The sequence below is a fragment of the Ornithorhynchus anatinus genome, chromosome 3, assembly GCF_004115215.2.
Source record: "Ornithorhynchus anatinus isolate Pmale09 chromosome 3, mOrnAna1.pri.v4, whole genome shotgun sequence".
Taxonomy (NCBI): Eukaryota; Metazoa; Chordata; class Mammalia; order Monotremata; family Ornithorhynchidae; genus Ornithorhynchus; species Ornithorhynchus anatinus.
This window is the reverse complement of record NC_041730.1, coordinates 29,099,419-29,243,597: the sequence shown is the minus strand read 5'-3', so window position 1 is coordinate 29,243,597 and position 144,179 is coordinate 29,099,419. Positions and strand designations below refer to the sequence as shown.

At 45.4% G+C, this 144,179-nt stretch overlaps 2 protein-coding genes across 4 annotated transcripts; one reads left to right on the top strand and one right to left on the bottom strand.

Moving 5' to 3' along the window:
• Positions 1-8,197: 8,197 nt before the first annotated feature.
• COMMD9 (COMM domain containing 9) lies at positions 8,198-16,567 on the bottom strand. Its single transcript, XM_029061544.2, has 6 exons — positions 16,474-16,567; positions 13,393-13,518; positions 11,073-11,212; positions 10,312-10,346; positions 9,612-9,715; positions 8,198-8,988 (listed from the first exon to the last, which is right to left on the bottom strand). The coding sequence occupies exons 1-6, from the start codon at positions 16,522-16,524 to the stop codon at positions 8,851-8,853; spliced, it is 594 nt and encodes a 197-aa protein (XP_028917377.1). The 5' UTR covers positions 16,525-16,567; the 3' UTR covers positions 8,198-8,850.
• A 41,245-nt stretch (positions 16,568-57,812) lies between these two features.
• On the top strand, positions 57,813-133,173 carry PRR5L (proline rich 5 like). Of its 3 annotated transcripts, none has more exons than XM_029061139.2 (9): positions 57,813-57,991; positions 87,607-87,904; positions 90,466-90,546; positions 99,660-99,708; positions 106,377-106,479; positions 112,787-112,878; positions 117,309-117,449; positions 122,496-122,622; positions 130,337-133,173. In XM_029061139.2, the coding sequence occupies exons 2-9, from the start codon at positions 87,735-87,737 to the stop codon at positions 130,747-130,749; spliced, it is 1,176 nt and encodes a 391-aa protein (XP_028916972.1). In that variant the 5' UTR covers positions 57,813-57,991; positions 87,607-87,734; the 3' UTR covers positions 130,750-133,173. The 3 variants fall into 3 exon arrangements, with proteins under 3 accessions (XP_028916972.1, XP_028916971.1, XP_007656989.1); XM_029061138.2 differs by lacking the exon at positions 57,813-57,991 and adding an exon at positions 58,496-58,982; XM_007658799.3 differs by lacking the exon at positions 57,813-57,991 and adding an exon at positions 58,497-58,982 and having other exon boundaries at positions 106,377-106,434.
• The last annotated feature ends 11,006 nt before the right edge of the window (positions 133,174-144,179 follow it).

Here is a 144,179-nt window from a genome sequence, read left to right as displayed (position 1 = left end):
GGTTGTTCACCCTACTAGAATACCACTTTCCTGGTAAACACCATCTCTTCTCATTCAGATGGTGTCCTTCCTGGGGTCTCTTCCCCACTTTCTATCTCCTTCCTCCTTGCCCAAATCCTCCCCTGCAATTGCCTGTCATCAGATGATTGATGTCTTATGAAAATCACCTTTCTTTTTTGGAGAGGGGGCGGTGTTTGTGGATGATGGAAATTGGAAGACAATTCTTAACTTGGGACAGGAAGAGGAGTGGTAATAGGTAATGAAAGATCCTGCCTGATGGTCTTTGTGTTTGATAGCTGTTCTTTCTCTTTCACAGGAACCTGGGATCATCATGTGAACATTCTGGGGATTCCACGTCCCCAGCTCTCTAGCACGCCCATTGTCCACCCACTCTTCCAGCCTCACTGAAATGTAATTCATCAATGAGGAATGGGGTTTTTCTCTTTTGCAAAGCTGTATCAGGATGTGTCTGGAAAAATCACCATATCATTGGATCTGTGGGAGACAACCAAATTGAGGGTGTAGTGTGGCTTGATTCAGTGACCACAGTGTGTGGTAAGCGAAACATTCTTAGTAGCAGAATGGTCTCTCCAGCAGACAAGCTCAATAATAATAATAATAATAATAATGTTGGTATTTGTTAAGTGCTTACTATGTGCAGAGCACTGTTCTAAGCACTGGGGTAGACACAAGGGAATCAGGTTGTCCCACGTGGGGCTCACAATCTTAATCCCCATTTTACAGATGAGGTAACTGAGGCACAGAGAAGTTAAGTGACTTGCCCACAGTCACACAGCTGACAAGTGGCAGAGCTGGGATTCGAACTTATGACCCCTGACTCCAAAGCCCGTGCTCTTTTCACTGAGCCATGCTGCCTCTCTAAATGACACACGGGCTGTGGGTTTGGCTTCCTCTTACATTCTAAGCCCCATTCTCATTCTGATGCCTGTGACTCTATTTTAAGTCTCTGAAGAGGGGCCTTCCCTTTCTTTCTGGTGATTCATGGCTTTGCTGAGTGACTTTGGATAAGCCTTCCTAGTCCCCGGTTTTTCAATCTGCAAATGGCCCTTGCCTCTCCCCTTGGGATGATGTGAAGAGGAATCTCTGTATGTTTGTTTCTGTCCCCCAGATTCCCATTTAGAAGGTAATAGGCCATCCAACACCCTTCCTCAATCTCTTGGCTTGTCCTGAGCCCACTCCTTCCTCCTCTAGACAGGAAAATAACTACTGAAGTGCCAGAACAACAATCCTACTCTATGGGAGAGTCCCGCCTGTTCTCAGACCAAGCAGCAGGAAGGATGGCAGGGTTCAGGAGCACAAGGATGGACATCCCTTTGGGCTCCCTCGTGGGGGAAATTCTACAAACTCGATTGATACCCTGCAGAGTTGAAATATCACACAGGTACCAGCAGTCACTTCTGACACATTGGAAGTTGCACTTCTCCTCCCTCACCAACTCTGAAATCCCTCTCTCTGACCATAACCTTCTCACCTGCCTCATCTCTCACACTCCCTCCCCCTGCAAATCTTCGCTACTGCCCCACAGAGACCTCCGCTCTCTCGATCCCATCCGTCTTTCCAATAGCATCTCTCCTCACCTTGCCGCCCTGTCCTCTCTTCCCACTCTCGACGAGCGGGTCTCCGCTCTCAACTCCACCCTCTCTACTCATCTCGACTCTCTCGCCCCCCTTTCCCTCTGCCGCTCTCGCTCCACTAACCCACAGCCCTGGATCACCTCCTCCGTCCGCCTCCTACGCTCCTATGCTCGAGCTGCTGAGCGCTGCTGGCGAAAGTCCAAGCACCAAGCCGACCTCACACACTTCAAATTTATCCTTTCCTGCCTTAACTCTGCCCTCTCCTCCGCCAGGCAAAGCTTCTTCTCCTCCCTCATCGACACCCATGCCCGTCACCCCCGCCGATTGTTCCGGACCTTTAACTCTCTCCTTAGGCCCCCTGTTCCTCCCCCTCCCCCATCTCTCACCCCCAATGATCTGGCCACCTATTTCCTCACGAAAATCAACACGATCAGGTCTGAGCTCCCCAAAGTCACCCCTCTGCCTCTCCCCTTCCCCCCACCAACCCCCTCCCCTACTTTCCCATCCTTCCCTGCAGTATCCTCAGAGGAGATCTCCTCCCTCTTCGCAAGTGCCACCCCCTCCACCTGCGCCTCTGACCCCATTCCCTCTCACCTTCTTAAAACCATCGCCCCTGCCCTCCTCCCTTCCTTAACTTCTATTTTTAACCACTCAATCTCCAAGGGCTCCTTCCCCTCTGCCTTCAAACATGCCCACGTCTCCCCCATCCTAAAAAAACCTGCTCTTGACCCCACTTCCCCCTCCAGTTATCGTCCTATCTCCCTACTACCCTTCCTTTCCAAAATCCTAGAACGAGTCGTCTACCATCGATGCCTAGAATTCCTTAACTCCCATTCTCTCCTAGACCCCCTCCAATCTGGCTTCCGTCCCCTCCACTCTACCGAGACTGCTCTCTCTAAGGTCACCCATGACCTCCTTCTTGCCAAATCCAATGGCTCCTACTCCATTCTGATCCTCCTTGACCTCTCTGCTGCCTTTGACACTGTCGACCATCCCCTCCTCCTCCATACCTTATCTCACCTTGGCTTCACGGACTCTGTCCTCTCCTGGTTCTCCTCTTACCTCTCTGGCCGATCATTCTCGGTCTCCTACGCTGGAGCCTCCTCCCCCTCCCATCCTTTAACTGTTGGAGTTCCTCAAGGGTCAGTTCTTGGCCCTCTTCTGTTCTCCATTTACACTCACTCCCTCGGTGCACTCATCCGCTCTCACGGCTTTGACTACCATCTCTACACAGATGACACGCAGATCTACATCTCCGCCCCTGTCCTCTCCCCCTCCCTTCAGGCTCGCATCTCCTCCTGCCTCCGGGACGTTTCCACCTGGATGTCGGCCCGCCACCTAAAACTCAACATGAGCAAGACTGAGCTCCTCATCTTCCCTCCCAAACCCGGTCCGCTCCCAGACTTCTCTATCACCGTGGATGGCACGACCATCCTTCCCGTCCCGCAGGCCCGCAATCTCGGTGTCATCCTTGACTCGTCCCTCTCGTTCACCCCACACATCCTATCCGTTACCAAGACCTGCCGGTTTCACCTCTACAATATCGCCAAGATCCGCCCTTTCCTCTCCACCCAAACGGCTACCTTACTATTACGGGCTCTCGTTATATCCCGGCTAGACTACTGTGTCAGCCTTCTCTCTGACCTCCCTTCCTCCTCTCTCGCCCCGCTCCGGTCTATTCTTCACTCCGCTGCCCGGCTCATCTTCCTGCAGAAACGATCTGGGCATGTCACTCCCCTTCTTAAACAACTCCAGTGGTTGCCTATCGACCTCCGCTCCAAACAAAAACTCCTCACTCTAGGCTTCAAGGCTCTCCATCACCTTGCCCCTTCCTACCTCTCCTCCCTTCTCTCTTTCTACCGCCCACCCCGCACGCTCCGCTCCTCCGCCGCCCACCTCCTCACCGTCCCTCGGTCTCGCCTATCCCGCCGTCGACCCCTGGGTCATGTCCTCCCGCGGTCCTGGAACGCCCTCCCTCCTCACCTCCGTCAAACTGATTCTCTTTCCCTCTTCAAAACCCTACTTAAAACTCACCTCCTCCAAGAGGTCTTCCCAGACTGAGCTCCTCTTCCCCCTCTACTCCCTCTGCCATCCCCCCTTTACGTCTCCGCAGCTAAAGCCTCATTTTCCCCTTTTCCCTCTGCTCCTCCACCTCTCCCTTCCCATCCCCACAGCACTGTACCCGTCCGCTCAACTGTATATATTTTCGTTACCCTATTTATTTTGTTAATGAATTGTACATCGCCTTGATTCTATTTAGTTGCCATTGTTTTTACGAGATGTTCTTCCCCTCGACTCTGTTTATTGCCATTGTTCTTGTCTGTCCGTCTCCCCGGATTAGACTGTAAGTCCGTCAAAGGGCAGGGACTGTCCCTATCTGTTGCCGACTTGTTCATCCCAAGCGCTTAGTACAGTGCTCTGCACATAGTAAGCGCTCAATAAATACTATTGAATGAATGAATGAAAGTTCCAGGAATTTGACTTTTCAGTGTTGGCTTTGTTAGAGGGTGGTCTGGGCTGAACCCCAGAATTTCAGTTCATGCCAGCTGGAATGGGATTAGAGTCTAAATCTCGGTTGAGCATTTTTTATACTCCCCAAGCGCTTAGCACAGTACATCACACTCCATAGGTACTCAATAAATACTAATACTATAGGATAGGAAATGAAGACTAGAGGAGGAGATGTCTGATCAAGCCAACTCTTACTGAACCATTTTGAACTACTTGAATAGTCTGATCTATGGGGCAACCTACATTTCTAGATTTCTGGATTGATGGGCAACTGCCTTATGAGTGGGGAGAATCAATCAGTGATATGCGTAGAGCAATGACTGTGTAGAGCACTGCATTAAGAATTTTGGATCGCACATTGGAGTTAGTAGACACCATCCTTACCCTCAAGAAGCTTATAATCTAGTAAAGATTCTCCGGTAAAAAGCCCTTAGTAGGCCAGCTACTCTGCAGAGAGACACCACATCCTCCATCCTCTACAAGAGGAGAAAGTAGGACCCCTCGCTCTCTTACACTCCTCTTTGATTTCCTCCTAGGTCTCGCCTGAGCAGGAGAGGCACACATATGTGTGTGAGGCTTTTGTGAATTTTGTGGAAAAAAATCATCTCCACTGGGAAGCTGAGAGCAATGTGAGAAATGAGGTCGTGAGAAAGTGCCAGGCCGAAGCTGCAAATAGCACTCTTCACCAGGCTGCTGTTTTACATGGGAGAGAGAGCAGCATCTGATGTTTACCATCTGTGCCCAGGAAAAAGCTATCATGGAAAGCAGATGGCCAGGCAGCCTCCCGCCCCCCCCGCCAAACTCAAAGTGAAGAGAGATGTGTGGAGTCGATCCACACTCCTCATAATTAACACCCCCATCTCAGTGCATTCCAATGTGACTCTAGCAGGAGGAAAGCCACTAGCTAGGGCTGGGTTGAGTCTCTTGCTGAGGCCCATGGGAGCTCGGTGTCACGACCTCTCAAGGTGATGTCTCCTAACTGGTCCTAATTCTGAACTTGCCTGGATAGCCAGCTGCCCCCCTCCACCCAGAACCGGCCAAGGCCAAGCCTCTGAAGAACAACCAAACCTTGCTTAATAGGGGACAGTTGGCATGGGCCAAACCGGTTTACCCAGTGCGTTACTGGCAGAACTGCTTCACCTGAGGGCATGCAGGGGAACCCAGTGGGGGATCAATCAGTGTAGGTCCTCAACAGGAGGTAGAGAAGCAGCTCAGCAGAGTGGATAGAGCAAGGACCTGGGAGTCAGAAGGAGCTGAATTCTAATCCCTGCTCTGCCACTTGTCTGCTATGCGAACTTAGGCGCATCACTTAACTTCTCTGCACCTCAGTTATCTCATCTGTAAAATGGGGATTAAAACTGTGAGCCCCATGTGGGACATGAACTGTGACCAACCTGATTCGCTTGAATCCTCCCCAGCGCTTAGTATTTTGTCAGCCTCAAAATAAGTATTTGGCAAATGCCACAGATATTATTAGGAGATGAGCAGGCGCCTAGGCCAGAAATGGTGGAGGGAGGAGGATTTTAAGTGAACTGTACTCCGCCTGAACTCTACCTGCATATCCCTCACTATCTTCTGTCGCTGACTTTTCACACCCTTGTACCAGAGGGGGCTTCTCCGAAGAAGGAGAGGAAGAAAAGGGGTTTTTTGGCCATCACAGGTCCACGTGGCTCCCGCCCAACAAGCTGGGCAGCACTGGGGCAAGCCTGCCATCTGCTGTACAAGGTATGCAAGCGGGGAGTTTCCTTATTTATCTTATCCTTCTACCCTCTTCCACTGCAGGTATTGAGTTGCTATACGTAGGCTTTTTAAAATTTGATTTATGGGGTTTATTAAGTGCTTACTGTGTGCCTAGGCACTATACTAAACACTTGCTTATATACAAGGTAATCAGTTTGGACAGTCCCTGTCCCAAATGGGGCTCACAGTCTTAATCCCCATTTTACAGATGTGAACTGAGGCACAGAGAAGTTAAGTGATCCGCCCAAGGTCACACAGCAGACACGTGACGAAATCAGGATCAGAACCCAGGTCCTTCTGACTCACAGCCCTGTGCTCTATCCATTAGGCATTTGTTTCCTTTCCCTGCTCTGAGCCTGGGAGAGGAGGTATTGAAGAACAGCTGGGGTAAGAACTCTGGTAAGTTTCAAACCATCAGAGAAAGTTGGTTCCCAGAACAGCCAGGACTTCAGCCTTCAAGAGTGAGTGTGTGGGCTTCCAGGGGAAGGGCAACTGAGGAAATATGTGTGGGGCGGGGGAGCTAGACTGGTGGCTGGCCACGTGACAGGCGCCAGGAGCAGCTCCTCACTCCTCACCATCCACTGCCATCACTCCTCAAAAGGGGGACTCAGTAAAGAGCCCCCAGGCTTTTCATTCCCCAGAGCATTGCCCCAAAAAACAATTCCTCAGAGTGGATGCAGAATCTTGGACAGACTGCTCTTTTGGGGAGTCAACCGTCACTTCCCCCCTTGCCCCATTTCCTCCCCCATCCCTCAAATCCCTCTCTTCCCACTTCCTCTTTTCCTTATTCCTTGCTGCTCCCATAGGGTGAAGATACATTGAAGAATACAGTGAGTTCCATGCCTGAGGCTTCATGTAGAAAAGGAGCTGGAAACATTTCATAAACAATCGACTGGTCCAAAAATCATCTGTGTCTGGAAGCAGGTTAGCCTGGCCATATGATTCTGGGAACTCTCATTTCACTATGAGAAAACAATACTCACAGCTCTCTGCGGGAAAGGTTTGTATGCGACATCCCAAAAGAGGTGCTATACAAAAGGAACTTAGCCTATAACTCAGAAGTGATTTGCTCATGTTAAAAATAATGCACCATAGCTTTTGCTCCTTTTGATCCTACAGAGCTGAACCTACACACCTTTCAGGAGTGCACTTGTCTTATGCTGTCTAGTTGTCTCAGACCCATAGTGACTCCATGGACACATTTCTCCCAAAATGCCCCTCTCCATCTGCAGTCATTGTGGTAGTGTATCCATAGAGTTTTCTTGGAAAGCGCATTTGGGGGAATTAAATGAGGACCCTTTATTAGAGCATCTGTGTTCTCTGCCAAAATCTTCCCTTTCCAGGAACTTTCCTTTCCAAGTAGCATTGACTTCTTGGACAGCATGTTGAGTAGCAGTCACAATAAGAGGCTGAATTCATTCATCAACTGACTTCACCTTCAGGGGGCAACAGCTAGCTAATATTTAGGGGCGCACAGGCTCTGACTTCAAATGGAGGTCACACAGTCTGACAGAGTGAGCCAGGCTGTGGAACTGAGATCAAATTATCTTAACTTCCTCACTGGGTGAGTTGAGTTCGAGTCCTGTATGTCTAAGCCTTGGTGACTTGGTTTTCAAAGTAGAATGGATTCCAACTAGGTTGTGGTTCTGGGGTTCATCCTATCCTCCTGCCTTTGAGCTCCCTAAAGAGATTAATGAAAAAAGGATTCAGTAGAAGAAAATCCCGCAGTCGGATGGTAAACAACTACTAATGATGGTAGAGGGAGCCGTGGGCACTGGAGGTATTGGGCCCCTGCTGATTCAGAACGAGTGTGGCACCTGATGCTTTTTTCCTCAAAGTCTGACCTGGACAGAGCCTGAGCCTGTGCTGGGAGTACCAAGGTCCACCTTTCTACCCCACAGTCATCCTGAGCTTCTTAGGGTTTTTTGATTCTCTTGGGAATCCCAAGGGGGAGAAATATTCTGCCCACATGACCTCAATTGATCATTGATTGCTCTTCCTGAACTGGGACAAAATACACTACTTCCAAATCCCCCTAACACTATCTGGCTAACAAGTTGGAATCTAATGCACATAATGTACCGGAGGAACTTGGAAGTTTGAGCCCCAACCCATTCAATTGCCAACCATGACCCAACCCAACTGGAACTTGGCATCACCACCCATGCCAGTTGAAGCACGAAGAGGGCTTACCCCATGCTAGTAGGTACCAACTTTCAGGAGGTGATGGGAACCACCATCCCCATGGATTTCATGTTTTGCCACAGAACTGATGTTTTTTTACATAGCTCCCTGGGCAGACTAACTCCCCCTCCTCCACCTCCAATCTCTAATAATAAGCCTGAAAGGAATCACAGAACAGTGCAGGAGCACAGGCATATTTATTTTCAATCTTTTTTCCCCATGAGGGTGTGATGCAGTGCTGGGGAAGAGAGAGCTACGCTGGAGAGAGTTCATGATGGGGGCGATGTGAGGAGCACCTTCCTTCCCCAGCTCCCACCCAACACCTAGTGCTCTCTGGACTTGCTACGATTTTCCACTGCTAAGGATGATCAGGTGGGATATTTTCCACTGATAGCACCCTAATAAGCCCGATAACATTCTCCTGTCAAAGCCAGAACTGGAAAGCAAGATCCCACCAGGTACTCAACAATCCCGTGGCCCCTCTGCACCTCCCAGCTCGGGCCGGACATGAGCTGATTACCCAAAATCAGCATTTGGCCCCTGCAATTGACCAGCAGCGGAATAAGCAACTGACGGAGTGGATGCCCTCTCACAGCTGCCCAGGTGTTTGCAGAGATGGAAACCCTTGTTCATCGATTTGAAGGAAGAGACTCTGGGAGAGAGAACAGGAACAGACTGCGGGTTTTGGTCCTGGAGAGTTGTTGCTTGTGCATCCCAAGGTTACTTCTGTTCAGGGAGTAGACTCGGGCCCTCAGGTTGGGCAGGCTCCAAGAATGTCCTTTTTCACAGGATGCCCAGCAGGAGACTCCGTTGGCTTGGGTCACTTGGCCACCGCAGACAGCTGGTCGCGAATACGGCCCAGCCCATCCAGCATGGTGTCCAACGTCTCTTTGCTCAGCTCCATGGTCACGGCCGATACTGCAGGCTTGTTGCCACATAAACTGGCATCTTCCTGGATCTGGAACGGGAATGGAGTTGAAAGGTGAAATATGGTTCTCCTCCCAGCCTTCTCTTCCCTTCTCACCTCCCACCGCTGCCTCCTCAGTCAGGGCTGGCTGGTCAGCAAAGCATGTCAGACAGGGCTTCCAGTTGTTCTGGTAAGTCACTCAATAGTTTGGGGCATCCTCCCCAGACTTTCTTTTTTTATGGTATTTGTTAAATGCTTATTAGGTGTCAAACACTGTTCTGGGCACTTGGGGAGATATAAGTGAATTAGGTTGGCCAGAGTCCCTTTCCCACTTGGGGCTTACAGTCTAAGTGGGAGGGAGAACAGGAGAACTGTAGCAAAGAGAAGTTAAATGACTTTGCCCAAGGTTACAGAGCAAGGAATTGGCAGGGATGGGATGAGAACCCAGGTCCTTTGACTCCCAGGCCTGTGGCCCTTCCACTAGGCCAGGCTGCTTCTCATTCTCTGGGTTCAAATTTTCCGAAAGCCTCTGTTCGTAGGCATTCTCTGGCTCTGTCTCCCAGGTGAGGGACTCAGGATCCTGTCATTCCCTCTACCTCTAGCAAGATTATCGGGCCCGGTTGCCACCAGGCCTTTCCAACATAGCCACGATGGCTATACCCTCCATTTCCTACCTTCATTTGCAGCAGGCAGGTGGGGACCGCCATGCGGCTGATACTGTCAGATGACATCTTGATATCCACCCTCCAATCCAAGTCGACCAGCCGAGGCAAAGAGACTGCAGGAGAGAAAGGTGCACTGAGCCCCAGACTCACATGACCTGGGGCTACCGTCAAGACTCCCCATCCAGACATGATTAACGGCTGAAGCCCGAGACCCAATTCTTTCTCTTGGATTAAATGGAAAGCGATACCCACGAAACTTAACTTCAGGCTCCAAAAGCCATCACAACCCTTTCCGGGAAGTGGGGTGAATGACTTAGTTGGTGAACTGCCTTCTGCTCCCCAGACTTCAAGGCTGTGGAGAGCTCACATGCCTTATTGGAACCGTCATTGAGGTTTTATCTACAACACCTCTCCAGCTTCTTAGCTTGCCAAATGGAAAGGGTAAGAGGGGGTAGGGGCCTGTGAAATACAGGGAAAAATCCTGCTTTTGCTTCCCCTAACCCGACGTGAAACTGGAATGAAACAATGGGCTTTAGTAGCTCTCTGTGAGGTCTGAGGACTCTAATTTGTTACCCTCCCAGTTGCTGGCCCCCTTGGAAGGGAAACAGCTGACAGAAAAACATATCCCACATCTAGAGGGCTGGAGCATACGGCAGGGCAGTGCAGCCCTCTGAAGGAGAGCGGGGAGGGGGCTCTTCTGGCAACTCACTCTGATTTGTCTGGGCTTCATTTCTCCATGTAGGCCTGTTGAAAGTAGTAGAGCAAAAAAGAAAACACAATTATCTCTCAACCTCCCACTGAGACACCACCACCCTCAGACTTGGGAACCAGTGATATACCTTCACCCACAGCCCAGTGGGAGGGAAGACAAATTCATCCCTCCAAGTTCTAGGCTTCCCACCACAGAGCTGGGCAAAGCAAAGGCACAGCTTCTCAGTGCAATTTCTAGCCTCAGGTTAGAGCACCTGCACCACCATGCAGAGAGGGGAAACCCCTTGGAAAAGGGCCTGGGGTCTTCAGATTTCAGGGACATTGTTGTTAAATCAATGAAGGAGTGTGACCTAGTGGATAGTGCACAGGCCTGGGAGTCTGAAGGACCTGCATTCTAATCCCAGCTCAGCCACATGTCTGCTCTGTGACCCTGGGCAAGTCTCTTAGCCTCTCTGTGCCTCAGTTACTTCATCTGTAAAATGGGGATTAAGACTATGAGCCTTATGTGAGACCTGGACTGGTCCAACCTGATCATTTCCTATCTACCCCAGGGCTTAATACAATGCCTGGCACATAGTAGCACTTCAAAAATACCATTAAAAAATCAGTCTCATGTCCACCCTTCTGCTAGGTTAAGTGAATAATCAATCCATCGAGCAGTTATGGAGTGCAGAGCACTGTCCTAAGTGCTTGTAAGAATACAATACAATTGGTAGACAAGATCCTTACCCTCGTGATTTTTAAAGTCTGAACACTTACACATATTCCAGGATGATTTTGGTCAGCAGGTTTTTGAGAGATTGATGAAAGTTTTCAGGAAAGAGGGCAAGAATGTCTTCGGCTGACGTAAGGCCTTGGTAGGCTACCTGTGAGGTGAGACTGTGCAGAGAACGGATCAGCTGAAAGAAAGAGGGGTGGTGAGACACACGGTGAGAAAGCTGGAGGTAAAACATAGCACATCACAGCACATCACTGGGCATCAGCCAGGGGTTGGCAAGCAGAGAAGATAAAGAAGTTAGGAAGGGGAGAAGACTTCCTTGTCTTCTCTGCTTGCCAAATCCTGTGAGACTTGAGCACTTTGGCTACTCTGTATTTTTAAAATCGTTAGGAAGGGGAGAGGCTCATTTCAAAAATACAGAGTGGTAGCCAAAGAACACAAGTCTCAGGTTTTAGAGGGCATTGGTTTCAGGGAGGTAGCATGGGAGAGTAGTGTCAAAGTCTAGAACACAACACTCATCAGTACACATTTACGATACCTGTATACCAAGCAATCCTGCCGAGTTTCCACTCTAGCCAAGTATCACCACTTCTGTAGCACCTTTTACAATTAGTCTTCAGTAGTGATGACTCTCATTAAGCCTCAGAGTAGCCTTACATAAAGGTAGATTGCACTTGCATCTTCCATTTGGTGGAAAGATGGTTTAGAAAAAAAAAAAAGAGTGGTAACCAGCAGGATACTGCAAAAGAAACCCAGGAGCTAAGACTACCAGCCTGGCACTGAGAGCAATGAACCATGCTGTGCCGTTCACATACTTAGTACTGAAATAAACCAGGCTGCATTTTTTATTTTCACTTAATGTAACAGGTGGGCTCTACTTTCTTGGAACCTTCAGTTTTAAGCAGTCACAGGCCCCAGGGCCAGGGAGGCGTACCTTCCACGCGCTTAGTACAGTGCTCTTCACACAGTATGCACTCAAATACAAGTGAATGAATAATGCAAACCATACTGAAGTTAATACTCTGCTTCCTTTTCTAGGTCCTTCTAGTTTGGTTTTCAAGGGAATCATTTTGTGGGAGCTGTGTGTTGCTTATCAGTCAGTGGTATTTATTAAGCACTTAGTATTGCTGAGCACTGTTACTAAGCACTTGGGAGCTTACAACACTGTGAGCCCGTTGTTGGGTAGGGATTGTCCTATCTATGCTAAATTTTACTTTCCATGTGTTTAGTTCAGTGCTCTGTACACAGTAAGCGCTCAATAAATACAAATGAATGAATGAATACAAAAGCATTAGCAGACCTGCCGACAGTGAGCTTACAAACTAGAGGGGGAGACAGACATTAATATGAATAATTTATAATATGTAATTTAAAGATAAGTACGTAAGTGCTGTGGGGTTAGGAGTGGGGCGAATATCAAGTGTCCAAAGGTCACAGATTCAAATTACATTCACTCATTCAATAGTATTTATTGAGCATTTACTATGTGCAGAGCACTGTACTAAGCGCTTGGAATGTACAATTCGGCAACAGATAGAGACAATCCCTGCCCAGTGACGGGCTCACAGTCTAAACGGGGGAAATTACATATATGATGCAGAAGGGAGAGCAAGCTGGGAAAAAGAAAGTTTAATCGGGAAAGGCTTCTTGGAGGAGATGTGACCTTAGTAACGCTTTGAAGGTGAAGACAGTGATGGTCTGGTATATATGGAGAGGGAGGACGGGTAAAAGGCGTCGGGAGCAGGATTGGAGCACTACAAGTAAACTGGTCGAATTGTACATTCCAAGCGCTTAGTACAGTGCTCAGCACATAGTAAACGCTCAATAAATACTACTGAATGAACAAATGAATGGTGCTACAGAAGCAGAGTGTGCAGGCTGGGCTGCAGGAGATCAGTGCGGGCTGGTGGAGTGCTTTACAGCCAATGGCACGGAGTTTCTGTTTAATGCTGAAGTGGATAGGCAAATTGGAGGTTCTTGAGCAAAAACCAAACGTTTTTGCTGAAAAATGCAGCAGAGTAAAGTATGGACAAGTGGGGAGAGACAGGAGATCAGCAAGGAGGGTGACAGAATAAGGCAGGATAGGATAAGTGTTTAGATCAGCAAGGTAGCAGTTTGGATGGAGAGGAAAGGATGGATTATTGCAATTTTGGATTCAGAGGTTTATTTCATCTAGTGATCTGGATACAGGGTGGGCTGGGTACCAGAACAACTAGCCAGCTAATTACACTGGCTAAATGGGATTTGGGAGGCTAGCTGTTTTCAGAAAACATTCTCCTGGATGTAATTTCCTGGAATGAGAGGATGGAAGCACGAGGAGGAATGCTTACAGATTACAGGAACGTTTTAGAAATACCTTACCTGATCTGCCTCCTCTGGGGTCACAGGCAAAATAGAACACGTACGGTCGAGCAGTTTTTGTGAGCCTACAGCCGAACTGGAAAAGCTTTCTTGACAGAGTTGTCTGACAACATCTTTTGAGGAGGCCTGTATGTTCAATAGAGGAAGAAAATTAAAATCCAGAAGTTTGCTGGAGTGTAAACCAAAGTATCAATACGATTCCCTTTGAGAAATATGGGGCTTGCTGAAACATCTATCGTAAGACTATGTCCACTGGGAATGTGTGTATAGGGAGGGCACCCACACTTTGGAAAGAGAACTACTTGTGTTGTGTTTTAATTGACTCATTTCAAAGAGCCCATAAGGAGCTCGAAGCTGGTTCCGATATGCATAATTGACAAAAAATAAAGCCGTGGGTTCCCAAGAGAGCTTTCCCCAAACCTGACAAAGCCCCGGGGCATCTGCCTGACTGAGGGAAAGGAAATAAACACCAAATAAGAAAGAAGGGGAAAATAATCATCATAATAAAAATAGTATTTAAGCGCTTACTATGTGCCAAGCAGTGTTCTAAGCACTGGGGTAGATACAAAGTAATCAGGTTGTCCCACGTGAGGCTCACAGTCTTAATCCCCATTTTACAGATGAGGTAATGGGCACAGAGAAGTTAAGTGACTCTCTCAAGGTCACACAAGCAGGCAACTGGCAAAGCTGGGATTCATGGTTCAGTGGAAAGAGCACGGGCTCGGGAGTCAGAGGCCATGGGTTCAAATTCCGACTCCGCCGCTTGTCAGTTGTGTGATTTAGGGCAAGTCACTTCACTCTCTGTGCCTCAGTGACTTCATCTGTAAAATGGGGATGAAGACTGTGAGGCCCATGAGGGACAACCTGATCACCTTGTATCCTCTCCAGCAAATGCCATCATCATTATTATTATTAGAACCCACGCCCGTGCTCTTTCCACTAAGCCAAGCTGCTTCTCTACTTTGCTGTGTGACTGTAGGCAAGTCACTTCATTTCTCTGGTCCTCCGTTACCTCATCCAAGAGCTTGGTACAGTGCTCTGCACACAGTAAGCGCTCAAAAAATACTATTGAATGAATGGAAAATGGGGGTTAAGACTGTGAGCCCCACTTGGGACAACCTGATGATCTCATAGCGGCCAGCGCTTAGGACACTGCTCGGCACATAGTAAGCGCTTCGTGGCTCAGTGGAAAGAGCCCGGGCTTGGGAGTCAGAGGTCATGGGTTCTAACCCTCTGCTCCACCGCCTGTCAGCTGTGTGACTCTGGGCAAGTCACTTCACTTCTCTGGGCCTCAGTGTTATCTCCTCGGTAAAATGGGGATAAAGACGGTGAGCCCCACGTGGGACAACCTGATGACCTTGTATCCTCCCCAGTGCTTAGAACAGTGCTTGGCACACAGTAAGCCTTAACAGATACCATCATTACTAAATACCATTTATTAATAATAATAATAATAATAATAATAATAATGGTGGGATTTGTTAAAGGAGTGTGGCTCAGTGGAAATAGCACGGGTTTAGGAGTCAGAGGTCATGGGTTCTAATCCCTGCTCCGCCACCAGTCAGCTGTGTGGCTTTGGGCAAGTCACTTAACTTCTCGATGCCTCATTTACCTCATCTGTAAAATGGGGATTAAGACTGTGAGCCTCATGTTGGACAACCTGATTACCCTGCATCTATCCCAAGTGCTTAGAACAGTGCTCTGCACATAGTAAGCGCTTAACAAATACCAAATAGAGAAGCAGCATGGCTCAGTGGAAAGAGCACGGGTTTAGGAGTCAGAGGTGGTGGGTTCTAATCCCTGCTCCACCACGTCAGCTGTGTGACTCTAGGCAAGTCACTTGATTTCTCAGTTACCTCATCTGTAAAATGGGGATGAAGACTGTGAGCCCCAAGTGGGACAACCTGATGACCCTGTACCTACCCCAGCACTTAACACCAACATTATTATTATTATTAAGTGCTTACTATGTGTCAAGCACCGTTCTAAGTGCTGGGGAGATACAAGGTGATCAGGTTGTCCCATGTGGGGCTCACAGTTTTAATCCCCATTTGACAGATGAGGTCACTGAGGCCCAGTGAAGTGACTTGCCCACAGTCCCCCAGCTGACAAGTGGCGGAGGTGGGATTCGAACCCACGACCTCTGACTCCCAAGCCCGGGCTCTTTCCACTGAGCACCGCTGCTTCTCTCTTGCTCGCCAATCCTCGGGAGCGGGGGAGTCGAGGAGACTCTCAGATGGCACCCCTAGGCAGAAAACTAATAATAATGTTGGTATTTGTTAAGCGCTTACTATGTGCCGAGCGCTGTTCTCAGCGCTGGGGGGATACGAGGTGATCAGGTGGTCTCACGAGAGGCTCACAGGTTTAACAGCAGCGTGGCTCAGTGGAAAGAGTGTGGTCTTGGGAGGTTGTTTTTTTTTGTTGGTATTTGTTAAGCGCTTACTATGTGCCGAGCACCGTTCTAAGCGCTGGGGTAGATACAGGGGAATCAGGTTGTCCCACGTGGGGCTCCCAGTCTTAATCCCCATTTTACAGATGAGGGAACTGAGGCACCGAGAAGTGAAGTGACTTGCCCAAAGTCACACAGCTGACAAGTGGCCGAGCTGGGATTTGAACCCATGACCTCTGACTCCAAAGCCCGTGCTCTTTCCACTGAGCCATGCTGCTTCTCTATTTAGAGGTCCTGGGTTCGAATCCCGGCTCCGCCACTTGTCAGCTGTGGGACTGTGGGCCAGTCACTTCTCTGGGCCTCAGTGACCTCATCTGTCAAATGGGGATGAAGACTGGGAGCCTCCGGTGGGACAACCTGATGCCCCTGGATCTCCCCCAGCGCTTAACGAGTACCAACCTTATTATTAATCCCCATTTGACAGACGAGGTCACTGAGGCCCGGGGAAGTGACTTGTCCACAGTCCCCCAGCAGGCAAGGGGGGGAGGCGGGATTCGAACTCACAACCTCTGCCTCCCCAGCCCGGCCTCTTCCGGCTGAGCCCCGCTGAGAAGTCGTCGGAGGCGGGGGGCCGAAGCCTGGGCCGGGGCGGGGGGCCGGGGCCGGGGCCGCTCCCTCCCTCCCTCCCTCACCTTCAGCAAGATGTGCAGCGGGGCCAGCGGCGCCTCCGTCGCAGAGGCCATCTTCGGCAGGTCACGTGACCCCACCCCCCGCCCCCTTCCCGCCGCGCTGCATGCCGGGAGTTGTAGTTCTCCTGCCGCGGCAGCCGAGGGGGGTGGGAGCAAAGCGCCGCGCTGCATGCCGGGAGTTGTAGTTCTCCTGCCCCTGCAGCCGAGGGGGGTGGGAGCGCAGCGCCGAGCTGCATGCCGGGAGTTGTAGTTCTCCTGCCGCTGCAGACGAGGGGGCGCGAATTGCCGAGTGCATGCCGGGAGTTGTAGTTCTCCTGCAGCTACAGCCGAGGGGGGGTGGGACCGAAGCGCCGAGCTGCATGCCGGGACTTGTAGTTCTGCAGCTGCTGCCGCGGTGGGGGTGGGGCGGCGAAGCGCCGAGCTGCATGCCGGGAGTTCTCCCGCAGCGGCAGCCGAGGTGGGCGTGGGGCGGCGATGCGCCGAGATGCATGCCGGGAGTTGTAGTTGTCCTGCAGCTGTAGCCGCGGAGGGGGTGGGGCGGCGAAACGCCGAGTTGCATGCCGGGAGTTGTAGTTCTGCAGGGGCTGCCGCGGTGGGGGTGGGGCGGCGAAACGCCGAGCTGCATGCCGGGAGTTGTAGTTCTCCTGCAGCGGCAGCCGAGGTGGGGGTGGGGCGGCGAAGCGCCGAGCTGGAGGTAAACGGGAGGGCAGCGTCGCCGTCATTCATTCACTCGGTTGTAATAATAATGATGTTGGTATTTGTTAAGCGCTTACTATGTGCAGAGCACTGTTCTAAGCGCTGGGGGAGACACAGGGTTAATAATGTTGGTATTTGTTAAGCGCTTACTATGTGCAGAGCACCTTTTTAAGCGCTGGGGGAGATATAGGGTTAATAATGTTGGTATTTGTTAAGCGCTTACTATGTGCAGAGCACCTTTTTAAGCGCTGGGGGAGATATAGGGTTAATAATGTTGGTATTTGTTAAGCGCTTACTATGTGCAGAGCACTGTTCTAAGCTCTGGGGTAGACACAGGGTTAATAATGTTGGTATTTGTTAAGCGCTTACTATGTGCAGAGCACTGTTCTAAGCTCTGGGGGAGACACAGGGTTAATAATGTTGGTATTTGTTAAGCGCTTACTATGTGCAGAGCACTGTTCTAAGCTCTGGGGTAGACACAGGGTTAATAATGTTGGTATTTGTTAAGCGCTTACTATGTGCAGAGCACCTTTTTAAGCGCTGGGGGAGATACAGGGTAATCAGGTCATCCCACGTGAGGCTCACAGTTAATCCCCATTTTACAGATGAGGGAACTGAGACCCAGAGAAGTGAAGTGACTTGCCCACAGTCACCCAGCTGACAAGTGGCAGAGCTGGGAGTCGAACCCATGACCTCTGACTCCGTAGCCCAGGTTCTTTCCACTGAGCCACGCTGCTTCCCTAGTAATAATAATGTTGGTATTTGTTAAGCGCTTACTATGTGCAGAGCACTGTTCTAAGCGCTGGGGGAGGATTCAGGGTAATCAGGTTGCCCCACGTGAGGCTCACAGTCTTCATCCCCTTTTACAGATGAGGTAACTGAGGCACAGGGAAGTGAAGTGACTTGCCCACAGTCACCCAGCTGACAAGTGGCGGAGGCGGGATTCGAACCCATGACCTCGGACTCCCAAGCCCGGGCTCTTTCCACTGAGCCCAGCTGCTTCTCTATATTTATGGAGCGCTCACTGTGTGCAGAGCACTCTGCTAAACCCTTAGAATGGACAATCCGGCACCAGAGAGAGGCAATCCCTGCCCCACAAGCGGCTATATCTGTGGCTATAGAGAAGCAGCGGGGCTCAGTGGAAAGACCCCGGGCTGGGGAGGCAGAGGTCGTGGGTTCGAATCCCCGCTCCACCGCTTGTCAGCTGGGTGACGTTGGGCAGGTCAGTTCCCTGGGCCTCATTGAGCTCATCTGTAAAATGGGGATTGTGAGCCCCAGGTGGGACAACCCGATCACCTTGTACTCCCCAGCGCTTAGAACAGTGCTTTGCATTCATTCATTCATTCCGTAGTATTTATTGAGCGCTTACTATGTGCAGAGCTCTATACTAAGCGCTTGGAATGGACAATTTGGCCACAGGTAGAAACAGTCCCTGCCCATTGATGGGCTTAAAGTCCAATCGGGGGAGACAGACAAAAACAAGACAACTTAACCATGATAAATAGAATCAAGGGGATGTACACCTCATTAATAAAATAAATAGGGTAATAAAAATATATACAAATGAGCACAGTGCTGAGGAGAGGGGAAGGGAGAGGGGGAGGAGCAGAGGGAAAGGGGGTTTAGCTGAGGGGAGGTGAAGGGGGAGCAGAGAGGGAGCAGAGGGAAAAGGGGATGCTTTTGCACATAGTAAGCGCTTAACAAATACCATCATCATTATTATTATTATTATATCTAGAGCCCCGCTAATGCAAAATGCAGAGTCACTTATTTCCTTGCGGAATTGGGATGTGGGGGAGAGCTCGTTGTGAGCAGGGAATGGGTCTATCTGATGTTACAGGGTCCTCTCCCAAGCCCTTCAAACAGTGCTGTGCACACAGGAAGCGCTCAATAATAGGACTGAATGAAAGAATGAAAAAGAGCTGGGGGGGGGGGAGGGGGGAGGGGGAAGAAATGAATGGAGGGTGACTGACTGAGCTGGGTTATTTTTTGGTCGTTTCCAGTTTGGGCAGGTTAGTGGAAGCCTTGGTAATTACAGCTTGAGAGTTATGATTTTGACCCTGTCTGGCTTTTCGAGAGAGATTAATTTGCTCAATGGAAATCCATGAAAGAAGATATAAAACGATTCAGTCATTCAATCGTATTTATTGAGCGCTTATTGGGTGCAGAGCACTGTACTAAGCACTTGGAATGTACAGTTCAACAACAGATAGAGACAGTCCCTGCCCAAGGACGGGCTGACGGTCTAAACGGGGGAGACAGACGACAAAACAAGTAGACAGGCAGTCATAATCACCTGGATTTATTTGTTACCTGCTCCTGAAAGTTTGCAGCAGCTGCGGGGGTATTCATTTAATGGTGTTTATTGAGCGCCTACTGTGTGCAGAGCACTGTACTAAGCGCTTGGAAAGTACAATTCAGCAACAAGTAGAGACAGTCCCTGCCCACAACAGGCTCACAGTCTAGAAGGGGGGAGACAGACATCAGAACAAGTAAACAGGCGACAAATACATGGGGTATCTCATTTGTTCCCCCAATATCCCTGGAGCTAGAGTTATTCCCCCTATTTTCCAAATGGGAAGCGAAGCACTTGGTGAGAGAGCCAATGACTCTCCCACGTCATACGGATTCTTAAGGTTAGAAGCAGCCGCAGGTGAGGGATCATTTGCTCAAAGAAATCGGAATTTCTCTGAAATGGCACATCTGTTTAGCCAGAGACCAACGTCAAATTTAGCTGTAGCAAGTTTTACTGCTCTGTGATGGGCACCCCATCTCCTTCATGACCCTACTGTCCACTTTCCAACACTCTCTCTTTGTGAAAAGCTTTTAAGTGGGGGAGGGGGAAGTGCATGCTCTATTTTCCTACTGCTGAGTGAGGCAAGAAGTGCTCAGAGACAGTGGTGGGGAGAGGGAAAAGGTGGGTGCAGGACAAGGTTGGGGGGGTGGTCCCTGATAAAAGTTTATAAATAAAATATATTTTAATTATAAAATAAAATATAAAATCTTATACCCCATAGATAGGCAAACCCTTCCTCCACATCCTCTCCCCTCCTCTAGACTGTAAGCTCATTATAGGCAGGGAATGTCTACTAGTTCTGTTGTATTATCCTCTCCCAAGTGCTTAGAACAGTGCTTTGCACACAGTAAGCATTCAATAAATACCATTGATTGATTGACTGGCAGAAGAGGGTCACCCATCAAGACAGATGGGCTGCAGAGCCTGAAAACTTGATGATGTGAAGAGTTATTGGTCAACTCTGCATCACTCTCTGCCCTGTCTCATTTGGCTTTTGAAAGTCATAGCCCATATTTGCCTTTGCTTGTGCAGGCTAAATGGAACAGAGCAGATTGGGCTTCCTGGTTTGAAGAAAGGGCCATTTGACAGTAGAGAAAACTGCAGTTTTATACCTTGGGACACTTGTGAATGTACTTCTTTTGACCCTCCTGGGCTAGAAATTATGAGTCCTGAACTGGTTGATGATGTCTAAGTGCAGTATGTATCTCATCAAGAAGGGAGGTGGGGCTGGTGGGGCTAGAAGCAGCATGGCTTAGTGGATAGAACATGGGCCTGGGAGTCAGGAGGTCATGGGTTTTAATACTGGATCTGTCACTTGTCTGCTGTGTGACCTTGGGCAAGTCACCTCACTTCTCTGGGCCTCATTTACCTCATCTGCTGAATGGGGATGGAGACTATGAGCCCCACATGAGACAGGGACTGTATCCTACTTAATTTACTTGTATCCATCCCAGCCTGGCACATAGTAAGCACTTAACAAATACCATCATCATTTTTATTATTATTAGAAACCAGACCTTCAATGTGGGAGTGAAAAAGGGGAGAGGGAATTTCTGTGCCGTTAAGTTGCTGCTGCTGACTGTTGGATGCTGTAGGGGAAGCAACCAGGACAACTACCCTGGAATAAAAGCACCTCACAGGCAGTCAGAAATGCCCTTCTTTCTACCACTCCTTTTCCACTGACCCAAAGTAGGACCTTCGCTACTTTCAGTTCAACCTAACCAATCAATCAGTGGTATTTATTGATCACATTGTTTGCAGATCACTGTACTAAGTGCTAATACAGGCTCCCTTAGGCTGGGAGCTCCACATGGGACAAAGACTGTGTCCGACCTGATTAACTTGTGCCTGCCCCATTGTTTAGACCAGTGCTTGACACATAGTAAATGCAAAATCTAACAACAACAAGAATAATAATAGCACAATACAACAAAGTTTGTAGGCACATTTCCAACCCATAAAAACTTATTCTAGAAGTTGCAAAGGGAAGGATAGCAGGGATGAAACAGCTTGGCCTAGTGGAAAGAGCATGGGCCTGGGAGTCAGAGGACCTGAGTTTTAATCCTACCTCTAATCCAGGCCACTTGCCTTCTGTATGACCCTGGGCGAGTCACTTACCTTTTAGGTGATACGGTTGCCTCATCTGTAAAATGGGGATTAACTACCTGTTCTTCCCCAGCTTAGAATGTGAACTCTGGCTGGAGCTGGGACTGTGTTCAACCTGAATACTTTGAATACCCCAGCACTTAGTACAGTGCTTGGAAAATAGTGCTTAACAAATACTATATTATTATTATTATTATTATTATCTTGTGGAGAGATGGTATTCTTGGGTTAGGTAGGATTAAATTCAGGAGCCCAAGATTTGGTTTAAGATACGTTGCACAAAACTGTTACTGTTAAAATGCTGTCCTAAGTAAACACTGGTCACTAATCCGTAACCATAATCATTATCATCAGTAGAATTTCTTGAGTGTTTACTGTGTGCAGGGCACTGTACTAAATTCATTCATTCATTCAATAGTATTTATTGAGCGCTTACTATGTGCAGAGCACTGTACTAAGCGCTTGGGATGAACAAGTCGGCAACAGATAGAGACAGTCCCTGCCGTTTGACGGGCTTACAGTCTAATCGGGGGAGACGGACAGACAAGAACAATGGCACTAAACAGCGTCAAGGGGAAGAACATCTCGTAAAAACAATGGCAAGTAAATAGAATCAAGGCGATGTACAATTCATTAACAAAATAAATAGGGTAACGAAAATATATACAGTTGAGCAGACGAGTACAGTGCTGTGGGGATGGGAAGGGAGAGGTGGAGGAGCAGAGGGAAAAGGGGAAAATGAGGCTTTAGCTGCGGAGACGTAAAGGGGGGATGGCAGAGGGAGTAGAGGGGGAAGAGGAGCTCAGTCTGGGAACGCCTCTTGGAGGAGGTGATTTTTAAGTAAGGTTTTGAAGAGGGAAAGAGAATCAGTTTGGCGGAGGTGAGGAGGGAGGGCGTTCCAGGACCGCGGGAGGACGTGACCCAGGGGTCGACGGCGGGATAGGCGAGACCGAGGGACGGTGAGGAGGTGGTCGGCAGAGGAGCGGAGTGTGCGGGGTGGGCGGTAGAAAGAGAGAAGGGAGGAGAGGTAGGAAGGGGCAAGGTGATGGAGAGCCTTGAAGCCTAGAGTGAGGAGTTTTTGTTTGGAGCGGAGGTCGATAGGCAACCACTGGAGTTGTTTAAGAAGGGGAGTGACATGCCCAGATCGTTTCTGCAGGAAGATGAGCCGGGCAGCGGAGTGAAGAATAGACCGGAGCGGGGCGAGAGGGAGAGTACAGTAGAGTAAGTAGACACAATCCTGGCCCCCCTGAGATCATTGTGATGGGGGGAGTGAGAGTTTAACATTCTTCCAAGCTTTGGAACCAACTTTCAGAGAGCAATGCTCAGTAGCTGAAACTGGGTGCTATCCACATTCCCCTTGGATTTCAAAATCGGGGAGTCACATGATGATGGCAGCAAGCTATGGAGCAAATCTTTGGAGTCCTAGAGTGTCTACCAGCTCTATTTTACTCTCCCAAGCACTTAGAGAAGTTCTCTGAACACCATAAATACTCAATAAAAACCACTGATTGGTAGATTTGACCTGTGAGGAAGGCCCTACCTCAGTCATAAGTAGTAGTAATAATAATATTAATAATGTTGGTATTTAAATGTTTACTAGGTGGCAAGCACTGTTCTAAGTGCAAGATAATCAGGTCCCACATAGGGGACACAGTCTAAGTAGGGGGGAGAACAGGTATTTAATCTCTATTTTGCACATGTGGGATGCGAGGCACAGAGAGGTTAAATGACTTGCCCAAGGTTGCACAGGAGCTGGACTTTAAACCCAGGTCCTCTGACTCCCGGGCCTGTGTTCTTTCCATTAGGCCATGCCACTAAAGGCTCTAAGAAACAGAGAATACTCTCTGGGCATCCAGAGCTAAATGGATGACTTGTGACAATAGAGGTCTACCGTGAGGTACTCCCCCTCTAAATTGTAAACTCACTGTGAGCAAGGAACATGTCTACCAACTCTGTTATATTCTACTCTCCCAAGCTCTTAGTACAGTGCTCTGCATGCAGTAAGCACTTGATAAATAGGATTGGTTGATTGATTTCAAAGTGGTTCAGAGCCATGGTGGCGGCATCAGACTGAGTGGCTCAAAAAGGTTGTTACTTTTGTGTGCTGTAACCTTTCAGAGCCATGGTGGCTTTTTTGAGTGGTTCAAAAAAGTTGCTTCTTCTGTGTGCTGTAAGTGACTGCTGAGAGCCAGAGAGCCATTAGAAATCAGGTAGGAGAGCAGCATGGAGGATGTAAAGGAAGTGATCCAGACGAAGTTTCTGCTTACAGAGCTGCGCATTTCTTGATTGCAGTGTACCAAGCTAATTTAGCTGCAGGAATTGACCCACTCTTAAACTGAAATGAACTATAATCAGACAATAACGTATTTTATGCTTCTTGAGGATTGTGCCTATTTACTATGTTGTAATTTCCTAAGCTCTTAGTACATAATAAGCACTCATAAAAACAATCGGTTGATTGATAGAATCTAGATCTACCTTTCCAGCATACTGGTGATTTGCCTCATGGACCATGAAGTCTGGATAGATTATCAATCATGCTTTCTCCCTTGTCTACTGTAACCTTGTTATTTGGGACATGGGCATATTTTGATCTCCATAGACACCAAATTTCAGTTTAAGAGTAGGGATGAAAAGGGATAAGAATTATAGTAGGGATGAGGAATGGGAATGGAAAGTCTTCAAAAAGCAAGCAGGTGGGGGGGCCAGACACCGCCCTTATGGATACTGACACTCAAGTGCACGTGACATCATGTGTGTCATGCTAGGCATTCAACGTAACTTAATGACATGACATGACGAGACATTTTGCAGATGTCTGCTTGAAGCTAGAAAGTTTCCCTGAGAGAAGAGTGGAGAGACCTCTGACCCCCTGACTTTCTTCAAAGAATTGGCATTACCCTCAATCACTAGAATTAATCTATGGTATTAATCACTGGTATTAATTCTTACAGTATTTGTTCATTCAGTGTTTATTAATACTGTTAGCCTCATGTGGGACATGGACTGTGTCTAATCTGATTATCTAACCCAGTGCTTACCATAGTAAGTGCTTAACAAATACCATTTAAAAAATGAGCACTTAAAGTGTGCAGAACAGTGTACTGAGCACTTGGGAAAGTACAGCACAACAGAATTGGTGGACACATTCCTTGTAAACTCATTATGGGCAGGGAATGTCTGCTAATTGTGTTGTACTCTCCCAAGCTCAGTACAGTGCTCTGCGCATAATAAGCTCTACATAAATACCACTGATTGATTGAGCATCTACCAGGAATATATAGTTCAGAGATACCTTCCTCCTCTTCCCTCCCATGTACTGCTGAACATGGGCACCATTTTTTCATGTTTTTGTTAAGCACTTATTATTTATCCAGCTTTACTGCATCAGAGGGGAGGAAAGACGTGCCCTGACCTTTGACTTGCTGGGAGAGCCCCAGTATTTTTCATCAGAGGGCTCAGCGTGTTAGAATGAGAGCTGGAAAGAATGTGGCATCGAAGGAGAATGGTATCATGTCTCCTGACTCCTCAGCAGCAGAAGCCCAGCCTTGATTCGCTAACATGCTGGAATTGTCCCCAGAACACAAGCAGTCTTTGTTTGGAACATTGAGGCCTACCATTCTAAACAATGACCTCGAATGCCTCTTAAGCCTCACACATAATCCTCATAGTTTATGCTTCCAAAACCAGTGAGACTATCCGGTGGCAGGGCATCCCATTTTCAGATCGGACATTATTTCCCCAATAAACACCTAGTGCTAACACTTGCTGGGCACCAAATACAAAAGTATTGAATAAACATGGCTTCTGCCTACAAAGTGGGGGGAGAGAATGAATCTTTCTGGCTCTGGAGAGCCCAGTAAAAGCTCTGCAGCAGCCTCTGAAATGGAACATTTTAGATTTTCTGCTTTCACCATTTTACTTCTACAAGATTTGACAGGTCTGGACTGAGTCAAATGAGGTCAAGAAAGAAAGAGAAGGGGAGGAGAGAGAGGAGAGGTGAAGATGAGAAGACTGTAACTGGCCTTAGTTAAGGGCAGGGCAAGGAGGAGCACTTATGTATTTGAGTCACCGTTTCTGAGTCATAACCTTTGAGCAGAAATCCCTCGCCTGTCAGGAAAAACTGCTGCTGCCCAGAAAATCCTCCAGCATTTCTCCTCCTTTCAAAAACTGTTTTTGTTCTGCAAACAATGACACATTAGCTGCCATAGGTAGCTTTGAACATATTTTCTAAATCCTAGGGATGGTTCAGAGGGGGTGACAAAAGAATGCAGGGATATTTGAGTTAGGCTTCTTCTTTTAGGTACTTTCCATCGCCTGGCTGGTCAGAGAGGTCTTAAAGAACTCAAAGTGCTTGTTTGATTCCAACTGACTAAGGCTTAGCTCCTGGGTGAAGCCAGTGGTGTTGAAATTGAGAATTCATAGGTCTAAAGGAAAGATTTGGGTTAGAGTTGATGATAAGGTTAAGGAGGGCAGAGAATGTGGGTTCAACAATGGGAATGAATGTGCAACCTTTTGGACTCTGATATTGCTTTATGTGATTCCAGGAAGTTCAATCTTTGCCAGTTTTTCTTGGATAAAGTGTGATCATGCTGATTATTCAGAACTCAAAGACTGATTTGTGATCTTGATTTTTTATGCTGAGGTCATGTGGGGTTTATCTCAGCATCCTCATGGCATCTTGACATAAACACTCCCTGAGTTACAAACATAATAGGAAATCTAAGTTGATGTTCACATGCAGAACCTGCTTATTATATGGGCATAGACACGTAGATGCTTTCAAATGGATTTACTTTATTTCCTCATGGTCTTCTCTATTATATAATTTATGGGTAAGAAGGGTTGAATAGCTTTAGTAGAGCTTTTTGTCTGAAAGCAAGACCCTATGTGATAAACTCTGTATCTTATTGGCAGAGTGAGGTGATGGTTAATGAAATCATCTTTGTTTTGTGATCTTTGTGTTCAAATTATAGAGGGCAGGTTTGTAACTAAATCGGTGATCTCCCCCCTTTCCGTGAGAGTGGATTTTTAAAAAATGATATTTATTAAGTGCTTACTATGTGCCACGTAGTGTACTAAGTGCTGGGGTAGATACGGGATCATCACATTGGACACAGTCCATGTTCCATATGTCCTCACAATCTCAATTCCCATTTTACAGATGAGGGAACTGAGGTAGAGAGCAGTTAAGTGACCTGTCCAAGGTCACACATCAGGCCTTTCCTTTTTTCACTAGCCATGCTGCTACTCCACATCCCACTGCCAGAGACAGAACAGTGACCTGTGTAACTCAGTATGACATTTCTTATATCCTTAAGCACAGCTGAGAGGTATTTTAATCAGAGAGCTGGAAGAAATCTAGAGCTGTGGGGTTCCAAGAGACTTTGTAGTCTAATTCTCTTCCTCCTGCGGGATTTTATTCATGACATGTTTTTTTATCTATTTGTTAGAAACTTCCACAGGAAAGGAGACACCACACTATTCCAAGGTCTGAGCCTTATCATTGGAAAATTCTTCCTTCCGTTCAATATAAATCCTTCTTGCTGTATATTAATTCTATTTCCTTTTTATCTTGCCAACTGAGATGAAGAACTGCTAGTTACTGTTATTATTCCAAAATTCATTATTACAGGTTTCTCATACATTTTGCCCCTAATGATCTTGACACATTCTTCGTAGATTAAAACTGAAACTATCAGATAGGAGCTCCCTAAAATTTCCCCTGCTCCTTTCCAGTCCCTCCTACATCATACCCTCTCTTTGACTCTCCCACCCTTCCCAGAAATATCTCAAGAGATCTCCCACGTCCTCTCAAAATTAACCCCCGCCACCTCCACCTGCACCTTCGACCCCCTCCATTCACAGTTAATCAAAACACTTGGCCAATTTCTTTTTCCCTTTCTGACCACAGTCTTCAACTCCTCACTTTCCAATGGTTCCTTCCCCACTGCTTTCAAACATGCCTATGTATCTCCTATCCTAAAAAAAACCCCAAACCCAAAAACCTCCCTTGACTACACGTCTCTCTCCAGTCATGACTCCATCTTCCTCCTATCATTCCTCTCCAAATTCCTTGAATGAGTTATCTAGACCCACTGCTTCCACTTCCTCTCCTCCAGTACTCTCAACTCCCTGCAATCAGATTTCCACCCTTTTCACTCCAAGAAAACTGTCCTCTCAAAGGTCACCAATGACCTCCTTCCTTCCAATGGCCTCTACTCCATCTTAATCCTCGATTTCTTAGCTGCCTTTGACACTATGGATCACCCCCTTCTCCTTGAAACATTAACCTTGACATCACCTACTTTGTCCTCTCCTGGTTATCCTCCTATCTCTCTGGCCAGTCATTCTCATTCTCTTTTGGGGGCTCCTCCCCTTGCCATCCTCTAACTCTGGTGGTCCCTCAGGCCTTAGTTCTGGGTCCTCTTCTGGGAGAATTAATTCACTCCTATGACTTCAACTACTATCTCTACTTGCACTCCAGTCCTTAGTTCATTCTGCTGCCCTGATCATTTTTCTAAAAACAAAAACTCAGTCCATGCCTCCCCACTCCTCCAAAACCTCCAATGGTTATCCAATTACCCCACAACCTCCAATGGTTACCTAATTACCTCTGCATCAAAAAGAAACTCCTTACCATTAGCTTTAAGGCACTCAATCAGCTCTCCCCTCGTACCTGACCTCACTGATCTTCTACTACAATCCAGCCTGCATACTTCACTCCTCCAACACCAACCTACTCATGATACCTCAGTCTCATCTATCTCACTGCCAGCCCCTAGCCCATGTTCTCCTTTTGACTTGGAACTCCCTTGCACTTTCAATCCAACAGGCCACCACTCTCCCTACCTTCAAAGCCCTCCTAAAATCACATCTCTTCCAAGAGATCTTCCCTGACTGAACCCTCATTTCCCCTACTTGCTCTCTCTTCTGCACTGCCTATCCCCTAGAATTTGTACCCTTTTAAGCACTTGATATTCACTCCACCCTCAACCTTGCAGTATTTATATATATCATTTATACCCTGCAATTTCCCCTCACCTTAATGTAATTTCCCCCAACTGTAATTTATTTCAATGTCTGTCTTCCCCTCTAGACTGTGAGTTCCTGTGGACAGGGATCATATGTGTCAATTCTACTGTATTATACGCTCCCAAGTGCACAGAATGGGCTAGTAGACAGAGCCCAGACCTGGGAGTTAGAAGGAGCTGGATTCTAATCCTAGCTCTGCCACTTGTCTGCTGTGTGATCTTGGGCAAGTCATGCAACTTCTCTGTGCCTCAGTTACCTCATCTGTAAAATGGGGATTAAGACTTAAGAGAGGGACTGTGTCCAACCTGATTAGCTTTTATCTACCCTTGAGCATAGAACAGTGTTCGACACATACTAAGTGCTTAACAAATACCATCATCGTCAACATCATCACCAGTGAAGGCTCTGCACACAGTAAACACTCATTAAATATCATTGACCGATTGGTAACAAAGCAGGAAACCATACTCCTTGCTTTCTTCCCCAGCCCCCTCCATCAAACCCATTTAATAATTTAGAGATGGAAAAAGGGATCATGTCTTCTAACACAGACTTTCCCAAGCACTTAGTGTAGTGGTCTGTACCCAGGAAGTGCTTGGTTACTACAGTGATTATTTGCCTGAAGATGCTACATTGGAAAGAAAAAAAATACTGCTGTGCTTTCCACCAAGAGATGGGAGTCTCAAACCTCATCCGATGAAAGCGTTTAGCTAATGATCACAAATTAAATCCATTTTGAAAAAACATAGAAAGAAAAAATTGACAGTGTCCTTTAATGCTCACTGATTTTAAGATCCCTTCAGGTATGAAAGCAAGAGTCACTTTTAGCAACTTGACATTGGATTCCGGTTAGGGGAGTACAGAATAATTTGGAGGAGGGAGAGAGGGAAGATAAGATCCTATATTGATTTGCAAAGAGATAATCTTCCATGCCTCACCAGCAGCTTACAAGAAGGAAATGCAACATCATACCGTGGCTGAAGCAACATTACCAGAAGATTGAAATCAGCAGATTTGGTGCAATTTAGGCCCCTCAGTGAGATAGGCACAGAAATGGGAATAGGGATACACTGAACAAGATAAGAATTGAGGGTCCTTGGGCTCCCCAGTTCTGGACAAGTTCATGATATACCATGATTCTTTAGGAACTACCCTAACAGTTCACTTGCTGGTGTTTCTGCCCAAGCAAAGCTCTCTTGGCTGGACTGATATGCCATAAGTTAATCGTATTTATTGAGCACTTACTATGTGCAGAGCACTGTACTAAGACCTTGGGAGAGAACAGTGCAACAGAATAAGCAAACACGTTCCCTGCCCATAACGAGCCATGATATCTATAGTTTGTTTCAATGTCTGTCTCCCACTCGGGACTGTAAGCTCTTTGTGGACAGGGATCGTACCTACCAATTCTATTGTATTGTACTCTCCCAAGCGCTTCTCACAGAGCTTTGAAATCAATCAGTTGTATTTTTTGATTGCTTGCTGTGTGCATAGTGCTGTACTAAGAACTTGGGAGAGTATAATGCAATAGAATTGGTAGACATGATCCCTGCCCACAAGGAACTGCCAATCGAGAAGCCTAGTGGGAAGAGCATGGGCCTAGGAGTCAAAGGACCTGAGTTCTAATCGTGGCTATGTCAATTGCTTGCTGTGTGACCTTGGGCAAGGCACTTAGCTTCTCTGTGCCTCTGTTCTCTCTCCTACTTAGAGTGTGAGCCCCATGTGGGACAGGAACTATGTTCAACCTAATTAACATGTATCTACCCCAGCTCTTAGAGCAGTGCTTAACACATAGTATGCACTTGACAATACCACAGAAAAAATCTGAAAGGGGAAGCAGACCTTAAAAATAAATTGAGGAAAGGGGAAATGGCAGAGTGTAAGGCAGCCCACACACTCCGCTCCTCTGCTGCTAATCTCCTCACTGTGCATCATTCTCATCTGTCCTGCTCTTGACCCCTGGCCCACATCCTACCTCTGGCCTGGAATGCCTTCTCTCCTCATAGCCACCAAACTAATATACTTTCCCCCTTCTAGCCTTACTGAAAGCTCACCTTCTCCAGGAGGCCTTCCCAGACTGAGCCCCCCTTTTCCTCTGCTCCTCCCCTCCCCATTGCCCCTACTCCCTCCGTCTGCTCTATCTCCCTCCCTGCCCCACAGCACTTGCGTATATATGTACATGTTTATTATACTATTTATTTTATTAATGATGTGTATATATCTATAATTCTGTTTATATTGATGATAGTGATGCCTGTCTATTTGTTTTCTTTTGTTGTCTGTCTTCCCTCTTCTAGATTTTGAGCCCGTTGCTGGGTAGGGATTGTCTCTATTTGTTGCTGAATTGTACTTTCCAAGCACTTAGTATAGTGCTCTGCACTCAGTAAACGCTCAATAAATACAATTGAATGAATGAATGATTATGCACTTAAGTTCTGCAGGGCTGAGTGTAGGATGACTATCAAGTGCTCAAGGGGCACAGACCTGAGTGCTTAGGTAATGCAGAAGGGAGGAACATTAGGGAAAATGAAGGTTTAGAGTAGACCTCTTGGAGTAGATGTGATCTTAGGGGAGAGTGGTGGTCTATTGGATGTGATGCAGGAGGAAGTTCCAGGCCAGAAAAAGAATGTGAGCCAGGGGTTGGCAGCAAGATAGTCGAGATCAAGGTACAGAGAGCAGGCTGAGGTTAGAGGAGTGAAGTGTGCAGAGAGGGGTGAGTACCAAACCAGCAAGGTAAGATAGGAGGTGGGAGAGATAATGGAGTGCCGTAAAGCCGATGGTAAGGAGTTTCTGTTTGATATGAGGGTGGATGGGCAATGACTGAAGGTTTGTAAGGAGTGGGGCAATGTGGACTGATTTTTTTTTTTAGAAAAAGAATCCAGGCAGCAGAGTGAAGTATGGATTGGAGTTTAGAGAGACAGGAGGCAGGGACGTCAGCAAGGAAGCTGTTGCAGGAGTCAAGGCAGGATATGATAATTGCTTGGGTCAGTGAGGTAGCAGTTTGGATGGAGAGAAAAGGATGGAATCTAGAGGAAGACCCAATAGGATTTAGTGACATTGAATATGTGGGTTTGAATGAGATGAATTGAGAATGATGTCAAAGCTATGGGCTTGTGAGACAGGGAGGATAGTGATGTTGTCTACATTGATGGTAAAAGCAAAGGGAGGACAGTGTTTGGATAGGAAACTGAGAAGTTCTGTTTTGGACATGTTAAGATTCAGGTTTCAGTGCGACATCCAAGTAGAGAAGTCCTGAAGGCAGGATGAAATGTGAAACTTCAGAGAAAGAGAGAAGTCAGGGCTGGAGTGGTAGATTTGGAAATCATCTTCAGAGAGAAAGTAGCTGAAGCCATGGGAGCGAATGAGTTCTCCAAGGAAGTAAGTGTAGATAGAGAATAGAAAGGGATCCAGAACTTAGCCCAGAGGGACTCCCACAATGGAGCTTGGGAGCGGAGGAGAAGCTTGAAAAAGAGATTGAGAAGAAGCTACCGAAGATATCCAAGGAGAGCCAAGAGAGGACAGTGTCAGAGACGCCAAGTGTAGACAGTGTTTAAAGGATGGTCCATAGAGTGGAAGGCAGGTGAAAGGTCAAGGAGGATTAGGATGGAGTAGAGGCTTTTGGATTTGGTAAGCAGGAGGTCACTGACCTTAGAGAGGACAGTTTCTCTGGAGTAAAGAGGGTGTAAGCCTGATTTGGGGGCATTGAGGCGAGGAAGTGGAGGCAGTGGGGGTAAATCATTCATTTAATGAATTTGGAGAGGAATGGTAGGAGGAAGGTGGAGCAATAACTGGAGGGAACCATGGAGTCAAGGGAGGGTGTTTTTAGGTTCGGAGTTACCCTAGCGCTTAGAACAATGTTTGATCTTAAACACTTAACAAATTCCATAAAAATGTGGGAGATTGTCTCTTGAGATACTTCTGGGAAGGATGGGAGAGTCAAAGAGGGGCCAGGAGGAGGAAGGGACTGGAGAGGGGCAGGGGAAATTTTAAGAAGATCCACCCAACGCTTTCAACTTTAATCAGTGAGGTCTGTGGGAAGGTCATTAGGGACAAGAAATGGCGGGGATTTAGAAGGTTGGGATTTTAGGAGAGAGTTAAAAGTCTGAAAGTGCTCAATAAACACCATTGATTGATGATATTCTGTGATTTGTGGGGGTTGGGGAGGGCAGACCCTGTGCCAAATGAATCAATAGACATTCTATTTTCTTCAGTCTTTCTGAAGCTGAAGGAATTTGCTGAACTTTGTCCATTTAGCAGAGGCTTGCATACAAGAATCAGTTAATAATCAGTAGTGTTTATTGAATGCTTACTATGGGCAGAATACTGTACTAAGCACTAAGCAGTTGGGTGAGGAAAATAGAGTTAAGTAGACATGACCTATGGTACGTAAGAGTTTATCCCACTGAGGGCTTAATTTTTTTTTTGTATTGAAATGCTTACAATATGCCATACACCATCCTAAGCTCTATGATAATCAGGTTGGACACAGTCTCTGCCCCCCATGGGACTCAGTCTTAATCCCCATTTTATAGATGAGGAAATAGAGGTGCAGAGAAAGAAGTTAAGTGACTTGTCCAAGGTCTTACAGCAGACAAGTGGCAGACCCAGGATTGGAACCCAGATCTTTCTGCCTCCCATGCCCTATCCGCTAGGCAACACAGCTTCTCGACTTTCCCTGTTTCTTGGCTAGGGGTTGTAGCTCTGGCTGAATTACAGAGGCGTCCACCTGGGCTTGTACCAAATAGTTCTGCTGCCTCCCATTTCATTGTGCAACACGATGTTTAGGGCAAAGAAGTCAGGATTCTGGACACAGAATTGGGAGGCTCACTTTGTTCTACAACTTGGCTTTCATCCCCAGGGATCCTAAAAATCTTTCTTTCTTATGGGTCTATTTTAAGGTGACCACTGGCGGCACTTGGGAACACCAGACAAGGAGAGTCATTTGATGTCCCACTTGTTACAAAATGATGTTATGACATTCCAAATGTCATTTTGCGGAGATATGCCATATTTCGCCCACCCAAGAGTTTTTCTCTTGGGTTACCCCTGAGCATTCTATTTGCTCCAGAATTTTGTGTTCCGCCCTCAGATGTTCTGTGTAAACTCCAGTGTCATGTCTGAGTCACGAAACCAGCAGAGGCTGCTGGGGAGAATGGCTTGGTGCTGAAACAAAATGGACATAAAATTAGCACTATATCAGAACCAGGCAGGGGAAAGGCCATCTGAAAATGGAACCGTCCATTGCTGTCCACCCATGATGGACCAGCTGCTGCTGCTTTTTCCGCTTTCCAATTCCTCTTGTGCCACGCTATCTCATCATAATTTATACTGGGAGCTCAGAGGAAGTGGTGAACTCAGGCAGTATTTACAGTGACCCTACCCGCCCACCCATCCACCTCCTTCAAGCTGGACTGAAGTAAACACTCAGTGACCTGGGCAGCCTGTCATCTTCCCAGCTCCAGATCTTGAAGCAGCTGCTGCTGTGTAAGATCCAGCTGCCACAATAAGGGCACCAGCAGCACCTGCTTCCTCCGGACCTTCTGGCAGACATGTCCTCACTGATTCCAGATGTTGAAGGACTTTCAAATTCCATGGAGCTCCCTGTCTGTGTTCATCCTCTGCATAGTTGGAAAGCATTGGCTCCATGCCAACGTGAAGAAGACCCCAAAATGTAATGATTCATCTAATGTGAAAATTCCTATTCTCCCCTTCTGGCAACTCCTCCCAATCTTTTGCCTAAGGGAATGACATGTGAGGCTCTGGTACAAATAACAAGGACAAATGGTTTTTCAATTAATAAGTCAGTGGTATTTATTGAGTGCTTAACTGGGTGCAGAGCACTGTACTATAAGGGATTGAGAGTGTGAGCCCCTTGTGGGACAGGGACTGTGTCCAACCTGATTTGCGTATATCTACCCCAGCACTTAGTACAGTGCCTGGCACATAATAAGCGCTTAACAAATACCATTATTATCATAAGCATTTGGGAGAATACAGTACAACTGGTAGACATGATCCCTGTCCTCAAGAAGCTTGCAGTCTAATAAGGGAGATAGACAATAAGGTAAATTATAGGCAACGGAAGTGACTTAGTGTAAAGATATGAACATATCCTTACATGAGAATGATATGAACATGAAAAGCAGAATGGCCTAGTGGACAGATCTTGGGCCAGGGAGTCCGAAGGATTTGGGTTGTAATCTTGTCTCTGCCAGTTATATGCTATGTGACCTTGGACAAGTCACTGGACATGGACTGTATCCAGCAAGATTAGCTTGTATCTACCCCTGTACTTAGTATAGTGCGTGGCACATAGTAAGCACTTAACAAATACCATTAAAAAAAAAGATTCCCCCTAAAAGGAAATGTGTCTGTTAAGAATACAAATGGTCCTGCACCCAAGTGAATTCATCATCTAACTGTATTTACCAAGATCTTTATCGACTCCCCTTCTATGGAAACACAATCACTTGGGACACTAATGGCGTTTACATTACAAGGAGCAGCGTGGTCTAATGGATAGAACAATGGCCTGGGAGTCAGAAGGACCTGGGTTTTAACCTCAGCTCTGTAGTGTGTGGCTGCATGACCTTCGACAAGTCACTTGATCTCTTTGTGCCTCAGTTATTTCATCTGTAAAATGGGATTAAGACTGGGAGCCCTATGTGGGACAGGAACTGTGTCCAACCTGATTACCTAGTATCTACCTCAGTGCTTATTAGAGGTCCTGCCACACAGCTTAAAACTGGCAAGTCTCTAAAGTTCCACACACATAGGGATATAGATCTTAGCTGATCCGAGCACCTCCATCCTCTTTTAACCTCTAAGTCCTATTTTCCAGTTTCAGGGCCGGGCAAGTCTAGCTGTGACTCAAGATCAGGAGATGGGAGTGTTTTGAAGAGAAGCAAACAGGTTTTGGAAAAAGAACATAAGCACTTGGTGGGTGGGACTAAATGCATGGGAAAGGAACTAGGGAAATCTGGCAATGTTCTAGGTGTTTTGGGGTCTGATTTGTAGTCTGTTTTCATCTGGTGCCGGGGAGGGTCTGTGGAGATCTAGTTTGTGTCTACATTAGGAATTCTACATTGGGAAGTAGTATGGCCTATGAGAAAGAGCCTGGGTCTGGAAGTCCCAGACAGTAGCAATGGGAATTGAAGGAGACCTGAACAGGATCCTGGAGAGGAAGGACACAGATCCCGTATCAGGAATACTTAACCTTGATTTTCCTTAAAAATCTCTCCTGTAGGCTTTCTTTCTATGAAGTTTGTACTTTGAAGCTGGTGGAAAGCCCAGAATAGGAAATAACACTGTCATCTCTGAAAACAAAGGACAATGACAGTCCCAGTCTGCCACTTGCCTCCTCTGTGACCTTGGGCAAAATCACTTAACTTCTCTGTGCCTCAGTTTCCTCCATTGTAAAAATGGGGATTCAGTGCCTGTTCTTCCTCTAACATAGTGTGAGCCCCATGTGAGACAGGGACCTTATCTAACCTGAAAGTTTATCTACCCCAGTGCTTAGAACAGCTGTGACACTGTAAACATTTAACAAATGCCATAAAAAAAGCCTTGGGACTATTTTGGTGTCAGGGTTCAAGTGGTAATCTACATTAAACTTTGGTTTTGGGCATAGCACTCTACTGTGACCTGATGCCTCTTGAATTTTCCTTCCAAATCCGTCACGACCTCAGTAGCAGCAAACTCAAATTGCACATCAGAATGGGTTTCATTAAAGTAGGATTCCCAGGAAATAAACCACATTTTCTATCTAAATAGAGAATAATGTAGAGGCTTCTGAAAGATTAACATCTGAAAAACATCTCTTTGTAGCAATGGGAATTGAAGGAGATTTGAGCAGGATCCTGGAGAGGAAGGACACAGATCCTGTGTCAGGAATACTTACCCTTGATTTTCCTTAAAAATCTCTCCTGCAGGCTTTCTTTCTATGAAGTTTGCATTTTGAAGCTGGTGGGAAGCCCAGAATAGGAAATAACACTGTCATCTCTGAAAACAAAGGACAATGACATATGTATTTTTATTCATGGGTTTATGGGTATATTTATCCATATTTCAACATCTCATGTCATTGTTCTGTGTCCTTGACAGGGTGAAAGGTCAGGGCCCAGGCAATAAGTTGGTGAGAAATGTCTAGTGGTAAAAAGAATAGATTTCATCAGAAACTTCCCTGGTTCTCATGTTATAGGGCTAGCAAAACTAACTTGTCAGAATATTTTATTGTGAACTGGCTTGGATCACCTGCCCATGAGAGATGATAGGTCTCCAAAGCTATCCTGAAAGGACATAAGTTTTGTATAAGTCTTTGAAGTGTGACTTATAGTCTGTGCAGCCTGAATATATATATATAAATATCCTGAGTCTGTCCTCGCCGGTCCCCTCTGTCAAAGGTATGAATGGTAGTTTTTAAACCAACTGTTCTTGGCTGTGTTGCCAGGATGATTAAATAGGTCCATTGAAGAAGACAAAAACCTTATTTATTCATCCTCGGCTTTATTCTTTGGATTTTGCTCACCCGGGACAGCTGTGCTAAGGTTGGTTGCCGTCTGGTTCTCCCTTCCAAGCACATCTAGTGGTGTTTGAATTTCCAGACCTGGAGTGATTCAGTGCTCCAAAGGGAAAACTCTCCAGCCCTCTCCTCATATATAACAGCAGAGAGCATTTCCTCTTCCTGTACTTTTATTTTTTTAATGAAACCAAAATACTTTTCTCTTTGAGTGAAACTAAAAATGAAGCTTATTGATAGTTTCTCTTTGATGTGTAACAAAATGGTTGTTTTCACTTCCCAGTTTTGATCCCCCAGGGAAGCTCAGTCTTGAGTCAGGAAAGGCGTTTTTATTTGGGAAAGACAGGTTAGGGAACTGCATCGTTGGCGAGCGAAGGGGGAGAAGTAGGATCCAATTCCTATGTTCGTGCCATGACATTCCTCTGCCGAGAACCTAATTCCCTTGCTTCCTTTCTTTCCAGGTCCACCACTTGTTCAGCCAAATTACGATTCCGCTCAACTGAAGATATTATCAGCCTTTCCATCTCTCCAGTGATGAGAAGCGTGGCCTGTGATTAACCGTAGGCTGGGGATTTAATTTGGCTGAATTTTCCTCTGGTCACTAGTCTACCAATAGCAGCTTGACTCTGTAATATCAAGAGCTGGCAAAAGCATCTGGCACCAATGCATGGTGAAATATGGATTGCCACCTGTGACTAATTTTTGACTTGCTCAGCTATTTTTACTGAAAATCTTAGCCAAATTAAATGCTTGTTTTTGTTTGAGGAAAGGGTGAAAAACAGTGTGGAAAGCCTTCTTTGCCCTGAAATGGCTCTTTCAATTAGGTAATCCTGTAGAAAGTGAATCCAGAAATTCCTTCCTCATGTGCTTGAGAGCTCTAGTGGGACTATATCAACCAGTGGTATTGAATGCTTACTGTGTACAGGGCACAAGCACTTAGGAGAGAACAATACAACAGACTATATGGAATCAGTGCACTCATTTTGGAAAGCACATGAGATTGTGAATCCTGGGTCCAATTTCCAGCTCTGTCATTAGCCTGCAATGCGACCTAGGGCAAAGAGAAGCCTCAGTTTCCTCATCTGTAAAATAGGGATAAGATACCGACTCTTCCTACTGCTTAGATTTGTGAGTCTCCTATGGAACAGAGATTGTCTGATCCGTTTAACTTGTATCTACCCCAATGTTTACCAACTAGTAAGTGCTTAATAAATATCACTAATATCATTAATAATAACCCAAATCAAGAGCAGATTGCACATTTAACCCTTTCAAAATTTAAAGCAAACTTATGGATATTTCCATTATGGGTATTTCCTGAACAGTTCTTTAGGGCTGTATAGAGTCTCCCATCAGGAAAGACAGATAAACCTTATGCGGAAGTCAGGATAAAGAACCTCAGGTAAGCAAGTTATTGTAGCTACTTGCACAGTGTCACCTGGACTCTTTCATCCTGCCAGTCATCTTCCCATTAGGGCATGGAGTGCTACAAAAGACATGTAAAAGTTTGTTTTTTCAACATGCAGGTCCCATGGAAAAGCAGCATTGCCTGGTGGATAGAGCACAGCCCTGGGAAACAGAAGTACTTAGGTTCTCATCCCGGCCGTGCCACATGTCTGTTGTGTGACCTTGCACAAGCCCCTTCACTTCTCTGTGCCTCAGTTACCTCAGTTGTAAAATGGGAATTAAGACTGTGAGCCCCATGTGGGACTGTTAGCCAGCTATTCCCTAGGGTCGCTTGCTGGGCCTGTCCACCACACACATCAACCTTGGTGGTTCTTAGGTCAGAAAACTTCATCACTGCTGGCATAACCCTGGCAGGCAGAACTGGGATTCAAATTGAGGAGCAGGATGGCCTAGTGGAAAGAGCATGGGCCTAGTAGTCTGAGGACCTGCGTTCTAATCCCAGCTTTTCCATTTGCTTGCTTTGTGACCTTGAGCAAGTCTCTCAACTTCATGATGCCTCAGTTTCTTCATCTGTAAAATGGGGATTCAATACCTGATTGCCTTCCTACTTAGAATATGATGAGCTCCAAGTGGGACAGGGGCTGTGACTGAATTGATTAGCTTGTATCTACCCCAGTGCTTAGAATAGTGCTTGACACATAGTAAGGGCTTAGTAAATACCATAATTAATACTGACTCTTGATTCCCACTGCTGTGCTGTCTCTACTGGATCATCAGCAGGGCTTTTAGGCTAAGTGATGGGATTGCAAAGCCCTGAAACAGAACTGAAATCACAATTTGAGTCCCAGCTCCAACAAGACCGGATTTGAGCCTGGGTCTTGGTACCGTAGATGTGAAAGTTACATGTTGTAGTTCTAATAATAATAATAATGTTGGTATTTGTTAAGCGCTTACTATGTGCCGAGCACTGTTCTAAGCACTGGGGTAGACATAGGGGAATCAGGTTGTCCCACGTGGGGCTCACAGTCTTAATCCCCATTTTACAGATGAGGGAACTGAGGCACAGAGAAGTTAAGTGACTTGCCCACAGTCACACAGCCGACAAGTGGCAGAGCTGGGATTCGAACTCATGAGCCCTGACTCCAAAGCCCGTGCTCTTTCCACTGAGCCACGGTGCTTCTCCAAACAGTTGCTACTCAATGAATCAATAAACAAATGTGTGTGCCCATATGAAATTGACTTAACAATGGCCATGGTTGAGAAGGTTCCAAAACTACCTGGGAATGGGATTCAGCTTTCAAGGATGTTACTGAAGCTTCTGTAATGGTCCTCTGCTGTGGCTTCCTAAACCCCTGCAGGAGTCCCTAACAATATTCCTTTCTTCTCAAGAAATGAAAGACCTGAGAAAATATCCTTCCTCCTAGAAAGCTAGAAAGATTAGTCCATTTTACAGGTGCTGAAAACTGAGGGTTCCTGAAAGAATGTAACCTATTCTCAGTCAAATACTGAATCAGCTCAGATTATTTTAACCATCTTGGTCCAAAGAGCTAGATCTCCCCACTCTTCCACCAGTGGTCCACCACTAAATCCTGTTCCTTAGTAGCCCAAATTAAACAGTTATTCTGAGCCCAAGATGAATTTAGAGAGAAGACCAAAAGTAACACAAACAAGTGCTGATAGACTTGATCTTGTCAGGAAAGAGAGGGGATTTGATTTGGATTGCAAATTTTAGACCTCGAAATGACCTACAGTAAGTAAGGTTTTCAAAAATATCTTTAGTAGATTAATTTACTTGATTAAAGAACTTAAAGTACTGTCCCTTTTCAATAACTGTTGACTCAAAGGACAAAAAGAAGAGTAAATAATAATCATTACATTTATTAAATGCTTACTATGAGCTAAGCCCTAGGGTAGACACAAAAAGCAGCATAGCTTAGTGGAAAGATCCACAAGCTTTGGTGTCAGAGGACCTAATCCTGGTTCCATCACTTGTCTGTTATGTGACCTTGGGCAAGTCACTTCACTTCTCTGTGCCTCAGTTCCCGCATCTGCAAAATGAGGATTCAAAACCTGTTCTCCCTCCTACTTAGACTATGAGCCCAATATGAGCCCTGATTGTCTTGTATCTACCCCGATATTTAGTAGAGTGTTTGGCACATAGAGTGCTTAACAAATACCATTATTATTACTATTACAATAGACACATGATCTATCCCTATTTTCCAGATGAGGAAACTGAAGCCCAGCAAGGTCAAGTGACTTACCCAAAGTCACACAGAGAAGGTAGGTGGGGGAGCTGGGACTCAAATTGTGGAATCCTGACTTCCAGTCCTGTGCTCTTTTTAATGGGTCACAGTAGTGGTGGAAATACCTGGTTTCAGGAAGAAATCCTTGTGAAAGGCTGGTCTTAGCCACAGTGAGGAGACATGGTTAAGCCTGTGTTTCTTCATGACTCCCTACCAACAAATATTGTTTCCCTCCCCTAGAACTGATCCTTCAGCCTACTTGTTTTGTTTTGCTGTCTCCCCCTTTTAAACTGTGAGCCCGTCGTTGGGCAGGAATCGTCTCTATCTGTTGGAATCTGTACATTCCAAGTGCTTAGTACAGTGCTCTGCACACAGTAAGCCCTCAATAAATATGATTGATTGAATGAATGCAAGAAGTTCCATGCCTTGCGGGGATATGGCGAATTTAGATCTTACAGAGAATCTTGTCTTATGTTGTCAAGTTGTTTCTGACCTATAGCGATTCCATGGACAGATCTCTCCCAGAACAACCCACCTCCATCTGCAGTCCTGGTAGTTTATCCATAGCATTTTCTTGGTAAAAATACGGAAGTGGTTTGCCATTACCTTCTCCCACACAGTAAACTTGAGTCTCCACCCTCTACTCTCTCCCATGCCACTGCTGCTCAGAACAGGTGAGTTTTAAATTGTAGTGGATTGCCTTCCACTTGCTAGCTACTACACAAGCTAGGAATGGAATGGGTACACCTCTGTTTGACTTTCTATCCTGTAGCTGAGAGTGGTAGAGTACTGGAAACTCTCTAGGTGTGATCCTGAGTGGGGTTCTATAGAGAATACCTGTGGGAAAATAAATATCCTGTTTACTTACTGTGCTTTTCATCTCCACATGCTGCTGCTCCAGCTCAGGAGATTGATCATTTCTAAAATAGCCTTTTACTAACCCTCAGGGTCCTTCCCCAAGTTAGCTTCTTCGGCATGGATGCATACCCATGGCTCAGGGTGGTAACTGTTCTAGACTGTAAGCTCATTTTGGTCAGGGAATGTGTCAGTTTATTGTTATAATTATGGTATTTATTAAGCGCTTAACTATGTGCCAGGCACTGTACTAAGCGCTGGGGTGGATACAAGCAGATTGGGTTGGACAAAGTCCCTGTCCCACATGGGGCTCACAATCTCAATCCCCATTTTCCAGATGAGGTAACTGAGGCCCAGAGAAGTGAACTGACTTTCCCAAGGTCACACAGCAGACCAGTCGTGGAGCCGGGATTAGAACCCATCACCTTCTGACTCCCAGGCCCGTACTCTATTCATTAAGCCATGCTGCTTCTCTTCTATTGTTATACTGTACTCTCTCTCAAGCGCTTAGTACAATGCTTTGCACACAGTAAATGCTCAATAAATATGACTGACTGACTGACTAGAGATCAGGAAGCTTTCCCCAGTAGGGAATGAGGCCAACCCAGCTGCAGGCTGCTCTTGTGGAAACGCCCGGGCCGCCAAACCAGAACATTCTTAGCGCTTGGCATTGTCAAACTTCACAGAGCCAGCTCTGCTCCAGTGTGGTGGTAAGTAAACCTCTTCTCTGTGGTTTTTCTTTCACCTTGGAGTGGTGATAATTAATTAATTCTACTAAGGCTTCATCTTGCATCCACCTGAAATGTTAGGCAACAAATGCATCTAATCCATCACAATCTGTTGGCTCTTTCCCAGCTGAGGAAGTATGAAATATGATGCCAGACAAAACAATTATCTCTTCCCTAAAGGAGACCATTCAAGGTGATTATATGGGCTGCCTGGTTAGGCCTTTTGTCATTTTGCTGCACAGGCCATTACATGATAAACAGAGCTTGCTGAGCAGAAATTAATACAGTCCCATTCCTTCTCTGACACTCATCACATCAACCAGGCAAGTCTCCACAAATATGCTGACCAGGACCAAACAGACTTGTTTGGATGCCAGCTGGAGGCCTCTGAATTTGAGAGAGAAAAAGAGGATGTCCTGTTCCAAATGGATATCAATCAATGGTATTTATGACTGAGTGCTTACTTTGTGCAGAACACTGTGCCGAGCACTGGACTGTGAACTTGAGATGCCTGGCCTCCAGGTGTTATGGGGAATTCAGATCCTTGGACAGAGAGTATCAGTGGGAAAAGTGGTGTTAGTAATTTGTCAGAATGGGGACCTGTTGCATCTTGGCTCTATGATGGAGCCGTGGTATGCTGCTGCGGTCACTTTGGACTGTAAGTGGGTCCTGTGTGTACAAATGCTTTGCGTACCCTTTTAAGTGTGCTGCTATCCCTGTCCACTCACTCATTGGTTGCACTGTGTACCTCCAGCAGAAACACATTATTATTCCCATACTCAGTTCCTTCTCACAAGTTCTCAGTCCTGAACCCTCAGGACCGAAGCTCTTCTGATGTTCTCGATGGGAGACTCCATCATGACATTTCAGTGCCACGAGCTCTATTTATTTGTAACCAGTAAGCATAGTCTGTGGATTACAAATTAGAATATTAGTGCTGCTGGCTGGGCCAAGTTCTCTAGTGTACAGTCTCTGAGGCTGGATTCTCCTGGTGTGACAGTCTTTACGTATCAGGAGCATTCCTCTAGGAAGGTTCATTTTAATCCTTATTGGAGACAAGGAGTTGGACTAAATGACTTTTGAAACTTCCTTCGCATCCTCCCCTTTCTGTGATAAGCACGCCTCATCAACAGCAATTCCATTTCACTCTGATGTGATAGCACGAGGAAACAACAACATTACTTGAAAATCTATCCTAAATAACTGCAATGACCAGAGTGTGAAAGCCCTTATAATTTCTTCATCAAAATGTCCTTTCATTTATATGCCGTAAAATTCACAATGATCTGCCTTGTCTTTGGATGCGGATCCAGGGGTCCAAAGTTCTGTAAATTCAGGCAAACTGTAAATTTCAGGATCCACCAATGCCTAACCATTAGGGGGCAGTATAGTCAAATGTCATGGGAGGGCTCACTGTATAGAAATTCTAATAAAAGGACAATTTAGATCGGTATAGTATCTTCCTTAGAGTTCATTCTAATTACTGAAGTAATAAATTATTAGTGGGAAAAGAGAGAGAGAAAGAGACTTAGGTAAAGGCTGAAGCAGTAGTAATGGAGAAGATCTTAACAGGTGATATAGAAATATTCAAGAAGCCTGTAACACAGGAGCTGTGAATTGTGAATTAGGGCAGAGAGCACATTGTTTGCAAAGCAGGAAGGACTGAGGTGTTTTCACTGAGACTGATTGTAGTCCCATGTATCAAGGGAAGAGTAACCCGTGGAGTGGGGAAATGAATTTCTTTCATCCCAACTCTTTTTTCCTTGCCAGTAGCACATGACACATTGGTCAGAGGAAGACTTTTAGAACAGCAACTAAAAAGACTCGTGAACGAGAAATGGAGTGTTAATGAGTCGCAGACAGATAGGTAGTTAAGTGTTTGGGTCCAATAATATTCAGCCTTAAGCCTTAAAGTGGATTGTAGCTTAGCTTAGTTTAGCGAGAAAACTCTCTTGGACTTCAGGATCAAAGGTCTCCTTTTCTTCCTTTGGTCTCTTTTTAGGTAAGGGTTCTAAGCCTGCCACATCAGCAAAGAGCCAGGAATATCTTTGGTGTCCATCTACCCTGGTGTAGTGATATGGTGTCCAAAACAAAGTTTGAGGTTGATAATCTCTCTAAGTTTAAGGAGGCACAGGTGGTGTGCATTTGTGTGTGGGGGTGGAAATGATACTGGAGGGAGGAGTAGAATTGTATGTGTTGGGGAGGGAGGGGAGAGTCTGGAAGGGGGATTACATGTGAAGTTGGGTGAAAGGTTTCTAAAATTGTAGACCTGGCCATAAATCTAAGAAGATTTTTCAGCGTGACAGGACATTTAGATTCCAGACTGACTCCTCTAAGATAGCTTAATTCTTCCTTTCACAGCCTGGCAACACCCATCCATGAATAAACATGTCGGTGGAGGAGCTTTCTGGCCCTTGGCAGCATTAGTGGATTTTTGTGTCTTGGTCTGGATTGGGCTTGTGTTTGTTCCTCTGTTTTATCCTGAAGGAGCATTCCTTTGTGCCTTCCTCCTGTTGAAAGAAACAAAATTAGGACTTGATTTGGCCCTTAATGCCAGAAGGCTTTAGAAGGTTGAGACTGCTCTGGTGGTGATATCCTGTAGCCTAGGGGTTTCTCTCAAGAAGGCCCACTGCACCTAGCCATGTTCCTGTAGGGTGAGTCTAACCATGCTATTTCCTGGTCCTTCCCCAAAGTTGAGCCTGTAGCTGCACCTCTTTCTTTCTTATGCCCAAGGAAAGTTACTTAGCCTTATTATTCTGATCAGTGTATCCAGCAAATGATGGGTCTCCAGGTGAGAGTTTTACTTGCAGTGATCCTGCAACAGTTGCTCACCATGGGAACAGTGGTAAATTTGGTTAATATCTACAAGGTTGTAAGGTCCTTGGGGGGAGGTATTGGGTCTACCAACCCTATTGTAATCATTAGAATAATGCAGGTATTTATTAAGCATTTACTATGTGCCAAGCATTGTACTAAGCAAAATAACCAATTTGGACATAGGCCCTAGCACACAGGTTCACATTATAAGTATGAGCGAGATGATGAAATTGAGGCACAAAGAAGTTAAGTGCCTTGCTTGTTATCACACAACAGGCCAGTGGAAGAGCTGGAAATAGAGCCCAGGACCTCTGACGCCCAGACACATTCTCTTTCCACTAGGCCATGCTGCTTCCCATTGTACTCTCCCAAGTGCTTGGCCCAGAGCTCTGCACACAGTAAGAGCTCAGTAAATGCCATTGATTGATTGGTTGATTGATTGGGATAAGTGTGACTTTCCATGGTGTTTTTGGAATCTGGAAATTGCATCTTGAGGGTTTTTCTCATGAACCCTATCACCCCAGGGAAAATCCCAAGAAACAACTTTCCATTTACCAGTGCTAGTCTTTTTGCATGATTGAGCCATCTTCTGAGGTTTGAGAAGTAAAAATATTTTTAATCAGTTTAGAGTTATTTAAATTGCCAATGGCCTGCAGAGCAGCATGGTAATAATAATAATGTTGGTATTTGTTAAGCGCTTACTATGTGCCGAGCACTGTTCTAAGCGCTGGGGTAGACACAGGGGAATCAGGTTGTCCCACGTGGGGCTCATAGTCTTAATCCCCATTTTACAGATGAGGTAACTGAGGCACCGAGAAGTTAAGTGACTTGCCCAAAGTCACACAGCTGACAAGTGGCCGAGCCGGCATTCGAACCCACGACCTCTGACTCCAAAGCCTGTGCTCTTTCCACTGAGCCACGCTGCTTCTGCAACATATGCAATCTGTCACCAAATCCTACTGGTTCAACCTTCATAACATCACTATAATCTACTTTTTCCTCTGTATCCAAACTGCCACCATGTTAATTCAAACATTTATTTTCACTGATGTTTGTCTCCCACAGTCTAGACTGTAAGCTTGTTGTAGACAGAAAAAGTGACTGTTAATTGTTCTATGGTACTTTTCCGAGTCCTTAGCCTTTACACTTATTTCTTTAATGCCAAACTTACTCGCTGTACCTCAGTTTACCTGTACCTCTCTGCTAACCCTCATCTATATCCTTCCTCTGGCCTGTAACTCCCTCCTTCTTCATATCCAATACACATTTACTCTCCCCAACTTCAAAGCCTTATTTAAAAGCACATCTCCTCCAAGATGACTTCCCAGACTAAGCCCCCATTTCCTCTTCTCCCACTCTCTTCTTCATCACTCTTGCACTAGGACTCACACCCTTTATTTACCCCTCCCTCAGCCCCATAGCTCTTATGTATATATCCATGATTTAATTTATATTAATGTCTGTCTCCCCACCCTGCTCCAAGCTGCCCCAAGAACTCTAAGCTCATTGTGGGCAGGGATTGTGTCTACCTACTCTGTTATATTATACTCTTCCTAGTTCTTAATCCAGTGTTCTGTACACAGTAAATGTTCAATAAATACTATTGATTGATCACTGAGGCTTATTGAAGCTTCCACAAAGAAATGTCTACTCCAGCCCCAGTGCAAGGGCAGGCTTCCTCTTCCAGCAGCTTCCAAGCTGCTCTACTCAGATGTCTTCCACAGGTTAATCAATTCTCCCTCCTCACTGCAGTCAGGGTTAATTTCGGAGGTTGGACTTTGTTTAATGAGCCATAGAGGATCCAGCTCCCCAGCTGCTTTTTCTACCCTCTGAATCTATATTTTCCGACAGAAGTTGGAGCCTTAAAAATAAACCCGCTCCCCTGATATTGGTTCAGTTCTTATCTGTACCAGTCAGGGGACACACTAGCTGCAAATCAGATTGCAAATCAGATTGTCAGATTGACCACACACCTGCAGCAAAGGTTGGATAAGTGGACTTCATGAGAAGACCAGAATGGCTGGGTTATCTGCAAGTGGTGGGTGCATGTGGCTACTCCACCTACTTCCCTTGTAGTTCCCTAGCATGGTAAAGGCAGCCTTAAAGAGTAAGACAGGACATACTTTGACCTGGAGTCATCAAGCAGGTTTCTTGAGAACTCATCACATGCTCCTCCCCTATCGGCTTTTCTTTCAAAGAGTAATTCTCAAAAATATTTTGTCACTGTCATGCTTTTCTCAACCTCACGTACTTTTGTATCATCTCAAGGAGAATCTTGTGAAAGGATTCGGCATGTATCTGTTGGTTCATTGGGATTCAGCAACCATATCTATCTGTGGAATGGCAGCAAATGTGAATGAGAGGTCAAAGGTCAAAGAACCTATGCTTATTTCTTGCAGAAATTGTTTGCACAAATCATGCAATCATCCCATTTTGTAGACATCGCATACACAAGTGGTATTTAAAAGTCCAATCTACAGGATCACCAAAGCTGTGACCAAGGCTGTAGTGCATTTATCAACTATAAATTTCTGAGCTACCCCTGGAACCACATTGAAAACATAACAATAAATTATTTTAAATATTCAGAGCCTCATATGTAGTGGTTTTGAACAGATGAGATGCCAAACAACGATTGGGTTGTATATGTCTGCTGTGTCAGCTTCGGTCACTGGGAACAAAGTTTCATGGACCTTGGTAAAGCGTGCATTTTGTATAGAGGAACAAAGTGTTTCTCTTCCTCTTCCCCTCTTTTTTCTTTCCTCTTTCTCTCTTCCACTCTGTCTCCCTTCTTCTCCTTTCTTCCTTCCTCCTCTCTGCATCCTTTTCTCTTCCACTCTTTTCCTACTTCTCTCTCTGCCTCTCTCCCTCTCCCTCTTTCCCATATTTTCTCTTCCTCCCTTTTCCCCTCTCTTTCTCCACCACTCCCTCCTCGCCTTTTTCTCTCCCTCCCCCCTTTCCCTTCCTCCCTCTTTTATGATTCTAAATGCAGTGCTTATGGAAAGATCCTTCCTAGGCATTAAAACCTTTGCCATTTTAATTCAGAAGAGAGATTATATGCAGGATGCAATCAAAAGGACCTTCCAATAGCACCACACATGGGTTTCAGTAAATCTGTTGATACTATGCCAACTGAGCAGAGGCAGTATTCCTCTCTGTCTCTCAAAGCCCCAAGCTGAATGCTGGAGCTCAGTTATATAAAATAAAATGTCTATCTCCTACAATGCAAGGGAGGCTGCCTGTAGCAATTCCTATCGTGCAAATTAGCTTTGGCCCATCATCTTAATGCCTAAAAGAAATTAAACCCAGCATAAAACAAAATCATGTTATGGTTGAATGAAAATTTTAATAAAAATCAAAAGCACGAGTCACAGCACTAATACTAGAACTGTTTTTGTTTAGGCTACTGTTCATTCATTCATTCAGTTGTATTTATTGAGCGCTTATTTTGTGCAGAGCACTGTATGACATGCTTGGAAAGTACACTTTGGCAAAAGAGACAATCCCTACCCAACAACATGCTCACAGTCTAGAAGGGGGAGACAGACAACGAAACAAGTAGGCATCACTACCATCAAAATAGATAAATAGAACCATAGATAAATGCACATCATTAATAAAATGGAGCAATAAATATGTACAAATATATGCAAGTGCTGTGGGGAGGATAAGTGGGCAGAGCAGAGGGAGGGAGTAGGGGCAGTGGGGAGGAGAGGAGGTGCAGAGGGAAAGGGAGGGCTCAGTCTTGGAAGGCCTCCTGGAAGAGGTGAACTCTCAGGCTTTGAAGAGGGGAAGAGATTTAGTTTGGCTGATTTGACAGGGGAGGGCATTCCAGGTCAGAGGTAGGATGTAGGCCAGGGGTCGATGGTGGGACATTTGGGAATGAGGCACAGTGAGAACGTTAGTGGCAGAGGAGTGGAGTATGTGGGCAGGGCTTTAGGAGGAGAGAAGGGAGGTGGGTAGGTGGGGGCAAGGTGGTGGAGATTTTACTTCATGCGAAAGTTAATAGGCAACCAGTGGAGATTTTTGAGGAGGGGAGTGCCATGCCCAGAGCATTTCTGAAGGAAGATAATCCCGGCAGCGGAGTGAAGTATAGACTGAAGTGGGGAGAGACAGGAGGATGGGAGATCAGAAAGGAGGCTGATGCAGTAGTCCAGGTGGGATGTTACAAGACATTGTACCAGCAAGGTAGCAGTTTGGGTGGAGAGGAAAGGATGGATCTTGGCATTGTTGTGAAGGTGAGACCGGCAGGTTTTGGTGACAGATTGGATGTATGGGGTGAAAGTCAAGGATGACACTGAGGTTGCAGGCTTGTGAGACGGGAAGGATGGTAGTGCCGTCCACAGCGACGGGAAAGTCAGAGAGGCCAGGGTTTGGGAGGGAAGATAAGGAGCTTAGTCTTGGACACCTTGATTTTTAGGTGGCAGGTGGACATCCAGGTGGCGATGTCCTGAAGGCAGGAGGAGATACGAGCCTGGAGGGAGGAAGAGAGAACAGGGGAGGAGATGTAGATTTAGGTGTCATCTGCATAGAGATGATAGTTGAAGCTGTGGGAATGAATGAGTTCACCAAGGGAGTGAGTATAGTTGGAGAAAAGAAGGGGACCAAGAAATGACCCTTGAGAAATGCCTACAGTTAGAGGATGGGAGGGGGAGGAGGAGCCCACCAAGGAGACTGAGAATGAACGGCCAGAGTAGGCTATCCAGTGTCATACAAGTGGGGGAGACTGGTGAAAGTTGTGTAGGCAAGAAGAAATTTCTACTGGTCCGAACAGTATTGACACTACAATCAACTCTCAATTATTCAAAATGACAGTCACCCTTTGAGAAACGACAGATGAGTTTTTGCCCTGAGATTTCAGGTCTGAGAACCTGAGTTGGTTTGTTATTATGCTAGTGGTAGTAACTTGTGCAGTGTCACTCATGCTCTTTTATCTCTTCCTGCCTGGTTCTCTTTGGGCTACGGGGTGCAGTGAATGAATAGATGAGCACAAGTGCAGCTTCTTGCAAAGAATATGTGCAGTCACCACTCTCATTAGCCAGCAACAGGCAGACAAGGAAGCAGCGTGGCTTAGTGGAAAGGGCACGGGCTTGGGAGTCAGAGGACATGCGTTCTAATCCTGTCTCCGCCACTTGTCTGCTATGTGATCTTGGGCAAGCCGCTTAACTTCTCTTTGCTTCAGTTACTTCATCTATAAAATGGGGATTAAGACTGTGAGTCCCACGTGGGAAAACCTGATCACCCTGTATCTACCCCAGTGCTTGGAACAGTGCTTGGCACTTAGAATGCACTTAACAAATGCCATCATTATTTTATTATTATTAGGGCTATGACTCATAATAGGATGATAGGAAAAGCAAGAATAAATGAAATCCACATATATTATGCAGGTATCATTTTAGTCATTTGATTCAACCTCATTTCCATCCTAGTTTTTATTTTATTTTTATTTTTTTAAACCAGTTCTTCTCACAAATAATCAGATCGATTCCCCGAAGTCCAAGGTCAGTAACAGGAACTGAGGGAGTACCTGCTTGGGCTATGTCCTCAGTGGTGAAGATTTGAGGTCATTTACAAGTTGGACAGGCTTAGGGGGAATTCAAACAACACCAGGAAAAAGAGAGGGGCATGGGACAAAGTCAGAGCAGCTTTCTGTTTCAGAGCACTGTAGAAGAACAGCACTTTGCTGTAGTCATTTTGACTATAACTGATGTCTGCATGTAAAACCCTGGTGTGCCCTATTACTTGTTGACCTATATGCCCCAACAGAAACCTGGCTGGCAGGGATGAGAGAGTATGAATGGTGCTTTACAAGCCATCTCACTATAATCAATTCCTCGTGTAGGTTTTCAATCCTGAAATCTTCTCTGGACCAAGGGGCATTGATCATTTGCCCTGCGAGTATCCATGATTGTGCCCACCACAGTCATTATCATGACGTCACAAGGGCAGGTTTGGTTTCCACCTTCTTTTCTCTGCTCCCATTGTCTAAATGGGGAGGGTCTAAAGAGCAGTGAACTGGTCAAAAGACAGGTATGGGGAAGAGGTGTGGAAGAATAGAATGCATTATTTATTTAGAACATCTGCATACTTACAGTGTACTCTGCTAAGGAAATTGGGCAGATAGAAAAATCAATTGGCAGTTTAGGCAATCCATGGCAAGGAAGCAGCATGGTCTTGTGGAAGGAGCATAGACTTGGGAGTCAAGGGACCTGGGTTTTAACCCTGGCTCTGCCAATTGCTTGCTTTATGATATTGGGAAAGTCACTTAACTTTTCTGTGCCTCAGTTCCCCTGTTCTCCCATTCTCCCTTCTACTAGACTGGGAGCCCCTTGCAGGACAGGGACTGTGTCCAACCTGATTAACTTGTATCCACCCCAATGCTCAGAACAGTGTTTGGTACATAGTGAGCCCTTAACAAATACCATAAAAAAAGGAAGTACACAGTGGCATATTAGGGATGTTAAAGAGAAAATATAGGGCTGTTAGCTCAGGAAGAGCTAAATAGATGCATAGCAGGTGGATTCGTGATGGGTTATTAGAGAGAAAAGGGATATTAGAGTGTAGGTCGGTCCATAATCCTGAGGTGGATGTTATAATAATAATAATAATAATAATGATAGTGATATTTAAGTGCTTATTATGTGCCAAGCACTCTGCTAAGTGTTCAGGTAGATATAATACAATCAGGTCAAACACAAACCTTAGCCCACACAGAGCTCATAGCAGAAAGCAGGGGAAACAAATATTTTGACTCCCTTTTGCAGATGAGGAAAGTGAGGCACACAGCAGTCAAATAGCTTTTCCGAGATCACCCAGTAGGCAATTGGCAGAGGCAAGATCAAGACCCAGGTCCTCTGACTTCCAGGCCAGTGCTATTTCCATAAGGCCCTACCACTTCTCCATCATTAAGAAGCACAGCACTTCTAAACTGCTCCATCAGTCATCTTGAGTGGCTCTGTCAGAGACAGAATACTGGGCTGGGTGAACCAGCTTTTTGTAGGCAGGGAATGTGTCTGTTTATAGTTATAGTGTACTCTCCCAAGCACTTACTACAGTGTTCAGTGCTCCATAAATACAACTGACTGAAATACGATTGACTGAACCATTGGGTTTGATCCAACATGGGATTTCCTTTCCGTTCTTAAGCCAAGGACCTAGATATCCCTAAACTGGATGAGAATGCACTGAATAATTTCTCAGGTGAAAGTGAGCCTGATGGTGGTTCTCGCCATCCAGGCAAAAATTCAAAGAACCCATTTTGGTTCTCTACTTTCACCTGGAAGCTCTTAAACTTGCCTTGACCACCAACTGAAACCTCACATGCTCCTGACACCGCCCGTCCCAAGGAGAATGGGCCCACCCCTCCCTTAAGAATGCAGAGGAACAATCGACTAATTGGAAGCCCAGGACCCAAGTCAGCCAGGAAATCTAAAGTGGACAATGATTAAGTCATTAAAACTCCACGGCTGCATGTAATTTCCTGGACCTTGCAGATGGTTCTATTTTTGCATGTAGATGTGAAAACTGACACATTACCGAGTGTAATGAGCTTCAGTTTTCTCTTATCATCTTCAAGGTGAAGATTCACACACAGCCTTCTTCATTCCACATCCTCCAGCCAGCCTCAAAGCGTGAGTTTCATTGGTCCTCTTTCTTTTGCCAGAAGGATGTGAATTTTCCTTGAGTGCTTTATATACACATGGAAGTTGTATAGAGTATTTTTTGTTACACAATCAGACAGTGGTATTTATTGAGCATTTACTACATGCAGAGCACTGTAATAATAATTATTATGGTATTTGTTTAGTGCTTACTATGTGCCAAGCACTGTTCTAAGCCCTGGGGTAGATACAAGGTAAGCAGGTTGTCCCACGTGGGGCTCAGTCTTAATCTCCATTTTACAGGTGAGGGAACTGAGGCACAGAGAAGCTAAGTGACTTGCCCAAAGTCACACAGCTGACAAGTAGCAGAGTTGGGTTTAGAACCCACGATCTCTGGCTCCCAAGCCCGGGCTCTTTCCACTAAGCCACGCTGCTTTTCAACTAGCACTTGGTAGAGTACAAAATAACAGAATTAGGAGACACCGTTTCCTGCCCATAACGAGCTTACAGTTCCGAGGAGGAATGAGTTGTAATCTAGTCAGCATTCCTAATTATGCATACTTATTGAACTTCTTGGGAAGAACTGATTGAATTTCTCATAAAATACCCTGTTTTGCGACATCCCCCCAAATCAATTAATGGATGACCATTCTGCTGCCCATTCCATAGACTAAATTCAAGTAAATGAACTGCCTAAATTCATACGTATCAAAATTAAGAGCTTGACCAATAGACTGATAATGGCAGGAAACAGACCAGATCCTTTCTCTCTAAGAGCTTATGACTGTTGTATGCATTTTTAGGACTTTATAATCAATCAACAGCATTTATTGAGCACCTACAGTGATCCAAACATTGTTCTAAGGACTTGGAGAATAAAATAGAAATTGACATATGATTTTACTCACTTTGGCCTGATTTCCAAACTGTGAAATATTTTTTACAAGTAAGATAAAACCTGAAAAACCAAAAATATTTAATTAAGGTAAATTTAAATTTTTTTTTAGCAACTTCACTGCCCAAAGAGAGATGTTAATGTGCAAATCCATCCCAATTTGCTTCAATTGAGTTGAACTGATTGATCACCTTTGTGTAATTAAACTGTCAGTATCTTCACTGTTGTTAATAGAACTGATGCTTTTTCAATGTGTAATCACCAGAAGATTGGATTATTTTAAAATCTGTCATTAATACTTTTCTCTGGGAAATTTCTATTTTTGTCCCACTGAAAAAAGTCTGGAGTTACCCTGGGTAACAGACATCAGTGATCAGTTTTACTTATCTCTTGTTAATTAATTCATTCCTTCAGTTGTATTTATGAAGCACTTACTATGTGCAGAGCACTGTACTAAGTGCCTGGGAAAGTACAATACAAAAATAAACAGTGACATTCCCTGCCCACAGTATTCATCAGCACTAATGTAAATGACATCATTCACCTTGCCCAAATTTAGGGATCTTACCTCAAAATCAGAATTTGGATATTGCTAACTTTTGGGTTGCCGGTAGAATCTCATTTTTTAAAATAATCTATGCTTTTCTTCAAGTTGCCCTCGTAGACGTACAGTTTGTATCTGCCTGTCTCCCCCATTAACCCCATTAAATTGTAAGATCTTTGAGGCCGGAGATCACATCATCTACTTTCAGTATTTGCTTCAAAGAACCTAGTTCAGTGCGCTGCACACGAGTGCACTCGGTGAAGATGCATGTCAAAAGTAGCTATTATGTTGAACCTTCATTTAGCCATTTGTAGCATTCACAAAAGCCAGATAATAGTAATACCAAAGAAACCCAAGTCAATCAGTTACATTTGTATGTGAATCATAAAAATGAAACATGACATTTAAACCTGGTATACCTGAATTTTGTGTTTTCTAAATATGAAAAATCCATGCCCCATGTATGCTGTAAAAAGCCAAGAGCACTGATGAAGACAAACAGCTGTACCCACAAACTGTACTACACGAGTGATGTTGTTGCTGGTGTTTTGTTACACAAGTGTTGACACTTGGTGTTCTGTGGTGTTGTACCATTCACTCCCCTGTATCATGTAGCCCAGAACCGCTTTAAGAGGGGTGGCAGGAAGGGTTAACCCTTTGTGCATTAAGATCTCTCTGGGCAACCCTTATGAAATTGTTAGCGGTACCTGCAACCACTTGTTTCCCTAAAGGAATGTGAGTAGATAATGCTGTGGGAGTGGCAGGCCTGGTCCAGTGGCCCAGAATGGCTCACCCTCATCATGGCCACTCACCACCTCAGCTTTCCTCTCTTCTCTCCTCTCTCGCCCTCTCTCGGCTCCCCATCTCACAGGCTCTCCCCTGAAGAGGGTTTAGGGCAGCTTTATCCTCCTGAAGACCAGGAGGGAAAGGCCGTGGGATGGTCCAGAGGAGAAAGTGTGAGTATCCTGGCAGCATCCCAGAGATAGAGGGGAAGAGTGGATGGTTGGTGAGGTTAGGGGGTCCAGGAAGCAGGGACAGCTATCCCTCCATTCTGGCTTGGCTCCAGCTCACTAGTAGGGAGTCAGGCAGTTGTATTCATTGTGTGCTTATTATGTGCAGAGCACTGTACTAAGTGCTTGGGACCATACACCATAACAGTAAACAGACATATCCCCTGCCACCCAATGAGCCAACAGTCTAGAGGGGGAGATGACATTAATATAAATAAATACATTTCAGATATGTACATAAGTGTTGTGGGGCTGGGGGCGGGGGGAATGAATAAAGGGGGCAAGTCAGGGTGATGCAGAAAAGGGAGGGAGAAGAGGACAGGAGGGCTTAGTCAGGGAGACCACAGGAAGGATCAGAGGCTTCTGAGCCTGAGAGGGGAAAGTCTGAGGAAAGCTTTGTACAAACAAGTCACTTTTGCCTTGGCATTCCAAACTTCTACTTTCAGTGGGAAGCCTCCCCAGGATAGATGGTTTGAGTGAGAATTCCTACCTCCCCAAAAGATCTCTATCCACCTTTCCCGAAATTGTCCACACTATTCTACCCTACCCATCTGTGAAATTTACTGAGTGCTTACTGTGTGCAGAGCTTTGTGCTTGGAAAATAGAGTTGGTAGACACAATTCCTACCCACAAGGAGCTTACAGTGTACATGGGGAGACATATTTAGATAGACTAGGGATAGGAGGAAATGAGTCCATGGAAAAGATATCAAAGGTTTGAAAGCGGGGGTTGGGCAGGGGGAGGAAAGCCCTTGGAATACCTAGGGTTTGTGTATTTGAGGCTTGCCATTTCAAAATTGAGCATTTTAGAGTGACTTTATGTGAACTGTTTACACATTGTTTGGCCACTGTCCACCCTCAGAGGAACTTGAACTTGGAAAGGCCCCAGAAGAGGAGAACCCCTCAAGAGAAGATAAGGTGGCATTGTGCACACAATAAGTGCTCAATAAATATGATTGAATGATTTTTTATAAAATACTGAAATGTTTAAAGGATCGAAAATGTTGGGGGGGGGACGACTAATAAGGATAGGCTAACATCAACAAGCATTTATTGAGCAGCATTAGATAGCCAATAGTGGGCTGCTCAGGAAAAATAATTATAATTATTTAACCTGGAGGAAGGAAGGTTAAGAGTGCCAAATTCCATATATGAGAGATTTTATATAGAGAATGGTGGCCAGCCATTTTCTCTTCAAAGTGAAGTCAGTATCAATGGAAATAAGGCACCCTTAATTTCTCAGACCCTCAAATGACTTCATAAGCAGTTTTTCCTTTAATGCGGTAGGGACCCCATAGCACACTACCTCAAAGACAAGAGGGAAAGTTTTAAACGGGTCAAAAAAAAGGTCACCTGAGCAGAAACAGGTTTTTCTTAAATCTCTTCCAGAACTCCCTCCCACGCAACAAATTTTATCGTCCCCAATACCGTACCCTATCATAGCAGGTAGTTAAGGATCGGGGGAATGACTACCTTCTTCAATTAGCAACTTCTCCATTGACAATCCAATGAGAACAGTAAAGAACTGGTTTAAATGTTGAAGGTGTTTTTTCCCAAAAGGTCTGTTTTCATGCAGTGCCTAGTGTTATATTTATTACATAATTATGGCTTGTTTATAACTAGGGCAGAGTTATCATTGGTGACAGCACTAGCTTTTATGACTAAGACTCAGCAGTCTTGAGAAAGAGTGTGGTCTAAACAGTGCCCCAGACTTGGAGACACAGTGTTCATATCTGTCTCACACTGAGTCAGGAAAGGGGCCTTAGGCAAGTCTCATCAGTTCTTTTGGGTTCCGATTTCTCCATCTGGAGGAAGGGGATACAGTAGTGTGAATTGCCATTCAAAAGGCCGCCATGATGAGATAGGTCTTTCAAGTGCCTTTGACTTGGGCGGGGAGAGAGTGCAAATTATAACCTATCAAAATAGATTGTAATTCACTGGCTCTCATTTATATCTCTGAGGGCAGGATTCATTCATTCAATCATAGTTATTGAGTATTTACTCTGTGCAGGGGTTCGGGGAGTACAATATAACAGTCAACAGACACACTCCCCACCCACAGCCAGCTTGCAGTCTAGAGGATGAACCGGGCAGCTGTTCCAGGAGCAGGCCTGGAGAGAATTCAGAATGAGGTCGAGGTCCAACTCCTTGGGTGATTTTTCAGAAAGCAATATATAAAGGGAGCACAGATGGAAAACTTTCCTTGGGGGCGACAGATAACCATTATCCTATGCTGAGGAGGAAACTCCCTCGTCCTTTGGCCAAATCAATCGACCGATCCCTCCTATTTAAAATGGTGATACTTTATTAAAAGCACTTCTAACCGGGCAGTTCCCATCAGGGTTTCAGCTGTAACAAATGCGTTAGAACATAGTTATACATTCCGATTCAGAGTAATGTAATCGACGCCTCCTGGGTTCTGAAAATTCTAATGTTTACTCATAATGGTACTGTTTGGAAAGTTACAGAGACTGAAAACAACATTAAATAACCACCAACATTGGCAGTAAAAAGAAAGGCATTCTGCCTTTTTACAAATGTCACTGTGGTTTGTCATTATTTTTTTGGACTCTCGATCAAAGTGCGAGGGTGATGTGTAAGCAGCAGTAGCATTTTTTGAAGTGTTTCCTGCAAAATACAGGCTGAACAGAATATTGATACAAAGCTCACCAGTGACTTCTGCAGAAAAGAAACCAGTTCCAATGACACTTTGGGTTGGTCCGTGTTTTTCTCGGAGTCTGCCGTTTCCCAGTTGAACAGTAAAGGTGAGTTGAAGTCGGTCTGGAAAACTGGAAGAGAAACTTCCCTCGATTTCATTCTTGCACTAACAATTTTTTTTTCCGATTCGAGAGGTGGAGCCCTCCTCCCCACCGCTCCGTCCTTAAAGGACACGAGCTGGCTTTTCTTATCTTCCAGATACCCTGATGAGACGTTTATAACCCACAGGCTGTTAGGTGAAATGACTATAGGGCTTTTCTCTTAGCTCAACGCACTGCTCTGGGAGGAGAGACCCAGCCGGAGTGTGTCACTCCTGACTCCGAGACCTTTAGGGTGGCATTCATTCAGTTGTATTTATTGAGCGCTTACTGTGTGCGGAGCACCGTACTAAGCGCTTGGGAAGTGCAATTGTGCAATTCGGTAACAGAGACCCTCCCTGCCCACAACGGGCTCGCACTGTTGGGGTGCATTTCCCCCTCCCCCCCCCCGCACCTCCTGATTCTCCCCTCCGGGATCCCGGCTTCCCTCGTCTCCCTTTTAAGATGGGATTGTTCTGGGGCCGCTCCTTGGTTTAGGTGGGCGGGAGAATGGAGCCGGGAGCCTCAGCATCCTCTCCGGCTTTGCAAGTCGGAGACCTCCAGCTTCCTGAAATTGTTGAATTGGATCTGAGTGCGTGACTGTGTGTATGGTGTGTGTCTGTGTGTTTTCCACCCCTTAAGGGGGTTGAGGGTGAGAGAGGCTGCGGGGAGAGGTCCTGCCGCGTTTGCACACACACAGCCGCAGCCGGAGGAGGAGGCAGCGAGATTACAGAGGGGAAAACTGGTCGGCGGCTGCGAGCCCCCGGGCACTTTTACTTCTCGGCAGGAGGAAGAGGAGCCCGGACGGCAGCCCTGCCCCGGGGAGTGGGGGTCGTCTCTGTCTGGGCCTGGGTGGGGGGCGAGCTCCCCTCGCACCCTCCTCTCTCTTTCTCTCTCCCTCTTCCCTCTTTCTTTCACTCCCTCCCGGGAGGAGAAGCGGTCGAGCAGCTTGGAAACCAAGGTGAGTGAAGCCCCCGAGGGGGCGGCTACCCCGCACCCAGGGGCTGCTTTGTGCGGGAGGGAGGGAGCACGTGCGGGGAGCAGGCCCTCGCCTCTTTATTCCCCGAAGAGATGTCGCCGGGACGGGGGGAAGGACCGGCTGCCAGCGGGACGGTTTCCATCGGGAAGACCCCCGCCCCTGGACAGAGGAGAGGGGACTGGGGGGGGGGGGGAGGGGGGCGGCGTGCGGCTCTGTGGGTGGGTGGGTGGGAGAGGGGTTGGGGTCCACTGCGGAGGGGCAGGGAGCTACAGCTACCAAGAGGCGCCCCTCTTTCTTCGTCTAACAGATCAATACTAGTGACCTCCCCCTCTTTCGGGAGGGGACAGGGAAGGGGCAGCGCCCAATGTCGTCCACCACCCTGCCCGTCCACACTGGACACACAGAAGGGGTGTGTGTGTGTATATGGGGGGGGGCTGCCCTTTGTCTGCCTCCCTCCCCCTTTTCCTTGCCCGACCCCTCTCTCTCTCGCGCGTGCAGTCCTCCTCCAGCTTTCTTTTTGCGCGAAGCTGGTGTCCCTGGCGGGGGCTGCTGAGCAAAACCAGGACCCCCCCCCCAAAGACCCCCTCCGAGAGGGGACAGGGAAGAACCCCGGCTAACGGATGGACCCTCCCCGGCCCTCCCTCCCACGCAGACCCCCAATCCAACTGTCCGCGCCTCGGCCCCTCCCCTGGACCCCGCCCCCCAATCTCCCACCCCTCATCCCCCCGGGACCCCGGAGTCTCCCGATGCTCCCGAGGGTCTCCACCCCCCTCCCAACTTTGGTGCCCCCCCCCCCCCGGCAGCTCCACGAATCCCCAGTCCCCCAGTCCAGATCTCTCTGCAAAAGGAAACATCATCTCTGCAGCCCACTGGACTTAGGGCGGTAGTTTGGACGATCTTTCTAGGCGAGTCTCGGGCAGGAACGTTATAAAACCGGGATAACGATGGGATTTCTTCCCCCCTCTTTCCCCCGACCTCCCTCCTCTCAGCTCCCAATCATATGACGCCTTCCGTTCGTGGCTCTGCCCTTAGCCTCCTTTTTGTTTGTCAGCATAAGTCCCGAGCTTATTTATAGATCACGATGCAATCCTGCGGTGTGGAAGGTTTCAATTACATTGAGCCCCCCTTCCCCCCCCCCCCCCCCATATGACTAAACACACAGTATCTCTCTTGGTAAATGTCTTGTCTGCTTCAGGGTGAGATTCCCATGGAAAGTCCTGCATTAACAAAACGGGATCTGGAATTCATCCCGGGCTGAGTAAGAGCCCATGAGTCAAAGTTATGTAGCTTGGAAGTTGCCCATTCCGGGCCTCACACGGGTGTCAGGGCTGGTGGAGAGTCCTACCTGACTTCCTGGACTAAGAGGGTTAGGTAGGGTAATAGTGAGTCATTGTACTTGCATAAGTACTGTAGTGCGGTCTCATGGAAAGAGCATGGGCTCGGAGTCAGGAGACTTGGGTTCCAGTGCCAGCTTTGCCACTGGTTTAATGTGTGAACTTGGGCAAATCGTTTAAGCTCCCTTGGTCTCAGTTTCATCTGTGAAATGGGGAGAAGATTGAGTCCCCTGTGGCATAGAGACTGCATTGGTTCTGCTTATTTTGTATCCACCCCAGTGCTTGGCACAGAGCGGCAATGATGATGGTGGTACTTGAGCACTTACTATGTGCTAAACACCGCGGTAGATATAATACAGTCCTTGTCTCATACTGGTTGGCTCAAGGTATAAGAGGGAGGTATTGAATCTCCCTTTTACAGATGAGGAAACTGAGGGACAGAGAGGTCAAGTGACTTGTCCAAGGACACACAGCGGTCAAGTGGGAAAGCCAGATGTAGAATTCAGATCTCCCGACTTCCAGGCCGATGGTCTTTCCACTTCATAAATGCTATCTTTATCACCAGTTACACGCGTTTATTGGTTCTTGTGGGCTACCGGGATTTTGTAGCCCCAGGGAAGGGGAAATATGGATTTAAGAGCTTGAACTGAGTTCTTCATTCCCCTGCAGTTCTTCACTGCAGTTCTTCACTCCCCAGCCTGAGGATGCTCAAAACGGAATGAAGATGGATGCTGTAGGTCTTTCTATTTCAGTGTGATCCTTTGTGCCCCGTCAGAGGCTAAGCTGTGGCAAGGCCAAAGGCAGATTGAAAAACCATTAGCGAATAGGAATGGGAGAGAAGGAAGGAGGATACTCATGGGTCTACCAGCTTGCATCCATCCTCTGTTCTTGCCTTTTCTCTCTAGATGCCAAAGTGCACACCTATTTCCTTGCCAGTATTCTGCATAGTTAGTGGGAACAGGGCTAGCTTTTGAGGATTAATCAGGTCAAGAGGGTCACATGAGGTAGTAAGGCCACCAACAGAGGATCACTCTCCCAATCTTCAAAGCCCTACTGTAATCATATCTCTACAGGAAGCCTGCCCTGACTAATCTCTTATCTCTCCATCCTAGCCTCACCCCATCTGGTTCATGTATGCATTTAATCCATACCACCGAACCACTTTGATACCCACCCCAATAAAATTTACGTACATATCTTTATATTGTGTTGCTTCCTCCTACATACTATTTTAAGGTCTTGGGACAGGGTCACCCATTCGATATACTGTCCCAAATGCTTAATGCAATGCGTGGTAAATGCTGAATAAATACTAAGTGGCTAAAACCAACTAGTAGCCACGTCTTCTGGGCAGGGAGCTTCAAAGCGTATGTACTTAGAGCTGCACTTTCACTTAAAAAGATCCTCAAGTTACTTGAGCAACAGTTTTTTTTTTCCTATTCCTGGTTTATGGCTGGGTCTCCTTGGGGAAAGGAAAGAATTGAGGCAATTATCTCCATAATCCAGGCCAAGAGCAAATACCTAGAATTGGTTAGTGCCTCAATTCTATCTTTGAGCTCTTCTAAAAGAGAGGTGTATGTTTAAATAAATGTTCCTTGACCTTCTTTACTTTTCGGTTAGTGACAGGGACTGCTCTTCTTTAGATTGCTCATCTTTTTTTTCTAATGGTGTTTTAAGTGCTATGCGCCAAGCACTTTACTAAGCACCGAGGTAGATAGATGATAATTAGGTTGGACACAGTCCAAGTCCCATGTGAAACTCACAATATTAATCCCCTTACAGATGAGGTAACTGAGGCATAGAGAAATTAAGTGACTTGCCCAAGGTCACACAGCAGACAAATGGCAGAGCTGGGATTAGAACCCAGGTCCTTCCAATTCCCAGGTCCATGCTCTGTCCATTAGGCTATGCTACTTCCATACGTATATCTCTTTGGGCATAAAGGCTTTTCCCATCCAGAATCTTCCAGAAACTGCAGAAATTCTGTCACTCTGGTAAATTAGGTTCACTAACTAAAATGTAACCCACTCTGGGTGGAGAGCCATCAATATTACCAGCGCAAAGCAACAGGAAAGGGTATGACCTTAGAGACGTCAGGAGGAGTATAATTATTTTATTATAAACGTGGGCTAAGGGAAACTTCCTATCACTGATTTGGTGAAGGTCCCTTTTTGTGGCTTTTCAAAATTTTCTTTCCCTGTCCTCATCTAGCATCTCTGAATTTATTTTTCTCATTTCATCCTTGCTACCTTTTAACCTTCTTTTAGCATGGTGTTGGGTATCCTTAAGGGTGATAGTAAAAATATTTCTGGAGAGAAGTCTTTTCCAGTAGTAGTAATAATAATAATAATAATGATAATGGTATTTGTTAAGCGGTTACTATGTGCCAAGCACTGTTCTAAGCTACGTTTATACTTAGGCAGATCTGAAAGACCAGTAAAGTGATGGACAGCCTTTTAAGTAATAATAATAATAGCAATAAATGACTCCCCCATGACGCCCCCAATAAAAACAATAAGAACTTTAATTTCTAGATAATTTATTGTTCCAATATGCTTTCTCATTAGCTTATGTCATTTTCACAACAATCCTATGAGGTGAAAAAAGGCAGATATTATTATCCCCATTTTTCAGATCAGAATATGGGTCCAACGGAGATTAAATGAATTGCCCATGGACCCAAGAAAAACCAGTGGCAGAGCTGGGCCTGGAACCTGGGACCCCCTGACTCTACTCTTTGGCTTGTGCCTTTTTCATTAAGTTACACTCCCTCCTCAAACCACCTCCGGCCACCAAGGTTTTACTGGCTCTTTCACACTTACCAACATCAAAGACATGATGGCAAAACCCGTCCGGAGCCTACAGTACAATAATGCTTATTTTATATTTTCAGTATTTTTTGCAGTGGCTCAGAATTGAATGATTCCCATTTTTATTACAGTTTTTACTTGTTCAATGAAAGAATGACGACAAAAAAACCCCACCCTGGATTCATTTCTAAAGGTCTGTGCTTATTTGGTGGCTCAGAATACCAAAAGAAACAGGGTGGGGGAGACCGGGAGTTATTATTATTATTATTATTTTTTAAGGTGGGTTCTTTCTGTCTGAATCAATTGATAATACTATTTATTAGGACCCTCTAATGTGCAAATCCATGGACTGAGTGCTGGGGAGAGCACATAGACATTAATTAAGTCATCATGGCCAGTAAGAGACTCACAGCCTAATGGGAGTCTGTAGACATATGGAATAAAAACAGTGGGTCCTATCAAATCAGAAACAACAACATTCAAAAGTTCATTATGGCCTGGAGTAAATGAGCATTGTCACGCAGATACCTCATCACTTCAGTTAGGCCAACCGACCACAGGTTTGCGGCATTCAAAATGTTGAGACTGTCAAATTTGTTTCCGCCTCCCACAAAATGATCACACGGGACATAGATTTGAAATACTGGCTTTTTTTTTCTCATCACAGCCACCAATTTCAGAGTCTTTTATAATCATCCCCTTTTGGAGACTGGGGAAATGCCCATTTCTTGTTACCCAGTGCACGTGCATGTGGAATGAATGCATGTGTATGTTTAGGACAAGTCTTAAAATAGTCTCTTATTATATCTATAAACCTAACTCTAATGAACTAGGGGTGTGAACACCTTAAGATTTTGATTCTTCCTCTCTTCTCAATTGAGTATTCCATTCCTTTTAATACCAAGGAGAGTTATGCTTTTTGGTAGTCAGTTTAATTAAAGGTTTGTGGGAGTCTTTAATATCTTATCACAGCTATGTAACTTGACTTTTTTAGGTATGTGAGTTTCTCTTTGCTCTTGTTGTTCAGTTTACCTTCTCTATGTGTGTAGTATTTGTTTTGTGAAGAGGACAGAAAAAATTCACACTGATTTTCCCAGTGCTGTGGCCTTTTCATAATGCAAACCTTCAGTTCATGAACATCCAGTTTGCAGTCCTTGTGGATAGAAGTCTGTTCTTCCAAATTCTTCGATGTGGGAAAGTGGCAAAATCCTTTGAAGAAATGTTTTCTACAGTGTGGTCCTGGGCCCCTCAGTGGTTCCCCTATGGTTTGTAAAGCTGCTGGGGAGCGGGAGAAATCAAGGACTGAGTTGGAGGGACAAGCAGAGAATGGAGAGGTTCCTCTGGAGAGTTCTGGAAATTTGTCCTTAGGGGAAAGGAAGGAGAGTAGTTCATGAAGTGATGTGGGCTTGCAGGGGAGGAAACAACTATGTCAAACTCCTGAATTTTTTGAACGAAAGAGTTTCAAAGTGCTTAAACAATATCAATTTAATGAGTGGAATTCCTCTCCTTTATTCATTCATTTACTGGCATAGTAAGCAACAATAGGTTGGGTATGTATGGGTCTAGCCTCGGTGTGCTTAAATTCATATAAATGAACAGTTGGCATACTCATTCATTTTAATTGGACTTAGTCCATTGAGATAATGTGCCACCTAATCTGTATTTTTATATTCTTTTCATACACTCTGCCAGTATATGGTCCATGGAGCTCAATTCTTGAATTTCTGTGGTTCGTTTAATGAAAAAAATTCAAAGGTTTGTGATGATCTAAATTGAATTAAGTCCTGCCTAACAGTGTTTAAAGAAATCTTGCTTGCTCTCTAATTGCCATCAACTTGGATTTAAATTTAAGCTGACTTTTTCCCCCATTGATGCAAATGGTAAGTGTGTATTAATCAGATGAGGGCTCCCCTCCCCCCGCCCCACCACTTCAAATCCTGACTTTGCGTAGTAGGATAATGAATGGTATCATTATAAACTTGTCTCATTTAAAAAATAACTTCACCTAATTTGCCTGTCCCTGCCTGTTCTAGGAAACTAAATCTCAATGTAATTCTATCTGACAAACTCAAAGGCAATTTTGAATTTGGAGCGGATGGTGCATATTTCCATGATAGGGTTTGTGATTCACTATGTCTCATAAGGGGGAGCACTTAAGGTGAGTGGGTACCTTTGCTGGTTTTTGAGTTCTGAGACTGGATTTTGTTGTTCTCAAAGAAAGACAGGCAATACCTCTCTCCTTTGAAGTAAATCAGAGAGGTTAGCATATACAGGTCTGACACAAGCCTCTATTTTGTTTAAGAAATGGCAGCAGGAAAGCCCACCTACGAAGCCTGGTCTAGAGGTCAACTTTTCAACCCAGGATCTGATTGAATTTAATTGTACCTTTAATTTAAGTTTGCTCTATTATTATCCTTCATACCCTACCACCAAAACTTTCGCAAACTTCCTCTCCCATAGCCCTCTCTTTTGTTCACATTAATGGCACTCAGATATTGGGAAGCAGCATGGCCTAAAAAAATGGCATTAGTAAAGTGCCAGGCACTGTTTTAGTTACTGGTATAGGTACAAGTTAATCAGGTTGGACACAGTCCATGTCCCAAGTGGGGCTTGCAATTTTAATCCCCATTTTACAGATGAGGTAATTGAGGCACAGAGAAGGTAAGTGACTTAACCAAGATGACGCAGAAGACAAGGGCAGGGCCAGTATAAGAACCCAGGTCCTTCTGACTCCTAGGCCCAAGCTCTATCCATTAGGCCAGGCTGCTTTCTGTTGTGGGCAGGGAACATGTCTACCAACTCTGTTATATTGTACTCTCCCAAATGCTTAGTACAGTGCTCTGCATATAATAAGCACTCAATAAATATGATTGATTGATTGAAAGACAGAGTACTCATCCAAATTCTTAGTACAGTGCTCTGCATACAATAAATTAATGGTAAGTAATATTGATTCTAATTCTGGCCTTGCCACTTGCTGGCTATATGTCTTGGATAAATTACTTAACTCCTCTGTGCCTCAGGTACCTCATCTATAAAGTGGGGATTAAATACCTGTTAATCAGTGCATTTGTAAGGTGTGTGAGTTTACATGGCTAGGGCCCCAGAATCTGAAGGGTGGGGAGGGAAGGGAGCAATTATACTTCAACTTTGAAGATCACTTTGAGAAGCAGCATGTCCTAGTGGTTAGAGCACGGTTTTGGCAGTCAGAGGGTCAAGGGTTCTAATACAGCTTTATCACTTATCTGCTGTGACCTTGGGGAGTGAGACTGTGAGTCCCACTTGAGACACGGACTGTGTCCATTTCGATTTGCTTATATACACCCCAGGACTTAGTACAGTGCCTGGCACATAGTAATAGTAATAGTTATCATTATTATTATTTCACCATACACACTATTACTATTATTTCACCATACACACTAGGTGTAACTATTTCCAGCAACCCAGTGGAAGCAAAAGAGAAGCAACTTAGTTTAATGGATAGAGCCTGGGCTTGAGCACCAGAAGACCTGGTTTCTAATCCTCGCTTCAGTCCTTATCTGCTGTGTAACTTTGGGCAAGTCACTTAACTTCTCTGTGCCCCAGTTATCTCATCTCTAAAATGGGTATTAAGACTGTGAGCCCCACGTGGGACATGAAGCGTGTCCAGCCTAATTTGATTTTATCTACCCCCGTGCTCGGTACAGTACCTGGCACGTAATAATCATGTAACAAGTACCGTGAAAAATGGAAGGAAACTTCAGGTACCTCCTTGGGCCTGCTATGAATCAATCAATAGTATTTATTGAGGGCTTATTGTGTGCAGAGCAGTGTCTTAAGCACTTGGGAGAGTGCAATACAGCAGACCTGATAGACATGTTTCCTGCTCACCAGTAGTTTATAGTCTAAATGAGGAGGCAGGCATTAAAATAAATTATGGCAGTGTACTTATAAGCGCTGTGGGGCTGAGGGTGGGGTGAATATAAAATGCTTAAAGCTACAGACCCAAGTGCATAAGTGACAAAAGGGAGAAGGGAGTAGGAGAAATAAGGGCTTAGGGATGGCCTCTTAGAGGGAATATGATTTTGATAGGCTTTGAAGGTGGAGAGAGTGGAGTTCCAGGCCAGAGGCAGAAGGTGGGCAAGGGGTTGATGGCGAAATACATTATATCTAGGTACAGTGAGTAGGTACTTAGAGTGAAGTGAATGGGCAGGGTTGTAGTAGGAAGTTAGAGTGCTAAGCTAGAAGGAGATGAGCTGATTCAGTGCTTTAAAGCCGATGGTGAGAAGTTTCCGTTTGTTGTGGAGGTAGGTAACTATTGGAGGTTTTTGAGAAGAGGGGAGACCAATCGATCAATCAGTGGTATTTAGTGAGCACTTACTATGTGCAGAGCACTAGACTAAGTTCTTGAGAGTGTCTGATATAACAGAATTGGTAGAAATGTTCCCTGTCCACAGGGAGCTTACAGTCTAGAGATGTGAACTGAGTTTTTGTTGTTATTTTAAAGAAAAGTGATCTGGAAAGTAGAGTGAAGTATTGTTTTTTTTGCTGACTGTCTCCCCTTTTAGACTGTGAGCCCATTGTTGGGCAGGGATAATCTCTATCTGTTGCTGAATTGTACATTCCGAGTGCTTAGTACAGTGCTCTGCACACAGTAAGTGCTCAATAAATATGATTGAATGAATGAATGACTAGAGAGGCAGGGAGGTCAGCAAGGAGTCTTATAGGATAGTCAAAGAGGAATAGACAAATGCTTGGATTAACGTAGTAGCAGTTTGTGGGGAGAGGAAAGGGTGGATTTTAGTGCCATTGTGAAGGTAGAATCAACAGGATTATGTGACAGATTGAATTGAGTTGAGGTCAATGCCAAGGTTATTGACTTGTGAGACATAGAAGAGAGTGGTGTTGTCTACAGTGAAGGGAAAGATGGGGAGAACAGGGTTTGGGTGGGAAGAAGAGGCATTCTGTTTTGGACATGTTTAGTTCGTGTCGGTGGAACGTCTGAGTAGAAATGTCCTGAAGGCAGGGGGAGATGTGAGAGTTAAGGAAAGGGGAGAGGTTAGCACTGGAGAGGTATATTTGGAAATCATGCAAATATAAATGGTAGTTGAAGATATGGGAGCAAATGAGTTCTTTGAGGGAGTGGGTGTAGGTGTAGGTGGGTGTAGATGGGGACCCAGAATTGAGCCTTAAGGAACTCCCACCGTTAGAGATTGGGGTTAGCGAGGAGGCCACAAAAGAGACTGAGAAGGAGCAGTCAGAAGATAAGAGGAGAACCAGGGGAGGACAGTGTCAGTAAAGCCAAAGTTAGATAATGTTTCCAGGAGAAGGGGTGGCTCACAGGGTCAAAGGCAGCTGAGAGGTGGATTGGAAGGAGTAGAGGCCGTTGGATTTGGCAAGCAGGAGGTCATTGGTGACCTTAGAGAGGGCAGTTTCCATGAAGTGAAGCCAGATTGGAGGTGGTAGAGAGAATTAGAGGAGAGGAAGTAGAGGCATCAGGTGCAGACAACTTGCTCAAGGAATTTGGAGAGGAATGGTAGAAAGGAGATGGAGCAATAACTGGAGGGAGCCATGGTGTCGAGGGATTTTTTGGGTTTTTTTGGGTGGAGGCAGGGAAGGTCTATATGAGCATTTTTGAAAGCAGTGGGAAAGAACTCATTAGAAAGTGAACTGTTGATGATTGTGGTCAGGGAGGAGGGGAGGGAGGAATCAAGTGTTTTGATAAAGTGCGAAGGGATGGGATCAGAGGCACAGGGGAGGGGATAGATTTTGAGAAGAAATGTCCGTCTCCCCTCTAGACTGTAAGCTCATTATGGGCAGGGAATGTGAGTGCTAATTCTGTTGTAGTGTACTCTCTCAAGTGGTCAGTACAGTACTCTGCACATAGTAAGTGCTCAGTAAATAAGATTGATTGAAATCTTCTCTTGAGATATAATAATAATTATGGCACTTGTTAATCGCTTACCAAGCACTCTTCTAAGTACTATGGTAGGCACAAGTTAATCAGGTTGGATGCAGTCCCTATCCCACAAGGGGCGGTAACTGAGGCTGAGAGAAGTGAAGTGATTTCATTCTTTCAGTCATATTTATTGAGCACTTACTTTGTGCAGAGCACTGTACTAAGTGCTTGGAAAGTACAGGTTGGCAACAAATAGAGACAACAACAGATAGAGACAATCCCTACCCAACAACGGGCTCATAGTCTAGAAGGGGGGGAGAGAGACAACAAAACCAAACAAGTAAACAGGCATCAATATTGTCGATATAAATAAATAGAATTATAGATATGTACTCATCAATAAAATAAATAGAATAATAAATATCTACATATATACACAAGTGCTGTGGGGCAGAGAAGGGCATAGCAGAGGGAGGGAGTAGGGGTGATGGGGAGGGGAGGAGGAGCAGAGGAAAAGGGGGGCTCAGTCTAGGAAGGCCTCCTGGAGGAAGTGGGCTCTGGAGGTGGGCCTCCTGGAGAGTGGCTTTGAAGAGGGGAAGAGAGCTAGTTTGGCAGATGTGAGGAAGGAAGGCATTCCAGGCCAGAAGTAGGACTTGGGCCAGGAGTCGACGGCGGGACAGGCGAGAACGAGGCACAGTGAGGAGGTTAGCAGCCGAGGAGCGGAGTGTGCGGGCTGGGCTGTAAAGGAGAGAAGGTAGGAGAGAAGGTAGGTGAGGTAGGAGGGGGAAGGTGACGGAGAGCTTTGAAACCAATAGTGAGGAGTTTTTGCTTCATGCGAAGGTTGATAGGCAACCACTAGAGATTTTTGAGGAGGGGGGCGGTGGTGTCATGCCCAGATTGTTTCTGTAGAAAGATAATCCAGGCAGCAGAGTGAAGTATACACTGAAGCGGGGAGAGACAGGAGGATGGGAGATTGGATTTGCCCAAGCTCACACAGCAGATAAGTGGCAGAGCTGGGATTAGAACCCAGTTTCTTCTGATTCCAAAGTCTGTGCTCTATCAACTAAGCCATGCTGCTTCTCTGTGCTGGGAAAGAAAGAGTTGAAGAAGCGTCAGGAGGAAGGAGGGACTAGAGAGTGAGCTCCACATGGGACAGAGACTGTGTTAAATATAGGTATTGTGTATCTACCCCAACATTTAGTACAATGCTTGCCACATAAGAAGAGCTTAACAAATAATAATTATGGTATTTGTTAGGTGCTATGTGCCGAGCACTGTTCTAAGCGCTGGGGTAGATACAAGGTAATCAGATTGGCTCACAGTTTTAATCCCTGTTTTACAAATAAAGCAACTGAGACCCAGAGAAGTTAAGCGGCTTGCCCAAGGTCACACAACAGACAAGTGGCAGAGCTGGGATTAGCACCCATGTCCTCTGACTCCCAAGCCCGTGCTCTTTCCACTAAGCCACACTGCTTCCCCATGCAGCTCCATTAATACCACAATTATGATTATTATTATGATTATTATTATTGCATCTTTCCATCATCATCAGTAAATATGAGTGTCCACTTCATACTTGGGCTTGTGATGATTATTTTGGAGGTTCCCAAATGAGACCAACTGATGAGCCTGAGTCTTGATGATGATGATGATGATGATGGTATTTGTTAAGCGCTTACTATGTGCAGAGCACTGTTCTAAGCGCTGGGGTAGATACAGGGTAATCAGTTGTCCCACATGGGGCTCACAGTCTTAATCCCCATTTTACAGATGAGGGAACTGAGGCACAGAGAAGTTAAGTGACTTGCCCACAGTCACACAGCTGACAAGTGGCAGAGCTGGGATTAGAACCCATGACCTCTGACTCCCAAGCCCGGGCTCTTTCCACTGAGCCACGCTGAGTCTTCTGACCCAAGAACCTGCATGGAGGAATTGAGGGTAGTGCTGGTGGCTTGCTCAGTGTGACTCTAACTCTCTTGTTCCTGCCCATATTCTCACAGAGGTATGGAGTGCAAGGAGTAAAGAGGTGGGCAGGGTTGCAGGTTATGGCCGAAATGGTCATAGCAGAGGGCCGATGCAGCGCCGTGGTTCTGTAACCTATTAGGCAGTAAAGGGTTGCTCCTGCAGTTTTCAAGATTTCTGCTAGAAACTATTAATGATTTTTCACTCAGAAAACATCACAATTTACGAGATAAACCTCTGCAAGTATTCCTGTATTTACAGAGCTAGGACTAAAGCTTGATTCCTAAAGCTGCGCTTTCTCCAGCAGATCTCGACCAGGGCTTCTAGAGCCTATACAAGGTGAAGAGTAACCAAGTGCCTAATACACACTGCTCTGCACACAGTTTGTGCTCAGTGAGTACCACTGATTGACTGATAACTCGTTTTGGGCAGGGAATGTACTTGCAGCTAGAGTTCTTCACTCTAAGAATTGTGATTTGGCAATTCCATGGAGCCCCTAATCACCCTGTTTCTCTGTAACCAGTTCTCCCTCTCCCAACCTATTCCCTCCAACTAACAAAGGATTTCCAGGAGTCTAAGTGCTGTAATTGGGATAATCACTAGAATCACTGGGGTTCCCTGAACTAGGAAGGTGATGGCCAACATATTTTGACCAACCGCACCATATATTTACCCTGTATCTTGTGCAATATATTTTGCCCCTTCCCTCCTTAACTACCATCTTCCACTGCTCACTCTCCAATGGTTTCTTCCCCACTGCCTTCAAACATGCCCACATTAGAGAAGCAGCATGGCTCAGTGGCAAGAGCCCGGACTTGGGAGTCAGAGGTCACTGGTTCCAATCCCCACTCTGCCACTTGCCAGCTGTTTGACTTTGGGCAAGTCACTTCACTTCTCTGTGCCTCAGTGACCTCATCTGTAAAATGGGGATTAAAACTGTGAGCCCCACGTGAGACAACCTGATCACCTTGTATCCCCCAGCGCTTAGAACAGTGCTTGGCACATAGTAAGTGCTTAACAAATACCACAATTAATTTTTTTATTTATATCCCCACCCTAAAAAAACAACAACCCTCCCTTGACCCCACAGCCCCCTCCAGTTATCGCCCCATCTCCCTCGTACCTTTCCTCTCCCAACTCCTTGAGGGAGTCATCTACCCTCTCTGCCTCAAATTCCTCTCCTCCAACTTTCTCATGGACCCCCTCCAGTCTGACTTCTAACCCCATCACTCCACTCAAACCACCCTCTCAAAAGTCACCAGTGATCTCCTTCTTGCCAAATCCATTGGCTCCTACTCCATCCTAATCCTCCTCGACCTCTCAGCTGCCTTTGGTACTGTGGACTATCCCCTTCTGGATACGTTTTCCAACCTTGGCTTCACAGACTCTGTTCTCTCATGGTTTTCCTCTTATCTCTCTGTTCTCTCTGTCTCCTTCGCGGGCTCCTCCTCCCATCCCCTAACTTTAGGGTTCCCTCAAGGTTCAGTTCTTGGTCCCCTTCTATTCTCCATCTACACTCACTCCCTTGGAGAACCCATTCGCTCCCACAGCTTCAACTACCATCTCTGTGTGGATGACACCCAAGTCTACATCTCCCCTGTTCTCTCTCCATCTCTCCAGGCTCACATCACCTCCTGCCTTCGGGACATCTCTGCTTAGATGTCTTCCCTCCCAAACCCTGTCCTCTCCCGAACTTTCCGTCCACTGTAGATGGCATAACCATCCTACCCATCTCACAAACCCATAACCTTGGTGTTATCCTAGACTCCGCTCTGTCACTGAATCCACATATCTAATCTGTCACCAAACCTAGTCGGTCTAATCTTCACAACATCATCAAGATCCCCCCTTTCCTCTCCATCCAAATCGCTACCACATTAGAACAATCACTCATCCTATCCCGCCTAGATTACTGTATCAACCTCCTTTCTAACTTACCAACCTCCTGCCTCTCCCCAATTCAGTCCATACTTCACTCTACTGCCCAGATTATCTTTCTACAGAAACATTCAGGGCATGTCTCCCCCCTCCTCAAAAATCTCCAGTGGCCATATTAAACAAAAACACCTCACTATTGGCTTTAAAATTCTCTATTACCTTGTCCTCTTCATCCTCACCTCCCTTCTCTCCTTCTACATCCCAGCCCACAAATTCTGCTCCTTTGGTGCTAGCCTTCTCACTGTGCCTCAATCTCACCTTTCTCGCCACCGACCCCTGGCTCTTGTCCTTCCTCTGGCCCGGGACTCCCTCACTCCTCAAATCTGCCAGACAATCACTCTCCTCCCTCCTTCAAAGCCCTACTGAAGGTGCACCTCCTCCAGGAGGCCTTCCCAGACTAAACCCCACTTTTACTCAGCTCCCACTCCCTTCCACATCACCCTGACTCATTCCCTTTGCTCTTCACCCCCTCCCCGCCTCACAGCACTTATGTATATATGTATATACAATTCTATTTATTTATATTGATGCCTGTTTACTTGTATTGATGTCTGTCTCCCCCCATCTAGACTGTGAGCCTGTTGTGGACAGGGATTGCTTCTCTTTATTTGCTGTATTGTACTTTCCAAGTACTTAGTACAATGCTCTGCACACAGTAAGTGCTCAATAAATCTGAATGAATGAATGAATGAATAAATATTTCATTTCTGTCTCAGCCTTCCCCTCTGCATAGATGGGACTAATGGAATCCTTCAATTCCTCCCCTGTCATTGCTGTATATACCCTGTCCTGGTAGAGATTTCGTTGTTGTTCATCTTTCTCATCTCTTGCCTCCCACCTCTAAATGAAAAAAAAAATCTGCCTGTTTTTGGAGTGGGTGAGGGTGACTCATTTTTAATATAAATATTCATCATATATTTTTCCACATTAATTGGTGATTTTTCAGAAAAAAATACCTTCGGTTTTTCTCCTACACAGATCGGAAATGCTGTAATTTCTCACATAAAGGTTTCTTATACGTGACTGCCATATGCTTCCCTGTTGCTCAGTTTCCTCATCTGTAAAATGGGGATTATTACCTTTTCTCCCTCCCCCTTAGTCTATGATATTCAGGAACTTTGCCTGATATTGTTGTATTGTATTTATCCCATTGCTTAGCACATATTTTTAAATTATGTATTATACATTATTTATACAAATGGCTTTCTCCCCCGCAAGACTGTAAACTTGTTGTGGGTTGGGAATGTGCCTGCCAACTCTGTTATATTGTACTCTTCCAGGTGTTTAGTGCAGTGCCCTGCACATACTAAATGCTCAATAAATAATAATAATTATGGTACTTGTTAAGGGCTTACTATATGCCAAGTAAGTACTGTCCTAAGTGCTAGGGTAGATACAGTTATTCAGGTTGGATGCAGTTACTGTCCCACTTGGGGCTCAGGCTCTTAATCCCCATTTTACAGATGAGGGAACTGAGGCCCAGAGAAGTTAAGTGACTTGCCCAAGATCAAACAGCAGACAAGTGGCAAAGCTGGGATTAGAACCCAGGTCCTTCTGATTCCCAGGCCCATTCTATACCCACTAAGCCATAATGCTTCTCTTGAATGCCGCTGATTGATTGATTGATTGATTGGTGTGCTTAACAATAACCAAGATTATTATTACTATCTAGTCTTTAGCTTTGCTGCCTGGTTGGCAGGACAGCATTACTGGGCAGTGTACTTTCCTCCAGACAGACTAACCTCTGATTTTCACCTAAACACCCATTGTTTGAACTGTGTTCAAAAGTAAAACCTAAAGCATATTTTCTCATAAGTAACAAATGACTCAATAGAAGAGGGATGCTGTATTAAGGATGCATAACTTTGCTTAGACACTTTGATACCGGGGAAGAAGAAAGGGGGAATCTTAATCCCAGTCTTCAATTTGTGTGCTTTTTTTCCTTTCTAAATAAAGAACTCCCCCATTCCACTGGAAACAAATATCTGGGAAGAGTGATTAGGGCTGGGAGTCAGACATCAAGGACTCCATTTATTTAGAATTTACTGTTTACTCGCCTTAGTTCCCCTTGCAGTGAAGAAGTGTGAAGTGAAGCCTATCTCCTGGTGTGGTTTATAAGAATTCTGAGCTGCATGAGGAACTGTGCTGAGCAAATCTGATTGGAATGGTTTAAGTGAAGTCCTGCCTGGAGGAAGGGGGATACTCTAGGTGTCCTCTTCCTCTGTTAGTTAATCGTATTTATTGAGTACTTACTGTGTGCAGAGCACTGTACTAAGCACTTGGGAGAATACAATATAAAAATATAACAGGCACATTACCTGCCCATAGGGAGCTCACAGTCTAGTTGGGGGAGACTGTTCTTATGATTCTGTGCTGTAGTGTTATTTGGAAGGCTTTTTATATACATATATATATATATATATATATATATATATATGTAAATGGGGTTCCATCTGTTGACAATTCTACTGCAAAGGAATTTGGACTTCAATCAATCAATGGTATTTATTGAGCACTTACTGTATGTCAAGTCGAGCACCGTACTAAGTACTTGGGAGAGAACAATACAGAAGAAGTGACAGACGTGCCTTGCCCATAAGAAGCTCACAGACCCTATAGAGACTTCAGGTCTGAGCTCTTTGCCTTCTTCCTCCTATTGGCTGCTTTGTTAGTAGTGTCGGAAGAGCTGTGTCTCTCTTGCCTGTGAGCTCTTGGTTTCCCACAATTGGAACCTACCCTATGGTTTTCTTGCTCGTAGACGAGGGTTCCTGTAATCCACCCAGCCACAGCCTCCCACCACTATACATTGGATCAATCAATCAATCAGTTGGATTTATTGAGTACTTACAGTGTGAAAAGCACTGGACTAAGTGATTGGGAGAATACAATATAACTGAGTTGGTAGGCATGTTCCCTTGTCCACAAAGAGCTTATGCTGTAGCGGATGTTTCCTTAGAGTGTGCATCAGAGTATGTGCAGCTGTCTCCTTTGGAATTCCTTCTTCTGATACTTCTCTCCCTAGCGGAACTGGAGCTGTTCCTTAGGCTCAGAATGGGTATTTGAGGTTTTACTTTTGCAGACATAGCTCAGATGGGGCTACCCTTGTATCAATCAGTGATATTTGTCTAGTGCTTATTGTGTGCGGGTCACTTGGGTGAGTACAGTACAGTAGAGTTAGTAGACATGATCCTTGCCCATGAGGAACTTACCGTATATATGAGTATTATTTTAATATTGGGTTCTGGGGCCTGCTGTCTTAAAAGTCAGTGTTCATGTCAGCTAAGTGTGAGTCTCAGCTAAGCACTTAAAAAAAAGCTATTTATGGTTAAAGCTGTCTGGAAACAGCCATAGTAGAAAAGTGACTTTAAAAACGACATAAACCAAGGTCTTCTAAAGGACCGTCTGTTAAACCTCCTCCCTCCCTGCCCTCTAGACCTGTGGTTTACATAGTTTCCTTCCGGTAAGAACTAGCAACATGATATTTCCAACAGTTTGGGTGATCACAATCAGATTTACTTATGATGGTAAGGGGGGGTTTATGTGTTATTTGACTTTGACATTGTAATGTGATCTGATTTGTTTGTGCTTTTCTCCATAGAGGATGGGAGGGTGTAATACTAATTAATAACTGTTATATTTGCTAAGTGCTTACTATGTGCCAAGCACAGTAGTAACTACTGGGGTAGATACAAGATAATCAGATCGGACACAGTCCCTATCCTATATGAGACTCACAGTCTAGAGCAGGAGGGAGAACAGGTATTTAATCTCTGTTTGCAGATGAGGAAACTGATGCACAGAGAAGTTAAGTGACTGGCCCACAACAGATAGATGTAGAATTAACAGTGCTAAGATAACTACAAATGATTAAGCAGCAAGTTGTTAGGTGTAGCATAAGAAAGCTGGTTTTCTAGGTATATTTGAAAGATAATATCTTTAATAATAAAGATACTGTTAAAATGGATTAAACTGTTGGAGGTGGCAGAATTTTGTGGAGGTCTTGTGAAAGTTGTATCTGCAAATGAAGGAAGGGATTCAACTTTTTCTATTGTCTTTTTCTTTAAGTGGTATTTGTTAAGTGCTTCCTATGTGCCAGACACTAAGTGCTGAGGTGGCTACAGGTTAGTTAGGTTGCACACAGCCCATGTCCCACAAGGAGCTCACAGTCTTAATCCCCATTTAACAGGGGTAACTGAGGCACTGAGAAGTTAAACGACTTGCCCAAGTTCATTAATTCAATCATATTTATTGAGCACTTATTGTGTGCAGAGCACTGTACTAGGTGCTTGGAAAGTATAATGTGGCAAGAGATAGAGACAGTCCCCACGCAACAGCAGGAGAAGACCAGTGGCAGAGCTAGGAGTAGAACTTTGGTCCCTCTAACTCCCAGGCCCATGCTCTGTTCACTAGGCCATGCTGCTTCTCACTGACAGTTTTGCCTGTCGGTGTCCATTTCTGGAGAAAATGCCCAATGGTCCTGATTCTGAGAGGAGTTGGCTCTTCCTCTCTTTGTGATCTGCTGATACTCAGTAATAATGATAATAATAATAATGGTATTTGTTAAGCTATAGTATGTGCCAGGCACTGTTCTAAGCACCGGGGTAGATACAAGATAATCAGGTTGGACATAATCTCTGTCCTGCACAGGTTCACAGTCTTAATTCCCATTTTACAGATGAGGTAACTGAGATATAATGGAATTAAGTGATTTGCCTCAGGTCACACTACAGGCAAGTGGCAGAGATGGGATTAGAACCCAGCTCCTTCTGACTTCCAGGCCCATACTCTCTCCATTGGGCCACACTACCTGTCTCTCAGTAGTGCCTGAGTATTTGTCCAGTGTCTATCCCTGCCTTTTTGCTTCCAGTCCCCACTCTGGCAATCTCCAACAGTCGTTAGAATGAAGAGCCTTCCTTGTTAGAGGAAGCAGGACCAGGTGGCAGAGCTGGTGAAATAGTTCTTGCAAACCATTGGCAAGAGCCTAATTCAGTGTTCCACATGTACAGGACAGCATTCACTGAATGTTGGTGATTGGCAAACTGAGCAACTTGAAACCTTGTCACAAGCATCAGATTGTACACAAGTCAAGTAGACCAATCTAGGCTACACCAGAAGTCCTTCTGACCAAAGCCCCGAGTGGCAAAGAGAGAGGTCATCCTTCCGAGAGAATGACATCATCTGTAGCTCATGGGCCATCCGTTTGATTTTACAGTACTGTGGTGAAGTCTTTCCTCACCAGAGACCAGGGGCTGTTTTGGGGGTGATTTCTCAGTCAGTCAGGAAATGTCCTTCCAAATCTGCCCAGAGGCACAGGTGATTCTTTTAAATGCTTACTATGTGTCAAACACTGTTCTAAGCACTGGGGTAGATCCAAGTCAGTGAGGTTAGACACAGTCCCTGACCTGCATGGGGCTTCACAGTCTTAGGTAGAAGGGAGAACAAGTATTTAATCCCCATTTTACAGCATATGAAACTGAGGCATAGAGAAATTAAATGATTTTCCCAAGGTCACACAGAAGCAATTGGCAGAGCCGGCATTGGAACCCAGGTCATTTGACTCCCAAGCTCCGTGCTCTTTTTACTAGGCAATGCTGCTGCTTATTCCTTGGTGATGCAGCCCTGCCCTTTGAAACAATTGCCTATTCCTGCCATTTTCTGGCTTTGGTCTAGTTGAGAGAAAGGCAACTTAATACATTTTGGTGGTTGTTTGTTTTTCATTTCTTGCTTCAGCAAGAAAAATAATACTTCCTTGTTCCTTACTAAGCCACTCGGAGTAGCATACTCAGATAACTTACGAAATGTGCAAGGGCACAGTCATGTTTGTTTATGCTGAGGTCTCAGAGGTGTTCTTTTTGTGGCTACAGACTGCACTCCTTATCCCTTCCAGCATCTCACGATGTCCCAAGTGGAGCTGGATGATTCTAATATTCAGAAATAGGCTTCTGGCTGATCCCCGGTAACTGTCCTGCCTTTAAGGGCCAAATCTCACTGAAGCTAAGTTGAATCAACCGTTTTTTTTTAATGGTATTTGTTAAGTGCTTTCCGTAGATACAAGATAACCAGAACTCCCAGGCCCATGCTCTATCCATAGGCCATGTTGCTTTTCTTTTTCTCTATCTCTCCATCTGTAAAATGGACATAAAGCACCTATCCTTCCATTCTTCACAGGGAATGAAACAGAGGCAGAGTGATCTGGTAGAAAGTGGTTGGATCTGGGATTCAGGAGACCTGGGTTCTAACCCCAGCTCTGCCACAAGCCTACCATGCGATCTTGGGCATGTTCCTTAATTTCTTGGGTCTTCATTTCTCTGTGCTACAAAGATGAGGATAACAATACCTTCCTTTACTTACCTTACAAGGATATTGTGAGGACGAAATAAAGTTATTTATAGGAAAACTCTTTGGGAAATAAAAGGTACTATATCTCTTTAAGATATTATAAATAAAAACATTCTTCTATAATTAGAAGTTTTTATAATGATTTCAGAAACAAGAGGGCTATAAATAGATGAGTATGGGTCAAATTTAGGACAAATTGGAAATGAAATAGTGACTTTATGCCACACTCAAATGTGCTGGTGTAATTAAAAAATGCAGAAGTGGTAAGGAAGAGGGATGTAGAGATATAGGATGTCAACAAAACAGAAACCAACAGCTAAGCTGAAGATAGCATATAAAGGCAGAGGCGAAGAGCCATTGTCTTGTCTTTTGCTGTCAAGTTGTCTCTGACCCATAGCAACACCATGGATACGTCTCTCCCAGAACACCTCAACTCCATCTGCAGTCATTCTGGTAGTGTATCCATAAAGTTTTCTTTGTATACTCCAGAAGTGGTTTACCATACAGAAATGGTTTAGCATACAGAAGTGGTTTACCATTGCCTCCTTCCATGCATTTAACTTGAGTATCCACCCTTGACTCTCTCCCATGCTGCTGCTGCCCAGCACAGGTGGGTTTTGACTTGTATCAGATTGCCTTCCATTCGCTAGCCACTGCCCAAGCTAGGAATGGAATGGGATGGCCTCTGCTTGACTCTCCCTCCCATAGGTGAGACTGGTAGAATACTGGAAACTCAAGGTGCAACCCTGAATAGGGTAAAAAGCAATTAGTAGTTGTAATTTTATTTGATGGACTAAACTAGCACTGAGCACAGAGTGTAGTGTGTGTTTGTGTGTACATGTATAGATGTATATATACATGTGTATGTATTTAAATGTGCATGTGTCCTTTAATGCATTTAAAAGTACATATTTGTGTGTGTATGTATGTATATGCATTTAAAATAAATTTGTATGTATTTTTAATGTATTAAAAAGACAATATATAGAATTCGGATTAGTGTACTTTTTCCCAGCATTTAGTACAGTGCTTTGCACACAGTAGGAACTTGTTAAATTATTCTACTACTACTCATTCATTCATTCATTCAGTCATATTTGTTTAGCACTTACTGTGTGCAGAGCACTGTACTAAGAACTTGGGAGAGTACAGTACAACAATAAACAGACACATTCCCTTCCCACATGAGCTACCAGTCTATGGGAGGGAAGAAAAGCATCAATACAAATGAATAAAAATACAGATTTGCACATAAATTCTGTGGGTGTGGGAGGAGGGAAGAGCACAGAGAGCAAGTCAGGGTGATGCAGAAGGGAGTGGAAATTGAGGAAAGGTGAAGCTTAGTCTGGGAAGTACTCTTGGAGGAGATGTGACTTCAATAAGGCTTTGAAAAGTGGGTTGAGTAATTGTATGTCGGATTTGAGGAGGGAGAGCATTCTAGGCCAGAGATAGGACACAGGCTAGGGGTTAGCAGCGAGATAGGCAAGATCGAGGCAGAGCTGATCCAGGCAGAAGAGTGAAATATGGACTGGAGTGGGGAGAGACAGGAGACTCCCCACTCCAGTCCATATTTCACTCTTCTGCCTGGATCAGTTTTCCATAGAAATGTCCAGGACATGTCACTCCGCTTCTCAAAAAAACTTCTCAAAAGGTCAGCAAGGCGGCTGATACAGTAATACAGGCAGAATAGGTTGAGTGATTGTATTAATATGGTAGCTGTTTGGATAGAGAGTAAAGGGCAGATTTTAGTTGTGTTGTTAAGGTGGGACTGACTGGATTTGGTGATGGATTGAATATGTGGGTTGAATGAGAGAGAGGAGTCAAGGATAACACCAAAGTTATGGGCTTGTGAGACAGGAAGGATGGTGGTATTTTCTACAATGCTGGGAAAGTCGTGGGCAGTAGAGGGTTTGGGTAGGAAGATAAGAAGCTCTGTTTTGGACATGTTAAGTTTGAGATGACAGGAGGACATCCAAGTAAAGATGTCTTGAAGGCCGGAGGAGATGTGAGACTGGAGAGAGGGAGAGACATCAGGGCTGTAGATGTAGATTTGGGTATCATTCCCATAGAGGTGGTATTTGAAGCCATCTACTGCTTCTAATAGCCAATCACAGCTACTACTATCATTTCTAAAATTATTTCTAAAAAAGCACAGGAAAAATCTATATTAAAAATCTGTGAAGAGAAAATTTAATAAATGGGAAAGCCCTTGTTCAAAGAAAGAAAAATGCAATATAACTCAAGATAGTATTTTTATTTTAATCATCTCTTGTAAAAACGTGCCAAGTCTGATCTATAAAGTTCAGGTGCTAAGTCAATATAAAGTTTCAATCAATCAGTGGAATTTATTGAACACTTACCGTATGCAGAACACTGTACTAAGTGCTTGGAGGAGTCCAAAACAGCAGAGTTGGTAGACATGTTCACTGCTCACAATGAATTTACAGTCTTTACTCAGAAAAAAATGTTCTCTTGAATGATAAATTATGCAGGTTGCTGAATTGTTATGTTAAATGAAATTTTCTTGTGTCTCACTTTCAGTGTGCTTCCCTTTACTGGCATGAGTCTGTCTCTACTTATTAGAACTTGATTTCCCCAGAACCTCTGAATAAAGTATTCAGTTCCCTTTGGCTCTTTTCCTATGTGGGTTATGGTTTATAATTACTAGCTTTTTTTTTTCCCGGGAAGCCAAGAGCAATTAAAACAAAGAAGTGGGTTGCTTCTAAATCACTCTTTTGAAGTGTTCTACTCCTTAGAACATTAATATCCCCCTGACTCATTTACAACTAGTGCCTGCATAGAACCTTTGTGTGGATGTATGGAAAGCAGCATGGCATAGTGGATAGAGCACGGGCCTGGGAGTCAGTATGTCATGGGTTCTAATCCTGACTCTTCCACCTGGCTGCTGTGTGGCCTTAGGCAAGTCTCTTAACTTCTCTGTGCCTCAGTTACCTCATCAGTAAAATGGGGTTTAAAACTGTGAACCCTATGCAGGACAGGGACTGTATCCAACCTGATTTGCTTGTATCTAAGCCATCGCTTTGTACAGTGCCTGGCAAATAGTAAGTGGTTATCAAATACCACAGTTATTATTATTTGTAAATTTACCAATCAAGGATCCCAGGATCTGAAGAGTGGGAAGGGACTATCAAGCCCGATGGAAACTAACAGTACCTCCTTGGACCTGATATGTATCAATCAATGGTATTTATTGAGTACTTACTGTGTTCAGAGAACTGTACTAAACACTAAGCTTAAAATCTGAGGAGGAGACAGAAATGAAAGTAAATTATGGGTATGTAAGTAAGTGCTGTGGAGCTGAGGCTGGTTTGAATATCAAGTGCTAGGAAAAGTACAGGTCCAAGTTCATACAAGACACAGAAGGGAGTAAGGGGAATGAGTGATTAGTCAGAGAAGACCTCTTGGAGGAAATGTGATTTTAATAAGGCTTTGAAGGAGGGGAGAGTGGTGACCTGTCATATGAAAGGGGTGGGAATTCCAGGCCAGAGGAGGAACATGGGTAAGGGGTTGATGATGAATTAGACCAGTGAATAGGCTGGTGCTGGAGGAGCAAAGGGTGTAGGATGGGTTGTAGTAGAAAGTCAGAAAGATAAGATAGGAGGGGGTAAGCTGATTGAGTGCTTTAAAGCCAATGATAAGGGAGTTTCTCTCTGATGTGGAGGTGGATGGACAACTATTGGAGTTTTTTTTGAGGAATGGGGAGTTGTGGACTGGATGCTTTTTTAATAAAATGATCCGGCCAAATGAGTGAAGCATGACTGAAGTGGGGAAAGACAGGAGACAGGGAAGTCAGCAAGGAGGTTGATGCAGCAGTTAGGTGGGACACCAGAAGGGGTGGAGAGTGCTGGAGGCTGTGGATTAATATGTTGCTGGTTTGTTTAGTTGATGGGATATTTCCTGTGTGCTGTCAATTCCACTAGCTTCTCCTCTGGGTAACTCTGAGGGCTGGATTCCTTCCAAGACTGTCCTGTCAACCTCAGCATAGCAGTTGGAGAATGATCCTTGCCATGTTGGGAGGCCCAGCCTTTCCCCCTTCAGTTGACCACTTTAGGCCTTCTGAAAAGGCAGAGAGTTTCTACCAGGTTCATTATGATAATCTGGTCCAAGAGGAAAGAGAAGTAGAGGGAAGTAGAAAACAAAAGAAGCTTGCAGCATCCAAATATGACAGTGTCACTAGTTGTTTTGGTGCCAGATGGGATTGATAAGTAAATCCTGATTCTATGTTCTATTAGTCAGGATTCCAGGATTGCCCCGATCAGTTCTACTGCTGAAGGTTTCGCTGCTCTTGAAAGAGGTTACATTCCAGATAGCCTGCCAACACTTTTCTTTGTGTACCTGGACTGACTTGAGTGGAAAACCTGGCTCTTAAGTGAGAAACTTACAGAGAAAGCACCAGACATCTAAAATAAGTGTTTAACAAGTTTCATGGAAGGAGATTTTAGATTTTCTAAAACATCCCTGAAACTGCGGATTCCTGGGCTTTCTCTCATAATGAAATATATCCCGACTCTGCCCCTTGTCAGCTGTGTGACTTTGGGCAAGTTGCTTCATTGCTCTGCCCCTCAGTTACCGTATCTATAAAATGGGGATGAAGACTGTGAGCCTCACGTGGGACAACCTCATTCCCCTGTATCTATCCCAGCACTTAGAACAGTGCTCTTCACATAGTAAGCACTTAACAAATACCAACATTATTAAATATATGAACTTTCTTGGCACATGTCACTCTCATAACCCCTCAAGTTTAAGATCCTAGTAAAAATTATTCATATCCCATAATTATACGTATAAATTGTACTTATGGTACATTTAGACAAGGGAAATTAAATGTGCCTCAAGTGACTGGAGGCTTAGTTGGAAATCAGACTTCATTTTTATCTCACCATGCTGTCAGGATTCACAAATGGTTACTGTAAGGTGTGAATTAAGAAATACCAGATTCCACTTGTTTCTTAGGCTAAAGGCATGATTCTTTTCTTTTGTAGGTGGGATTCTGTTAATAATTGGCTTTGTCAGGCAAACTTTGTTCTCAGTTCAACTAGTTTAATATTAATTGTGGTATACGTTAAGCATTTAATGTGTGCCAAACACTGTATCAAGTGCTGGGGTAGATACAAGATAATCAGGCCAAACACAGTCCCCATTCTACATGGGGTTCACTGCCTAAGGGAGAGGGAGAACAGGTATTGAATCCCCATTTTATAGGTGAGGAAACTGAGGCACAGAGAAATTAAGTGACATGCCTAAGGTCACACTGCAGGCAAGTGGCAAAGTTGGGACTGGAACCTAGATCCTTTGACTCCCAGGAACATGACCTTTTCACTGGGTCACCCTGCTTCGCTGACTATAGTCTTTGGAGGATTCAGGTTAGGTGGATTTTGACAAATCCACGAAATACCAGTGATGCTATCGAGAACATCCTGACTTTTCTCAGTCCCTTTATGTGTTCCAGGCCTCTACTAAATATCATTAATTAATTAATTCATTCATTCATTCAACTGTATTTATTAAGCATTTACTGTGTGCAGAGCACTGTACTAAGCACTCGAGAGAGTACAACACAACAATAAACAGATATATTCCCTGCCCACAATGAGCTTATAGTCTAGAGTATCAGTCTCAGTGGCCCCTATGAAGTATCTGGGAGAAACACTCAAAGGAAATATGACCTGAGGTTTTATTCCCCTTATGTAGAAATAAACCTCTATTCACGTCACTGCTCCTAATACTGGTACCCATCTTGGGAGAGTTGAAAGAAACACTCCATTCCTCCTGGACTGCTTGCAATGCTGGAACCACAGGTTTTAACTACTTTGCTCTTCTTCAGAGTAGATAGATGTGTTTGACTTGTATAGGGAATGTAAGCCTCTCTTGCTGCGACAGGGAACTCTAGCCTCTTTTCCCCTCTAATAAACTGTTGGAATAACTGGCATCTGACATTAATACAAAGTTTGCACTCAGAGTCCATTTGGGGGGATGGAATTAAGGGAAAGGTGTGGGGCACCTGGCTAATGCTTAGAATTCCTTTACTCCCATTCTCTCCTAGACCCCCTCCAGTCTGGCTTCCGTCCCCTCCACTCTACCGAGACTGCTCTCTCTAAGGTCACCCATGACCTCCTTCTTTCCAAATCCAATGGCTCCTACTCCATTCTGATCCTCCTTGACCTCTCTGCTGCCTTTGACACTGTCGACCATCCCCTCCTCCTCCATACCTTATCTCACCTTGGCTTCACGGACTCCGTCCTCTCCTGGTTCTCCTCTTACCTCTCTGGCCAGTCATTCTCGGTCTCCTTCGCTGGCACCTCCTCCCCCTCCCATCCTTTAACTGTTGGAGTTCCTCAAGGGTCAGTTCTTGGCCCTCTTCTGTTCTCCATTTACACTCACTCCCTCGGTGAACTCATTCGCTCTCACGGCTTTGACTACCATCTCTACGTAGATGACACGCAGATCTACATCTCCGCCCCGTCCTCTCCCCCTCCCTTCAGGCTCGCATCTCCTCCTGCCTCCAGGACGTCTCCACCTGGATGTCGGCCCGCCACCTAAAACTCAACATGAGCGAGACTGAGCTCCTCATCTTCCCTCCCAAACCCGGTCCTCTCCCAGACTTCTCTATCACCGTGGATGGCACGACCATCCTTCCCGTCTCTCAGGCCCGCAATCTCGGTGTCATCCTTGACTCATCTCTCTCGTTCACCCCACACATCCTATCCGTTACCAAGACCTGCCGGTTTCACCTTTACAATATCGCCAAGATCCGCCCTTTCCTCTCCACCCAAACGGCTACCTTACTGCTACGGGCTCTCGTTATATCCCGGCTAGACTACTGTGTCAGCCTTCTCTCTGACCTCCCTTCCTCCTCTCTCGCCCCACTCCAGTCTATTCTTCACTCTGCTGCCCGGCTCATCTTCCTGCAGAAACGATCTGGGCATGTCATTCCCCTTCTTAAACAACTCCAGTGGTTGCCTATCGACCTCCGCTCCAAACAAAAACTCCTCACTCTAGGCTTCAAGGCTCTCCATCACCTTGCCCCTTCCTACCTCTCTTCCCTTCTCTCTTTCTACCGCCCACCCCGCACGCTCCGCTCCTCCGCCGCCCACCTCCTCACCGTCCCTCGGTCTCGCCTATCCCGCCGTTGACCCCTGGGCCACGAGCTCCCGCGGGCCTGGAACGCCCTCCCTCCTCACCTCCGCCAAACTGATTCTCTTCCCCTCTTCAAAACCCTACTTAAAACTCACCTCCTCCAAGAGGCCTTCCCAGTCTGAGCTCCTCTTCTCCCTCTACTCCCTCTGCCACCCCCCCTTCACCTCTCCGCAGCTAAACCCTCTTTTCCCCCTTTCCCTCTGCTCCTCCACTTCTCCCTTCCCATCCCCACAGCACTGTACTCGTCCGCTCAACTGTATATATTTCCATTACCCTATTTATTTTGTTAATGAATTGTACATCGCTTTGATTCTATTTAGTTGCCATTGTTTTTACGAGATATTCTTCCCCTTGACTCTATTTATTGCCATTGTTCTTGTCTGTCTGTCTCCCCCGATTAGACTGTAAGCCCGTCAAACGGCAGGGACTGTCTCTGTCTGTTGCCGACTTGTTCATTCCAAGCGCTTAGTACAGTGCTCTGCACATAGTAAGTGCTCAATAAATACTATTGAATAATGGAACGGGAGGAAATACTGTAAATTCATAGTGCGTGAGTGTCTGTGTGTGTGTATGTAGTTTTTTTTATGATTTTTGTTAAGTGCTTACTATGTGCCAGGCACTGTACTAAGTTCTGGAAGAGCTATAAGCTAACCAGTTTGGACACAATCCATAATCCATTTGGGGCTCATAATCTCCATCCCCACTTTGCAGATGAGGTAAGTAAGGCAAAGATAAGTTTAGTGACTTACCCAAGGTCACAGAGCAGACATGTGGAGGAGCTGGCATTAGAACCCAAACCCTTTGACTCTGAAGCCGGTGCTCTTGCCCCAAGACCACTCTTGTTCTCTTAGGGTCTTCAGAAACCCCAGGTAGTGATCCGTTGCTGCATGATGGATATTTTGAGGTGAGAGGGCAATCTGAGGCAGCTGATTCCCACCAGATTAGCCTGAACCTCTTCCTGCCCTCCCCCCATTCCACCGTTAATACTTAGGGTTGCTATCTGTTTGAAAATGAAAGCCAAACAGTTTCTGCTTAAGGAGAAGCCCAGGTTATATGTGTGCACCTCATTCTGTCTCTGGGTGGGTGATTGTGCCTTGGTTAGGTGGACTGGGAAATTCCAGCCCAAGTCTCTGTAAGAGGTACTGCTATATTTTAAGTACAAGCTACTTTTTACCTTTCAGGTCTTGATCAAACCTGTGACTGTGAAGGAGAGTGGGCCAGGGAGACGAGTTTCTGGCTTGAAGAAAAGTCAGCCACTTGGGAGACCAGCCTTTGAGCAGAGAAGAGGCCTTCCTCACTACCTGAACCTATGACCGGAGGCTCCATTCCAGCCCTGAACTTTCCCACTGAATTTCACAAAATGGGCTCCTTCCGTAAGCCCAGACCCCGTTTTATGAGCTCCCCTGTCCTGAGCGATCTTCCTCGATTCCAGGCTGCCAGACAGGCTCTTCAGCTGAGCTCCAACTCGGCCTGGAACAGGTGAGGGAGGTGGGACTATGGAGAGAGAGGGATTGGGGAGGAGAGATTGCATGTGATCTTGGAAGTGCTTTCTAACTCATTACATTCTCTGAGGGACCCAGTGGCTGCAAGAAGATTAATTCTAGTATTCACATATAGCATGACTAGAACATATGATATTTTCAGAGAGACCTGAGTTTTTCTCATTAGTTCTCCTTCTGAACAATTCCGAGAAAGTGTTGGTGGTATTCCCCATTCCTGGGTACCAGAATTTGAGTTCAGGGAGGTCCAACAGTCTGGCTGAAGGTTGTTAGCAAGTCAGAGGCCCATTTCAAAAACTTTCACTGGCTACTTATTCTCCTCATGACAAGCAGTAGCTCCTTATCATTGGCTTCAAGGCTGTCCAGCATACACATTGATTCTCTTCACCATCTCACACTCTCTTCTTTTCAAATTGACCTGCCAGTTGTACTTGGCTCATGATTCTTCCACCTCCAACTTGCTCATGTCATTCTCTTTGTCTGGAATTCCCTTCCCCTTCAAGACAGCCAGACCCCAGTTCCACATCTTCAGAGTCCTCCTGAAAACCCAACTCCTCCTGGAAGCCTTCTGTGATTGATTTACACCACTCCAAGGAACATCAAGCCAACCACCTCTTTAGAATTTATGTATTTACACTCATGCTTAGTGCTTGCATAAATACCAATATTTAGGTTAGTGATATACATATAATGATCTATGTAAACTCTTCATTTATCCACATATTTATTCATCTGTATCATTCTACTATAGTCATGCTATTTCCAGTGGTATCCCTATTCATCCTTCTGTGTCCACTATTTGTAAATCTTTTTACAGATCTCTACCCTTTTAGATTCCTTGAGGCAGGAAACTTTTTTGCCTCTATTGTACTCTTCCTACTGTTTAGAGCAGTGCCCTGATCATAGTAATGTCTCAGTAATTTGATTGATGATGATGATGATGATGATGATGTTGTGACAGAGGCAGATTTGGATAAATCTCAGGTATGCCATTTAGTGAGTTGAAAGAGTACAATGATGGGATTCCAGTCTTCACCTGTCACAGACTAACTCAGTGACCAGGGGGAGGTGAAAGTTTCTTTGGGCCTCCATTTCCCCGTCTATTAAAAGGGAGAATAATATTACCTATCCTTACACACATGACACAAATTTGGGAAGGAAAAAAAATGGGTGATAAACATGAAAAAACTATGAGCCCTCTGGGGAAAAGGCACTATAAAAATACAAGGTAGTATTATTTTTGATCTTCACTCACCTATCTAAATTTCCTAAAGATTCATCAGTATGTCTTCCTCTGCCTCTTTTCATATTTTCTGTTTGAAGCAGACTGTAAGCTTGTCGTAGACAAGAAACGTATCTACCAACTTTATTTTACTGGACTCTTCCACGGACTTATTACAGTGCTCTGCCCACAGTAAGCATTCAGAACTAATCATATTTATTGAGTGCTCTCCGTGTGTAGAATACTGTACTAAGCACTTGGTAGAATACAATTGATTGATTGATTGATTACCCTTACTTAATCTCAGTGGTCTGGGAGAAGTGGGCACTGTTGCCCATTCCACTTCTTCCCAGGGCAACCAATTAATTAATTAATCAATCACTGTCAGTGTTATTTTTGACTATCTACTGAGTAAATACTACTGTGTTAAGTGCTTGGGCAAGTACAGTAGATTTCAAAATTGATCAAAGGATTTATTGACCAGTTAACATATGTGTGTAGAGAACTGTGCCAAACCCTTGGGAAAACAATAAAGCATAATCCCTGTCCTCAAATAATTTACAGTCTTTAGGGGGCAAAGAAACATAAAATAAATTACAAATAGGAGGAAGAAGAGACTAGAGAGCTAGATATGTGAATGAACAGTAGCTTCTTTAAATCACTATGCATCCTGGGGTTGAGGAGGAGGTCACGTTTATTTATTTGCGGATTCTTTTTTTTCCAGTCAGTGGTATTTGAGTGCTTACTGTGTACCTGAGCACTGTACTAGGTGCTTGGGAAAGTACAAAACACTGGAATTTGAAGGCATGATCCTTGCCCTCAAGCATCCTACAGTGTTACACCATTATTATTGTTATTAATTATTATTATGCCCCAATCCATAGTTCAAACAGGAACAACAAAATCCTGATGGAAACTCAGGCCCTCTGCTGTTTCTGGGTGACATATATGAGCTTTGGAATTTCTCCAGGTCTGTTGCTGAAAGGCAAGATGTCTTCTTACAGCATGTAGCTCTGCTTGCCTATTAATCATTCCTACCACACTATTATTGGCTCTGGCGGTAAAAAATATTTGCTCAGCTTTGAGAGTGAAGGCTGCTCTTGAGTTTATTCTGCTCTTGTCTTCCTTCCTCCCAAGGACTTTGGGAAGGAAGAGCGATGAATTCCCGGGCAGAAAAATTGGAAGTGCTTGTGTCACTTTAATGGTCCTGACCCACCCATTCAGAGATTTGAGTTACTCATTAAGACGACGACTCTATGTTTTGGATCATTCAGATGGGGTTATTTATGATGGACTCTCCATTTTCTCTTTTCTGACAGTGTCCAAACTGCAGTGATCAATGTGTTCAAAGGAGGAGGCTTACAAAACAATGAACTGTTCGTGCTGAATGAAAACATCAGGTATGTTGCAAACCATGGCAGGGATTTCCTCATGGAATGAGTTTATGGGTGGAGATTTTCCAGTCAGGACAGTGTGCCTGGTGCATTTTCAGACTTGTGCCCTAGGGAGAGACTAAAGGAATATGACTAAAGTTGAATGGGCACTTGAAACTATAGAGCTTGGAAACCCATCTAGACTATTGATTCCACAAAATGAGGGGATTGCAGGAGATCTGGATGAGGACTATGAGACTGAAAGGTCAGTTCTTCCCAAATTTTGGTTTTCAAGTGTCTTTTGGGTGTCACATACATTAGCATATATTATAGCTGTATATATGGTGTATATACACATGTTTGTATATATAAATATATGCTAGGGAAAGGCTTCCATTTCCTTCTGTCTTTACAGCCACATTTATCTCCATTTCTTGTTTCATCTTTAAAGATAAAAGACTGCATTATCTGTTCATCAGAGTTCGCTAAAGTGCAGTAATTATCCTGGAGAATGTATCATTTTTATCCTTTTATTCCACACCAAAAAGGAAAACTTTGGGCTAAGGGAAGAGTAACATATATTTGTGTTCACCATCTTAAGAGTGCACATTTTATGTTTATCCCTCTTCCTGTGGGAAAGATTTGGGTCTGGGTGGGTATATGTCAAAAGATCAATAGGGAGGGATTAGACTATGGTGCTAAATCACCCTTGTCTACGTTTCTTAGTTCTAGGTCCAAGTTAGGAGTAGGATATCCAAACTGCTACCAGGTTAATCCTATCACTTACCCTATCCCCCCTTGAGTGTAGTGGATAGAGCACGGGCCTGAGAGTGAAAAGGTCATGCTTTCTAATCCAGTTCTGCCATTTGTCTGCTGTGTGGCCTTGGGCAAGCCACTTCACTTCTCGATGCCTCAGTTACCTCATCTGTTAAATAGGAATGAAGACTGTGAGCCCTATGTGGGTCAGGGACTGTGTCCAACCTGATTTGCTTGTATCCACCCCAGTGCTTAGTAAAGTGCCTGGCACATAGTAAGCACTTAGCAAATACCATATTTATTATTATTATTATTATTATATTACTGTATCAGCCTTCTTAATGACCTCCCTGCCTCCTGTCTTTCTCCATTCCAGTCCATACTTCACTGTGCTGCCCTGATCATTTTTCTACAAAAACATTCAGGCCATGTTACCCCATCCCTCAAGAAACTGAAGCATTCATCCTTCTACCTCCACATCAAACTAAAATTCCTCACCATTGGCTTCAAAGCACTTAATCACCTTACTCCCTCCTCCTTCACCTCGCTACTGTCCTACTCCAACCGAGCCCACATAGTTCAGTCTTCTTATGCTAACCTTCTCACTGTACCTCAATCTTGTGCATCCACTGCCTGGCCTCTCACCTATGCCCTGCATATGGAGTAGAACGGCCTCTCTCCTCATATCTGACCTACAATTACTCTCCACCCTTCAAAGCCTTACTGAAGGCACATCTCTTCCAAGAGGCCTTTTCTGACCAAGTGCTTATTCCCTCTTCCCCAACTCCCTTCTGCATTGCCCTGATTGCTCCCTTTATTCATCCCCCTTCCCAGCCCCACAGTACTTATGGAAAGATCTGTAATTTATTTTTTCCATTAATGTCTGTCTCCCCCTCTAAACGGTAAGCCCCTGTGGGCAGGGAATGTGTCTGTTTATTGTTATATTGCACTCTCCCAAGCACTTGGTACAGTGCTGTGCACACAGTAAGTGCCCATTAAATATGATTGACTGACTGAGTGAAAGGGAAATAGCCTGAAGTGCTAAACATTCTTTCAGTGGTGTTTGAGCTGGAAGAGAAGTGTTTTTCAAAGAAATTGAAACTTTCCTGCACTTGCTCCTTTATGATGCAAGCCACATCTGAAAGGGGTGAAGACTTTAGATATTGAAATGACCAATTCTTAAGAGTTCGAAACTAGGCTCCTGCACATTTGCAGAGAGTTTATCTCCAAGCTAAAGTGTGCTGGCTTGCTGCACATATGCCCACATCTGGAAGGGCCCACCCTGAAATAAACACAGCTGCCTTCATTCTGGAGTTGAAAACAAGGAAATAAGTACTCTACCATCTAAATTAAAATTGGAGGCACAATTAGTCGTGTCTTACTTTTGCTTTTTGAAGACCAATTTTACCCAATAGGATGGTCAAGTAAACACTAGTGAACACCAACAAGTGAGAGAGAAGATGAAATCGAAGGAGAGGTGAGCAAGCCAAAAAGCAATGAGGTGGAAAGGGCTGGAAGGATCTCTGACTCTTGGTTGCCTGGGAAGCAGGGATCTAGTCTCCACTTTCTCCGTTTGGGGAAAGAATCAATCTAGTCTGAGAATAAGTCCATCTCCCAGTGGACTTGGTGAGGATGTGTGTGCTCATTCCAAACCTTCCCATTCATTGGTTTGTCCCCCCTGAGTTCCTGTCTCGCTTGTTTCTTTACATCTCCTGTATTGCAGGACATCTTTAGGGCTTCTGAAAGACCCTTGTCTTTCTTCTGAGGTGGCTATAATTTGGAGCTGGAGAAGCTAGTGGGTCCTGCCTTTCCAGGAGAATAGGGGCATGAGTGCACATTGGTAGAATGCTTAGGGTTCTTCCAGGAAGGAAAGGAAAGCCACAGTCAGAAGAGAGTTGTTATTCTTAATGACTTTTTCAATGGGCTGTTCTTTTTTAAAACCTGTTTTTTCAGCTTACTGTTTGACTGTTTTTATGTGATGGAGTAAAATAGAAGGGAAATGAGAAATGCTTGGCTTGTGTTTGTAAAAAAAATAATAATAAAGAAAATAAAAAATAAGTGCATACACACGTGCTCACACACATACACTACACACAGAGTGCAGGGAGAAGGCAAATGCTTACCTCAGAACTTATCTTACCTTGGCCTTCCTTCCACATTCCAACCCTGAAGACTGGTAGCCCTTTTACTGCCAGAATGTCAGAGACGAAGGTTCAGGAAACCAAAGATGAGTTATTTACAGCCAAGCCAAGGGAGGAAACACACAATTTCCCTCCTACTCCAGAGTCCTTCCGTAGCTCACCATTCCTCCTTCTGTAGGGGTGAAAGAGGGAAATCCCAGATGAGTTTTCAAAGAAAGAAAATTCTAAGAACTGGGCTCTGTTCTTCAAACTCAGAACTGAAAGTCACACTCTTTCTGAGGTAGCCAAAAGAATAAAACCATAGGGGAACCCACCTAATATTTTCCATCTCATTAGTGGAGAATGTTGACCGGAGCAGGAATGACAGACTGGAAAGTGTTGGAGCAGGAGAGATTAGCAGAGTGACTCTTCTGGCTGCAGGGGATGTTCAGTTGGCCAATTTCCAGACATTTCTGCTGAAAAGAAGGTTGCTGGGAAAGCCGAATCTGCAGTCTGTAGTGTAGGGGGCTATGTGTGAACTTAAACTAAGAAAAGAATCAGGTGTCAGAGAAGGTGTGGTGCTCTCTGGCTGTTAAATAATTTTCATTTGTGGGAGCTAGAATTGTGCTCCTTTAATGGGGAGAATGTGTCCAAGAGGCAGTTAATCTCTTTCTCTTTCCTCTGTTTCCCTGTTCCCCCTCCCACCCTCCAACCATGCTTTGCTGTTTCTCACCTCTCCATCTATTTCTTATCCTCAAGACAAAGTGAGATCTTTACATTTAGTATTACCTCATACTCTGTGGTCTCTGAGCCAGGAGTGAGTGAACTATATTCTTTATTATTTCTCTCTGACCTCCCTTCCTCCTCTCTCGCCCCGCTCCAGTCTATTCTTCACTCCGCTGCCCGGCTCATCTTCCTGCAGAAACAATCTGGGCATGTCACTCCCCTTCTTAAACAACTCCAATGGTTGCCTATCAACCTCCGCTCCAAACAAAAACTCCTCAATCTAGGCTTCAAGGCTCTCCATCACCTTGCCCCTTCCTACCTCTCTTCCCTTCTCTCTTTCTACCACCCACCCCGCACGCTCCGCTCCTCTGCCGCCCACCTCCTCACTGTCCCTCGGTCTCGCCTATCCCGCCGTTGACCCCTGGGCCACGTCCTCCCGCGGTCCCGGAACGCCCTCCCTCCTCACCTCCGCCAAACTGATTCTCTTCCCCTCTTCAAAACCCTACTTAAAACTCACCTCCTCCAAGAAGCCTTCCCAGACTGAGCTCCTTTTCTCCCTCTACTCCCTCTACCACCCCCCCTTCACCTCTCCGCAGCTAAACCCTCTTTTCCCCCTTTCCCTCTGCTCCTCCCCCTCTCCCTTCCCATCCCCACAGCACTGTACTCGTCCGCTCAACTGTATATATTTCCATTACCCTATTTATTTTGTTAATGAATTGTACATTGCCTTGATTCTATTTAGTTGCCATTGTTTTTACGAGATGTTCTTCCCCTTGACTCTATTTATTGCCATTGTTCTTGTCTGTCTGTCTCCCCCGATTAGACTGTAAGCCCGTCAAACGGCAGGGACTGTCTCTATCTGTTGCCGACTTGTTCATTCCAAGCACTTAGTACAGTGCTCTGCACATAGTAAGCGCTCAATAAATACTATTGAATGAATGAATTATTAAGCCTAATGTGCCAGCATAGCCTTGTGGAAAGGGCATGCAGTTGAGAGTCAGAAGACCCAGGTTCTAGTCTTGACCCTGCTTTGTGGCCTTGGGCAAGTCACTTAACCTCTCTGGGCCTCAGTTTCCTCATCTGTATAATAGGGACCTTATCTAATAATAATCATAATGTTGGTATTTAAGTGCTTACTATGTGCTGAGCACTGTTCTAAACTCTGGGGTAGATACAGGGTAATCAGTTTATCCCACTTGAGGCTCACAGTCTTAATCCCTATTTTACAGATGAGGTAACTGGGGCACCCAGAAGTCAAGTGACTTGCCCAAAGTCACACAGCTGACAGGTGGCGGAGCTGGGATTAGAACCTATGACCTCTGACTCCTAAGCCTGTGCTTTTTCCACTGAGCCACACTGCTTCTCTCCCTACCTCTTAATTTTTGAGCCTTGTTCAGGGTGGGGTCTGTGATTGCTCTGATGATCTTGTATCCGTTCCAGCACTTGTCATATTGCCTGACATACAGGAAGTGCTTAATAAATACTGTTACCATGCTAACCATTGGGAATAGTTTATTCCCATTTTACAGATGAGGAAACTGAGATGCTGAGAAGTTGTGACTCGCCCAATGGCAGAGTCAGAAATAGAATGAGAGTTGGTTCTCTGGAATCCTAACCCATTCTTTCCATAGGGCCATGAGTGGTGAGAGACAAATTTGACAAAGCTCAGGGGGTGAGAGAGCTGGTTTGTGACACAACAGGAAATCCGTTCGTAGGTGGCCTTCTGCTATCTCTGGGGTGGTGCCTTAACAGGGCAACATGGACTCGTGAAGATGGTCGGTGAGATAGTTAATCTAAACCATTGCCCTAGTTTTTTCCCTTCTGGTCCCTCCTGGAATTTGACTGAGGCTGTGCCGCTCTCTTGCCACTTCTTTCCTCCTGACAACAACTTGTCCTGGCATCAGCTGACTCTACACAAGTTCCAAACGGTTCTCTGAACCAGTCCGGAAAACACTGGTTTGGATGATCATTAGGAGAGAATGGTAATCACTGTTCCAGAAGAACACTCCATTCTCTCTGCCTTTAGCAAATTATAATATTTTCTCCCAGAGGGAGAAGGAGGGGGCTAGGGGAAAGGCCAACCAGACTCAAACTCAGAGTTTAGTGAGAATGTATGTCATAGGTACTGTGTGTCTGAGTCTTCAACTCTCACATGTCCTGGGAGCTATAAACCACTTTAATTTGGCTGCCTTTTTTTTTATTTTTATCTCTCTCTCTTTTTCTCTATATCTCTATTTTTAAGGTTTTAATCTGAGAGGGGAGAACTGGGCAGGCAAAGATAGTCCTGTTGGTTCCTCCTTCATACCATGGCTAAAATTTACCCTTTCCTCTCCACCCAAATGCAACCACACTGATCCAAGCACTTATCATATCTAACTTTACTACTGCATCTGACTCCTTGCTGACCTCCCTGCCTCCTGTCTGACCTCACTCCAGCCCATACTTCATTTTGCTGTGTGGATCATTTTTCTACAAAAACATTCAGTCCGTGTCTCCCCACTCCTCAAAACTTCCAATAGCTGCCCCTCCACCTCCACATCCAAAAAGAAACTCCTTACCATTGGCTTTAAAGCACTCAATCAGCTCATCCCCTCTTACATTACCTCTCTGATCCCCTACTACAGTCCAGCCTAAATGCTTCACTCGTCTATCACCAGCGTGTTCACTGTGCCCTAATCTCATCTATTGCACCGCCAACTCCTTTTCCATATCCCCCCTCTGGCCTGAATCTCCCTCCCTCTCCATTTATGTCATACTACAGCTCTCATCACCTTCAAAGCCTTGTTAAGATCACAACTCCTCCGAGAAGTCTTCTCCTTCTTCTTCCCTCTCCCTCTCCCTTCTGCATCGTCTATGCGGTTGACTCTGCAACCTTTGGGCATTTGATATTTGCCCCACCTCAACCGCACAGCACTTATGTACATATCTATAAGTTACATATTACAAATTATTTATATTAATAAATATTGATTGTAAGCTAATTGTGGGCAGGGAAAATATCTACCAACTGTTGTATTGTACTCTCCCAAGTGCTTAGTACAGTGTTCTGCACACAGTAAGTGCTCAGTAAATGCCATTGATGATAATGAATAAAGCTTAGCAAGCAAGGATGATGCAGAACTTACTCTCCTCCCCTAAAGTTGGCTTTAAAAATTCTACAATGCCTCAGTGCCTTGTCATCTTAATTTTTAAATCTGAGTCCCCAGGGCCCAAAGGCATGAAAAACGGTGGGCGTATTTCTAAATGTTGATATCTAGAGAAGATATCCAGATGGTTGCAGCCATCTGAGGTGGTTGTTTTGAAATTTGTAATGAAAGTTAGTCTCCTTTTCACTCTTCTGTTGCTGTCTTTAGCATGGGCTATTTCCTGGTTATTCCTTGTAATAGGTTTGAAAAATATTTTCAGGTACTATATCCCTATAGAAAGCTTTCTCTACAGATACAGATAAAGACTAAGGGGAGTTAGGTCTTTACCTCTTACAGGGGTGAGCCATGGGATCTCCCAAGATCCTCCAGGGATTACTCCTAAAGGATCTTAAAGGATTTCAGGACCTAATAATACATGTGGTATTTGCTAAGTAACTGCAATGTGTCAAACACTGTACTAGGCACTGTGATAATCACATCAGACACAGTTACTAGTCTTATATTGGAGGGACAACAGGTATCAAAATAGCATTTTACACCGCAGTAATGTGACTGAGTGGGTATTAGAACCCAGGACATCTGATTCACAGGCCTGTGCTATTTATACTAGGCCATGCTGCTTCTCTTCCTAGGATCTAGTCTTCTTCTTAGACCCAACATATTTGTATACAAAGAAGGAATATTTTGTTTTCATCACTGAAAATCTCTCCAACCCTGTATCTGGCTGACTGATATGGCAGAATGGTTGCATTCCACCTACTATGTTGAGATTGATATGGAAATTATTACAGATAGGTGGTAGCCAGGGGAATGAAGCAGAATTAGCTCAGATAGGATTGTATTTCTCCCCATTGCATAACATAAGACTATGTTTCTCCTTATTCACTGGTCTCTATTCTCCAATACTGATAGTATTTATTAAATGTTTACTGTGTGCAGACACTAAACCAAGCACTGGGAGAGAATACGTAAGTGGGAATTAGGCACAGTCTCTGTCCCCCATGGGGCTCACAATCTAAGACTTCAAGTGGGGAGAAGGAATTGGAGATAGACAAATCAGAAATGATGAAACATTAAAGCCCAAGACAGACAAATGCACAGAGTAAAAACAAAATCAGTAAGGTGTTATGGCTACAGAGCAGAATTTCAGGCTCTTCATGGCTCAGTTCAAGGCATACCCATAGCCACAGTGACTGCTACAGCAGCCACCAGTCTTCCTTGGGTTTTGTGGAGGCCTCATGCTGTGGGTATTTTTCTCTTTCCCACTGGGTTGGTTGAAGACAGGGTGGAATGGAGCCTCCTAGATGGTACACAGGACGGCTGATGCCTGTTCCCAGGGAGGCAGTCTGGCTGGCTGTTCGTTGGAGGTTGTTAAGGGTGTACGGCCGCAACTTTTATCCCTGATGTGGTAAGCTTGGAGCATGCTGGGAGTAGGGACCTATGGTGGCAGGAGGAAAGACAGCAGTTACCATGGATGCTTTTCTTGATGGTGATGAAGGGATCTGGCCTGGCAGGGAAGCAGCAAACTGGGAGGAGGGACCTTTGGTGGTGGGAGGGAAAGCGGTAGTTACCACAGATACTTCTCTCAGACATTTTCTCCTGTATAACTCCTTAAAAAAACCACATCAGACTCAGTCTTCTTCCGTGGCTGTCCCAAATTCTACCAAAGCCAAAGTTTGGGCTGAAATACTAGCCCAGTAACCTCAAAAAACCTTCTTCCATTATTATTAATAATAATAATGGTAATGATATTTAAGTCTTTATTTCACGTTAAGCTCTGTTCTAAGCATTGGGGCAGATAGAAATTAATCAGCTTGAACACAGTTCCTGTGCCACATGGGACTCGTAGTCTAAATAGGTGGGAGAACAGGAATCGAATCCCCATTTTGCACATGAGGAAACTGAGGCCAGAGAAGTTCAGTAAGTTGCCCAAGGTCACTCAGCAGACATGTGGTGGAGCCAGGATTAGAACCCAGTTTCTCTGAATCCTGGGCTTCTGCTTTTTCCACTAGGCAATGATGCTGCCTACCATTCTTTCCTTGACCCCTAAGAGTGAAAGAAGAAAGAGATCTCTTTTTACCTTAGATCTGCTCCCATCTTAGTCTAGCTAGGTGAAACCATGATTTGGCAAGTTTTCTTTGTGAGTTCAATGCAGTGGTTCTAGCAATCAATCAGTGATATTTGTTGAGCGTTTAACACTGCACTGCACTTTGGAGAGCACTGTACTAAGCACTTAGGAGAATAGAGTGGGACAGACACATTTCCTGTCCACGAAGAGCTGAGAGTCTCAGTTTGGAGTTTTGATCAGACATATTCTGTGCCAGTCTAAATGGACTGATCTACTAAGAGGTAGTTTAACCTATGAACAATAACTATGTTTTTCTCTTTGTAGACGGTTGTTGAAGAGTGAACTTGGATCTTTCATCACAGACTACTTCCAGGTAAAATAAATGTGTGTGTGTGAGAGAGAAATATGTGCCTATACATGTATATGCAGTATATTTCAGTTAGGCATAAGACATTTAATCATGCTATTCATAGGATTAGGGATCTTGAAGGGACCTCAAGAATTTAATTCATTTTCCACTCAGGATTCCAGGTGATCTCACATCCAAGTACTAATCTGGGCAGGCCAAAATCATGTGAGATTGAATTTACTCTAGCCAGTGCTAGATTTTCTTTACAAAACAACTTAAAAGGCAGTTTGAATTTCCATGTTTGCTTCCTGGACATGCTAGAAAAAAATAGTCACTTCCAGCTCTGGAAAGAAAAACCACAGCCCCACAGAAGCCAAGAATTCAATCAGGTCACACATCTTGGTGGTATGAAATAAAACTTCTGTCCACAGAGAAACAAACATAAAGATTGGGGAAGAGATAATTAGTCACATATGTGAATCATTTTAACTACAGGGTCTTTTCTTTCTCCTCTCTCCTCTCTCTTTTCTTTCTTTCCTCACTCACCTCTTCTCCTGTCCTCCTGTCTCTCCCCCTTCTGCTTTCCCTTCTAGTCTATGGTCCCGAATAAAACTGCAAAGAAGTGGTTTTTCGGTCCATTCAGGAGAAGGTGGAAGGTCTGCTAGGCTGCCCTCCTGACCAGCAATTTAAATGAAACGGGCTTGCTGTGTGCATCAGGTATTTGAGTGTCACTTTTCTCTGATGGCAGGAAAGATTACTTCAAATATGAAACTGAAAGCTATCTTGAATTGAAGCATCCAGCAATTTTAAAAATAACTAAATGATTTTATTTCCTATTGTTATCATAACACCTGATAAAGTAATACTCATACGGCTTGAGTGAAAATTACACTCTTGTTCTGAGCGGAGCTGGTTTTCACATCATCTTGGATAAACTATTCTGTGAATCTTACTCCACTATTTCTCCTATCTTTTAATTTATTTTCATTCATTCATTCATTCATTCATTCAATAGTATTTATTGAGCGCTTACTATGTGCAGAGCACTGTACTAAGCGCTTGGGATGAACAAGTCGGCAACAGATAGAGACAGTCCCTGCCGTTTGACGGGCTTACAGTCTAATTGGGGGAGACGGACAGACAAGAACAATGGCAATAAATAGAGTCAAGGGGAAGAATATCTCGTAAAAACAATGGCAACTAAATAGAATCAAGGCGATGTACAATTCATTAACAAAATAAATAGGGTAACGAAAATATATACAGTTGAGCGGACGAGTACAGTGCTGTGGGGATGGGAAGGGAGAGGTGGAGGAGCAGAGGGAAAAGGGGAAAAAGAGGGTTTAGCTGTGGAGAGGTAAAGGGGGGATGGCAGAGGGAGTAGAGGGAGAAGAGGAGCTCAGTCTGGGAAGGCCTCTTGGAGGAGGTGAGTTTTAAGTAGGGTTTTGAAGAGGGAAAGAGAATCAGTTTGGCGGAGGTGAGGAGGGAGGGCGTTCCAGGACCGCGGGAGGACGTGACCCAGGGGTCGACGGCGGGATAGGCGAGACCGAGGGACAGTGAGGAGGTGGGCGGCAGAGGAGCGGAGCGTGCGGGGTGGGTGGTAGAAAGAGAGAAGGGAGGAGAGGTAGGAAGGGGCAAGGTGATGGAGAGCCTTGAAGCCTAGAGTGAGGAGTTTTTGTTTGGAGCGGAGGTTGATAGGCAACCACTGGAGTTGTTTAAGAAGGGGAGTGACATGCCCAGATTGTTTCTGCAGGAAGATGACCTGGGCAGCAGAGTGAAGAATAGACTGGAGCGGGGCGAGAGAGAAGGAAGGGAGGTCAGAGAGAAGGCTGACACAGTAGTCTAGCGGGATATAACGAGAGCCTGTAACAGTAAGGTAGCCGTTTGGGTGGAGAGGAAAGGGCGGATCTTGGCGATATTGTAGAGGTGAAACCGGCAGGTCTTGGTAACGGATAGGATGTGTGGGGTGAACGAGAGAGACGAGTCAAGGATGACACCGAGATTGCGGTATTTTAATGTCTGTCTTTCCCTGTATACTGAAAGGAACGTTTGGCTGGGAATCGCATCTACCAACTGTATTATGTTGTTCTTTTCCAAGTGCTTAGTACAATGTTCTGCTCACAGTAAGCATTCAATAAATGCCACTGATTGACTGATAGGGATGAGAAGATGGTTCTATTAGAGTAATATACTAGATCAGTTATTTAAATTTGAAACGCTGGGTCTGAAGAAAAATCCAGGAATTTTTTTTTTTAATTTAAAAGTAAGAATCAGCTTCACCCAGAAAGACTGTCCTTCTGGATAATACTCTAGTGGGAAAAAGCATCTGATGAGGGAGCTAAAATCACAAAAAATAGCTGGGATGAAATCCATTAAAGTGGTCAGAGAAAGTGAGCCAGCATGGTCTGGGAGGTGTAAACCAGTTATTATGGACTTTGAGCTCATCTATATTGAGATGTTGTGTCAGATCAACAGTGGACTTCTACCTCCCCTTGAGATTCAAATATAGGAGTAGGTCTGGCTTCCCTTACACAGAGCCTACAGTGGAATGCCCCTTTAGATCCAGACCACCATTGGTCCTTTCTCCCCATCCTGATCCAGATCACTTTTGGTCCTATCTCCCCTTCTGGGTCCAGACCACCTTCAGGCCTATCTCCCCTTTCTGGTATAGAAGAAAGCAGTGTGGCTCAGTAGAAAGAGCCCGGGCTTGGGAGTCAGGGGTCATGGGCTTGAATCCTGGCTCTGCCACTTGTCAGCTGTGTGACTGTGGGCAAGTCACTTAACTTCTCTGTGCCTCAGTTAACTCATCTATAAAAATGGGGATTAAGACTATGAGCTTCACGTGGGACAACCTGATTATCCTGTATCTACCCCAGCGCTTAGAACAGTGCTCTGCACATAGTAAGCGCTTAACAAATACCAACATTATAGAGGGGCTAGAGGGGCTGTGTGCCGCGTTCTACACACAGTAAGTACTTAATATATAGATTGAATGAACAGCAAAGACCACCCTCAGTCCTAATTGCTCTTTCTGGTCTAGACCCCCTTGGTTCTATCTCCCCATCCTGATCTAAACCACTTTCAGCCTATTTAATAATAATAATGTTGGTATTTGTTAAGCGCTTACTATGTGCAGAGCACTATTCTAAGCTTCATCTGGGAGAAAGTCCAACCAATTTCTCCTCCAAAAGCCTAAATTCCTCTCTCTGTCCATTACCCCTCAGTTGCTCCCTTTTATAGTCCATGTATTTCTCCATAGTTTACCTAATCTCAGAAGATTGAGTTCCTCTATCTTTCGCTTGCAAATCCTTGATCCCAGTATTCCTTTTGGTTATTTTTATAGCACTTCTCTCTGAACTCTTCCAATCTGTCTTGCTCTATGTGGAATGGAGGTGCCTATGACTGATATTATAGGAGTATGACGGGGAGGGCAAGACTTGCTGGTGGTATCGTCTCCTTCTTAGACCTGCACACACTTCAAATGGCTCTGTGTTGGCTATCTGCTCTCCCCAAACTCCCCTGTGGATCAATTTCAGTGTTTTCGAGTAGATTTTAGGTTTCTCCTGTCCATCGAATGATTAATGCCTGTGTGTTTTGGATTTTATTTCCCTAGACAAATTACAGCAGTTTGCATTTTTCCTAGCTGAGTCTCATTTCTCTGTTTGCGGTTCATATTTCCAATTACTTTTGTAGCTCTGTATTTATTTTTATATAATCTCTACCCTGCAATATGTCCCAGTCCACTCTCCTCTGCAAATTTCATTACAGTGCTGTTTATTCCTGCTTTCAATTCATTACTAAGAGCATTAAATAACAATGGGCCTAACTCCAGATTCTAAAGCCTTTACTTCCACAACAGACTAGGCTGCTGTTTACTGATACTATTTGGTTTATAGTCTTGCTACCCTAGAGGCAGGGATGCCTGGTGAATAGTGCAGTCTGCTGTGAAAAGAAGAGTCCCTTCTGCTCACATTCCCTCTTCTCCCCTCTTTGCACAGCTATAAACCAAGACTAATACTGCCTTTGTTTTAGGATGATTGTGAGGATTTGACTGCTTAATTGTTCTTTAGTGTCTTGGAAGACTAGTGCTGAATAAATACAGTGTAACAAATTAAGACCAAATTTTCTCCCTCTAGATGTCAATACAATTCTCAAAGGGAATGTTTTCTCCATTTCTCTGTAGTACAGAAATTACCTTTGCTATTAGATTGGCTTCTTAACAGTACTAAGGTCTAGAAGGAAAATTATCTAAGCTATCGACTGGCAGTGCCACTATTACCCTCCTGTAACTTGTCTCTGGAAATTTACGGAGACCCATTTTTAGCGAATGAGGAATGTGTGATAAGTACTAGGAAGTTTTTGTTGCTAGCCAGGAAAAGAGGATCTTTTTTACACTCTCCTCTCTTGAAAGAAAAAAGTGTTTTCCCTTAACATCTCAACTTTTCAAATAAGTCTTTTATGGAGCAAATGGGAATTTCTTCAGCATATCCCATCAGATTATAGTTATTAGAAACCTGTCCCTTCATTGGCCACAAATTCCAGGGTGTATATTGACAGCGTGCTTCCTACAGTTGCATCAGAGGGCCAGCAGGCAATTTGGGAATTGTCAGAGTATTTAGGAGTTTCCCTCTGGACCCACAGGCTTTTCCCACAAAGCTCAGGAACCCCAACTGCCTTCCCAGGCCACACCCAAAGCCTTAATATGTAGAAACCTCCAAGAGCTCAGCTTTCACCATCAACTGAATCATTCCATAGACTTAAAAGTCATCGCCTTTGTCCTCAAGGGGCTTACAATGAAATAAGGGAAAGAAATGGGCAGTGATTGCCAAATATACAAAAGGTAAAAGAGAAAGAGCATAGATTAACAAACGATAAAAACAAGTTAAGTGTTGAAAGAGAGAACTAAATGAGCAGATCTCTGTGGGAGTGTGAAGGGGTGCCCTGACCAGGAAGGTAGAGGTTAGTCAGGGGTGTGGCTCCTAAAGGAAGGGCAGGGCTGTGTGACCTTGGACAAGTCACTTAACATGTTCCTCAGTTAAGTCCTCTATAAAATGGAGATGCCCAACCTTTTATTTTCCCCTATGGTATTTAAGTGCCTACTATGTGCCAGGCACTGTACTAAACGCTAGGATAGATACAAGATACTCAAGTTTCCCACAGTCCATGTCCTACGTGGGGATCACAATCTTAATCTCCACTTCACAGATGAGAGAATTGAGGCACAGAGAAGTTGTGACTTGGTCAAGGACACACAGCAGACCAAGTGGTGGATCTGGGATTAGAACACAGGTTCTTCTGACTCCCAAGTCTATGCTCTATCCACTAAGTCATGCTGCTTCTCAACCTGATTAGCTCTTATCGACACCAGTGTGCAGTACAGTGCCTGGAACATAGTAAACACTGAAAAAGTACAATAAAAAAAGGGCAGGACATGATTTGATGAAATTGAGAGAGGAAGGAGCTACTCTAAAGCGTCATTGCCTGGAGGTAGCTGTGCCACGGACTCTCCACTCTGTACCTGCTATTCTAGGGTTGTGTTTCTCAGAATGTGGTTCTCATATCACTGGAGTCCTTGGGAAAACCTGAGAGCAATATTTCCCCCCAGCTGCCGACTGCAGGTGGTTTCCCTCCCCTCCAAAGGGATTTCCCCTCACAGCTTCTAATCATGCTAACCCCTGGCCCTCTCCCTGACTGCACGTGTATCCGCGTGCAGCTGCAGCTGTGCCCTCCATTCTAAATTTGGCATACTTAGGGAAGAAACTAGAACCGGCATGATGGGAACAGAAAAGAGCTTCCTTTTGTCTGTTTCCTTCTTCAAGATTGAACGTGGAGTCTTTTGACTCGCCAACAGAAGTATTTGAGTGAAGCAGAAAAGATTGAGACTAGGGAAAGGGGCCATGGAAAGAATGCACTACAGGCTTTACTGTGCCTTTTGAGAGGCTTATAGTTTCTGTGGCAAGGCAGCCTATCTCCCTCTTGGCCACTTTAATTTGTATCTCTGAGCAGAACCCAAGGATGAATAGATGCCCTTGGCCTGTTCCCTGACTTAGTGGTTGATGTAATGGCTACTCACTCTCATTTGTCCAGTTTATAAACCCTTGGCAGTGTGCTGCAAGGTCCAGACAAGTCCTTCTCAACCTAGAAACCTCCCTGGCTAGTTGGGAAAATGTCTTATCCGGAAATAGACCTTTGCTTGAGAAGAGACTATTGTCCATTGCTTAGCATGGAGGACTGATGGTTAGAAGTCCTAGGTTCTAATTTCACCTTTGGACTGTTTCATCTTGCCTCCGTATGGTTCTGCTCTCATTTCTCAAAAATAGGTTGAGGTCTTTGAGGTACTCCACACTCTAATGTGGATATTTTGAAAAGTCCAGTAGCCGTAGGTCTAGCGAATGAGTGGATTTGGAATTTCCTCTGTATGACGGGTTCCACAGTAGGAAGTACTCAGCAATCTGAGGTCTTGAACTGTTCCCATTGTCCCCTTGATAAACCGACTACAGAAGGCAGACAACTCTGTGACTGAGATTGTGTTAGAACACAAAATTCTGGGATGGCCCTCTATCTAACTCTTCTATTGGCACCTGCATTGCAAACTGAGGGCTCTTTGCATTGGTGTTATTTCGGAAACAAGCAATCCTTGTTGTGGTGGTGGTTAGTACTTTGAAATGCATTTTTTTTTCCTCTTTTGGCAGAACCAGCTTCTTGCAAAAGGGTTGCTGTTTATAGAAGAGAAGGTTAAACTGTGCGAAGGCAAGTACACGGCAACCGTTCCGGACCAGGTTCAGATAGGCCCCCGTGAGTCAGCCTTTGATGTTTGGACAGCTGAAACATATCTATTGAAAAACGTCCACCTCTCAGTGATTCACCCCATGGAAATTGAATTGAGCTGTCTGCTCCAGCAAGGATTCTGACTCAGGCCTGTTGCCACACCCAGCGGAAGCCCAATAGAATGACTGAAAGTTTTAAAAAGGAAAAGAAATTTGAGCTCTGATGGTTTCTCCATAATCCGTTGCACTATATTCCATGAGGTGCCCAGAGATTCTGCTTGGGGTATAGACCTGGGTGGAGGTTTGACTCTGAACTGCAAACTGCAAACCGAAGTCTCCTCCTTTTTTCAGTTCTAAACCAAGTTGCCTGTCTGCCAGCCCTTGATCTTATTCACCAGCAAGCTTGACAGGGCTGAAGTAGGCAATGTGTCCTGTCTATTTGGAGTCAAGGTTTTGATCATTCAGTTTTTCCTGATCCTTTTTTTTTGTGTGTGTGTGTCCGTTGATGACTGAGCTAAAGGGAGAAAAGAAAGTCACAGATGATTCACAAATCTTATTTTAGTTGAGAGTTTATCATCATTATTACTTATTAAGGACCAAATTTGTTAAGCACTTACTGTGTGCCAGGCACAGTACTAAGCTCTGGGGTGGATGAAAACAAATCGGTCTGGACACAGTCCCTGACTCACATGAGGCTTACAGTCTAAATTCCCATTTTATAAATAATTGAGGCACCGAGAAGTTAAGTGACTTGACCAAGGTCACACAGCATCTAAGTGGTAGAGCTGAGATTGTAGGTCCTCTGAATGAATCAATGAATGGTATTTATTGAGAAGCATCGTGGCTCGGTGGCAAAAGCCCGGGCTTGGGAGTCAGCGGTCATGGGTTCGAATGCCGGCTCTGCCACTTGTCAGCCGGGGGACTTTGGGCAAGTCTCTTAACTTCTCTGTGCCTCAGTTCCCTCATCTGTAAAATGGGAATTAAAACTGTGAGCCCCACGTGGAACAATCCCCCCAGAGCTTAGAACAGTGCTTTGCACATAGTAAGCGCTTAACAAATCCCAACATTATTATTACTATGTGCTGAGCATACTTGGGAGAGTACAGTACAACAGAATTAGTAGACACATTCGCTGCCCATGACCCAAGTCGGTTTTCCACTAGGCCACACTGCTTCTCACAGAGATTCTTAAAGATTTTCAGAAGAAGAGATTTGACAGCTCTCTTTGTAACTTGTTCAAATGCTTTCCCAGTGTTAGCCTAAGTCCCTCCTGCTATACTTTAATTTTATCCATTTCCTTTTTGCTCTTATTGGAGATAGAGAATAATTGGTCACAGGCCCCATAAAAATCAACCATTTGTCTTCTTGAAGAATGAAACAAGTTCTCACCTTGACTTAAGTTGAGAATTGTTAAGTTGTTGAAATCCTCCTTCAGTGTTTCTTAATAGATTTTGTTTAGGAATATCTGTCTTTTCTGAACTCTCTTCCAAATTTTCTATAGCCCCTTAAATTGCAAAACATCAAACTAGACTCAGTGATCTGAAGCAGCATGTAGTAGTGGATAAAGTTTGGGCCTGGAAGTCAGAGGTTCATGGTTTCTAATCCCTGCTCTGCCACTTGTCTGCTATGTGGTCTTGGGCAGGTCACTTCCCCTCTCTGTGCCTCAGTTACCTAATATGTAAAATGGGAAATGAGTCTTGTGAGCCCCTCATGGGATAGGGATTGTGTCCAACCTGATTTGCTTGTATCCATCCCAGCGATCAGTACAGTGCCTGGCACAGAGTAAGTGCTTAAAAATTACCCACAATGATTATTATTATTATCTATAAAGACATGGTTGGCAGCAGGTACTGGTAAACAGTTGCCACTCCAAACAACAGGTTGTCATCCTTTTCCCAGGATACCCCAGGAGACTGCCTCTAGTGAACCACTGAATGTCTGTGCCTGAGATCCTTGTTCCTGCTCTGCTACTGATTGATCCTGTTGGAAGTCTTGGGAAAATGCCCGAGACAATGGAGTGACCCCCTCCTTGTCCAAAGGGCCCAAGTCCATTCTTTAGGGACAGGCTTGTTTCTTCAAAGACCTGGTGCACCTCTCACAGGCCCATTGACCTTCCTGTGGGTTTTCTCATGTCAGCATTTGAAAGCCTTTGAAAGTCAGGTAATTAGTTTGTTTCTCCTGGGCTACACTGCAGGTTCCTCTCATCCGCACCCGTGGGCCCCACCCTCTGTCTCCCAGCTAGAACCCACCTATATCTACATTTCTTCTAAGTTCATCTTCATTTACCATATTTATTTTCTGCTCTGTGGAGATTCTTCTGGCACTTGCACTGTAAGGACTCCAGTTTTCTTCCCTATCTCCCTCAGTTTTTAATTCCAGTTAAAGTAACAGCATTCATTGAAAGACACTAAGCGAATCTTTAAAGATTTTTTTTTCACTAGAACCAGACACATATCTTTTGGAGCCTAATCTAAACCAACATAGTTTCATGGCCTCTGATGAGCTAATAGAGCTCCCAATCAACCCTATTATCTAGGTCATTAAATAGCAATAACTCTATGCAGTCTTCCCTCCTGTTGATACCAGACTTCACTGCATTTGTGCACAGCAAGTTTCCAAGCCCACATGTGGCTTTGCAAGCAATGCGTGGGCCTCTGCTGAGATATAGTGTCAGATTTTAAGGGGCCCCCAGTCACCGATTCTAAGGAGCAAGAAGCAGTGGGGATTTTGTAGTTGCCGCTTCCGGGAGAGAACTGCCTACCCTGTTGCTGTTAAAACTGGAGTAGTGGTGGTGACTTTCTGAGAGCAGGTCTTCCTTTTTACTCACCAATAAACCAGTGCCTTAAAATAAGAACCTAGAGGTATTTTGGATGGTGGTAAAAATGAAAACTAGCCTAACAAAGTGTTACCGGTTGTGGTTGGGTGTGGTGTGACATCTGAGTTATTTCAGCCAAACACCTGATTTATGGAGGCTGAAAGGGAAGTAAAAATTGGAGTAGGGATGGTGGCCAGGGCCGGAGGGGTCTTCATACATCTTTCCTCCTCTCTGATTAGGCAATTCTTATTCTCTAGCTCTTCTGTAACCCCTCCTCCCTCCTTAGAGCTTTTCAGTCATTTATTAGTACACTCTGGAAATCAGTGAGTTATGAAAGATAACAATCCTATTATAGAACTTCACAGGTTGTGAGCATTCCTATTATAGAAGCTTTCAGGCTGGGATTGAGTCTGTTCCAGTTATCATCTCTCTACTACAACTCATAGCACAGAACTTGGCCTGTAGCAAGCACTAAAGTAACTTAACTAATAAGTACTGTAACTATCTAAGACCATGGGAACATTGGGTCCAATGGTCTAAGCTCTTCCCTGTCTCAAGACAGCCTTCTTCGAAATCATTCCAGAGAGTGAGATGATACCTACTTCTTAAAAAGCACAGTAAAGAGAATCCCAGTAATCTAAGCTGTTTCAAGCGTAATCTAAGCTGTTTCAAGCCCCATATGATGCCCGGGCTACTCGATTTTATGGGGCCCCTGATGTGTACATGACATCATCATATCACTCAGTATTGGACATCACTGGACAACAGAAAGGAAGAGACAAAAAGAAAGACTCCTCCCCACTGCCCCCTCTCCCCCATCTCCTCTCTTTACTGCCCAACAGGCAACTGGGGTGGGGAGACGTACCTGATGATCCAAAGAGATCCAGGCAACACTAGCGGCCCCCCTCTGCACCCCCCAGTAGTATTCTCCTTTGCCTCCATGGTCAAGCAGCTGAGCCCTGTGGAAGATGGGTATGCTGGCTGGTGGGCCAAGTAAGCTTTTGCCCAGGGGCCTCTTAATAGGGCAGACTACATATGGCCAGCTGAGGAGCTCAAAGGGAGGGTGGCCACCTGCTTCTCTGCCCAGCAAGTGAAGGTGGAGAATTACTAAGGCACCTCTTGGCCCCTGTGAGACTCAGCTATTTCCCTTGGATGATGAAGTTGGAGATGCTAGGGAGTGGCCACTTGGGTAGAGGTTGGCGTGAAAATGAGTGCCGAAGCAGGAAAACCTACACACCTGACCTCGGCTGGGCATGATGGCAGGACCCAGGTCTCACGGATGAGTGTCCCAGTCACCCTGGGCTGGACAGGAGCAGCTGATTCCCTAGGCTCTGTTGTCTTCTTTCCCAAAATATGACATCTCCTTCTCTTCCCTCTGTCCTCACCTACCTGCTTCCTGTGCCCTCACCTCCTCATTGTCCCACCCTCCCCTCCCAGCCCCTTCTCCTCCCCCGTGTGCACAGGCCATTCCATCTGCCAATTAGATGCTGAGACTGGCCCCAGCAACTATCACCAGGGAGGGAAGGGAGTTATGCCGTAGAGAAGGTATTTTGGGGGGGGAATTGTGCTTCCCCTGACTGCTTGAATAGACCACTTTTGGTGGTAGCGGGGGTTACAGTGGCTGCGGCAGCTCGTGTGGCTCAGGGGGGCCACATCATGGGCTCCCCACTATAGTCTGGGACCCTGACTTCAGCCCATGAGCCCCTGCCTTACTCTGACTCTGCCAGTAACCCATGCTGGGGCCTTATTCTAGGAATTTCTTCCTTTAGAGCTGACTGATTGGGAAGAAGACTGAAACAGACAGAATTAGTCACTCAGTCAGTAGAAATTGAGTTGGAACTTTTAAGTTCCTCACCCTGAGACTGATGCATAAAGCTTAAGAAATCCCCTCCAGAATTAATAGAATTCACCTCTGAGCATACCTTATGGTATCACACAAGCATTACACCTGGGGGTTTGGTATGGGTACTTTTTTGGCATCGATTCAGTCAAGTTGAACTGGCACACACAGGGCATATTAGCCAGGTGACGATAATGCACGCAAGTGCCTAAGTGGCCCAGCAGTAGGCCTGTTAGCTGTTACCCAGAAGTGCTGGCTGCTCCATGTCCCCTCCCTGCCTCCCAGTTGCTGCTCTCAGGTTCAATCCATACAAAGGTTTGGTGTGGCAGAATGGCAAGGGTGGAAGGACAGACAAAGTTGGTGAATGGAAACTATTAGACTATGAACTCCGTGTGGGGCGGGACTGTGTCCAACCCTGTTAACTTGTATCTACTCCAGCAGTCAGTGCAGTGCCTGACACATAGTAAGTGCTTAACAAGTACCATAATTATTAATCGAGAGCTCAAAATGCAGTGTGTACGATAGATGTGCTGACACCGACAGGCTAAAGGTAGGGCTAGTAGTATCGGCTCCAAAATGGTTCTCTCTATACTGCCCACAGTAGATTGGCTACTGCTCTGGGGTTTACTCCATGCAGAATCAGCAAAAGCTGGAATTTTCTAGAGGAAAATTTCTTTCACAAAATATGCCTGCACCATGCAGACATGGTCAGTGAATTGTGTCGTTCAGCAGGATAGAAACCACAGTGACATAGGTAGGAATGGAAAGTATGAATTTAGGAAAATGAGGCGTAGCTTCAGTACTTTTTAAATGGACAGAAGGTATTTAAATTAAATTTTAGGAAGCATTTTCTCATTTTAAGGCTGGTTAAATACTCCTTCCTCGGTGTTCTTTAAAAAGAAGATAAATTCTTGATTTTCTGTGATGATTTAAGTATATGAACTAGATGAGTTCTTAAAACTGGACTCTTCCAGCCCTGAGCTTATCAGTTACCTAAATTCATCTTTGAGTACTAATTGCATTTAGTCCCAGAAGAGAGAGTTTGGCTTGAACTCAAGAAAGAGAACCGGGAAGTCAAAACCCTTCTAAGCTGTTCATTTTGAGAGGATGAAACAAATTCATGCCTAATGTGCTTTTTATAGTGGTATTTACTAAATACAACCTGTGTGCCAGAGCAGGGCGTAGTAAGCGCTGGAAGAGATATGGGGTAATCAGATGAGATACAGTTCCTGTCTCACGTGGATCTTACAATCTAAGCGGTGGGGTTTTGAGGGCTGAATGTGCCCCCGTTACCCTCAGCTTTCAGAAATTCTTTATATCTCCATGCGAGTGCTCTATCTTAATCCCAGATAGAGGTTTTAAGCAGTCTCTCTAATTTTACGTTTCACAACTGGTCCCACATGCACTGAAATACCTGCCCTGGAATCTGAAAGGTGGAAAGGAGCAAGGCAATAAATTCTTGCCATGATAACAGTGTCAAAATATGCATCAACTATTGATCATGTGTGTGTGTTGATTAGTTTAGATCTACAAATATTTGTGAGATTTGGGAATCAAACATTGCAGTTTTGAGGGTTTTTTATGCCTTTTCATTTTAAATGAAATCAATTTTTGCCCTGACACAAATAATGGTAAAAGGTCTTTTCTTTGTTCCTCATCTCCATCTAACCACTGTATTAGGTGAAAATCGCATTGATCTACTGTCTGAAGTCTGGGATCACTTCTTCACTGAGACTCTTCCCACCCTTCAGGCGATATTTTACCCTGTTCAGGTTAGTCTAATTTGTCTAAAGGGTTCTGGGAGGTGGGGAAAGGCTGGGGGGTGGAAATACAATCTTGTCATGTCATTGAGCACAGAGCTCTTCCGCACCTTCCCCTCCCATCAAAAACCTTCCAATGTGTATCTCTTTCTCCTCCACATCGGAAAAAACCTCCATGGCATCAAAGCTCTCCACCAAGATTCCCCATCTGACGTATCTGCCCTTATCATATGCTATTCCCCAGTTTCTTTTCAATCTCAGCCTTTCATTTCCTTCACCCTCACTTCAGCCTCCTCTAACCCCTTGCTCATGCCCTTCCCCCACATGGAACTTTTTCTCCTTCCAACCTGTCAGACCTTAATTTTCCCCAGGTTCAAAGCCCTCCTGCAGTCTCACCTACAGTAGGAAGCACTAGCATCCTCCACCCCAAGCCCTGTCGTCCCAACGGTCTCTTCGATACTCATAGGTTTAGAAGGTCTGATAATTATGTATGCATTGATTTTCTCTACTACTTTTGCCATAACCAGTTGAACGGTCTATTTGTAATTTACGTCTGCCTGTCTTTCCCAGTAGATTGTAAATTCCTTGAGGGCAAGGATCGTGTCTTTTAATCTTCATTTTATTCTCCCAAGTTCTTTGTGCAGAGGTCTGTTCACAGTAAGCACTCAATAAATATTGTTGATTGAAAGTAGCCAAGGATTCTCCAGGATAGTCTTCTCTGACCGTTCAGTGTCAGAGTTGTTTGGTGAATCAAGAGAAAATCAGGTGGCCATGACTTCTAATCCCAGTGAATGATAGTAGTAATAATATGACAAGTACTAAACTAAGTACTGAGTTAGGTACAAGACAATCAGACTGGATACAGTCCCAGTCCCAGTCCCACATGGGGCTCACAGTCTGCCAAAGGCCTGCCAGTTCTGCTAAAGACTCCAGGCAGACCTTGTAAACTGCCTTAACTTTGTTGAAACTCTAAAGTACCGTGAAGGTGCAGTTTCACAGGACACGCATTATGACTGGGACCGTACTGGCTATGGTGTCATTTTGAAAGTACAGGCGTGAGTTTGCGTACATGTTTACGTCCACACTAAATTGCACCCTGGAGATTTGGTAGAATCACTGCTGTTTTCAAGCAGGGTGAAATTCCCAACAGAGAATAAAGTACATATTTTTAGGTGTTTTTGGAGTCAGGCTCTTCTTGGCTTTGGGTATGCGGAAATGCATCCGGAGTGGTTTCCAAGTAACCACTGAATTTCCTTGTTTCATCAATTGTAGGAGCTACTCCTTTCTCCACTGCATTGGGAAAGGCAATAGGTTGCTGCATCTTCAAGATCCTATACTTGCACTGTCCTTCCAGTATTTTCACTGGTCTTGCCTTCTTCCTTTGCAAATAATAATGTGTACATGTGTATTTATGCAACTGAGTCCTCTTTGCTTTTTGTCTTTCCTTATGCATAACCTGGAGGTACCCAACTGTCCTTGGTCATAAGGGTAAGATGGCAGAATCTATTCTTAATCAGGAAGGAGGTTTTGAATTATTTTGGGGGGGAGGAAGTACCTGGATGCTGTGGGATCTCCTTGGCTGAAGACAAGGACTGAACACTTGATGCTGGATCAGGGTGGAATTTTCCCCTGGGGGCTTGGGAGTCGTACTGTTTTGAGTTTTTTTAAAGATTTATTTCAAATTCTCTTTATATAGTGGAGCTCTCATAAATAGCGCCAATAATTCTGCAGCAAAGAAATGATTAACTCTACTTTGCCCATATCACCCGCCTTGCTGTAAAACAATTCCACTATTGGAATGAAGGACTAGAATTTGCTTGTGAATTTGGTCAAAGTTAAAATCTTACTGCCTTGGTGGGGGACACAGGAGACATTAGCAGTAAAACAGTTTGCTCCAGCAGTTTAATGATACGGTAGATTGCAAAGTAGATTTAATGTATGTGATTGCAACATAGTGATATGTGGTGTTCCGAGCCTGGGACCTAATTCAACGTTTATTTTAAAACTATTTCGACAACCATCTCTGGTCATTTATAAACCCTAATCTTTTCCACACATGCAGAATGTTTAATGTTAAGCCTGCAAACCCTGAAAGCAAAAATCATTAACTTTTTCTGTACTAGTCCTAGAACCACATATCTTGACCCCCAAGTAGACAATATTGAGTAAGATGACCCTTGTCGTCTTGTGGCCTGATAGCAGCCCACTCACTGGTATCCCCCTGCGAATGTCTGGCTGGGTTAAACAAGCCGTGATCAGTGGCTTACTCTGAGAGCACTGTCTGTTCTGTAAATGCCATGGGGAACTCATGTGATTCACCTGTTTAAGCTTTAGAATGATTTGCCTAGGGGTTTGAATCAATCGATCAGTCAATTGGAAGTCCCTAGTAGCCTGTTGTCTTGTCTTCCTGTCACTAAAGTCCCCTCTAGACTGTAAGCTCATTGTAGGCAAGAAACATGCTTACCAACTCTGTTTTACTCTCCCAGGTGCTTACTCTGCACCCAGGAAGGCTCAATAAATGGCATTTATTGATTGATTGAGCCTGTCACCATTTCTACCTACAGTTTCGGCTCCTTAGAAAAGTTTGACATTGTTGTCTGCTCAGACAGTTCCTCTACTCCTTTTGCCGCTTCCCCTCAATTTCTTCTTACTTTGAAACAAATCACTCTGTGAATCCAGCCACATAGGGAGTGGAGTAAAACTGGAACTGTGAAATCCCCTTCTAAACCTCTCGAGGTTGCTTCATTTGCTGGTGTGACCAAGTGGCAACAGCAAACTGAGCCCCAAGGGCCAGAAGCATGTGGTTTGGAGGATTAAGGTTGCCCTGTGATATCACCTAGATGTGGGAGTGGTTCATAGAGAAGCTACTTGCAGCCTCTTTTCCCAGAACCAGGATAAGAAGGGCGGAAGAATATAGCCTGACTAAAACCTTTAATGACCCAGAAATTTAGACTTGGATTGATCTGCCCTAAGGGAAGCAGGTTAATTGGTCCAAAAGAACAGAAGCTAGATTTCTTCTCTGGCAATGATTTCACCAGAGCTGTGCGTTGGAGAGTTGATTGAGGTCAAATCCTCTGCCCCATTATAACAACATGGAGTGGGCATAGATATATATTTGTGTATCAATTTCCGGAGCCTGGAGGAGAAGGGAGCCACCAAGCCTGGCCGTGTTTCCGGATCAGATATAGGAAATAGATTGAGGACAGGAATCATGAGTGGTGATCCTGTTGTACTCTCCCAAGCATTTAGTACAGTGCTCTTCACAGAATAAATAAATAAATATTCAGTAAATGCCTTTGACTGATTGGTTGAAGACCCAACAACCAGGAGGATGTGACTCTTCTCAACTTCTGGGGATCATCAGTGATCAGATAATTGTGGTATTTGTTCAGTGCTTACTATGTGTCAAGCACTGTACTAAGTGCTGGAGAAGATACAATCCATTTAGAACAGACACGATCCCCATGTGGGCTCACAGTCTCAGAGGGAGGGACAATGGTATTCAATTCCTGTTGTACGGATGAGGAAACTGAGGCACAGAGGCATTAAATGATGTGCCCAAGGTTGCACAGCAAGCAAGTGGCATTGCTGGGGTGAGAATCCCCCAGTAAGAGAAGATTAGAGAAGGCTATTGACCAGTGAAGCAGCGTGGCCCAGTGGAAAGAACATGAGCCTGGGAATCAGAAGACCTAGGTTCTATTCTCAGCTCAACTACTTGTTTGCTGTGTGACCCCATTGGGCAAATCACTTAACTTCTCTGTGCCTGTTATCTCATCTGTAAAATGGAGATTAAGACTCTGAGCCCAAATGGGACATGAACTGTGTCCAACCCAATTAACTTGCATCTACCTCAGTGCTTAGTTCAATGCCTGGCACACAGTAAGTGCTTACCTAATACCATTTTTTAAAAAAGGGGAAAAAAATTATCTGTGTCAATCCCAGTGCTTATACAATGCCTGGCACCAAGTAAGCACTTAACAGATATCATAAAAAAAAAATCCAGCCCTCCCAACTCCCCAGCCCTTTACTCCTTCCACTAGGCCTTGCTTAATGGGGAGTATCAGGGTAGAATGAGAAAGACTAGCGTTTGGTCTTGCTTCCTTCTCTTCTTTCTCATCTGAGGAACAGAACCCATTGGCAGCCATCCTGAAGTCATGTAAATCCTTCAGATGAAGGATCTCTGGCCCAGTAGGAAGCAGTTGTTGACTCTTGAATGGGATGGGGAGGAGGTGACCATTTCAGTCTTTCCCCCACCTCCCTCGGTTCTTGCCCAGAATACGAGGTCAGCTCCCTCTCCATGGGAAGGGTGGGGAAGATATCTCTCTGTGGTCTTACTGTTTAAGACTGGAGAGAATGTGATGGGGAAATAGAACACCTCTTCAGAGTTAAAGATTAAAAAATACTCATCTCTCTTCTCTGCTTTCTTTCTTTTCTGCCCCCAGGGCCAAGAGCTGACAATCCGCCAGATTGCGTTGCTTGGCTTTCGAGACCTCGTCCTGTTAAAAGTGAAGTTGGAAGAGCTGCTTCCTCTAGTCCAAACGAAGCTTCCTGCATCTATCGTCCAGATGCTGTTGATCTTGCAGGTGGGATGGTTTCTGGGATGTCTGCTTGGTCCCACCTCTCATAGTTAATGGAAGGAGACCCAGGGGCTGGTGGAGTGGTGGGGGATGGGAGAGGCTCTGCTCGGCGGGGAGCCCTTGTGGTAGTCACTCTAACTGTGGCTAAGAGCTTGGCTGATTTGTGAATCAGGAGCCACTTCTGTTTTCAGTATGGGCTGGATTGTGTTTTGTTTTTGTTTTTTCCCTTTCTAAGATTCTCTCCCATCTAGAGCTACTTAAGTTTCTTCTACTTTTGTACTGATCTTATCTTCCCCACCTCATTTCCCCCACCTCCGTCTTAAATTTGGAGTTTGACCTTAGGGCAGTGGTCTGCCTCCGACTCTGGGCCCACAGCTCTGCTCTCATCCTCAACAGGCTGCTCTCCTCCCATTTCCTGTGATGTGTTTTTCATCATGTGACCCAAAGGCAAGGGTGGGGAGAAAGCAGAATTGGTTAATAAGATAAGTTGAGATCTGGCCCATTTAAAATGATCATCAGCTTTGTATTTTGAACCCTAACAGGGTAGATATAGGTCAAAGAGGCTAGGAGACCTGTGTCTGATAGAGGAGTGCTTTTCCCCATTAAAGCATACGGGGGTGGGGTGATTCCCCTTCCTCTGCCTGTTCTGAAGAAACGAGAAAAACCCAGATCAGTCTGTGATTTCCCTGGTGGTTCCCCTGGCGAACAGAAGGAGAAAGGTTCTCAGCCTGTCCGGAATAGAGCAATCTGACCTATTGTAGGCTTGCAAGAATTCTGAATGGTATATTGTTTGGTGCTGGGCTGGCCATCTTCTTGTAGAGCCAGAAGTCCCACAAGAGTCCAGGCTTTTCCACCACCATAGTGGATGTAGCCTGGTCCACTGGTCTGGCAGTGGAGACTTGATCAATTTCATCCTAAAGCAACTTCAGCCCTGACTGGATAACTTAAACCCTGGTTAGTAGGTTTGACTTTTCTTTCGGTGGTTGTGCTAGGTCTCTTTGTGGGTAACTGGTAGCTCTGGGTTTCCTGGAGCCCCCCTTGGTGGCCCAGGCTCACACTCAGGGGGAAGCTTAGGGAGGACATGACCTCAACAGAGTTGGTACCATAGGGATACATCATTAAGTTCACTACTTCAGCTTTCTGGGCTAACTCGAACACCTTGGATCTGGAAAGGGTTTGGAGGCGGAGCCAACATGGTAGCTCTGTTCCTTGCCCTCTGCTGGCCAGTCATAACCCCCAGCCTAGGAGTCCATGGCGGGTGAGCCATCCCCATAGCTGCTCCCCCGCAGGCCCACTCTGCCAGCAACAAGGAATAGAGGGGCCAAAAGCAGGCCAGCTAAGCCAGAGCTACACTGAACAGCCAACACAGCAGGAAGGACATGTGGCCCTGGGCTGGCTTGTGTGATTAGGTGAGGATGGGGGCAGCAGTCTTTCTGGTTTTTGCTGGGCCTGGATGTGGACCATTCCTGCTATCCCTGTAATAGTGCCCTGTGAGGAGAAACGATCTGCCTGCCTTGGACCTCCCCCAGGCTGGCATGGGGTCCAGTGGTAATCCAGCTTTCCTGGGGAGGACCACTGTGGTGTTGCTGGGTCATTTCCTCAGTAGCCACGTGTTTGCTACAGAGCAGTAACATCTGCTCCTGCATGGGCCAAGGACTCTGTGGTGGCTCCCACTGGATCTCCAGGGGCAGGTGGTCCCTCCCAGTGGGAATTTGGAGTAGGAGAATTAGCTATTTTTTCTCTGATGTGCCCAGGTTGCTCCAGGATGCAGTTCTCTGGCATAGACTCAAATGTAGTAGAGGAGAAGGAGAAGCTCTCGTGAGTGCCTTCTCCTTCCTCTTCCTTTCTTCTCTCCTTTCTCTCTCTCCCACTCTCTCACCTCCCTTTTGCTGCTACATTTTTTCTCTCTCATGAACCCGGCCCCTCTCGCACGCTCCCCAACTTTTCCCCCAGATCCAAATGAGAAGTGGGTACCCCCACTCGGGGGTCTGTCCAGAAGCCAGTCTGGTTGGAGGAAATAATATCAGTCAGTGGGAGATTTCACTGCTCTGTGCCTACACAGGTGACTCCAGTCCTGCTCCCTCACCGGCTTTGCTCTTACAAAGGTGATATTTTAGTGGTTTAGTGCTAAGCAAAGTTACCAGCTCCTTCACTTTCCACCCTATGCCCACTAAGACCAAGTATTCCAGTCCCCTTTTATCCAAGATCTCCAAAAATATATCTAATTTAAAGCTGAGGAACTCATGAAATCTTATCTAGTTTCACCTGGTTCTAGAACCAGGAGATATTTGTTTCTTTGGTCCCTCCTGCAGGGGATCATTGAGGAGGCTTAGGCTGGTTTGACTTGGGGTGTGAATAAAGGGATGAGCCAAAAGTCCTCCCTGGGCTTTTAAAAGTGAGGGGAGCAAACTTCTGGCAACCAGGAGAGAGGACCCCTGTCCCCAGCCGGGCTTTAGGGTAAGACAAAGCTTTCCAAGGGTGATTGGTGGGACCAAGTCATTTCATAAGTTTCATCCTCATGTAGAGAAAAACCAGGGCCAGTTATGGATGAGTACTCCCTTCCTTCCCTTCCTCTTCTTAGTTCTCATTCTCTCTTTCCCTCTGCTTCCTCCACCTTCTCCACCCTCTCTCTGTCCCTCCTCTGCCCTCTCTCTGGCCCTCCTCCACCCTCTCTGACTCCTTGCTTCCCTCTTTCTGTTCCTCCAACTCCTCTTCTTTTGACTCTTTTTCTTTCCTTTCTATATTTAGCTTCCATGGGATTTCAGGAGAGAAGAAACCAGATGAGAAATGACGAGGGGAGTAAACCTGTTACTAAATGGAATCTCGTGATGATCTGAACCAGTCATGGTGGTTTTGTGGCCGAAACTGTTCTCTGCCCAGAGGGACTCATAAGCCCCCGTCCAGGAGGGGACAACCCCTACTTCAGTCCCAAGGTTTGGGGTGTGAGGAAAGGAAATCCGCGCATGTCTACTCCCACCAGGAGTATTAGAAAGCCCTTTTATACTTGATAATTTGTGAGTACAGTTTCCATCATCCCAATCAATTTCCATCATTAAGTTTAGAGAAACAGTGTGGCCTAGTGGAAAGAGGACCTGGGTTCCAATCCTAACTCTGCCATTCTGCCATCTGGGTGACCTTGAACAAGTCATCAACTTCTCTGTGCCTCATTTATAAATTGGGGATTGAACACCAGTCATCTCTTCCCCTTTGACTGTGAGCACCATGTGCACAGGGACTGTGTCCAATGCGATTAAGTTATATTTACCCCAGTGTTTAGTTATTTAGTACTGCTTAATAAGTACTGTTATTTTTATTATTGTTATTATTATTATTTCTGTCTAAGAAAAGCCATGGCTACAGGGTATAACCTGTTATGCCCCTAAGGAAGTCTGCTGGAAGGTATAGTCTCACCAGCATTATAGATGGGTAAAAGCCCATTATAGATTTCACCAAACTCATCCACTTTAATCAATGCCACACCTCCTTGCTCTCTTGCCCTCTGTTGCTTAGCCGGGAGAACCCAAGTGTCTGTCCACAGCCAAATTTTCTCATAGTTCTCTTCTTCCCGATACAAACAACTAGGAAATAAGAAGGAAAGAAGCTAATTCAGTGTCTCTTAAATCCACTACTTGATTTCTCTAAGGTCAGTGTAGTCACATTCTACTTGGCTCAGCTGCTTCAAGCAACCATAATTTCTGGAAATCCGTGGAAGAAAGAGGGCAGGACTTTGGAAGGCAAAGGCAGGAATGAGTGAACTTGAGAGAAGAAGGGAAATAGAAACAGGTCAGGGAAGACAGAGAGTCAGGGAGAGAGGCTCAGATATAAGTAGGCAAGAGTGACCAACCCTCACTCCCTCGCTCAGAAACACTCCAGATCCGCACCCGTTCAGTGACACACTTAAATAGCCACATTCGCACCTAGGCAGGTTTGTGCAACACAGAATCAAGCAACAGCGGCAGGAGGAGGAAAGTAAACAGCATATGAAACTGGCAGCCTGGATCTGGATTCTGAGAAAAAAACACTCCAGAGAGCTGGTAGTGGTGTTAGCTGTTGGTGCTATTGTAACTCTTCGTGCTACTCTTGCTCCCCTACACGCTAGCCCCCCGCCCCATATCCCACCACCCATCCCCAACCCTATAAAATGATCTGGGCTCTTGCTGGACCTGATGACTTCCAGAAGAGGAGGAAATTAGGGAACAGAACTTGTCCTGTCCCCAACTCACAGCTCTCTCCACTTTACAATGCAGCTGGGAAAATGACACCTGAAAGTCAGAAACTTGATTCCAAAGAGAAAAATCCTGGAGTATGTGTTTGGTTTAACTCTCATTTTGTTTGTTTATCAGAAAACATTGGTTAGTGTTTCCTTTTAGGTTCTAACTGAAGTGGTTGTTTTCTGCAATTGAGGGGTGCCAGGTTTAGGTTTATGGTTTTAGGTCTTTTAGGTCTACTCCCTCCTATTTAGACTGTGAGCTCATATGAACAGGGAGTGTGCCCAACCAGATATGAAAAGGGAGTGTGCCCAACCAGATTTTATATCCGAACACTTAGTACAGTGCTTGGCACATAATAAGCACATTATAATAATAATATTAGTATTTTAGTCTGCACAGCTTTAGTACAGCCTGTTGGTCCCCAAAGGGTCCACACTTCCAGTAATCCTGTTTTCTGGGTCTTGCCTCTCCACTGGAAGTGATTTCAGTGATTCTCTTTGTGCCTCCTTCCCCTTCCCTTAGGTCTCCCTCTCCTTCCTTCCAATTTCTGCTTCCTGCAAATCCTCCCTTTCATCTGTTCTTCAACCCATTTGCTTCTTATTTATCCCTCGTCCCATTGAAAACTTCCAGTGGCTGCCATCAATAGCTTTGTAACTCTATCAGTGTGGGGCAGTGTCCTTAGCCAAGTGTCCTGATTTCTGGTCACAGATCTACTGGAGCCTTTCGGGGTGAACTCAGGCAAGTTGCTCCACCTCTCTGGGCCTCAGTGTCCTCATCCTCGAGGCCAAGCCGCCTGCCAAGGTTTGTCTGACCTGCTCTTGTTTCTGATGTTGGTTTCCAGAGTGTTCATGAGCCAACCGGCCCAAGTGAGGGCTACCTGCAGCTGGAAGAGTTGGTCAAGCGGGTCATCTCTCCATACCTGGGCACAAACGGGGACCGTAGCTTCCCAAGCAGTACCTGCAGTCTGGGTAAGAGGGATGCTTCTCCATAGCTGATGGGACCTTTCTCACTTGTTCACTTCTGCTCTGTGGGAAATGTAATGCCAAACCTTACCAGAAGTTGAGGCAGAAACCAAAGGTCTAATTGATTTATGGAGCGGAGAGAAATAGAAAAGGCGGGGGAGAGAGATACTTATCAAAGTTTAAGGCTTGTTCCCAAGTGGCCAAATATCAACAGGAAAATAGAATACTTTTATGTGCATTTTAATAACATATTTTCCCAAGCCATACCATTAACAGGCCTGTATCTCTCTTGACTCTTCTCAAGGGCCAAATAGTGAATCTGTGTGCCTGCACTTTTTTTTTTTGGCAGGATCATCAGTAGCTTTGATGTTTTTAATTATCCATGTAGCATGAATTTTCCTTACATCTATCACTAGATTGCTGTACCTTTAATACCACCCCTTATATAATACTTTATAAATTAACTTTAACTCAGCTTACAATATAGCTCCAGTCTCCCCAAGTAGCAAGGAGGTGTGGCATTGGTTAAAGTAGGTGAGTTTGTTGAAATCTGTGATTGTGTTTTTATACACACAAAACCTAAAAGACATCAGCCTCTGACTGCATTAACATTTTACCCCACGCACATATTTGACCCAAAGGACTTTAAATGCTCTCCTCCTTTCCTCTTGCGATACCTGGGTTATAAGAGCAAAGTGGTGGTCATAGCATTTTAAACAAGTGCAGGTGGATTCTAGTTGGGAAAAATGGCACCTTGGGCTGAAAGTGAGGGCAGGAGATCCATCACGAGCAAAAAGACCAAACCCAACCACTGTTGCCTCCTTTTCTCTCTCAGAGTCAGTTAGATAACCAGCTCAGAGTTTCAGTGAAGGGCAAGAGTATATACTCTCTCTCTCTCTCTATCTCCCTCACTCTCTGTCTGTACTCCTCTGAGTCCATCTGCCTGTGGGGAGGGCAGAAAGTAATGGCATTTCTCCCAATCCCTTTTATGTCTGGAGACACTAAGACGTGAGCCACTAGACCTCAGCAACCACAAATAAGAGGGAAGCTGGCCCCAGCTTGCTGACTCCCAGATTATTCCCTGCTGAATTGCTGTAAGTTTGATGGGAATGCAGTCTTGGTGATGGAATGAATCCAAGGTAAAAGACACTTTCGAAAATTGTGTTCTCCAAGCCCTGCAGTGGCCAATTCCTTGCCAGGGCAAACTTCCCCACTGCTCGTTCCCATTGGCTTCTGTCAAGAGACCCAAGGACATAGATTTTGGAGCAAGACATAGATGATGGTACTTGGCTGCTCTGAAGTAGAAGTTGGGCTCTAGAGGGGGAATCTATTTTGGGGGGTGAAATCATGCCCCGCCTCATCCGGCAGTGTGGGAGTTCTGGACTGACTTTCTTTGGCTGAAGGTGGGATTGGCTCTGAGCTGGGCCAGGCAGCCGAACCTCTGAAGAGAAGCCATTCAGGAGCCGGCTAGCCCAGCTAGCCCAGCCAAAATCGGGACACCTATGCCTGCTGTAGCCCAAATATATAAATATTTATATATATATTTGGATGGTATTTGTTATTCGCTTACTATGTGTTAAACACTGTCCTCGGCCCTGGGGTAATTACAAGTTAATGATGTTGGATATAGTTCCTGTCCTGTATGGGGCTTACAGTAGGATTTAATCCCTATTTTACAGGTGAGAAAATTGAGGCACTGAGTGTGACTTGCCCCAAGTCACATAGTAAGCATCTGGATTCAAACCCAGGTCCTCTGACTCCCAACCCTGTTCTTCATAATTATTATTTCCACTAGGTCACGTTGCTCCTCAAAAGGTTTAAAAGAATTGTCATGAGTTTAAGACTCAACTTGTTCTCAGGTTTTCTGATTCTCTGTCTCTAACAGAAATGCTGCATCCCCATTCACACTGGGCAAAATTGGGCTTCGGAACTTTTGGTGAGCCCAACATCGTGTCTGGTTGATTGTTCCTTAACCCAGGGCCAGGCATATTACTGGGCTCAGTAAGTGGCATTTTGATTCTTGTATGGCTCATGTATCTGTGGAATCAGACTTGAGAACATTGGGTTTCTCAAAGATAGCTGCTCTAACTGCCGTGACTTCAGAAGCTCAGTATGTTCCCTGTTCATCAGCAAACTATGATGAACAGTCTCCCTTTTCAGCCATAAGCCCTACACCCTACTTGGGAGTGGGGAGCAGTTGAACAACTTTGTCCCCAGGACTCAGGACAGTTGGTGACTGGTAACATCTTTCCTCTAGGGAATTGAAATGATGTGAACCACATCTCTTCGGTCCTCATTGAGATTCTGGGCAGTCTGTCTTTTCACCAACCTAAGGAGATTATGGTGCTAAAATTTACCCCTTAGGCCCGGGGCTCAGAAAGAGGTCACAAGACAACCCTGGCCTATTGCTTTGATTGTGATGCATGCCCCCATTCCCCCCATCCACCCACCATGCAAGAAATGTCTCCAGAATGAGTTTTTGCCAACCTTCCTATGGGAGAAGCACTTTTCTTTAGGTTATTCACTCTTCTAGTGCAGGGAGCAAAAAGGGGGTTGATCTGGGTAAATAGAAGGAAATAAGCATTTCTCCAAATAAACATTGAAATTTAGGAAGATTGTCCATTACCATTGCTCTTTTGCCCTTAGACATTTTAAAAGTTGCCCTCACTTGCCAAGACACAGTACAAAACAAATTAAATGCATCTGGTTTCTTCTCAGTCATGAAAGCCAAAGAGATTTTCCACTCAAGTAAAAGGGCACCGTTTGGATACCCTGGCCACTTCTGCATTACAAGTAGCCATTCATCTTTACCTATATAAATCATGAATGGAAAGGAATGTTCCACAATTGGATTGTTGTGCAGCGATTTATAATAGCAGCATTGTCACAACTTGGGCCCACCGCTAGGAACAAACAGAACCGAGAGATCAAAGCCCTGGGAACCCAACAAAGAGACTAAGGAACATGTCATCCAGGCATTAAGCTCTTCTTTTAGATTTCAAAAGAGCTGGAATGTTGGCTCTGGGGCGGTGTAATTAATTCTGAAACCCAGCAGGATGCCGGCTGCTGTGAGATGGCTGAATGGAGGGGAGAAAAGGGGGAGGGGGATGTGGCCTCAAGGCAGGTATAAGTTAAGGTGACACAGGATGGACCTCCCCGGAGCCTGGAAGGCTGTGTCCCCTTTCAGGCCGTAGGGAGATTTGAAGGGAGAAGGTTGAGCGGAGGACAAGGACTGCACAAACAGTATCTGGCTTCTAGAGTGGAGATTTCAGGGCCCAATACCAGGGCCAGACCAGCCCCTTTAATGAAACACCCCAAGGCCAAAGAAGCAATGAGTGGAAGGAGAGAAAGAGAAAGAAGAGACAAGGGGCAGCTGCAGGCTCCCTAACTTCTCCTGAGAGCCCAGATCTGGTTCAAAGTCTGGCATATGCCAATGTATTTTTTTTTCAACTTTTCAGATGTGCACCAGTCAGCACAATCAATCAATATTTACTGAGCACTTACTGTGTGCGGAGCACTATACAAGCTCTTGGAAGAGACAACTACAATAGAGTTGGTAGAAATGGTCTCTGACCTCAAGGGGTTTACTTGACCAGTGGGGGGAAACAAGACATTACTGATAAGGGAATCGTTGGAATGTAAGGGTAAGTCCATAAGTGCCATGGGGCTCAGGGTGTTTAAATAGAGGTAAAGACCTTCCCTTGAGCAGATTGGTGGAGCGAAGACCCCTATCTAGATTATTAGCCCTAAAATGAAGCTCCTTGTGGGCAGGAAACGTATCTAGCAACTCTGTTAGGGTGTACACACAACAAACATTCAATAAATTCAATTGATGGGTTGATATTTGATCAGAACTGTGTCTTTGCCCCATTCTGAAAATGAGATCCGTCACCGCAGGGCGTATTCTGACTGCTTGGAGAATACACTGTCTCTCTCTTTCTCTCTCTCTCTCTCTCTCACACACACACACACACACACACACACACACTTATTTATCCTTTGTCCTCAATGAAGACACCCCTGATGGTGAAATTCACCCATGACACGTTTGTTGTTGTAGTGCCTGGTGCTGTTTTCCCTTTGGCCTCATCTTCTCATGGTCCTTATAGAGCTTCTGCTCCCACAGAGCCATTTCTTTCCTGGCTGCAGTGAGTCCCTACTGGTCTTTCTAAGTTCACATAATTATAAGCATCAGAAGCAAGGCATAGTGACGCTAAGAAGTATGGTCTGTCTGGGCCAGTGTGGACTCCCAGCTTTCTTTTGGCTGCAGGGATCTCGCATTACCCGAGACTTTGTTTAACTGAGCCGAGGACTCTCACTAACATTTAATTTTTGAGAACCAAAATGTTACAACTTTGAGCAAAGACCAGGAAATGAGTTCTTGGGCCCCACCTTAGGTGCAAAACTCACTAGCTATCCAAGACAACAAATGCGCTGAGGGCATCAATGTCTGAATTGGGAAAATTAAACAGCAGACATAACCAACCACAACCAATCCCAATTATCTTAAAGACTGCCCTCAAAGATATTTGTAAAGATTGTGAAGGATCAGCATCATGTAGGTTAGCCACAGAGAACAAAGGCATTTACAAGGATGAGAGGACAAGCTGGCTGCTCCTAACTCCGTTCTAGATTGCTGTGGAGAAGTCCCTGAGGATTTAGTGAAGCTCTTCTCTCGGATTCTGGGCCTGGCTCCCTTTTTAGATGCTGCCACTTCCAACTAGTGGGCAACCTTGTTACCAGGAGTCCATGGCCATTCTAAATCTCTTCTGGGCACCTGCTACCACCTCTGCAGCTGTATGTATGCAGCTTGTGCTCCTACCCCTGCGGCAAGCTCCTTTATTGTCATTTTCTGTTGAATTAATGCCAGGTTGGGGAGGTAAAACGTTCTGAACTCGGAGTCCAGGCACTTGTAGGCTGAGAGAGAGCAGCTGGCTCCCCTGGTTTCTGAAGAAGCCTCTTCTACCCCAGAAGAGTTCCTAGAATGGGGCCATCCCCTGGCCTTAGCAGTTCTCAGCCCTACCTCATTTTCTATCCGCTTGTCTCCACAATGGAAGCATCATGGTTTAGTGGAAAGAGTATAGGCCTGAGAGTCAGAGGACCTGGGTTCTAATCCTGGCTCTGCCAATTGCTTGCTGGGTGACCTTGGGCAAATCACTTCACTTCTGTGCTTCAGTTTCCTTAACTGTAAAATGGGGATTAAATCCTACTCCCTCCTACTTAGACTGTGAACTCCATGTGAGACAGGGACTGTTTCCAACCTGATAAACCTGTATCTACCTCAGTGCTTAGAACAGTGCTTGACACATTGTAAGGGCTTAACAAATACCATAAAAAAGCTCTAAGAGGAAATGGCTTTGTCTCCTGAGATTTCTGCTCCTTTCTCTACATCTCAGTGGAGCTGTTGCCTTACAGCTGCTCTTAGACACCATGAGGAGCCTCCTTGAGGTTTTGAGTTCTTTCCTAATGGTCCAGCTCATCTCTGTAGGACTCTGATGAGTCAGGAGCTCCACAAACAGCCCCGGGAAGGGTTGACGTAGTGGGTATCCTGGGATGGTGTGGGGGGAGCTGTGTAGCGGAGGGCGGGGAGGAAGAAGGGGGGAGGAGGAAGGGTGTCTTGACTTGGGAAAGGGATGGAAATTGCTTGTCATGTCAGGCCATGTTTGATAGAGCACAGGCAGCAGCTGGGCTGGACAGGAAGCTTCATTATTTCCCCACGTCAGGGTTGTCAGAGGGAAGATGCTTTGCTCTCTCCCTTCCTGCTCCCTGGCAGTTTGAAACCCAGACACATTGAAAATAAGAGGAAACTAAAAGGGGAACCCCAGAAGTCGGCATGAATATGTCTGTCAGCAGCAGAAACCACCCCTCTGGCTCGGCGCAGACTCAATTCCTGGCCGAAACCAGGAATCAATGGGATTTTTTTGGAAAAACCCCTGGCTCAAAACTCCTGTGGCTTCTTTTATTTGAGTAGATTCTGTAGTTGCAGATTGCTGGCAAGGTTGCAAAATTGAGAGGTGAAATAATGTGGGTGGCTCATGAAGCCCTCGTCCCCTAGAACAGAGTCCCCCAGAGTTCATTTCTGCTTGGGGTGACCTTTTACAGAGTCCACCCTGTACTCCCCAAGCAGAAAGTGAACTGGCTGTTCATTTGAAGAAGGTACAGCAAGCACAGGAGCAATTGCCCCTACAGGCTTAATACGCACGTGGGAGGGACGGAGAGCTCACCATTAGCAATGTTATCTTGAGGACACCGTGCAGCACCGGTCCTCTGGCTCTCCAATAGGGAACCCAATCTTCCCAAACACACTGGCGTGTGGGTAAGGCTCTTGCTGATCCCTGGGAGAGCAGGGATGCGCAGTTGATGGAGGATGCCCTCTGTGAGGCCAGGTGGAAGAGAATCAGATTCTCCCTATATATGGCACCCCAAGGCAGAAGTCCCCTTATTTAAGTGTGGGGTTGAAGGAGTTCAGGTGCCATGCTGCAAAGATGCAACAGTGCCCTTGGTGTGAGTCACCCTAGGTTGGGTCAAGGACCAAGGTCGTCTTGAGACCTTCACTGCAAGATCCCAGGAACAGGAACTGGTCAGGGGTGGATCCCATCAGAAGGAAGCAGAATGGCATAGTGGATAGAGCATAGGCCTGGGAGTCCGAAGGTCATGGGTTCTAATGCCAGCTTTTCCACTTCTCTGCTGTGTCCCCTTGGACAAGTCATTTTTCTTCTCTGGGCCTCAGTTACCTCATCTATAAAATGGGGATTGAGACTGTGAGACCCATGTGGGACAGGGATTGTGTCAAACCCGATTTGCTTGTACCCACCCCAGTGCTTAATACAATGTCTGGCACATAGTAAGCCCTTAACAAATACCACAATTATTATTATTATTATCAGAGACTTCTGCAACCTGGAGATATTCTTCCCGAGCTACTCCCCCTTCCAAATTCCTTGGGCAGCCTGGGAAATTCCAAGCAACCATAACCACCCGATGACCAAGGCATCCCCCAGGGGAACCCCAGAGTGCAGAGGTCTTCCCCTTTGGAGCCCCCTTGGGCTGCCAAAATAATAATAATGATGGTATTTGTTAAGTACTTGCCTTAACACACTTTGCCTGCTGTGTGCCCAGGCACTGTACTAGGCACTGGGAAAATCTAGTTGGCCACAGTGTCTGTCCCATGTGGGGCTCATGGTCTCAATTCCCATTTTACAGGTGAGGCAACTGAGGCACAGAGAAGTGAGTTCATTCAATAGTATTTATTGAGCGCTTACTATGTGCAGAGCACTGTACTAAGCGCTTGGAATGAACAAGTTGGCAACAGATAGAGACAGTCCCTGCCGTTTGACGGGCTTACAGTAGTTGACATACCCAGAGTCCCACAGCAGAAAGTGGCAGAGCTGGGATTAGAACTCATGACCTTCTGACTGCCAGGCCTGTGCACTATCCACTATGCCATGCTACTTTTCATGCCAGTACTTGTCTCCGACACCATTTAGGGTCAACTCCTACCATGCCTCCAGGCTGGCAGACCATGTAGTGGGGGTCAGTAGTGTCTCCCCAAGAGTCAACGATTAAGTCCTGCTGTCCCCTGCTTCCATTCCTCCAGCACCATTGTTCAACCAGACAGCTGAGAACCGGTGCCATTTAGAAAGAGACTTCCAAGAGAGTGGTCCAACTACTTTTTTGTGGCATCTGAGCTCTTAACCGACTTCCTGTTTTTCTCTCACAGCACGACGGCATCTAAGGACTCGACCCAAGGTGACTGTCCTGAACTATTCCCAAGCAGCAGCGGCGGTAGTGGCAGTGGTGTCAGCTCCCCGTGCCCCCAACGAGATGGTCCTGACCCCCCTAACGGAACAGGAGGGTGAGGCTTACCTGGAGAAGTGCGGCAGCGTCCGCCGCCACACGGTAGCCAACGCCCACTCCGACATCCAGCTGCTTGCCATGGCTTCCATGATGCACTCAGGGGGCATGGCGGAAGAGCCAGATGGCACGGATAAGTGCCTCCTCCTCCCACCCACTTTCACCCACCACCGACAATGCTCCAGCGAGCCCAACATCCTGGACAGCCCTGGCGACCTGGAGGGAGTGTCCCCAGATATCCCGGAGCACCGAGAGATGAACTGTACCTCCCTCAGCTGAGCTGCCCGGCTCAGACAACCCCGGGAGGGGACGACACCAGCACTAAACCGAGGCAGGGAGGACCCGGTTGCTAAGGGAAACATTGGACGACCAAAGCGCTTTTCTTTCTTGTTTGGAAACACTCCCATCTTTCACTTTGGAGACCACCTTGGCCTCACATCTAGTTTGGGCTGTCTGGACTGGAAGAAACACCCAGTTTCAAGCAACTTCAGTTTTCTTTAAAGTAACCATCTCTCTGCTTTTAGTATTCATTAGGTGACACCTGGAAGTCATTTTCATTCTGTAGCCTCCACCTTTTTACAGGGTCTGAGGTGACTCGCCAGGTGCGGGAACACTGTCGGGGGGGGAGGTTAGGGGTTAGTGTGGATTCTCTCCATCCTCTTCCCCTTTGGCCCTTCATCACAGTCCATCTCCCTGCCCCTTCTACCAGGACCCCGGATAGGGCCCATACATTATGGGTGTCACCCAGCCCAGCCGGTCAGACTGTAACTCGAAAGATCCTACCTTAGGGACAGACAGCCCAGCCTATCTCTCCTGATGCCTCTCCATATGGAGGGATCCCTCTAACTTATGCTTTGAGCAGAAATACTCTGTGTGCTTCCTACCTTCTCTTGGCTCCCAGTTATGTCTGACAATATTTATGATGTTGCAACTACAGTGGATGCTACCTGGGCCTCATTTTTGGGTTCTGACCCATATCTTTCTTGGAGATAGTTGTCGAGTTCCCCGCAACATCCCGTGATGATTCAGTTTTGGTGGGAACTGAGGGTGCGAGGTTGTGCCTCTTCCTGTACTGGGTAGAATAAAAGGGTAATAAACTCTCCCCTTGAAGGACCAAATGAAGCAGTGACCCCAGAAGTGGAATGTAAATCCCTTTAGGGTTTCTTTTTTGGCCTTTCAGAGTTAAAGGGAAAGCAACATCCAAATTGTACATTAAGTTTATTACCTGGGCTGTATACCAAGCTACCTTTACACAGTATTCCAGTAAGAGAGAGGCTGTATATCGGAAAGGCCCAAAAGGTAGACTGCCGCTGGTTAAATTCTTTCACTGGGTTTCTCGCCAAACATCAGGAACTCATCTTGTGTGTGGGTATGTGTCTTTCTTCTGGGAACGAAGGAGAAATGTGCTTCTTTCTTTAAGGCACTGATGTCTAGCTCTGCATGGGCATGATTTCCTGCTGTTGATTAGTCTGTTCCTGGGTTTGACTTGAATTTTTAAAATGTATGTTGTTTTTGTTGTTTTCTGCAAAGATTTGCACAAAGGATTTTGCACACTTTGCCTGCAACATTGGCTTGGGTCTTGGAATAGGCAGCAAACTCTTTTCCTCCAAAAAAAGTGGTTAGAAGATAATGAGAAGCTCAGTGGGACTTGCTTAGTCAGATGCAAAAATGGCTGGCCTCAAGGGCAGAACACCCTAACGAGCTGTGGTTGGTACTTCTAGAGGTTGATTCTGGGGAATGGGAGTCTCTTGACCTGTGAGTAGAGTTTCACCCTGACCAGATGGGGCTTGGCAGTGAAGGAAAGAAGTGGGATAATTTCATTTTGAGGGAACGAGGCAGGAATTACTTCTCATTCTGCCAGTCAACAAGCATAAAAACACCATCTCTCCACTGAAGAGAGACGTGACTGGAGGAGGCTATTAATAGGACCAAAAGCTGAAAGGTAACTGTTCTAGGCCTACGCAGCCTCCATCCTCCTTTCATCTCTGCCTCGTTCTCAAGGTCCCCATAAAATGGAGGTTTCCTCATTGCTCTTGTGGTATATGCTCTGTATTCAGCCTTTATATAGAAACCTTATAAATCTCAGTGAAACCAGCCAACCTGACTCCACATAGTTAACTGGGGGATTTGCCAGAAAGAGATGAAAAGGTCTTTTGCTCCTAAGAACGTCTATCTTCAGCTAACAAATAAATGAGAGCATCTCCCCCCAGACTTCCTCTTTATCCTCAGTCCGTGGGCCTTTGAATGATTTCTCTATGAAAAGAGAGAAGTGGTTTCTATTAGTCAGCTTGGAAGGCTGGTTGCTTCATTCTGGAATTTGGAAATCCTATTATTTGTAAAAAGGGCTCAGTTTAAAGTTGCAGTTTTTGCAGTTAGTCAGTTCCCTCCTCCTCTCCAAAAGCAAAGGAAAGAAAATGGGAATAAATGTGTACTAGCACAGTCTACATTAAATTTTTTAACCTAGACATCTAAAAGTCTTGGTTTTGGATCAAAATAATTTTAACCTTCAGCAGGAACTGATAAGCTGATTCTCCTTTATTCCCTGGTGGGGTAAAGGTCCAGTCTGGATTATGGGCTGGGATTCTTTTAAAATTGCATTTTTGTAATGGGAAACTTTGAACCCCCCCGCCAAACCTGAACTCTTGTACATTGTCTATGTGCCATGTTCTGAAAATCTAACTCAATAAACACCATTTTGTATGACATCATGTCCCCTTGACATTTGACAGCTGATCAGCACTGGGTTTCCGGGACATTTGTGTGAGCCTCCAGGTCCTTGTTAAAACCCCCACTATCATGGCTCTTCTCACCGAGCCTCTTTTCCCTGCTGTCCTCTTGACTGAGTTAGGCAGTAGTTCCAATTTATTTGAGAATTCCTATTGGATTACTTTGTGTGTTTTCCTGGAATGAGGAGGAATGAATGTCTGTTTCCTGGGGAAACACATCCTGTTAGTAAAACTCAAGAAATACAGGAAAAAAGACATGAGAAAACTGAGGACTCTGCCTAATTGGCTAGGGGAAAACAGAGAGAGAATACCTCTGTCACTCTACCTGAGCCCTCATATCCCACCTTTACTGTATCAGCCTCCTTGCTGACCTCCCTGCATCCTGTCTCTTTTCACTCCAGTCCATACTTCACACTGTCACCTGGCTCATTTTTCTAAAAACAAAACAACAACAAAAAAAGTTCAGTTCACGTATCCCAACTCCTCAAAAATCTCCAGTGGTTGCCTACTCACGTCCACATCTAACAGAAACTCCTTACCATTGGCTTTAAAACATTAAATCAACTCTCCCTTTCTTACCTCATTGGTTTCTTACTACAACCCAGCCTACACACTTGGCTCCTCCATTGCCTAACTACTCACTCTATCTTGAACTCATCTACCTTGCCACCAACCCCTTGCCCAAATCCTTCCTCAGTCCTAGAACTCCCTCCCCCTTCATATATGACAGACCTTGACTCTCCCCACCTTCAAAGTCTTATTAAAATCCCATCACCTCCAAGAGGCCTTCCCTGACTGAGCCCTCATTTCCCCTACTCCCTCTCCCTCCTGCGTCACCCTTGCAGTTGGATCTGTATACTTCCAGCACTTGACATTCACCTCACCCATAGCCCCACAGCAGGTAAGTACATATCCATAATTTATTTTCATATCTTTCTCCCGCTCTAGGCTGTAAGCTCCTGGTGGGCAGGAACTATGTTTACCCACTCTTGTGTTTTACTCATCCAAGTGCCTAATACCGTGCTTTGCATGCAGGAAGCTCTCAACAAATATGATTGTTTGTTTGATTGTAGGTGAGAAGGCAGGCCAATTCTGATTTCTTCCCCCAGTTCTCATTGTTAGCATCTTCGTTTGGTTGGGTTTTATGGTTGGAAAGCACCTGACCCCTCACCTTGGCTGGTAGCAAAGTTCCTAGCCAAACCTGCTGCCTGTCTATGGGGTCTCATTTCAGCAAGTAATTAAGCCAGAGGGGAGAAGTGGGTGATGGGGTGTGAGAGGAAAAACAGAGCAGAGGCATGAGTTCTCCTTAGTGTTTCTGGCAGTTAGTCCAGTCTTTCATTAGTGGCAGATTGGCAGGAGCAATTGGTTCCTTGATTCTGTTTGCCCCTTGGAAAATAATTGAACACATTATTCAACCTGGCCCCAGCCCTTCTGGCGCTGACTGCCTATTTGTGCTGGTGGTTTTGTGGTAAAGCAGAAGTGAGTGAACCGGCGGCAGTGTTTCTCCTCACTGTTGCTTTCTCCAAAGAGTCTGCAGAATTTTTTGCTAGTTCTTCTCCCAGACAGAGAGCTTTCCTCTGTTGCCTGGGAGTCAGGACCCAGCCAATGTGGTAGGTGTCACTGGCCTTCTCCAAATGGGGTAGGGGGAAGGTGGAGATGCCTTTGCAGATCTCTTCTCCCCTCTTGTGAAAATGTGGATGGACATGTTACCTACTTTCCCGGTTTTGTGGTCTGTGAACTCATTAATTGGAAAGTGCTTTGCAAACATCAATCATTGTAAAAATGTTCCTGCTGCTATTAGCCTCCAGAGGCCTTGTGGTACGGCAGAGATGAGTGAGATTGGGAGCCATCAGCTTAGACATCCTCATCGTGGAGTGGATGCTCACTCACTGGGGGCCACTGGGAAAGTCTTTTTATATGTCCTTATCTCTCTTTTCTCCATAAAGTGGGATCGATACTCTCATCAATGATATTTACTGAGTGCTTACCATGTGCAGAGAGTACTGTACTAATCGCTTGGGAGAATACAGTACATTAAAATTGGCAGACATCTTCCCTACCCACAAGGAGCTTACAGTCAAGAGGGAAAGACAGACATTAATATAAATAAATTACAGATATATACATAACTACAGACAGGTTGAGGGTGGGGCGAACATCAAATGCCAAAGGTCACATTCAAGGGCGCAGATGATACAGAAGAAAGAGAGAACCAGGGAAAAGAGGGCTTAATCTGGGGAGGCTTCTGGGAAGAGATGTGATCTTAATAATGCTTTGAAGAAGGAGTAGTCTGATGTATTTGTAGGGGGACGGAGTTCCAGGCAAGGGGGAGGACAAAGGAAAGGGGTCAGTGGCAAGATAGACGAGATTGGGGCACAATGAGTAAACAAGCGCTGGAGGAACAAAATGTGCATGAAGGCTGGGCTGTAGTGGATCAGTGAGGTACGATAGGAGGGGCGAGCTGATTGAGTGCTTTAAAGCAAATAATAAGGGGTTTCTGTAGCGGTGTGGCTTAGTGGAAAGAGCATGGGCTTGGGAGTCAGGTTGTGGGTTCTAATCCCCGCTCTGGCACATCAGCTGTGTGACTTTGGGCAAGTCACTTATCTTCTCTGTCCCTCAGTTACCTCATCTGTAAAATGGGGATTAAGTCTGTGAGCCCCACATGGGACAACCTGATTAACTTGTATCTACCCCGGTGCTTTGAACAGTGCTTAGCACATAGTAAGCGCCTAACAAATACCATCATCATCATCATGTGAAGGTGGATGGACAACCATTGGAGGTTAGGAGGAGTGGGGAGATGGAGACTGAATGCTCTTTTAGAAGAAGGATCCATGCAGCAGAGAGAAGTATGGGCTGGAGTAGGGAGAGAAACAAAGCAGAGAGGAAGCAGATGCAGTAGTTAAGGCGGGGCAGGATAAGCAGTGTGGTAGCAGTTTGGATGGAGAGGAAAAGGCAGATTTTACAAAATTGTGAAGATAGAACCGATAGGATTTGGTGACACTGAATATGTGGGTTGAATGAGAGAGAGGAATTGAAGACAGTGTCAAGGTTATAGGCTTGTGAGATAGGGAAGATAGTGGTATTTTCTACAGTGATGGGAAACACTAAAGATGTGAAGCCACGTGGCTTATTGGAAAGAGCACGGGCTTGGGAGTCAAAGGCTGTGGGTTCTAAACCTGGTTCCACCACCTGTCTGCTCTGTGACCTTGAGCAAGCCACTTCACTTCTCTGTGCCTCAGTTGCCTCATCTGTAAAATGGGGATGAAAACTGTGAGCTCCACGTGGGACAACCTGATTACCTTGTATTTACCCCAGTGTTTAGAACAGGGCTTGGCACATAGTAAGCATTTAATAAATACCATCATTATTATTATTATTAAAGACCGGGGAGGACAGGGTTAGGGAGGGAAGATAAAGAGTTTGTTTTGGGCATGTAAAGTTTGAGGTGTTAGGTGGGACATCCAGGCATAGGGATCCTATAGACCGATTGCTTGAGCGTGAGAAATAGTAAAACTCCACATTATGCATAGCAAGAATACCAGCAACTCGACAGGTTCTCCAATTGCTGACCGAATTGTATTTCTTGTTCGGGATTCCTTCGGGCTATTTTCCTGTGCGTCTCCTCAGATGTGGGTTGGATCAGAGTTGCCATATTTTGAGTTGCTGCCTTCTTGGGCAAACCCACAGTGGTTACTCTTTCATGTCTGTAGAGGGGGAATTCCTCATGAGATTGGAATGTCACTGTCACATGACGAGGAGCATGAGAGGGCCTTCTGATTGATGGCTTTACACTGGCACTGGCCCTTCTAGCCAGCCCTCTGTTCCCAGGGCCCTCTCTCACCAATTAGAATGTGCTGACATACAAAGCAAACAAAATACCCTTCCCCTTCCCCTCAGGCTTCCCACATGCCCCTTTCCCCAGCACCCCACCTCTCATGCTCAGTTCCCACTGCGGTGTTAAGTTTCAAGCTAAACTATTTTCCTTGAAGCTGTACATTACCCTTGGGGCAAAAATGAACAGGTAGATACCACATACCCATCCACTTAGACCTTACAGTAAAATCTCCCTCTCCTCTCTTAAAAGAAATTGTAGTGTGGCCTAGTGGAAAAGGCATGGACCTGGGAGTCCAAGCTTTGCTATTTGCCTGCTTTGTAACCTTGAGCAAATCGCCTCATTTCTCCGTACCTCAGTTTCCTCATCAGTAAAATGGGGATTCATTTCCTATTCACCTTCATCCTTAGACTGTAAACCCCATGTGGGAAAAGGTCTGTGTCTGACCTGATTACCTCATATCTAATAATAATTGTGGCATTTGTTAAGCGTTTACTATATGCCAGGCACTGTACTAAGAACTAAGGCGGATACAAGGAAATCAGGTTCGACACAGTCCCACATGGGATTCACAATCTCCGTCCCCCTTTTACATATGAGGTAACTGAGTCACAGAGAAGTGGGGTGACTTGCCCAAGGTCATACGACAGACAAGTGGCAGAGCCGGAATTAGAACCCAGGTCTTTCTGGCTCCCAGACCCATCTTCTAGCCACTACGCCACACTGTTTCTCCAACCCAGAGCTTAGTACAGTGCTTGGCACATAATAAGCACTTAACAAATATTATGATGATCAATAACTACCAGATTTTGCTGAAAAACAATATTGTATCCCCCAGATTCTAGTCCAGATATTCAAGTATTTTTCTGACATTTATCTAGGTTCACAGAGATAGAAGATCCTGTTGAGAAAATGGAGAGGGGAGGCCTGACCAGCATTTTAAAGAGGAGTTTGTGAGGAGTTGGTTGATGAGGGTAACCCATTGTGCAGAATTCACAAAGGGCTGGTGGTATGGTAACACTCTAGAGGCAAACAGTGGATTGGGAGGTTTTCTGGAAGGGGGGGAAATTCCTACAATGTAGATGCCATTGGGAAGAGATAGCTGGAGAGCTGCTGCCTTGGGATCTTGATTACAGAGAGATCCTTGATACTTGGACTAGTCCTCGCACTTGGATTTGTTCCCTTTATTCACTTTTCCCTCAGCCCCATGGTACTTATGTACATACCCATGATTGATTGATATTAATGTCTCTAACTCCCTCTAGACTGTAAGCTCGCTGTGAGCAGGGAATATGCCTACCAACTCTGTTATATCGTACTGTCCCAAGTGCTTAGTACAGCGCTCTGCACACAGTAATAGAATTGATTGATTGATTGATGGAAAGGGAGTAGAGCAATGGACTCCCCACAAACCTCGGACTTGGACACGCCCGATTCCTGCTCTGGATTCTGGGAAAATAGTCCTCCTAGACTTTCTCAGCTATTGCCATGTCTGGCCCACATCAGGACCAATCTGTGAAGACTTCTGTTCCCTCAAGGACCTTCAGAGAGAAGCTGCTGCGTATTTTACCACTGTCACTGCTGCAGCTTGAAGAAAAAAATAATTAGAAACTCTGGCTATCCTGTTCAATTTAATCATTCCTTTGGGGTAAAGCACTTCCTGGAAAGGTGTGTATGCCTGCGGGAGTGGGGGGTCTACAAAAGGTCTCATTCCCTGGCAGCAACTGGGCCCCTAGGAAAGGTGCTACCCTTTCAATTGAATTGTTCTTTGGGGGGCTTTTTCTCTATAGGAAACAGGAAACTTCTGGTATTAGGAAGGTGAAAAGCACACAATAGGTGCTCAGTAACCATCAAAGGTCTAGCCAGAGAGGAAATAGCCATGTTAGGGGAAGCTAAGTGGAGGAAGGGCCCCAAGGTTGTTTAGGAATGATCTGGCCACCTATTTCCTCACGAAAATCAACACGATCAGGTCTGAGCTCCCCAAAGTCACCCCTCCGCCTCTCCCCTCCCCCCCACCAACCCCCTTCCCTACTTTCCCATCCTTCCCTGCAGTATCCTCAGAGGAGATCTCCTCCCTCCTCGCAAGTGCCACCCCCTCCACCTGCGCCTCGGACCCCATTCCCTCTCACCTTCTTAAAACCATCGCCCCTGCCCTCCTACCTTCCTTAACTTCTATTTTTAACCACTCAATCTCCAAGGGCTCCTTCCCCTCTGCCTTCAAACATGCCCACGTCTCCCCCATCCTAAAAAAACCCGCTCTTGACCCCACTTCCCCCTCCAGTTATTGTCCTATCTCCCTACTACCCTTCCTTTCCAAAATCCTAGAACGAGTCGTCTACAATCGATGCCTAGAATTCCTTAACTCCCATTCTCTCCTAGACCCTCTCCAATCTGGCTTCCGTCCCCTCCACTCTACCGAGACTGCTCTCTCTAAAGTCACCCGTGACCTCCTTCTTGCCAAATCCAATGGCTCCTACTCCATTCTGATCCTCCTTGACCTCTCTGCTGCCTTTGACACTGTCGACCATCCCCTCCTCCTCCATACCTTATCTCACCTTGGCTTCACGGACTCTGTCCTCTCCTGGTTCTCCTCTTACCTCTCTGGCCGATCATTCTCGGTCTCCTTCGCTGGCACCTCCTCCCCCTCCCATCCTTTAACTGTTGGAGTTCCTCAAGGGTCAGTTCTTGGCCCTCTTCTGTTCTCCATTTACACTCACTCCCTCGGTGAACTCATTCGCTCTCACGGCTTTGACTACCATCACTACGCAGATGACACGCAGATCTACATCTCCGCCCCTGTCCTCTCCCCCTCCCTTCAGGCTCGCATCTCCTCCTGCCTCCAGGACGTCTCCACCTGGATGTCGGCCCGCCACCTAAAACTCAACATGAGCGAGACTGAGCTCCTCATCTTCCCTCCCAAACCCGGTCCTCTCCCAGACTTCTCTATCACCGTGGATGGCACAACCATCCTTCCCGTCTCTCAGGCCCGCAATCTCGGTGTCATCCTTGACTCGTCCCTCTCGTTCACCCCACACATCCTATCCGTTACCAAGACCTGCCGGTTTCACCTCTACAATATCGCCAAGATCCGCCCTTTCCTCTCCACCCAAACGGCTACCTTACTATTACGGGCTCTCGTTATATCCCGGCTAGACTACTGTGTCGGCCTTCTCTCTGACCTCCCTTCCTCCTCTCTCGCCCCGCTCCGGTCTATTCTTCACTCCGCTGCCCGGCTCATCTTCCTGCAGAAATGATCTGGGCATGTCACTCCCCTTCTTAAACAACTCCAGTGGTTGCCTATCGACCTCCGCTCCAAACAAAAACTCCTCACTCTAGGCTTCAAGGCTCTCCATCACCTTGCCCCTTCCTACCTCTCCTCCCTTCTCTCTTTCTACTGCCCACCCCGCACGCTCCGCTCCTCCGCCGCCCACCTCCTCACCGTCCCTCGGTCTCGCCTATCCCGCCGTCGATCCCTGGGTCACGTCCTCCCGCGGTCCTGGAACGCCCTCCCTCCTCACCTCCGCCAAACTGATTCTCTTTCCCTCTTCAAAACCCTACTTAAAAATCACCTCCTCCAAGAGGCGTTCCCAGACTGAGCTCCTCTTCCCCCTCTACTCCCTCTGCCATCCCCCCTTTACCTCTCTGCAGCTAAAGCCTCATTTTCCCCTTTTCCCTCTGCTCCTCCACCTCTCCCTTCCCATCCCCACAGCACTGTACTCGTCCGCTCAACTGTATATATTTTCGTTACCCTATTTATTTTGTTAATGAATTGTACATCGCCTTGATTCTATTTAGTTGCCATTGTTTTTACGAGATGTTCTTCCCCTTGTCGCTGTTTATTGCCATTGTTCTTGTCTGTCCGTCTCCCCCGATTAGACTGTAAGCCCGTCAAACGGCAGGGACTGTCTCTATCTGTTGCCGACTTGTTCATCCCAAGCGCTTAGTACAGTGCTCTGCACATAGTAAGGGCTCAATAAATACTATTGAATGAATTGAATGAATAGGAAGCTCTCTTCTCCCCTCTCACCATAGCTAGACTCTAGCCTAGTTTCAGAGGGTTCTGGAAAGTAGCCTGGCCTCCTGGATAGGGCACAGAGCTGGGAGAGAGAGGACCTGGGTTCTAATGCTCATTCTTCCACTTGCCTGCTGTATAACCTTTGGCAAGTCACTTAACTTCTCTGTGCCTCAGTTTTCCCATCTGTAAAATGGGGATTAAATACCTGTTCTCTCTCTCCCTTAGACTGTGAGCCCCATGTGGAAAAGGAACTATATCCAACCCAATTATCTTGTACCTACCCCAGAGCATAGTACACTTCCTGGCAAATACTAAGTGCTTAAAAAGTACCATTAAAAATAATCTTAGAATAGGGAGATGTGACAAGGTTGGGGAGTGAGGGGTAAGGGGCGTGGTGACAGACACATAAGGAAAGACAAACAAAAGTACAAAGGAAAAAGGGGACAAAAATAGAATTCTTTGGCAGAGATGGTGGTTTTGTTTTATTTTTATTGCCCTGCATATCTCGGTTTGGTTTACGCACATTCTCAATGCACTTTGTCACTTTGTTGTGGACTGAGAGCACAAAATTATAAGGATGCTAAATGGATAATCTCTTCTGGTCCCCCTATGGACATATGGTATATGTTGAACAGCACAGCAACAAGAGCAGGAGCAAACCATTCCGTGGAATTCAGGCTGTTTTGATCCATGACCTGCCATTATTACTGGAATGTTCTTCGACCCTCGTCTCCCTGCCTGCCAGGTGAGTCCTGCTAGTCTTCCACTCTCTCCTATCCTTCACCCCATTTTCCTCTTCTCTTCCTTGTTCCTATTTCCCTTTCTTCTCCCTCCCATTTTTCTCTCCTTTCCCTTAATCTCATTTCCTCCTCCTCTCCCTTACTCCCATTTTCCTCTCCTCTCCCTCATAGACTCTGTCTTTGGTTCTTCTGATCTGTTTCCAGCCCCAGGAACTGAACCAAGGCAGCGTAGCTTAGTAGAAAAAGCCCGGGCTTGGGAGTCAGAGGTCATGGGTTCTAATCCTGGCTCCGCCACTTATCAGCTGTGTGACTTTAGATAAGTCACTTCACTTCTCAGTGCTTCAGTTACCTCATCTGTAAAAAATGGGGATTAAAACTGTGAGCCCCACGTGGGACAACCTGATCACATTGTATCCCCCCATCACTTAGAACAGTGTTTTGCACATAGTAAGCACTTAACAAATACCACCATTATTATTATTATTTCCCTCACATCATTTAAGTAGCTCCTGAAATACTACCTACTCCACAAATCATGGGCTAAGTAAAGGAGAACTCGTAAAGTCTCTTGCCCCATGCTGGCTATACGTACAACCCATCCAACTCTCTCTTCACTCAGGACTCCACCAAATGCCTTTGTCCCATTGCTTGTTCAAAGATGTTAGACCTGAAATATACTGAGAGGTCATACGGTCCAGTAGGTGAGAAGAATAATAATGTTGGTATTTGTTAAGTGCTTACTATGTGCAGAGCACTGTTCTAAGCGCTGGGGTAGACACAAAGGAATCAGGTTGTCCCACGTGGGGCTCACAGTCTTAATCCCCATTTTACAGATGAGGTAACTGAGGCACAGAGAAGCTAAGTGACTTGCCCAAAGTCACCCAGCTAAGTGGCAGAGCCGGGATTCGAGCCCATGATCTCTGACTCCAAAGCCCGTGCTCTTTCGCCATCAATGGTATTATTTGAACACTTATAGTGTGCAGAGCACTGAACTAAGTACTTGGGAGAGTTAACTGAAACAAAGTTGGTAGACATGTTCCCTCCTTACAATGAGCTTGCAGTCTAGAGAGGGAGACAGACATTAATATAAATGTATAAAAATTACAGCTGTGTGCTTAACTGCTGTGGGGTTGAGTAGTGTAGGACAGGTGAGTATCTACTCTTATCCTAAAGTATCTCCAGGGATATAAACATCGTAACCTCTCCAGGTGGCCTATTTAATGTCTTATCACTCAAATGGGCCAGCTGATAATGATAATAATAATCGTGGTATTTAAGTGCTTACTACGTGCCAGGCACTGTACTAAGCACTGGGGTGGACACCAGTAAATCCGGTTGGACACAGTCCCTGTCCCACATGGGGCTCACAGTCTCAATCCCCATTTTGCAGATGAGGTAACTGAGGCCCAGAGAAGTGAAGTGACTTGCCTAAGGTCACACAGCAGACCTTTATGTCCAACAGTATCTCCTGCCCTAAGTCCATGTTTATTACTTGGAAACCTGCAGTTATGGAGAGTTGTCCTTTGGTTTGAAGTTATGGGGGTATGAGTGCCTTTGGGAAGGAATCCCTTGCATGCCAGCCCACTTCGTCCATGGCATCACAGTAGTGCAGTTATCTGGCTGCTGGTCTTTCAAGCGAGCAATGCTCAGACACCAATGGTTAAGAAGAGAAAAGTGTCCCACCACTTAATATGTGCTTGACTTGTTCTTGCCATAGAAGGGATGGTCACCCTGAGCCATCCAACATTCCTGCCCAGGTCCTCCATACCTAGCTGCGTTTAGTCAATTTTCATCACCCCTTAGCTTTCTCTTCTCTATCCTAAACAATCCCAATTCTCTCAACCTTTCCTCTTAGGACCTATTCCCCCTCTTTTCAGGTTTTCTTTGTACCCTGGCCTCCCCCTGGGTGCCCTGGGACCTGGTGAGTGGTCCCAGTGGGCTGATTCCATAGTGCCTGGGGTAGAGATGGGGATGCTTGTGTGTTCTATCATTGGAGTCCCAGTCCCCACTGGACTTGCCTTCTGAATCTTCAAGCCCTCCTACCTCTCTCGCTCCCTGCTGTCTTGTCGTACTTACCACTCATCCTGTCCTCCTTATAAATCTCTGGTTACCTGCATTAATAATAATAATAATAATGGTATTTGTTAAGTGCTTACTATGTGCAAAGCACTGTTCTAAGTGGGAGGATACAGGGTGATCAGGTTTCCCAGTGGGAGGGGTCACAGACCTAGTCCCCATTTTACAGATGAGGTAACTGAGGCCCAGAGAAGCAAAGTGACTTGCCCAAATTCACACAGCAGACAAGCGGCAGAGTCAGGATTAGAACCCATGACCTCTGACTCCCAAGCCCGGGCTCTTTCCACTGAGCCACGCTACACAGAACCCAAACGCGG

Coding starts and splice junctions, on each gene's coding strand:
- COMMD9 (XM_029061544.2), bottom strand. CDS start 16,524: ATGGCCTCTGCGACGGAGGCGCCGCTGGCCCCGCTGCACATCTTGCTG. Junction 9,716..10,311: donor TGAAGCCCAGACAAATCAGA/GTGAGTTGCCAG, acceptor TCTCTCCTGCAG/TCTCTTTGCCTCGGCTGGTC. Junction 8,989..9,611: donor CCTGCCTGCTGCAAATGAAG/GTAGGAAATGGA, acceptor TTCCCGTTCCAG/ATCCAGGAAGATGCCAGTTT.
- PRR5L (XM_029061139.2), top strand. CDS start 87,735: ATGACCGGAGGCTCCATTCCAGCCCTGAACTTTCCCACTGAATTTCAC. Junction 87,905..90,465: donor TCCAACTCGGCCTGGAACAG/GTGAGGGAGGTG, acceptor CTTTTCTGACAG/TGTCCAAACTGCAGTGATCA. Junction 99,709..106,376: donor TCATCACAGACTACTTCCAG/GTAAAATAAATG, acceptor CTCTTTTGGCAG/AACCAGCTTCTTGCAAAAGG.